The sequence below is a fragment of the Protomyctophum parallelum genome (assembly GCF_964188405.1).
Source record: "Protomyctophum parallelum genome assembly, chromosome: 14".
Classification (NCBI taxonomy): Eukaryota; Metazoa; Chordata; class Actinopteri; order Myctophiformes; family Myctophidae; genus Protomyctophum; species Protomyctophum parallelum.
Window position 1 is genome coordinate 35,605,269 of NC_139709.1, and position 144,179 is coordinate 35,749,447.

The 144,179-nt window shown below is 42.7% G+C and overlaps 3 protein-coding genes across 4 annotated transcripts; 2 read left to right on the forward strand and 1 right to left on the reverse strand.

The window, feature by feature from the left end:
- Positions 1 to 13,052: 13,052 nt before the first annotated feature.
- On the forward strand, positions 13,053 to 110,055 carry tmeff1a (transmembrane protein with EGF-like and two follistatin-like domains 1a). 2 transcript variants are annotated; one of them, XM_083782352.1, is made up of 10 exons: positions 13,053 to 14,217; positions 68,319 to 68,428; positions 73,333 to 73,462; positions 82,254 to 82,283; positions 87,029 to 87,125; positions 89,731 to 89,879; positions 104,818 to 104,877; positions 106,608 to 106,734; positions 106,825 to 106,986; positions 109,365 to 110,055. In XM_083782352.1, exons 1-10 carry the CDS (start codon positions 14,064 to 14,066, stop codon positions 109,447 to 109,449), a joined length of 1,104 nt encoding a protein of 367 aa, XP_083638478.1. In that variant the 5' UTR covers positions 13,053 to 14,063; the 3' UTR covers positions 109,450 to 110,055. The 2 variants fall into 2 exon arrangements, with proteins under 2 accessions (XP_083638478.1, XP_083638479.1); XM_083782353.1 differs by having other exon boundaries at positions 104,821 to 104,877.
- An 11,656-nt stretch (positions 110,056 to 121,711) lies between these two features.
- On the forward strand, positions 121,712 to 136,310 carry cavin4a (caveolae associated protein 4a). The gene is made up of 5 exons (XM_083782354.1): positions 121,712 to 122,030; positions 123,293 to 123,567; positions 124,387 to 124,587; positions 133,956 to 134,231; positions 135,072 to 136,310. The coding sequence occupies exons 2-5, from the start codon at positions 123,364 to 123,366 to the stop codon at positions 135,372 to 135,374; spliced, it is 984 nt and encodes a 327-aa protein (XP_083638480.1). The 5' UTR covers positions 121,712 to 122,030; positions 123,293 to 123,363; the 3' UTR covers positions 135,375 to 136,310.
- Positions 136,311 to 137,156: 846 nt separating this feature from the next.
- On the reverse strand, positions 137,157 to 141,988 carry LOC310870961 (acyl-CoA-binding protein-like). The gene has a single exon (XM_083782360.1). The coding sequence runs from the start codon at positions 141,174 to 141,176 to the stop codon at positions 140,907 to 140,909; it is 270 nt and encodes an 89-aa protein (XP_083638486.1). The 5' UTR covers positions 141,177 to 141,988; the 3' UTR covers positions 137,157 to 140,906.
- Between the last annotated feature and the right edge of the window lie 2,191 nt (positions 141,989 to 144,179).

Genomic DNA, 144,179 nt, shown 5'->3' on the forward strand with positions numbered 1-144,179 from the left:
ATTTCTTTAATTTGTTGACGAAATCGTCGTATATGGGCCCATTTAGTCATCATAGCTTAGCTTTTTAGGGTTTTTTTGTCAGAAAGGTTTTAGTCGACAAAATTAACACTGAACATCAGCGACCGAGTTGAACAACAGAGGGTTTGGTTGCCCCCAAAACGGCAAAAGGTTTTCCATCGCTGATCCTTACTGCCTAGGTCCTCGAGGGGTATGCCTTCACAATTATCACATAATCCACTACTACTCAATCATTCTTTGTATTATCATCATCATAATCAAAAATCAAAATAAAATAGCGGAAATAGAAGATCTACAAGCTCATAAGATGTTGACTGTGACCAGGGTGTGTGTGTGTGTGTGTGTGTGTGTGTGTGTGTGTGTGTGTGTGTGTGTGTGTGTGTGTGTGTGCGTGCGCGTATATGCGTGTGCGTGCCGTGTACACAAATTAGTTTGCATTCAGATTCATGTACGGTGATTTATTGACATGGGTTCGATCCCTGGTTCAGGGTAACATTATATTAATGTGCTTATGGTCTCACTGTATTTTGTCCTTATGGCCGGCTCAAATTGCTGCTTAAATGTTACCTATATGTCTATTTGATTGTGTTATATATTGTGTTCGGGGACGTTCGCACCCCCCTATGGGGGGACAAAACACCCACGCTATGGGGGGACAAAACACCCACGCTATGGGGGGACAAAACAAATGATGTGTCCCTCGTGGGGGTTAATCCGGCCCTGACTGTGACGCACGCATTGTGAGCTTGTCGTCGATCCAAAGTATGAAGTTACTAAGATGTGTCATGTGACGTCCTTCCTTAAGTTATAGTTGTCATATCTGACTTGTGGAATTCTTTGGTCTGGCTTTATTTGTCTAAATATCAGAGCTAGATCGACTATTTTCACTTCTTTCTTTTTATTAGATTTATTCATAATGGACCTCTCCGCTCCAGTTCTGCTTATGGTGATGTAGCACCCAAGTGTTACAGTGGAGACAAAACAAGACAAAACAAAACAAGAAGCGATCACAGAACTTAACAGGTTGGAGAAAGTTCCAGGTTATTATGGAAGACTCTGGGTTCAAGACAAAAACAGTGCAGCTTCAAGTGCTTAAGACATGGAAGCAAAGCAGCCAAAGCCATGTGGCTGTACGCTGCAGTGAACCCAAGTACACTACACTATTATCCTATTTGTTGCTCACGAGTCCAATTGATTCGTTACGCTGGACTTTTTCTGCAGTGTAAGAGGGGGTTGATGAGAGACATGAGGTGATTAACGAGGGCACACACACACACACACACACACACACACGCGCGCGCACACACAGCCCTCCAGCAATGCTGTAGTGTGGATTATTGCGAATGCTGTGTGTGTAGTGTCTGTCTGTCTGTCTGTCTGTCTGTCTGTCTGTCTGTCTGTCTGTCTGTCTGTCTGTCTGTCTGTCTGTCTGTCTGTCTCTGTGTGTGTGTGTGTGTGTGTGTGTGTGTGTGTGTGTGTGTGTGTGTGTGTGTGTGTTCGTGCGTGCGTGCGTGCGTGTGTGCGTGCGTGCGTGCGTGCGTGTGTACAGATGGCTTGGTGAATTAGTGCCCCAGCACGCTATGTAGATAGATATGACACATATGTCCTGTTCACCCGCCCCCCCATCTCTGTCTGTCTGTCTGTCTGTCTGTCTGTCTGTCTGTCTGTCTGTCTGTCAGTCTGTCTGTCTGTCTGTCTGTCTGTCTGTCTGTCTGTCTGTCTGTCTGTCTGTCTGTCTGTCTGTCTGTCTGTTCCTTTCTTCAGTTCAAAGATGAAAGTGTGAAACAAAGTACAGTTAATATATGTACCGGTATACATTTACAGATACAGGCCTACAGGAATAAAGAAATGAGAAAACATAAACGTTGATGGTGATGGATGGTGTATTTAATGCTGTGTGCTATAGATATACATACACTGATCTATTTTAATTATTATACTACTATACTAAGAGTTAGCCTTCGGTACTGTAATTCCGATACAAATGGTTCATTTGGTTACATTTGTACACTCTTAGAATTATGATTTTATAGTAGCCTATATATAGATTGCGGTCCCAGAGATAGACATTTTGGAACATTGTTGGCCTCTCCTCTCCTCTCCTCTCCTCTCCTCTCCTCTCCTCTCCTCTCCTCTCCTCTCCTCTCCTCTCCTCTCCTCTCCTCTCCTCTCCTCTCCTCTCCTCTCCTCTCCTCTCCTCTCCTCTCCTCTCTGCCACCAGCATTGTGGACAAAACAACACATCAATATTAATTACACTGGGTCATATATTCCTGCTAACGAGGACGATGGTCCTGATTAGAAAGATTATCAGCTCCTGATTGGCAAAGACTTTGTCATGCTGCCGCATCCCTTTTAGGGATTCACAGTGCATGCATCTTCGAAACCTCTGTATTGGCCAGGAATTACCATATCGGTGCATCTCTAATGGTAAATCAAACATCGGGCAGAGATGCATTTAATGTGTCACGTCACACCTCCATATATGGTCACGCCTGTGACATCACGCCTCGTGACATCACGCCTCCATATATGGTTACGCCTCGTGACATTACGCCTCCATATATGGTCACGCCTTGTGCAGGAGTCTCTTCCTGGTTTTTAGACAGCTGGTGGATGGAAATGAAGCTCCACCCACGTGGCAACTTGCAGCGTCGGCCAGAAAACCGTAAACGCTTTGCCGACGCTGCAAGTTGCCGCATGTACTGTAAGTGGAGCTTCATTTCCATCCACCAGCTGTCTAAAAAGTAAAAACCAGGAAGAGACTCCTGGCATCTTCGTGACTCTACTGTGGTCAAGCACCCTCACATCCTGTGAATCACAGCCTGACCACTCCCACCACATTAAGGACCCCCCATGTATTTTCCAGGCAGGCTCCAGTGTGGTATACCGTCTGAAAAAACCTAGACTACAGCACTGCCCTGGACCCCCCCCCCCCCCACCCCCCCCTGATGTAATGCATAGCTAGCATGTTGCATGTTACACGCTTCTCCCTTATTAACTCCCAATAACATTGCTGTTGTCATTTGAAGATGACAGACTCTCGGAGGCCCCGTCAATCCACGGCGAACCCGGTATAAGTCAATTACACGGAAGCATCATGGAACATAATGAAATTAGCATTAGCTGATTTCAACATCTCTCTCCATCTCTGTCCGTTTACCGGCCCTTTAGAATTCAGCATGAAATCCTCTCCTCTCCTCTCCTGTGTGTGTGTGTGTGTGTGTGTGTGTGTGTGTGTGTGTGTGTGTGTGTGTGTGTGTGTGTGTGTGTGTGTGTGTGTGTGTGTGTGTGTGTGTGTGTGTGTGTGTGTGAGGGTGAGGGTGTGTGTGTGTGTGTGTGTGTGTGTGTGTGTGTGTGTGTGTGTGTGTGTGTGTGTGTGTGTGTGTGTGTGTGTGCGCGCGCGTGCGCGTACGCGTGCGCGTGCGTGTGTGTGTGTGTGTGTGCGTGTGTGCAGCTATAGAAAATAGCTATGAGCGGACACCCCTCTCATCCCGTACCCCAATCGATGGCGGTCGCCATGGTTACAATACCTCTGAGGGTTGTGTGTGTACGCTGTACAGCGATATGTTGTTTAGTATTTCGCATTGTTCCACTGCCAGAGACAACAGAAATATATTCTCAGTACCAACGTAAAAGTATAGCTATAGTCAAATCTGTCAAACTTCTTTAGAAAATTGCCATGATCTACAAGCTCACAAATAGCCGAAGTATAAAATGGGGCTTACAGTACATGGTTAATAATGTCTGTTTTGTATGAAGCTGTCAAATAGCCTAATTGTTGAACTAAAAAGTACAATATTTGCATCTGAGATGTATTGGAGTAGAAGAAGAAAATGATAATCATCAACATAGCTGTATTATTATGTTAGCATCCATGCTGAGTAAGCAAGAATGAAATGTGATTGATGCTTGTGCCTGCAGGGGGCATCGGTGAGTGACTTTAAAAGACAGGTTATTGCTTATGACTGTTTTACTTTAAAACACTTCAGGGTTCATTTAACGTCTACTTACACTATAAGGCTTCTTTCTGTATGCACCTCAGACCGTTTTTTTAAGATGCTTGATTTGATATTTCCACATTTGATATTAATGTTATGAGACACGCCACCTTTATGAAGTCATTGTAAATGCAAACTCCATGAACACACATGTTTATTACCCCAGAAGTGTTTTAAAGTGAAATACCCCTTTCATTTAGACCAGTGATTCCCAAACTGTGGGGACTGGGGCCCACCAGGATATTGCAAGCATTGACCCCCAAATAATGGCACATTTATTAAAACAATGTAGCCTGTCACGGGTTCATAATAATGTCAAGTGTTAATTTCTTACTTTCTGTCATTGAAAGTGTCTTTATTTTTGTAGTCATATTTTTTCCTGCACAGTAAAATCCTGCATGGGACGGTTTGGCTCAGTGTTTTGAGGTAAATAAAAAACATTTTGGGGGTCCTTGACATGAAAAGGTTTGGGAACCCCTGGTCTAAGTAGTTGTTCACTCACAACTGCTCCCTCGTGCCCTCATCTGAGCCAGGGTATGAAAGTGTTGAATATTCCATTACATTATTATTATTTCATAATAATATAATACAATATTATTATTATTATTTCATTTTGACTTTATGTTTGCAATATGTTTGCTTTAATTCGTATTTAAAGTGCGTTTACAATTTTTGTTTACTTTTATACACAACTTAGGTTGGTTTGGTTTTGTTGAGATTCACAAAAAGGTCACAAAAAGGATGGTCTAATATAAAACTTAATGTAAATATAAAATATACCATTAAAAATAGATTTGCATTTCAAACTGACACAGTTAAGAAATTTGAAGATATATTCAATAATCATATTGACTATTAGGCCTACTGTAAACTAAAGACTAAATCTATAGTTTTAGCCTTTAGCCTAAAACTCCTTTACCTTATGCTTTCAGTTGGGTTTACCAAACACACACACACAATTGTTTTTGTTTTTATTTAACTTTTTTTTATTTTGTTTGTTTGTTTGTTACTACAATAAACTTTCATTGCACAGGTTTGCTTCACTCCAAACTGCTCCCCCTGTGGCTCATTTGAGTAGCACACTGCTGGGTTTTTTCTGGTCTAGAGGGGCGGGTCGTGGCTGAGCTTTGCGCACGCACTGATTGGATCTCACCGATCTGTCCGTCAGCCCCGGCCCCTCCTCTCCCCCCCCTAGTGCAGCGCTACATCACATCATTTGAAGCGACGCCCACCCGGAAGGGTTGACTCCCACGTTTAGACCAGAGTGGCCAATGCGTTCCCCCAGGCTTTCAATTTTTGCGCCAACGAAAATGAAAGCCTGGTACCGAGGCTACATGTCACAGTAACGCCCCTCGGGGGCAATTACTGAAATACCCTTAGTTTCATTATTCATGTCATTCATCTGATGCTCGATTCGATTCAATTCAATTCAATTCGATTCGATTAAATTAAATTAAATTCAATTCAATTCAATTGAGCTTTATTGGCATATCGAAACATATGCTTACAATTGCCAAAGCAAAAGTGCAACATGATAAAAAACTATTTAAGGGGAAAGGAAATGGGGAAAGTAAGTACATTTTATTTTGGAGGGTACTGTGTTATACTTTGCAACATTATTGTAACTGCTGCAATTATTCCAATTTATTTTGTATTTAAGTTAATTATTGCTCGCATAATGCCTTTCATTGCATGTCTAAGTCGGGCTGGAAGTGCCATTGTTGGCTAATGCGGAACCCTTTAGGGCAGTCTGGTGTCAGTGAGACAGTCTGGTGTCAGTGAGACAGTCTGGTGTCAGTGAGACATGTAAACAAGGTTTGCCAGCGTGATGCAGACAGGGCAGTCTGGTGTCAGTGAGACAGTCTGGTGTCAGTGAGACATGTAAACAAGGTTTGACAGCGTGATGCAGACAGAAGTTCACGTTTGTGCATCGCTGTGCTCATGGCAGGGGCACTAGCAATCTTCTCATTCCCTTTTTGCTTATAGAGCAGCCAGTAAGGTATGTTAATGTTGTTATGTTGCATGTTTATGTGATGTTATTCTAAGCATCTGTGTATTTTTATGTTGTTTACCAGTTCGACGTTGGTTTGAGTTGGTTTCAATTAATCCAGCAGTATGCAGAACACTGACTCATTTTTGGACAAGAGCAGAGGGAGTGATAGTTACTGTTGCATGGGTTTAAACCTTCTTGAAATAAAAAGCAGCAACCTCTCAAGATTTTGCAGTCACTTTAGGGACAACTCAACATTTTCCCTAAAACTATTTAAAATAGTATACAAAAAGCCTCAGATTTCAAATGTGTTCAAAGGTATATTTGTTTATATTATGTGCAGTCTCTATGTCAGAGATTCACTCTACTTCACAGTACAGATACACACAAGAAAAACAATAGTTAGTAGTCCAGGGTGGTTGTATTCCATTCCATATGTGTGCATATTTTGCATTCACATTACCCAATTAACCGGAGCACTTCTCCCATTTACAACCTACACTAATTGGTCATCACTATAGTGCTCAAAGATGGCACCATTTCTGTCGACTAGCTGTGTCAGAAACCTGCCTACCAGTGGCATCATCGGTAAGCAGGTTTGGTCACATTTCAAACAACATTTCAAACTTTTTCTTTGCTTTGCTTTGCTTTGCTTTGCCGATTGATAGGTTATTTTTTTTCCCCATTTCCTGACAAGAAAGTGTTTTGGACACTGGTTTCCACCCCATATTGTTGTTATCAAGCAGAAAACCCTTATCTCCAAATTAAGTGTTTTTTTGTAAATACTTAATCATACTAGCGTCACAAAAGCATACAAAATAGCACGTCTACAAGCTTGAAACGCGGGGCAAAGTGTCGGAAGGACGGGTTCTGAGCTTGTAGATCTGCTATTTTTGAATTTGAGTTCTGAAAAGTAACAGTTTTGGACACCAGTTTCCACCTGACAGAGACAATATTATTGCGTTATTATTGTGTGCCACATTATCATTAGTGGAACTGAGAAACAAATGCCTCCAATATCTCCCTGTCCTCCAATCTATCAACACACATAGAGCTGTTGATACAGACCTGGATACTATACTATACGTTTATTGCACTACTGGTATATTATTTATGGGTATCGTTTATTTTATGGTATGAAATTGCTGTCAGGACTGACCTTGAATGCACACAGCACCTCCGGTGGGGTTTGTCTTTGTAGGACAGTGGTCCCCACAGACTAATGCTTTGTACCCATATAGACATATACATAGATACCTCAATGGCCCAATAATTGATTTGAGCAATGTGTCAACTTTGGCCGCCAGTAGGTTCTCAAAATGCAGTCCAGCAAAATGTGTTAATATCACGTCACAATCATTTTAACCACTTTAACCATGTCTTATACTAGCTCATAGTGCGTCACTTCGTGCCGCACTATGAGCTTGTAGACTTTTTTTGAAAGATTGTGAACATTGTGCAAATCTTTGAACATATACATTTTCTAAAGTGAATATTTTAAGACAAATCTTTGCTTCTGGGGGTCCCTGCTGGCACAACATAATTATTTTGGAGATGGGGATCCGCAGCCAAATAACCTACATTTGGCACGGAAAGGTTTGAGAACTACTGTTACAGGATACGTCATACATACGTCATTACATTACAAAATGTGGTAGTGACAGTGTGGGCTACCAATGCCAGTGTGGCCTCAGGGCTTAGAATGTATGGAAGGGCATAAGCCCAAACTGAGGGGCCAATATGACCTTCATGGCCTCCATGAAATTCCTGCCCTGGTTCTGGGTCTATAGGAATAGGATGGAACACCAAATGAAGAATCAAGAGGAATCAATAATGGTTTAATTGTCTCTCACTCATTCAGGTACAGGGCAGGGAAGCATGCAGCCTTTTCTTTTTCCTTTTCATTGATTTATATCTTATTTTTAAAGGATAAAAATAAATACTGGTAAATAAAGTTGTATTATTAGTATTAGTATTAGTAGTAGTAGTAGTAGTAGTAGTAGTAGGTGACAGGCTGACAGCTAGTGATAACCTACTACTTTCGGGTGACATAACGCAGCGGGGGGAAAAAACACACCAGTGTGCAACCACCTTAGTCGACTAAATATCAAATACACACACACACACACAGAACATTAACTTTTTTTTTAAAGATGTTTTTGGCTTTTGTGCCTTTATTGATAGTTACAGTGAAGACGGACAGGAAAGATGAAGAGAGAGAAGGGGACAGATATGTGCTATTTATCAATGCATGACACCCTACACCTGACCTCTGAATGTCTGATCCTAATCCTGACCCCAACCTGAACCTTTTTCTAGTTGTAAACCTATCTCTAAAATCTATTTTCAACCATAAAACAACCATTGTTCTTGTGAGGACCAGGAAAACGGTCCATATTTTCTATAATTCAGACACGCACGCGCACGGGTCGCATGCATGCACACACGGACGCACGCATGCACACACAGACACACACACACACACAGACACACACACACACACACACAGAGACACACACACACACACACACACACACACACACACACACACACACACACACACAGGATGGTGGTGTTCCAGGCTGTATGAGATGATGGCATGTCAGCATGTGTGTTGGTGCAGTGCCAGGTAGGCGGTGGTCTTCGTCACAGCAGGGTGATGTGACTCATGTTGTGACCCGTGCTGGAGCTTGTGTGTGTGCTGTAGATGCCACAGTGGCTTGGATTAAGGCCTCTGGAGCCCCAAATGGCCTCGGATTGAACGCTGCCAACGTCCCAACGTCTTCCCATCTGTCCCCTTTCATGTGTCTCATTTTTCTCCTGATCCCCCCCCCCCTGTCTCTCTCCTTCTGTCTCTCTCAAAGCTATCCTGTTTGTCTCTTCTCACGCAGTGCCTGTATGGACTCAGACGTCTCAAATCATCAGATCCTTCTATATCGAGGGACAATTTGAGTGTTCTTTGAGGGGCGCCTATGCCCAGCTTTCCGGGTTTGTGTGAACACAAACATTGGTAGTGATGATTTGATTGGCTGAGCAAATTACATATTGAAGATAAAAGTGCAGAGGGCAGAAAAGTGAAGACGCCAAAAGTGATTGGCCGGAATGACAGTTGTGATGATTTGGACTGGACTGATATATTTACGACGACCGTTGAGCCGATTCTACTCTATGGCTCCGAGACATGGACACTTTCAAAGAAACAAGAGAATCGGTTGGATGGCCTTCTAAATGAGAGCGCAAAATCTGTCTTGGAAGAGCCACCCATCGACTAATCTAATATACGGCAACCTTCCCCGTGTTGCCTCAGGGCGGACCAGAGGTAGAAAGCTGTCGTTCCCTGATGGCATCGCTAGGGACACATGCTTCAGTAGGCAGGAACAATGAAGGACCGGTGCTTCAGTAGGCAGGAACTGGGCGTGGCAATGAAGGACCGGGAAGTCTGGCGTAGCATTGTGGAATCCATGATCTCGACTGCGGTTGAAAAATGATGATGATGATGTGATGATTTGATGATGATGATAAGTTTATCAGCTTCACCAGCTGGTACAGGATTTGCCCAGTCAGAGACCATAAAGCACTAGGAGCGGTGGTACGCAGCCAAGTGGATCACTGGTTGTGAACTGGATCTGTATGTCACAGCTCTGCGACAATGCGCTCGTTGATGTCTTTAAGCATGCGTCTGAGGGACGCACGCTCTAATTCTTACTCTGAATTTATTTGTGTGTTATGGCAGTGGTTCCCAAACACCCAGTTTTGGGACCCATTTCTTTCACAATACAATTATTTCAAAAGATTTTCAAAAATGTTTAAATTTTTAAATAATATAAAATACAATTTGGCAAGAAAAGAAAATCAAAATAATTGATTTTTTGTGTGAAAATTGTCTCTCTACTGGCTGTCACTATATTTCTCTCTCACCTCACTACTGTAGCCTGTAAAACAGAATGCAAAATGTTTTCACCCCGCAATGAAATGTCAACATGCACATTCCTCTGGTATCTGTTAGACAGGTGTACAGTATGTGTGTGTGCAGTTGTGCACACACGTACGTGTGTGTGTGGTGTGTGTGTGTGTGTGTGTGTGATAGTCTAGACGCACACACGCACACACACACACACACACACACACACACACACACACACACACACACACACACACACACACACACACACACACACACACACACACACACAGGAAGAACCGCCGACGACGCCACCATGGAGATGTCATGACATCATCAAGTAAGTCCACTGAGAAGTAACTAAATATGTATTCAAGTACAGTACTTAAGTCAATTTTGTTTTTACTCTACTTGAGTGTTTTCATTTTTTATATACTTTTACTTCTACTCCACTACATCTCAGAGGCAAATAATGTATTTTTCACTTTAGTACATTTCTGTATTTTTGCTTGTAATTTTGATTCCAATACTTTTGTACTGCTGAACATTTGGTTGTAATATTTCTACATTGTATTATTGCTCACAAACCTTTCTCCATTACTGAGTCAATCAGATTTTGTCTGTTGAGAAGATATTGCATATTTATGTCATTCTGTTTTGATATTTTGTTCTGTTCTTGTATTTATGAATGATTTGATAGAGGAATTGTGGAATTAGGTTTGTTTTGCTTTTTGCCTGGAAACCAGACAAATTGTCGTTATGAATGAATCATCATTTTGTGGGTTTGATATTCAATGTTAAATAACATTCAGAAATTCAACAATGATATGATGAAATTATAAAATGTAAGGTAATACATAGTAACCAACATAATTTATTTAAATAAATGTTTGTGTACATTATGTGTATTGTGTTGTCTGTAAAGTGGACTGGGACAGATGTCCAGCTTAATGTTAGGCAGCCACACCCTTGTTTCAGGTCCCACATCAAAGAGGCTGGCCTCTGGCGGTGGTCTGTACAGGGGACAGGTGGTGATTATGTGTTGTGAAGGTGGTCTGTACAGGGGACAGTTGGTCTGGGACTGGGACAATGTAGTGTACAATAGAGTATAAGTGATTAATGTGATGTGTTTTGTGGAGGGTTGATGATGATCTAAATCACAGTATAGTAGACTTGTGAACACATCAACTGACATTTGAGGTGAACAAGCCAAACTGATATATATGATCAGTTCTTTGATGTTACGTAACATTGTCTCTGTCGGGTGGAAACGTATTATATACTTCTGGATTCAAATAAAAAAATGAGTAAATGTAGCAGATGTACAAGCTCAAAACGCAAGTAGGGTGTTAATCTATGAAAAAAACACAAAGTTAGAATATGGAGATGAGAGGTTTCTGCCCGACAGCAACAATAATATTGTATAGTGCAGGCCAGGGCTGCTCAGCTTAACGTTGCTCACAGTTGCTCACACTGCAAAATGCAGCCGTGTATTTTTGTTTCAAGAAACATTAGGGATTGTGCACAGAAACACATTTCAGTCAGACAACTCAAGAAGGATGTAATATATATATTTATTGAATATAAGATAAGCAATACAATATATTTATTATGGTTTGGCGATGTATTGGATCTGCTCTTTAGGTACTCAGGTCAAGCGCATCAGTCCCGACCATAGGGACTCCGAATCCCCTGTACCTAAACAGTAGATCTAAAACGACAGGTGGTAGCTGGGGTGGAGGTGGGTGAGCACTTGTATACAGCAGCGCACAGGTATACAGTACAGCAGCAGCAAGCAAGCAAGCAGGAGGAGGAATGCAAAACCTAGGAAAGTCTAATAATGTGACTAAATGAAGGATACATAAAACAGCCACAATTTGATCTACCATATAAGGCTAAACCTTAAAAAAAGAAGATTGTTATGATATGAAATGCTTATGGTAAGTTACAAAACGAGTAGGGTTTTATTCACCAATGTCAACACAAACAGAATTTGGACAGATTGAAGTTGCAATAAACTGCTTTCTCTGGCCAAGATGGTACCTAGTTACCTTCATAAAAGCTAATTCCCATGTTTGTGTAAATGTCCTTTACTCATAAATATTAATGATTGTCTAAGTCTTTGTATTAATATACAAAAAATATTTTGAAGACCCTAACAGGAGCCCTCATTCAAGGTTTATTCGACTATGCAATATGCATGCACCTCATGGTACCACAGGACCTCAATCGGTGAACCAATATTCTCCATCGCTTGCTCCATGCGCGCCCACCCCTCTAGACCAGAAATCACGCTGGCTGGGCCAGGCTAAGAGTATAGCAACTTGCAATGGGCCTGGTCTAAATGATTCGCTACACCTCTAAGATGCCAATGTACCTGTCAAAATACTTCCTTAATGCATGTCGACATAGTCCATGATCACAACACCAGAGCTCCAACAAGGGTTAAATTCAGTGGGCGGTGGTGGCTCAGGTGGTGGCCGGATGGTAACCGCAAGTTTGCTAGTTCGAACCTGGGCTCCCCCAGAGTTAGTGTTGAAGTGTCCTTGAGCAAGACGCTGAACGCTAAATTGCTCCTCATGTGCTGGTTGGTGCCTTGCATGGTTTCCGCTGCCATCTGTGTATGGATGGGTGAATGTAATGCACAATCTATGTAAAGCGTCATGGATAAAGGCGCTATAAATGCACCATTTACCATGTGGAATTCCTTACCAACAGCCGTTAAGAAATGTGAATCCCTAGACTCTTTCAAATCCGCTACAATTCAACCACACACACACACACATTTCGATTTCTTTATTTTAATTGAAAACATATGTTTACAATACATTGCCAAAGCAAAATTGGAACAAACAATCAAGATAAAAACAATAAAATAAACGTGTATAAACAGAGCTGTGTTACATTAACACTTTCAGTAATACAATCTTGTGAAACTATACAAAGATTGTGCATTTTCTGTCAGATAGTTGTACATCCATAGGAGACGCTTTATACTTTTGAAAGTTGACAGCAGTATTTCAATGTTTTTGCATTAATTTGGATATAAACATTTGGCTGATTTTCAAACTCTCCTTGGGTGATTGTAAGTCTAGCTCAGTCTCGTCCTCGTTGTGTGTGCAGTGGGTGCGCCTACTCTCTCTCTCTCTCTCTCTCTCTCACTGCTCTCCACACAGAACCTCAGAAAAAGAAACTCTATAAAAACGTGAATTATGGAAAACTTAGTTTCAGGCCAAGGATTTCACAAGACATTTTTGTGCTCGCGCGCGTGTGTCTTGGACTCTTTTGTGTGTGTGTGTGTGTGTGTGTGTGTGTGTGTGCGTCCTTTTAGTCACGTGACCATCCCTGTGGCTCCAGTCAACATCTCTTTGTTGTCGCCCGTCAGATACTGCAGCGAGCGAGAGAGAGAGAACCGCTGCTGCCGAGAGTCACTGCCTGGTTCCTCCAGTCCGGCTCGGTTCTACCGCTGCTCTGTGCCCGGGATTCCTTTGCTGGTTCCTCCGGCTCCTCCTAGTCTCCGGGTTTATTCAACCCTCCAGGTTATTTGCTTCGGCGAAGCGGGAATAAAACACTCTACCTACCGGCTAGTGGGTTGGTTGGTTCCAGCGGTTCACGGACGGAGCCACGGCGCAGAGGTTGTTGTTGGAGTCACAAGTTGAACAGATTGATTGGTCTCTGCGGGGGGTCGGTTCGGTTGGGGGCCGCCGGGCTAATTACCAATAACGTCAGCCCGGTGCTGACGAGGAGATCATTAAGTAGCCCAATAAGCACAATTAGGACCCGCTCGCGAGGATGAAGAATAGAAGATGAAGATTCCTCACACGTCCAGCGGCACACACACCGCCGCTCCACCGTCATCACAGTAGGACTAAAGTAGTCGCCATTCGGAATTCTACTTGACATTTGACATTTTCTTTCTTTTTTTATAATCTTGCCCGTTCACGTTCACGGACAATTCGCCAGTGCGTGCTTTGCGAGCCTGCGTGTGCGCCCCCGGGCGTGAATGTAGTGAACCCTCGACCGCGTTCATTCAAGCGGCCAATCTAATCCCCGCCCACATTAATAAACGCGGTGAAGAAGTGCGTGCATGCAGCAGCCGCGCTAGTTTGTTTGTTTTCTTGTTTTGTTGTTGTGTTGCCTGCACCACCACCGCCATGCGTCTCTCTGCCAGGCCGTGCTCAGGTTACTGCTCCCCTTGGCCGATGTGGTCCGTGTGTGTGCTGCTGCTGCTGCTGGAGCTACCGGCCACCCTGCACGCCTCCTACCAGCACAGCTCTGGAGAATGTAAAGGCAAGAAGGACTGCACAGGTAAGGACTGGAATGGAGCCCCTATGCCTCGTGTGTGTGTGTGTGTGTGTGTGTGTGTGTGTGAGATAGACACACTCCTTCCTATGCAAGGAAGGAGTGTCTGTCTGTCTGTCTTATCTGTCTATCTATCTATCTATCTATCTATCTATCTATCTATCTATCTATCTATCTATCTATCTATCTATCTATCTATCTATCTATCTATCTATCTATCTATCTATCTAATTCATTTATTTTTCAGGGATAACAGGAGTCCCACATATTGGTTTCTACTTTCTAGCTAAGGCTATTTTTCAAACCCTGTCCCTGGTTATTAGGGCCATTCTACAACAGATGAGAGTCAGCTGTGTTATAACTATAAGTTTTGATGCCATTCCATTGATATCAGTGTATTTTGTTGAGGTCATAACAACACAGTGATTGTATTTGCTCATGCGTACTAGAGCGTGATACCGTATTGATCCTGTGCTATGTTTTCCTTATTTCTCCACTGTGGTTTACTGTATAGGGCAGGCAAAGTATACAGTATATCGAGTTGACCAGAAATTGGAAACGGCATGAAAAAACTGAAAGTATTAGTCAACTAAAACCAAACTGACAGATTAATCGACTAACTGACTATGTGGGAACAGGCCTAGTTTGCGTGTTGCCAGAATGTAAGGTACAATGACTCAGGTGTCTAGTCTGACCCTTTGGGCTGTATTTTGCGTGTCTTAAGTATTCTAGTAGTCGAGTAGTCTTATTCCCTAACTTGAGTAAACTAAAGACCTGGAGGCGTGATCAATGCCATTTGGCTATTCTGAGTGGCCAAAGAGCATTGATCACGCCTCCAGGTCTTTAGTTTACTCAAGTTAGGGAATAAGACCTGGTACTTAATAGGGTTGGGTGACGATACGAATACATCGTCAATCGCGAATATACGAATCCAATCGCCGAATATTTTTATTAGGCGATTTCTCTGGACGATTTAGCCCAATTAACCTGTAAAGTGTGAGCAACATGTGAATCAATTTGGCCCAGCAAAGTAGTAACTGCGGCTGGGTGGAAATCACCTCCTCCCGGCTCCCGTTATAATGTATGCTCCCACAGTCTTCGCACTCAGCAGCATCGGGCACCGGGGCACGGCACTTACGGCAGCCGCCAGCCAGAGTAAAGGCTGGGAGCTGAGGGAGGCTGTAGACTACATGTTTAAGCTCCGGAGTCCTGACCCATGCAGTTTAATAATATACAGTCACAACAGAATGCACACTGCTGTCTCGTGTCTCATCACAATCCCAATGCCTCACCCGTGAAGTCGGGGGGGAAAATAAAAAAACTGTCTACTAGTGTAAGTGTATAGGCTCGGGGATCATAAGTTAGCTTAGCGTTAGCTTAGCGTGTAGCCCCTACTGGTGCTGCAACCCACTGATTGAACTTCATATCCGCCTGTAATCTAAGTTATTTTTATTGACAACGTGAACCCCGACACCAGCGCTGCAAAAATAGACAGATCTACAAGCTCTCAACGCGTAGCGAACGGCACTGCAAAAACAGGCAGGACGCGATGCCTTGAGAGCTTGTAGATCAGCAGCAGCCCGGCCGCAGCAGCTTGTGGGCTCCGCTGCTCCGCTCCGAGCCTCCGACGGACCGTTGGTGCGGGGAGGCAAGTGACCCTGGCTGCGCAGCTGCGCTGCAGGCTGCAGAAACAGACTGATCTACAAGCTCTCAACGCCTAGCGAACGGATCTGCAAAAACAGGCAGGACGCGGCGCCTTGAGAGCTTGTAGATCAGTCTGTTTCTTTTTTGTGACCTGCAGTGAGCTGTTCTCACTTTACTTTTATGACACGAATACATCGTTAATCGGCGAATATTTGTCAGACGATGGGTGGTTGAAAAAAATTGGCATATCGCCCAACCTTAGTACTTAAGACACGCAAAATACAGCCCTAAGTTATAGTCCTATCTCTCAGTCTCCGGTCCCTTTGAGCTTCCATGTGCTGTCACGTTGTTAGAGCTTCCACTATCTCTTGAGTCAGAATTGGCTGTATTGTCACATCACAGGTTTACCGGTGTGAAGTGGGTGAAATAATTGTTTCCGTACTTGTAAGCTTCCATCTATTTGGAGTTTTCATGAAAGGTAAGATGAGGCAAAGATATAAAGACAGAACAGAACAAGGACAACAAGGATACAAAATATGTCAGATATTCAAATATTGCCCACAAATCTGTCTTCGAACACATACAGTACAGTCAGTGCTTAAACAAAACAATATTGCTTTTTTTCCACCTCTTTTTTTTTCTTCAGTTAAATATGCTGTATCATTATGATGAACAGGAAAGTGCACAAACCAAATATACAAGCTCGCAGCGGCAGCACAAAGAAGTGCCGTGAGCTTGTATATCTGCTATTTTTTACATCTGTGTCATACAAGATGACACTGATGTTTCCCCCCAAGTGAAGATTGAAAATACTGCTGCAATACATACGTATGCATATTAAACAGGAAGGTCAGCTCTGTGCCTGTAAACATGGCCATTTAGCGTTGTGTGCTTTGCATTCATCCTTGAAATGAGCCCAATTTTGTTATATTGTCAGAAATTGCTGACAAACAATATAATTAAAATGTTGACCTCCACCCTTTTTAGACTGCCAATACAAGTCTACCTGTCGTATACAGTGCATTTCTGGACTGCTACTTGGATAACAGAAACATCATGTCTGGGGTGTGTGAAAAGGGGAGTTCTAGGGCTATTAAACATTTAAACCCCATGTTTACTTGGTTGACCGGGGTCTCTCAGGGCTCTATACGTCCGCTCCTTCTTTCCCCTCTATACCAAAACTCTATATATACAAAAATAGCCAGTACATACAAGCTCATGACGTGCTGCATTTCGTCAGCTTGTAAGATCGGCTATTGTCGCCGAATGTTCACCCCAGAATAGGGACGCTGCTATGGGGGCTGAAGTGATTAAACATTTAAACAAGAAAAACAGCCGTTTCTCACATTTTAAATGAGCATCTACTTGCTGCCACTCGGTAGCGTTGAAATAACCTGCTTATCCATATTTAATTTGTGGTTATCACTCAGAATTGCCTTTTTTCCACGTTGCTGCACCGTGTTTGCATTAAAAATTGAGCATCTATCTCCATCTCAGATCTGTGCTCCGGGAGCCTAGTCTTCACATGGCCTCGCTACAGCCCTGCGAACACAGTACAGCATAATGCACTGGAGCCTAGTCTTCACATGGCCTTGTTACAGCCCTGCAAACACAGTGCAGAATAATGCACTGGAGCCTAGTCTTCACATGGCCTCGCTACAGCCCTGCGAACACAGTGCAGCATAATGCACTGGAGCCTAGTCTTCACATGGCCTTGCTACAGCCCTGCGAACACAGTGCAGCATAATGCACTGGAGCCTAGTCTTCACATGGCCTTGCTACAGCCCTGCGAACACAGTGCAGCATAGAGCCTAGTCTTCACATGGCCTTGCTACAGCCCTGCGAACACAGTGCAGCATAATGCACTGTGCACCATGAGCAAATGGAAGTGTTACAGTTCGCAGAGCAATGCAAATACCCTCATTTTCAGCAGCGAGGTTTAATTCAGAAAGCTTGCCTGTCCGTGTATTATAATCACCTTGATTGAAAAACAGGTGGTGGATGTGATTTTTATGCCCTCAAAACGGTACTCTTACCAATTCATTAAAAGGCAAGGCTGTTTTTTTAATCTTTAGAACCGGGGTCTTCAATGTTTTTCAGACCAAGGATCCGAGAGAGAGAGAGACACTACATAATCGTCTGTCAGGTAGAAACCTCAAATGTCCAAAACTGTTACTTTTCAGGATTGATATTGAAAAATTTACAAAGCAACAGACAAGCTTTAAATGCGTCTGTTAGTGCCATGTTTAGAGCTTGTAGATCTGCTACTTTTGAGCCTTTAGTGTGACCCTGTAATAGAGCATTAATCTACGAAAATGGAGAGGTTTCTGCCCGACAGCAACAGTGTATAAAATTGTGTTCGCCTTTCATGAAACTTGATATACCAATATTTTGCCGATTCTCTTATCAAAGTCTGTTTGATCAGCGATTTGAGATTAGCTTGGAAGTATTCCACAGGTTTGGCTGTCTGCAAGTGATGCTGCAGGTCTGATGCCTTCATGTTTACAAATTATCATTACTAATGTGTAAATGGATTTAACAAAAAAATATCGAAACCAATATTTTGAACAAATAACCGACTTAACCGTGACAGACAGACAGACAGCAGCAGAGGATTCATTTGCTCCACGCTATGGAAAAATAGATAATGTAAAATGTTGTTCAAGGCCACCGATGTTGTGTCACTCACTTCTCACTGACACATCTCTGTAAAATAAATGGAAACATGAAACTTAGTGAGGCTGCAGAGCGCTGCGTGTGCATGCATGTGTGCTCGCATGCGCATGTGTGTAGGCAGGCGTACGCCTATTTTTCTGTATCTCAGCCCAGCCTCTTGTGATCCATCTGTGTGCATGTGTAAGTACGTACACATGTGTGTACGTACGCACGTACGTACGTGCGTGTGTGTGCGTGCGTGCATTGTGTGATTTGTGTCACTCATTGCTGTGAGCCTGTGACATTTCTGACATCCAAATGTTGAGGGAGCGTTTCTTGTGTGTTTGTGTGTGCATGCATGTGTGTGTGCTTCTTGTGATCCGGCCTCAGAGCCCTACTGGGTTGTAATTTGGTGGACTCCACTCTAGACCTTCACACGAGGGAACATCTGCTCCCTAAAGTACAGAGCGGTTGTCCTCCTCTGAGGTCCTGAGGTTCTCCTCACATGCCTGCAGGCTTGAGGTTTGTGGACGGCATCAAAGCAGAGCTGGAGCTCAGCTGGGTCAAACGTTTGGCTTTTTTTTCACCCTTCTCCCCGACATGCTGTGGTTTATTCCAGTGGTTCTCAACCTGTGGTCCGCGGCCCGCTGGTGGGCTTCCATTCTGGTCAAACAGAGCCAGGGTTGTTGGCCCACTGGCAACACTCTGTTACACCACTAGTGGGTCTAAAATTGGTTCATCATCATGGTTCCTTGAGGAATTTCCAAATGTCCCCTTACTGGTGTGTAACTCCGAGTGTGTACACCAGTAAAGGATCCAGCCAGATGCCAAATGTCTTTCCAATAGGCTGCTGACATAGAGCCTATTGCAGTTTAGGATTTCTTCCCTCACATTTCATTATTATTCATGTTGTGCTTTAATCGCTGTATGCCATTTCCTTTGCAAATCTCAGGCTTGGAACGCACCACAGCTTTTACCACATGTGAGAACATTGCAGTAATTTATTTTGCCTTTGATGCAAAAATACTTAATAAAATACACTTAACGACTTAAGCCAAGTCAAGTTTATAGCCCTTAATTACTGCTCCAGCATCAAAGATCTTTACAGGCCCACAGTTATAACAAATGAAACCAAATGACCCTCTCCTTAGACCCCCAATCAGGCAAGACAAAACGCCCTAATTACCAAGTACCTACAGTATTCACATGCACACCTGCCCACTGTATTTGCTTTAGGATCAAACTATAATATCTAGACCTGATACAATTATTACATAATCGCCGAATCGCAATAATTAAGATTATTTTCTATAATAGTTATAATTGTTTGTGCCGATACGTCATGCATCTCATCTGACGTGTCCCGGTTTTTAACCACTTTGAACCTGCCATCTACTATTTTGGGAATGTGATTACAGCCAAGTTAAAAAAGTTATGAAAAAGTTGTTGCTTGTATTTGTGCGGGTGTGTTCTTCCTTCTACAGTGTTCAGGTCCAATACTTAGCCGTATTGGAGTGTGGTGATGATGAGAGCCAATCATACTGTTTAACACCTGGCCCCAGGAGACAAGATGGGATTTATACCTAACTCTCGCCAACACCGATGCTGGTGCGGTTGTGTGTGCTTGTGTTACTATATATATACGTGTGAGGGCCTGATGTGAAGAAATAGCCTTTGCGAGGACAATTTCCCTGGTCCTCCTTAAGACAAACTTTATCTTTTACCAGGGAATCTATCTGATAAAGTGTTGTTTTTATGGTTATAAAAGATTTGTTCCGTTAGGCTTATAATTAGGAAAGGATTCAGGTTTGGTTTAGGGTGAGGATTAGGCATGTAGAGGTTAGGTTTGCAGAGTTAAGAGTTTGGAGTTGTGCCTGAATACTTAGTTGCGCGCTAGTGTCACATGCTGAAAATAGCAGATCTACAAACCACGCGTTGTGAGCTTGTATATATAGGCTACTTTTGTACTTCAGGGCTAGGATTAAAAATGGCATTTATAAAATGTTGATGTCCTCTCAAGTATAGTGTGTGTGTGTGTGTGTGTGTGTGTGTGTGTGTGTGTGTGTGTGTGTGTGTGTGTGTGTGTGTGTGTGTGTGTGTGGGTGTGGGTGTGGGTGTGGGTGTGGGTGTGTGTGTGTTTTTTTTCATTATCCTGTGCCGTTGTTGGTGCCTGATTGAATCCGGGGCGGGGGGTTATGCAAGCGTATTCTGATATTCTAGGACGCAGCGGGTAGCTCCAATCAGGTCCTCCAAAAGTAATATGATTGCATTAAAATTTGATGGGGAGCGCTGACATTAGCTGAGCCCTTATGGCTCGGCATGAACCTGGGGGTGAGTTAAGACGTTTTGCAAGCACACGCTGTGTGGTGAGTGTGTCAGTATGCAGTGGTGAAAGAATTACTCGGTTTTGTTTTACTTAAAGACAGTGGTGGAAAGTAACTAAGTACATTTACTTAAGTACTGTACTTAAGTACAATTTTTAGGTAATTGTACTTGAATTGAGTATTTACAATTTCCAGTAATTAAGTTTTACTTCTACTCCACTACATCTCGGATCCAAATATTATACTTTTACTCCACTACATTTATTTGAAAGCTTTTGTTACTAGTGATTTTGTAGATTTTCATTATTATTATTAGGTTACAAAACATAGCCCTATGTACATTTTGGCCAATTTAAAAAAAATGGGACATTCTTTATAATGAGTACTTTACTTTTGGTACTTTAAGTACATTTTCATGCCAATACTTTTGTACTGTTACTCAATAAGTACATTTTGACTTCCAGGCCTTACTTGTATGGGTTAACAACACAACTGTCACAACCAATCCCCCAGAACGGCTGGGCAACGTTGAATTTGCCAAACATAGTGATCAAAGCTGGTACTGCAGGCGGGCGAAATAGATGCACAAGCTTTGTGAACGTGTGAGGTGACATAGAGCAGGGTTCTCAACGTTTTAGACTGGGGACCTCCGGAAATGCTTTCTTTAGCCATGTCTCGCGATTCTCTCATAGGGGGTTCTCTCATAGGAGTCAACCAATCATATCGACCATCGAGGCGTACTACCCGGAAGACTTCAACTTCGAATAGCGGGGGGCGGGGCTGTCACTCCCGGTCTGCTCACCACCGGAGCGGTGGTCACCTCACCACCGAAAATCCAGACTATGAATGAGCCTTGAGTTAGTCACCCATCCACTCTGAACAGCTGGATCTGGGGGAGAAACCCAATTATCGTCACTGCTGTAGGGTGACAAGTAATTCGATTTTTTTTCATGGGGCGTTAAACAGTGTTTGTCAACCGGACCAGGATTGGATTTTTAAAATGTGCTGTGAGTTTAATTAAAGCCCTGAGGAACCAAAAGTACAGGTGATTCCAAGGTGTTTTCTCAAGCGTAGACGGTAGCGTATAAGCGGCTGTTTTTATCAACACAGATCTCCTCGTAAAGGTGCTGTACAATAAGCGCTATTTGTTAGGTACAGCTCTATATTCTGATAGTAATTGTTGCTATTAGATCAGTGGTTTGCTTAAAAATGTCAAAAGACTGCCGTGTAAAGTGGTCAGATGTGTGGGCCCATGTGCATTTTCAGAGCATATTTATTTCAATGATCAATCCACCTCAGATCAAGGAAACTAACATAGTATACTTTATAAGCATGTAACGATACACTCAACTCACGATACGATACGTAGGCCTATCATGATATGAGGTTCACGTCACGATAGGATTTTTCACGATATTTTACATTACTTTTCATGTAAACGTACTTAATTTCTGTGCAACAACTATCTCGAGTTAACATGTAAAAAAAGCTTTCTTTGATGACATCTTAGGATAGATGTACACCTATTTGACAGTGCAGAAACATAATTGCCTTCCTTGATGTATTAATGACCATCAATGACCATCTCCTGGGCACAGTCACAGACACACACAGCTCCCCTCTGCAGGCTTCTAATACTGAAAGTGACTGCATATCTCATATCTCTCCAAAAGCACTTGAATATGATGGAATATGATTTTAGTGCTCACATTTCATCTCACACACACCATAATTTACTAGCCCGGCAAAAAATAGGCCACAGCCCAGTGTTGCCATGTCTTCTTAAGTTATTATACTCAACTTCAGGCTTGTTTTTCCCTTAAAGTCGCTCAGAAATGTTGGTAGTTGCGGGTCGCAGTTTCTTGGGGTTTGTTTCCAAAGTGTAGTTGCTTATTTGGGCTTCCATCCTAATGTTTTTGTTGTTTTTCATATCAGCGACCCCCAAATTAATATGTATTTTTCCACAGACCCCTCATCTGAAAACATTTTGTACCAGGGACCCACCATACATGATTTGCACATTTAAAGTCACATGTGTGTGTGTGTGTGTGCGTGTGCGTGTGCGTGTGTGTGCGTCCGCGCATGGACACGTGACATGCATGCAGCCTATAGTCGCTTCTTTTGGGCATGCTTTCAGGCATGTTTCTCTCAAAAAACATTGCTTCCTCACCATGAGGTCAGTCAGGGTTCCGTTTATGTGGACTCACATTACAGGACACCGGAGCTCGTTAATTCTCGTAGAGGGGGAACGCCCACTGAGATCAGCGAGGGAGCGCTGCAGAGGTCGCACCGTCCCTCCCTCCAAGGTTTTGATAAACTGCAACGTCAATGAAAGGTCAACGGTCTGATCTCCGCCAGAGCCTCATGTCACATGAAAAAGCTGTGAAACACTACCTACTCGTTCACTGAAAAGGGAATTGTCCCCAGGGTATCTCAAAGTGGATGCCGTGGCACCCTAGGGTGCCATGACGCAAGTCCAAGGGTGCTGCAGAATACTTGGATAATATTTGGAATTCATCAGAATCCCTATAGTTTAACCACTTGAACCGTCTAGTCTATACTTTAATGGACCTGAGTTGCGCTGCACATTATTTATCAATCAAATCTCTTTGCCAAAAAAAGCAGATCTATAAGCTAAGCTCAAGCTCAGAGAGCCCCCCTGAGGTTTAAGTGTTTAATTTAAATGTCAAGTATAAAGTTATTTTACAAGTTTTTCTTGTGACATAGTTTATCTTAGGGGGAAACATTGGTATATTTAAGGGCTTTAATATGACATACATAGGCTAGAGGGAATAAAACACTCTACTGAATCAACAATTTGACTGGCACAGGGCAGGAATTAACAATCAGACTTTTCCTCTGTCCTTGACAGAGGAAAAACGAGAGTCACTTAGATACGTTCACTGGTTCTCAAAGTTTTGAAGTTGCCAAGGACCGTCAGGGCCGAGGACCCCCATCTCAAAAATGATTTTCTGCCAGCCTGCCAGGGACTCCCAGAAGCAAATATTTGCACAAATGTTCAAGGTTTTCCAAAAATAGCAGATCTACAAGCTCATATCTGCTATTTCTGAATATCCCAAGTATAGCATATACAGTACTTAAGGTGGTTAAAGTGACCCCCTGGGGGTCCCCAGACACCACTTTGAGAACCACTGACAGATGCTGGGGTTGAAGTCTAGTGACTTTGTAGCCTGGAGGAGTTGAAAACAACCTTTGAGCGGCTCGCTGTTGTCTGGTGACAGAACAGCCTTGTAATGTAACATCTATCCTGTTGACTCCATGTGCCCTTGAGCAAGGATGCTCTGAGTTGTTAGGACAATACCAACCACTGCACTTTATGCTGCCATGTACTGTAGATAGAAGATGCCATGTACTGCAGATAGAATATGACATGTACTGTAGATAGAAGATGACATGTACTGTAGATAGATGCCATGTACTGTAGATAGATGGGCAGAAACCTAGCCTGGGTTCCAGCCTGATTTGCTGCGTCCTGCGGATCTGAAAATGTCACTTCACTACTCAAGTGACATTTTCAGATTTTTACCACAGCGTCACATAAAAGTAGCAAAAATAGCAGATCTACAAGCTCACAGGTGATGTGACACGTAAACTTGTAGATCTCTGAAGTGATATTGACTCTCACACACACCCGCACGCACACAATTTTGATGTGACATTTAACAGAATATGTTCCATCCTAAATGCATTTTAATAGTTTTGTATAAAGTTTTTCAGCTGTGTTTACGTTGTCTCGATCAGGACACTCAAAGACACAAGACAACAATGTTACCTTTTGTATACTCTCGGCGTTCAATTCATACTGTATATATAGTATGAGTTATATCGTTCGTCCTCAAATAATACACTACTACAGTAACCAGGGTGCAGGGTTTTCAACATGTGGCTTAGTTGGGACACAAACGATGGTCAATCATTCAGACAAGTCTGCGGGATCACAGGCTAAGATACTATAGGAGCAACTATGGATGTGGGAACATCATGAGTGCGTGCGTGCGTGCGTGTGTGTGTGGTATAGTGTAATGAAATGGCATTCTTTCTGTCTTCCGTTGCAGTGGAGTGTGAACATGCAGACTGTGATTACATTGCTCTGCATCGGTCGGGCCTCCCTGTCTGTGGCAATACACGACAAACTACAGCATACTGTATATGAGTCATACTATGTACATAATCCTCTGTGTTCGTTTAACTCAGAGAGTGTACAAATGTAACCAAATGGACCTGCAAGATCCATTTGGTTACATTTGCACACTCTCTGAGTTACAAATGGTTAAGGATTTATTTTTACTTTCTAGTGTACAGTATCAGACAGTGGGTGGAATTAGTTTTTGTATAGACATAAAGGAGCAAGGGAAACAAATCAACAAAAATATATTTACACATAGCATATCAATCCGGTACAGTATGCACAGGAGGTTAGACATACAGTTTAAGGTGCATCAACATAGCAGAAAGTAGGTAGACATTAAGATGCATAAAGAATATCAGCGCATTGTACACAAGATTAAGGTACAAAGCGCAATGTCAGGTTCAACCACATGGTCCACAAAATGGTTACTTTCACTAGTACAATTCACATGGTAAACAAAAGTATCTGACTGACGTTAGATTTAGAGGTCCTAAAAGAATGTGCCCAGCCTCTATATCAGCCACCAATTTGGCCTCATTTGGCATATCATATGATATCGGTGAAATGTCTACCGATATGTTTTGGTATTACAGCGATGCAACTCAGACAGGGCTCCCCGTCTCTTGTTTGGAAGTTAATTTGAAATACAGCCTATTTTGTCTGTGCCAAATTGGGATGGTAATGGTGCTGTTAGTAGTGTAGTGTGTCTGTGTCACTCCAAACTACTAAACTATACGTCTTGACTAAAGTCATTGGTATAAAAAAGCAGCTGTCTACTGTGTACTACTGTCACTGTACCTTTACATAATCATAATCGGTAAAGTTCTTTGCACAATAGACACAGAAAAATACCTGTTTTTATTCCAGCTAAAACATTCACTATATCGGTTATCAGTGATTGTCAGCTCTCTAAAGTCGGTTATCGGTATTGGTCACAAAAATATGGGTGAGATATCTTCAATAGTTACTCTGTTGATCAGAAATAGAAAATAGTCTCCTCGTTGACTTACATTGCACAGTGGAACAGCTCTCAAAGTCAAGTTGTTTTTTATTCATTCTAGGGATGGGTCCGATTAATCGATTAATCGATTATCGTTGATAGGACCCGAAATCGATTATGAAAATTAATAATCGATAATATTATTTTTTTTTCCAGTTAAAAAAAAAATGAAAATCAGTTGGAAAGGCAATATTGTCATCCAAACAGGACAGGGCTATAGGCCTACCAAAGTGTGCCTGGGATGTGTCTGTGTAGCTGCATGACTGAGAGGAGTGTGAGTGGAGATTGATTCCAATCAAGATACAGGTTTGGAGGATTTAGCAGGTGTTGGGAATTTACCTAATCAGGCCTAGGCTGGGGTTGCTATGGTGATCAATTGGATCAACAGTGGTCCAGGGACCACCAGTGGTCCTCATTTAAAAGATGGAGTTGGTAACCAAATGGACCCTTATTGACTCTCAAGCATAGACTGTAAAAAATATGGACAAAGCGTTCCCCGGGTCTAACATGAACGTAAAATGAAGCCTGTAATAATATGCTAATTCCTGATGTAAGTCGCCATCTTTGGTACCAGCTGGCCATTGGCTGGCTCCGTTTTGTATACCAGCTGGTCATTGGCTGCCCAGACAACGAGGCGGGACTTCCCCCCCTTCTTCTCCGTTGGTTTTTATTTTGACTCGAGTGGGAGGGGAATCCCGATCATAGACTGTAATGGTAGCCACGCCCCTCAGAACATACGCGATGGTTTTTTTTCTTTATGGTCATTTTTTTAATTAATGGGACCATAATTTTCCAAAAAGAATATTATGACATTAGAAATGAGACTTTAAACTAGTGACTGGAAGAAGAAAGTATTCATGACCATGTTTATTAAGGTAATACAGTCTAGGTGAAGTTGGGCCAAAATACATGGGCCTCTATGGAGCTATGGGGCTTTTTGGGTCCGGTCCAGCGCCACAACAGGCCATTATATGAACTACCGATTTCAAATGAGGCTTCACGAAATATCTGGCTGACTGCCCCCCTGCTCTCAAGAGTTACAATTATTGTTAATCAACTACATCAGGGGTTCCCAAACTTTTTTGACTTAGGGGGGAAGATTTGTTTTATTTGTAGGGTTCATTAAAAAAAAAAAAAAGAAAAGTAAAAAAATCCTCCCCCCCAAAAAAAAACGAAAATTGAATTATACGAATCGATTTTCATTTTGGACACATTTACACATCCCTAATTCATTCACTATTATTTATTTGTTATGTAACACTTCTACATCTGGATGTCCGGATCCAGTCCGGATCTGCTTAAGTCAAATAGTAGAATGAAATGGAAGTTAACATTTTTAGTTAGGGTACCAAATAAATTGTGCAATGTTATATAATGCATAATCTGGTTTGTTTGCATGTGTTCATGGTATGTTCTAAAAGAGTGACTTTGAGAGCTCTTTCACTGTGCAATGAGTCACAGAGGAGGAGACCATTTTCGATCATCAATTTCTAATCAACAAACTAGTAAAGATATCTCACCAATATCTGGAGTGACATCATAGTAACCCACACCTGTACTAAAGTGTCATTGTGCTTCAGGGTGAAAGGAGTCAGGCTACATATGGGTGTAACACCAAAATGAGTTAATTACACCCTCACCCTGCCTTGTTCAGAATTGATCTGACCGCAAGTGGTGTAAAGTAACTGCACCTGAGTACAATTCCAAGGTACTTTTACTTTGCTTGAGTATCTCTATTTGTTGCCAGTTTATAATGTACTTTACTTACTTTACTCAACTACATTTATTTGAACACATGTACAGTAGTTAGTAGTTAATTTGCAGATGTAATTATTGATAATCAATCAAATTATGAAACCTCTACTGTTTTTAAATACCATACCATACCATACCATCTTTATTTCTATAGCACATTTAAATAACAACAAGTTGATTACAATAAAGTGCTTTACAATAAAATAATAAAAATCACAACTTCATTTAAAAAACAAACAACATACAGTACACAGTAAATAGCAGATCCAAAAGCTTTGGGCGTAAGTGGTTAATGATCAATACATACATACTGTATAATCCAACAGTATATGATTCTGAAAACTGCTTAACGAGGAGTACTTTTACTTTTGCTACTTTAACAAAGTATTTTTTGTGGTATTGCTACTGTTACTCCTAGTAATTATTTCATCACCAGATCTGTACCTGTTGACGTCTACAGTATCAGTTTATATGACAGGATCAGATGAGATCACTTTTTATTAATTCCCTCAGAGAAATTGGGCTATGCTCATTGTTTTGGGTGTTGCCCTGGATGGATACATTACATTGTTTCCTATGCCTGTGTACCTGTTGTGTTCCTGAATATGACTCATAGTATAACATGAATGATGGAAGATACAGTACATTGTGTCACTATAAAAATGACTAATGCATACATAGTAGTGGAAGTATATTTACTCAAGTAGACTGCACTTACATGTATTGTTAGAGGTATTTTAAGTTAAATCTCAATATTGTGATAGTCATTACTATAGTAGCTCTCAGAGCCATAGAGTAAGACAGAGTTACGGTATTGAGGGTGCAGAAAACAGCCCGGTCACATGGTTCGTGGTTCATGTAACTCGTTTGTCACTGTAAAGCCTATATACTCCAATGCATTCCGTAAACTTCCGGTTCAGGCCTTTGTCTCTATTCGCCAATAGAAGTCTATGTAGAAGAGCCGCCATTGGATTGGCCCCATGAAATGAACAGAGTTGTCGTAACTCTGTCTTACTCTATAGGTAGCTACCCAAGGTAGCTCTATAGCCAGAGAAGGTGCAAAGCCAGAGAATAAACAGAGAATAAATGTTCAGATCGGGATGCCAATGACAAACAATCAGGAGAGGGAACAGTGGAACAGTGGAATTGAAACACCATAAAAATTAAGCTGATGAATCTCTACTGATTGGATGAATTTGGTGACCCACAGTGAATATACATTTATATTATTATATGTTCTTAATTAAAGAGCTAGAGAGGCATGGAGACCCCTGTTATTGAACAAACACTATAGCAATTTTTTGTACGATCACAAACACTATAACAATGTTTAGTATGATCACAATATAGAGTTTAAACCTTAAACAAAGAGAGAAAAAAAATCACTTAACACAGTAAAAAGGAAATGTGAGTTACTTCCAGCGCTGACATTGCATGGCTGCTTTGCACGGCGTTGACCTCATCTAACTGTTTGTTTTATGGGACCGGTGGATGAGTCATGGTAAAGTGATACTACTCAAGAATACGCTGCAAGGATCCTGTTCCACCCTGTGGACTGTCAGGTGTGTGTGAGAGAGAGAGAGGGGGGGGGGGGGCTGGGGGGGAGAGAGACTGCGCGTGTGTCACACGATTTAGCTGCTAACGTAGAAGATTGCTTTATTAACCGTCCCGATAAGAAATGTCTGCCATGTGGTTGACTCTGCCTGCCTTGTGTATATCACTTCTCTACCTTGACAATGTTACCTCTGCAAATCTTTAAGAGACGTTCTGGTTCCTCTGTCTATGTCTACGACCTTTAGCTCATAGACAGAGACGATGATGTTGAATTATTGTGATTAATTGTTTTGTGTGTATATTGTATAGTATTCGAGTATGTATGGGTATGGGCTTAGACACAATTTATAGTGACCAAGAAAGATTCAGGAACTTATTTAATCTTTGGAGAGAATGTGTGACTGTTTTATTCCAGTCACACATTCATTCTCTCTAAAAAGAAAAGAAAGAAACAACAACCATAAAACAATGTTTCTCGTGAAGAACAGGAAATTAATTGTATTTTATAGCGCTCAAAGCGCTTTACAATGGTTCATTCATTCACACATTGGGAGGTGAAGTGGTGAACAGTCGACGCCAGCGTCCTCACTTCCCGCATTCACACACCAATGGTGGCAAGCTCACACCGACCAACTCATTGGAGGCAATGTAGGTTTCAGTGTCTAGCCCAAGGACACTTCAACATGTGGACAGGAGGAGCCGGGATTCGAACCGCCGACCTGCTCTACCTCCTGAGCCACAGCCGATGTTGTGAGGAAAGTTCTCACAACATCTATTTCTCATATTCTACTATACTTGTGGGGACACTTCATCTTCACAAGTATAGTAATACACACATACAGACACAGTATATGAACACACACATATATACACACACATATTTTACTATTATACTATCTATTATACTTGAGAGGGCTAAATGTCCACACAAGTATAGCAGAAAGACGATTAGATTATTAGATTAATACTTAGTTGTGTGACGGATGTTACACACCAATAATAGCAGATCTATAAGTGGCTCAGCACGACACCTTGTGTTGTGAGCTTGTAGATCTGCTATTTTTGTCTTTAGTATAGTATAGTAATACAAACTTGTGTGTGTGTTTGTGCGTGTGAAGTTCAGACAACAGCGTGTGTTTCCTTCACACACACACACACACACACACACACACACACACACACACACACACACACACACACACACACACACACACACACACACACACACACACACACACACACACAAAGCCCTCAAGTGAAGCACCAGAATGAATGGGCAGAGCACTTCAAAGACGGAAACCTTAACCCCACCGCCTTAGATCAGGTTCTGGAACATAAAATAAAGATTCTACTCCTCGTTTCACGAGAGCTCTCATCCTGCACCGGGGAAGACGTTGTTTTCCTCCTTCTGAATATTGCGTATTGTGTGTATAATCGATAGAATTCAATCAATAGTTCCAGCCTTACAATAAAGACTTGACACGAACCCAAACACACTCTAGATGAGTCTCAACGCCTCTCTGACAGCCTTGGTTACAGTTAAGAGTTATGATATGCTTCTAATTATAGCTCTTAATGTTTTGCAGACCTGCCAGCTCGCCATCAAAACCCTCCCCTCTGTACACACAGAGGAAGTCATTAAGATCTGGGAGCAAAACACGGCACAGGAAATGAGGGAGATTTTTATATGAGCGTTAATGTGTGGTGTGTGTGAATCACACAGCGTACTTGCTGCGTGTGTGGATGCTTCCCTAGATTAGTGGTGAAGAGTTTGAAGACGTTATTTATTACCGTCTCATCACAATGCACTTTTACCTTCAACTTCATTTCTTTTGTTCTATCACAGGTTTGTAAGTGTAAAGAAGTTAGAAGTGGCTGGCATTATTTACTGCACAAGCTCCAATCATTTGCAGTTTTCAGGAAAGGGAAGACGAACAAGGAAAACCGACCAGATATTCAAACATTCTGCATGAGTAAAGTAAAATATACAGTATATATATATAGTCTATACTGTAGACTAGAGTGTAGACAGACAGACAGCTTTATTGAATCTGCAAGGTCAAGCACAATAGTTAACACCACAATCGCCCAGGACGAAGTTCACCGTCCTTTCAATTAGTAACACCCAGCGCCCAGGACGAAGTTTTATCCAAAATACGAAGATTGATATCAAAGCCGATCGCATCGCTCCACAGCCTAGGAGCGCCTGTTGCACAATACTCAATGTTGCGTAACAGTGGGACGTCATCGAAAATGTTCCCCCCCTGTTTAGCCGACGAGAACAAAAACCTTAAACGTTAACTCTTGATCTAAATCATCCCGTCCAAATTCTTTAATGTGTTAGACGGCCCACCACGGTCCCGTCGCTAGTCCCGTTAGGTTTAATCATACCACTCGTTGTTGTCGATTGGCTCTAGAGTGTTTTGGCTACATTTAGCTACTACATCCACATCCGGGATAACATCCGGTCCGTCTGTAAAAGTTACAGATTAAGGAAATTGCTGTCAGATAGAGAGCAATACAAAGGGTTAGGGTTAGTAAAAGTAAGACATTAACTAACCTGAAGAAAAACTACAACACCGGGTTACAGTGACCTGACCGTATCCCGCCCAGAACAATAGAGTCCGTGACAAACAGTGCAATCTGTACAATCAGTGCAATGCAAAGACAGGTGACAGTGTCGACAGTAGTACAATAACCACACCCTGAAGTGTCATTAGAGGTCACAGTCCTTGGACATCTTTTATTCCAAGTTATTTGACACTAGACCTGGCAGAGCGACCAACCTGTGTCTCGTTGTAAACCCTCATAGCTACCTGTAGATACTTAGGGTTAGAAGAAATGGCAGTGGTATGAGGCAGTTAAAATAGCAGCATATAGTAACATATATACTGTACATGAGGTTAAAATAGCAGCATATAGTAATAGATATACTGCACATTAGGTTAAAATAGCAGCATATAGTAACATATATACTGTACATGAGGTTAAAATAGCAGCATATAGTAATAGATATACTGCACATTAGGTTAAAATAGCAGCAGATAAACTACATGCATTGAGGTGCAGCATCAGAATAGTACCAGATATAGAATATCGACTTCAGGTGCAGGTGCAGGTTAGCCATCATTTAGCCGCATACATCAGCATATATCAGCATATATTTGCATACTACTAGGCATTTGAATGCAAACATAGCGTACATCAGATATAGAACATAGACCTTTATGCATAATTGCATATAGTTTATAGCAGGATAGGAATAATTGACAAGCATGTACTGTATCAGGCATGCCAATGTAAACATAGAGGGGACAGTTCAAGTACAGCATGCCTTAACCCATTTTGACCTGGGAACGATTCTGCAAATGTCTTCTAAATCCTGACTGTTTTCTTGAAAAAGCTGTTTTTCTACGTCAGTCGTTCTCAAACACTTTCATGTCACTTTTCACGATTCTTCAAAAATAGCAGACCTACAAGCTCGTAGCGCGCCACTTGGTGGTGCGCTATGAGCTTGTAGATCTGCTATTTTTCAATAGCTAAAGCATTACATAATGCAACACCAAAAGGCGTTCCCTCCCAAAATGGGTTAATATACAACCAATTCCCTTCAGGGCATTGACTCTATATCAACTGATGATTTGTGAAGTGTTGTTACATATCTCTATACTCCGACAGTGATCATTGAGTGTCTCCCTGTCTCTCCCGCTCCTTAGTAATGGCCCGTACACACGGTAGGACTTTTAAAGTTGTCAGGGAGTCATCAGTTAAGTCTCTTTTTGAAATCGGTTGTCATTACATCTTCATGGTTTTCACAGTAAATTATTGATCACAGACAAGAGTTCACCAAGATGCGAACCAGACCCGGCCGATATAGGCTACATTTGTTTTTATTCCGATTCGTTTTGACGTCTCACGTACGAGTGCTGCGCGAGACTGGCACACACAGAGCGCACCCCACACGTGATCCAAAGGTTTCCATAATAACAGTTGTTAAGTGGTCACATGGGTGGGCCGCGTGCGTTTTCAGAACATGTCATGATCAATCAATCGATTGTGTTCCAGCTCGGATCAAAGGAATTAACATAGTACATTTTTAAGTTCCTATTTATTGGCATCACTATGAAAACATATTTTTCATTTTAATTTGGGGGGGCCCACTTACAATGCCCTCACGGCCCAGCAGTGGGCCCTGGCCCACATGTTGAGAATCGCTGGCCTATCTAACAGTAATAGGTAGTATAGTATAGTAATAGTAACCTATATAATAGTAGTAGCAGTGTACTGTACATTAATGCATAGTAGCCTTATAGCCTATTAGTGTATAGTTGAGTGGAATGCACAGTGTTTGTGAAAGATAAATAAATCATGCGCTTCCTGCAGTACAGTAAGTACAGTTCTAGCAGCAGTCTCTGGGGAGAGACCTACACAGTCCTGTACGCATGGCTGACCTCAGAACTGTACGGTTTGAACAATAAGGGTATTAGCTCAGCTGCATGGCTGCCGTCCAGGACTACATTTACTGTACATAGTACATACAGTACCGAGACACATTAGTCAGCCACGCCCTCCAGCTGTTTGCATACAGTGTCCAAGTCCATCTTATTGTTTCAGGATTCAAGATTCAAAAAGCTTTATTGTCCATCAAATACAGTAGTGACAGAAAATGTCCTATTGGTTACGCGAGCTCCCGAAACATCAGAGGCAACCTCCCCTGTCAAACCAAACTCAGCTTCTTCTATGTAACGGTAGAGTCTGTTCTCATATGTCAGTGAATGCTGGACCCTGAAGCCAACCCTGCAGAAGTCTCTAGATGGGTGCTACACCAGAATGCTGCGTGCAGTACTTAACATCAGCAAGAGTACACATGTTACCAATGGGAAAATGTATGATGGAATGCCATGGGTGAGCCAGAAAATAGCAGACAGGAGAATGAGATTAGCTGCCAAAGACGCCAAGAGCGACCCAGCCAGCAAAGTAGTGCTGTGGGAACCAACACACGTGCACCGTACACGACCACGAGCACATTAACATGTGGACGTGCTCAAGAAAGACATAGGAGTGCAAAGCACCAACGAGCTGGCCAGATGTATGGAGAACCGGGATGAGGAACCTCATCTGAGGACGACCTAGAAAGAGTTCGAGTTTTTCATGGATTGAGTTCAAGGACAATCATTGTTTGTAATTATAACCTTCCTTTAAGGACAAGGAAGAGTCCCAAATATGATAAAATACTTCTAGAAATTCTGTAGGAGGCCAAGATGAACAACAGCAAAGTGATATTTCTTGGTTAAAATTAATGTTAAATAGAATATTTGTTCAAGAGTCTCCCGTTTCATGGGGCACAGTGGCACATTTGGTAGTGCTGGCCTCACAGCTAGAAGGTCCTGGGTTCGATTCCCGCTGGGGACGCTGTGGGCACTGGCGGCGTGTTCCCTCCTCCGCGTCATCAGTGCCCATACCCGAGGTGGAGCTGGCGAAAGTTGCCTTTCTGTGTGGAGTTTGCATGTTCTCCCCGTGTCCCCTAGGGTAGATACCCTCACAAAAACATGCAGTAATCCTGGTCTCTAAAACTACCTCCCCCTGGCCAGCCAGGGTGCCTGATGGAGGGGAAAGGAACTGGTCGGAATAACGTGTTCCTTCCACGCGCTACGTCCGGCCGGGGAAATTCCCCCCTGTCAGGTGAAAAGAAGCAGCTTGGACTCCTCATGCATAGAAGGAGGCATGAGGTCAGTCCGCCCAGGTTGGCAGAGGAAGTGTAGCGCCCAGGATTACATTAGATAATTGGCACTGGGTGAAAAAAAAACTGGGTTACAAAATCGTGGGATAAAAAGAGTCTCCCGTTTCTCCAGCTCAGGAAACAGAAAACAAATGTTCAGGTCGGGGGCGGGGCACCCAATTTCATCCAGTCAGGAGAGATAATTCACACAGGATACCGGATAAACAAGTGGTATTGGGCGTCATGAAACAAATTAACGAGTAGACAAAATTGGAAGTGGAACACAGGCTGACAAATGGTCTTTGTGGGGTTCTCCCTCCTGATTGGATTACATTTGCAACCCACCTGAAATAGCATGTGTGTCGTCGTGGTGAGTCCCACGGAATCAACAGCAATACTGAGCAACACCTTTCATTCTGCAGTACAATAACCTAATTAGACGTGTGTGTGTGTGTGTGTGTGTGTGTGTGTGTGTGTGTGTGTGTGTGTGTGTGTGTGTGTGTGTGTGTGTGTGTGTGTGTGTGTGTGTGTGTGTGTGTGTGTGTGTGTGTGTGTGTGTGTGTGTGTGTGTGTGTGTGTGTGTGTGTGTGTGTGTGTGTGTGTCTCTACTTGCTTTTTAGAGAGTGCGAGAACATAAATGAACTGGTATCCGCCGGCTGATTGTAAGTCTGTGGACGACAGAGTAAAAGTGTGGAATATCAATGAAGCCGTGGCGTGTGATCTATGAGACATTCATTCACTCAGACACACTCTGTTTCCGCTGTGACTTGATGCCTGCAACAATCTGTCTGTGTTCTTTTTTCTTTTCTTTTTTTTGGGGGGGTGTTTTTAAGTTTTAAAGTATTTAATTATTAGTTAGTTAGTATTGAAGTATGCCGGCCCGTTTGAATGTCACTGAACGGCTCTTTATTAAACAGAAAATACATTTATAGGTCAGGAAATGTTCATGAGAGAGAACTCATACAGGACAAACAAGGGAAATTGGAAATTATGACACAAATCAATGAACTGACACAATTGGAACCAGAACACTAAAATTAAAGCTGATCAATCAATGGTTTCTCTCCCTTGGTTTCTGAACAATACTGGAGCAATGATTACTATCAGAATATACTGTATGGCATTAACCGTTTTGTTTGTTTGCTTGTTTTTTCCTAGCATTTTCCTACAATTTAGGCCTGACGTCAAAATGTATATAATGTCTTCTAAATCCTGACAGTTTTCTGTCAGGATTTGCGCCACATTGTCACGATTTTTCAAAAATAGCAGACCTACAAGCTCGTAGCGCGGCACTCGGTGCCACACTATGAGCTTGTAGATCTGCTATTTTTAAATAGCTAAAGTATAACATAATGCTTAAAACACCAAAAAGGGTTCCCGCCCAAAATGGATTAACCACCTAATTTGTCCTTATTTTGTTCATACAAATTATAATGAAATAACAAAATCGCCAAAATAACAGATCTCCAAGCATAATTTTCTCAACTGAAAAAATATGTAAAACGTTGGCAATTTGGCTGCAGTCCAACTTTCATGTCCAACCTGGGATTCGAAGCGGTCTGCTTACAGAAAGCACAACTTAGTGAGCTTGTTGATCGAGTATAAAAAAAACCCCTTTTAATTTGTATATTGTGGTATTGCTACGCCACAGCATAGGCCATACAAATGAGCAGAGGTCACATACAACCAATTAAAAACATGAGAGAGAAGGAGACATTCAATTAGGCTGTTGGAATTCAATTAAACCTTTTATTTTACCATGTGGAAAACCATTAGTGCCTTTCCACCTAGGTTTATTGCCTTGGGGGGATCGACAAGCTCACAACATGATGGCTGTTCCTGCGATTAATGTCACCAAAGTACGGTACCCTACATTCTTACAGCAGTGGTTCTCAAAGTGGACCCCCCACCCCCAGCGGTCCTTGAAGGGGTTCCAGGGTGTCCCCAGCAAAGCATCAAAATCTGTTTAAGCACTTTACCCTTATTTGATACTTGAATGGGTGTTTTGCTTTGTAAGATACAAAGTCAAACGATACAATACGATACTTTACATTTACTATTGTTACACCCCTAAAACAAAGCCATGTGTTTAACTTATAGCTAGCACAACAAGATTTAGCATGCAGTCGGTGTACCTTAATAACCAACCTGGCCGGTTGGCCTAACGACGAACCTGCCAATCGCTGCCAAAGCTATCGTCCCTCCGGGCTGTGGGATTTGCAGAGAGAAAGTGTGTGTGTGTGTGTGTGTGTGTGTGTGTGTGTGTGTGTGTGTGTGTGTGTGTGTGTGTGTGTGTGTGTGTGTGTGTGTGTGTGTGTGTGTGTGTGTGTGTGTGTGTGTGTGTGTGTGTGTGTGTGTGTGTGTGTGTGTGTGTGTGTGTGTGTGTGTGTGTGTGTGTGTGTGTGTGTGTGTGTGTGTGTGTGTGTGTGTGTGGAAAGAGAGAGAAACCATGAGACAGAGAGAAAGAGACGGAGACTGCGAGAGACGGAGAGAGAGACAATGAGCATTACTTGCAGGCACATCACGTATGGACTTATTCTTTTTGTACACTGTGTGGAATGCAGTTGATTTTCTGCATGTAGCAGTTTGCATGTAAGGCAGAACGGCAGCACAGAAAGATGCTGTTGTGGCATTAATGCTCCCACTGCAATATGGAAGCATTTAGACACGCCTGAAATACAGCAGTGACTCAATGCTTTTCATATCAACGACCCCCTAGTTTGATATCGATAGGCCTCATACCCCCATTTCTTTTTAAATCTCTGCGATTCTAATCTACAGTGTCAAATCCTTTCTGTAAATTGAACTCTGAGAGCGTGCAAATGGAACCCAAATGTATAAGATTTGTACACTCAGAATTACAGACAGGAAATTTTATATACTCTCATATATATATATATAACAAAAAACATCGCATGGATGCACCTGGGACGTATCTTCAGTGATGTATCCTGAGGTCAACGGGGTTTCGGGTCTCGCAACATCATACACCTCACTCAGGCGACCCAGCCGGGAGTGATCAAGTCCCGACTTACGTCCCAGTAGCTACCCTCAATCAGTCCCATTAGGGAAAAACCAGGGGCACACAATCCGTTGGAACTACTCCAGAACTACTCTGCCAGGGCTTAGAGGTACACTTCTGGCACATGGAGGGACTAGGCTCTGTGGGTTGTCTCCTGTCCGGGCCCCTCCTACATCTCACCAGGTTCACTCCTGCTCTCACCAGAGCGAGGACCTGTGCGTTGCACCAGAGTCCCAGCACCAGACAGTTCATTCAGGAGTGGTGGGCATTGGTTCCGCAGGGTCATGGTACTGCGGTTCCGCTTGCTGCTTGCGTGGCCCTCCTAAAGGCCTCACCGAGGGTTGTTGGGCTTCCTCCTCACGGAGGACACAGGCTGGGGCGCTAATCCATACTGCTCACCCGGTTGCCGTCTACATCCCGGCTGTCACCCGTCTCTCCAGTGGTCACCAGACTATACCTGGTTGTCACATAGTCTAACCATTCCTATGAGTCACTATAAATAGAAGAACTATAACAAAAAACATCGCATGGATGCACCTGGGACGTATCCTCAGTGATGTATCCTGAGGTCAACAGGGTTTCGGGTCTCGCAAAATCTTACCCCTCACTCAGGCGACCAAGCCGGGAGTGATCAAGTCCCGACTTTGCGTCCCAGTAGCTACCCACGATCAGTCCCATTAGGGAAAAACCAGGGGCACACAATCCGTTGGAACTACTCCAGAACTACTCTGCCAGGTCTTGGAGGTACATTTCTGGCACATGGAGGGACTAGGCTCTGTGGGTTGTCTCCTGTCCGGGCCCCTCCTACGTCTCACCAGGTCCACTCCTGCTCTCTCTCTATATATACAGTATATATATATATATACAGTATATATATATATGGATCAAATTGAGTCTCATATTATCGTCGGATTCCAATTTGAGGCACCAGTTTTGTCTTTGGGCCTTCTTCACAAAATGTGCTTCTCGTTTACACAGACAGACTGAACTAATGTTGTGAATAGTGTGCTTGTGTTTGTACCCAGGGATAAAGAACAGCCCTATCGTGTCAAGAGTGATGCATTGGAAAAGCACAGTAGATAACCTACAAAGACCAGCATGCATTTGCTTCTTTTCCTCAGAGGAATTGACTCGGAGCCTATGAATTGTTCACTGTCGTATGTGCAAAAGATAATCCTTTAGGATTGAAACAATTCCGGTTCCTCGACATTTCCGACTTTCGAAACATATTATGATTCCTATGCGGGTTAAAAGTTACAGACCTCCAGGCCGTAGCGTAACGGTCTGGGCACCGGACTGGTAATACAGTCGCAGTGTGCCGCGGGTTCGACTCCCGGACCCGACACGGCCTTTACTGCATGTCATCCCCCCATCTCTCTCCCGTTTCCTGTCAGCCTACTGTCTGTCCCTTCAAAAATCAATAAAAGGCGTAAGCCGCAAAAAAAATATCTTAAAAAAAAAAAAAATTACAGACCTCTGAGAGTTATATGGTGGTCCTTGAAATAAATAAAAAGTTGGAGAACCACTGGTATTGTATTGCAGACGTGAAGTTCACATACTGTACCAGCTCTGACAGTGTGATCAAAACGGTTCCTAATGTGATGCAAATGACTCAATGTTTGAACCTATTTCTCACACAATGTGTACCTGTAGTTCAGGACGACGAAATAGCGTGTTAAAAAACATCCCGGAAGGATTAAAATATGGAGATACAAGGCTGATATGACAGCGATAATTAGTTTGTTGTCCTACGGGGATGAAGTCGGGTCTATGTTCTATCACAGGGATGTGTGTGTACACTGCTGTTTTAATTTCCCCCCTATAGACCGATTCAGAAACGGGTCTCATGGTCGCAGGCAACATATTTCCTGTAGGCGGAGACGACATATAGGCGGTTTAAACCCTTTTCTACTACAGTGAATGGAAAAGTGACTGATGTTAGTCTGCCTCAAATGTTACTCATTTACCTGCTTTTTACTAACACTAACATTACAAAGATGCCCAGAACATTGAGATGAACCTGTGTAGTTTATGGCTGCTCCAACATTAGTGGCAACATAAAAAAAACGAAATGTCAAAATATCCACCGCGGTGGCTGAGTCCAGAGCCATTGAGTAATGGTTGAGACGAAGCGGTGAAAGGTCCTGAAAGATATATAACGTCAATCTTACCCAATACCCAATCTTTCTGTTTGGCTGCTGTACTTTATACCTCATACTCAGGGCTGCACATAAGCGGTGCGCCAGTGCGCATGCGTCGTCAAAATTCATTATGCGCTGTCAATCAAGCGCCGGGAAGCGCTTCTGCATACCAACAGCTGGGGCCGCTCAGAATGATTATTATGGCCAGAATACTAGTAAATTCTGTGGCGAGAGCATTTCCCACTGACTGCCACTCAAAGTAGCTACTACTGGCCAATCACAGCACGTCTTGCACAAGTGCACTGGCCATTGTGGCTAATCACAACGCGTTCGTACTCAAACGAGGGAGGATTCCATGCTGCTCATTGCTCACTGCTGGGAGGAGGGCGGTTGACAGGAGCATAGGAATTTACTACTGAGAAAACCTGACACAAATGGTTCGGCTTTTCCGTTTCAGATGTGGAGCGAACTAAAAAGTAAAAGTTGTAAAAGGGCATGCTTTGGATGCTTTGCACTCTTCTCATTCGCCGCTGTGCTTGTGTTTGTTTTCCGGGTGCTGGAGCAAGTTGCTCGTGTGCGATGCCATATCTCACACCCTAGGCACTGGCCACCGACGGGTACAGGTTTTAGTTCCGACATAGTGGAGTGGGAGGCACAACAGGAAGCTTATCAACATGACAACAGCGTGTCCCAACATACTGTCCCTTATTATGGTAAAGTAGTGTACATTGTTTATTTTGCACCGAGGAGCCATGTGTGTCTGACTCTGTGTTGACTGTGTACATCGCCTGACGTATGCTTCGCCGTACGACGTGTCGTATGTTAAACAAATAGCTGATCTGCAAGCTCACAACGTGTCGCCTCCGCAACACGTTGTGAGCTAGTAGATCGGCTATTAAAAATAAATAAAAATAAAATCTAAATATTGCTTTGATGCTCATATTATCCTTAGGAAGTATTAAGAAGTTTGTATTAGAATATGCATATAGGGCTGGAATATGGACCTATAGCTGCAATTTGCAACTCTCGATTTTTTTTAATAATGGGATGAATCTAGAGTTGCAATACTCTCCATTGACTCCCCAGTCCCCACTTATCTAATAAATATCGTTTTGCTATAAGTTATTCATGCATCCCTCTTTTATCCATCCGGCGAGACGGGTAGCTGCATTTTAGGAGCACCAAGTCACTCCTCCAGGTGCTCCTCTGAGTACTAGACCAAAAAGGTTGTGTGCAGCCCTGCTCATACTTTAAATGCTTAGTATGATGCTCTTTTTTTTTTTTTTTAATGTTGCCACTACTGTTGGAGCAGCCATAAACTACACAGGTTCATCTCGATGTTCTGGGCATCTTTGTAATGTTAGTGTTAGTAAAAAGCAGGTAGCAGTGTTGGGTTAGGAATTAGGATTAGACATGTAGAGGTTAGGTTTAGAGATTTATACCTGGCCGATCAGCAAGCTGTGTGCGTGTGTGCGTTCCCCTGCTCATCTGTAGCCATCTGAGGCAGGCTCGTCTTTATTGGGCCCAGTTGTGGAAGAAGTCACTGGTTCTCAAATTATTTCATGGACCCCTAAATGAATGTGCATTTGGCTGTGAACCTCTCATCTGCTGAAAATATTTTTGTGACAATTACCCCATACAAGATTTTTGTGTTAAGAATGTCAAATATATTTAAACATTTTCAAAGAATGTCAAGATGTATTTGTTGTAATAGCTGTATAAGTACATTTACTTGTACTCTAGAATATCAAACTTTGAGACCTCTTGATGTCTCATGTATGCGTGTGTATGTGTGTGCGCGTCTATGTGCACATGTGTGCGTGCCTCTGGGTGTGTTGTGTTCTCATTAGCCGCTGCTGGGCCCATTCCTTCCTGTTGCCATTGATTGTGGACAGACAAAGGAGCTGTGTGTGTGTGTGTGTGTGTGTGTGTGTGTGTGTGTGTGGGGGGGGGGGGGGGGGGGGGGGGGGGTGTGGGTGGGTGGGTGGGTGGGTGGGCGTGTGTGTGTGTCTCCATTTACCATCCTGACCACAGTGCTGCAGCAGCACCCATGATTGTGTTTCACAATCAGCCAAGCCTAGGATTTATTAATTCATGTCTTTTGTTGTGAAAGGATTAGTGGATTTTCCATGACTATGAATTAAAAAACGATTATGAAGCGAGTTCTGCCTCATGAGAGGCAACGTATAGTTGCAATTTACATTGTATTAATTTAGCCGACAGTGCTGTCCAGCGCGACTTACACGTGTAAGATCAAAATAAGCAGAGTAAACATGAACTCTAGCCAATAAACAACAAGGTAAATAGTCAGCATAAATAGAGTTGGGTTGCAAATATCAATATACATATATATATAAGAAACTAGGATACCAGGGGTAAACAGTGAAGAACCTACTGTAGCATATCTGTCTAAATCTGCTAAAGACCATTCTACTAAAGACTACATACCGTATATAAAGACCATTCTACTAAAGACTACATATCTAAAGACCATTCTACTAAAGACCATTCTACTAAAGACTACATATCCAAAGACCATATCTAAAGACCATTCTACTAAAGACTACATATCTAAAGACCATTCTACTAAAGACTATATAGCTAAAGACCATTCTACTAAAGACTACATACCGCATCTACAGACCATTCTACTAAAGACTACATTATCTAAAGACCATTATGAACGTTTAAAACTATAGGATACCACTGGGTAAACAAACACTAAGCTAGCATCTCTCTAAATAACATGCTCTCTGAGAGACAATTTGATAAGGTTTGTCTGCCCCTCGTCCGCTAGCTGAAAAGCAGCACCTAATGGACAGGATAGCATTGATGTGGTTGACTCACTGCCATCATCATTTCAACTGTTGTTTTTGTTTTCCATGTCACTGCGCAGTGTGTGTGGGAGGGATTGAGGGTTTTCTTTCCTTTTGTCTGTTTTATTTGTTCTTGCTTTCTTGCTTTAAAAATGTATAGCCTACTTAGTAGGGGTGTAACGATACATTTTAACAGCGATACGATACGTATCACGATACATGGTTGATGATACGATACATGGACTATATTGGTTCATTATGGCGATCCGATCCGATTCAATGATTTGAAATCGATAACTATTTAAAATACATTGACATTATTTTAAACTAAGTAATTAAATTATTTTTTCTTCAAAAAATTGCAAAATTATTGCGATTGCGATTATTTGCATGGCAAAACGATTCGATACCGATTATTTGCATTGCAAAACGATACGATAAGATACATAGTCAATGTTGCTGTTTTCATTTCGATATACTTAAATTCTCAAAGTTAAAATTGATCTTTCGATGCAGTTACTATATTGTTACACCCCTACTACTTAGTTATACTATGGTAAACTAGCATCTATTGAATCTGTAGTCTATATAATGTCTATATACATTCCATATTGAATCGTTCTGTTGAATATCATCCAGACAGCGTCTGTGGACAGACGGTTCTTGAATCCGGTCATATTGCAGGTCGATGCACATCAGTGCAGTCTCTCTCTAACCAGCGTCCGGGTTGCCTGGCCTGGCCCATGCCAATTAAAATGCATGGCGTCCAGCTGACCCTCGCTGGCCGGTTGGAGCTGTGAGAGGGAGGACCTGGCTGCACGGCCGGCCTCCTGTGTGCCTGGAATAGGAATAGGGACCTGATTAGTCTCGCATCGCTGAGCTTCCTCAGAGCCAATTCATTCTACGCCCGTTCAACAATACACACACACACACACACACACACACACACACACACACACACACACACACACTTTTGTATCACTATACTTGCAAGGACATTAACATTTTTATGATTGTTAACCATAAGCAGTCCTCCTGCGTACCACCTGTTTCTAAGTTGCACATAATGGAGGAGGCAGCAGGATATTGAAAACGAGCGCTTCAAACACTGACACTCTTCTTAACACAAAGTAATCACCAGTACGGAATGTATTGACAGAAAGTAGCTCATAACATGATGTATGGTGGCGTTTTATTAAAGGTGCAGTGAAATGAAAAATAAGTTTTTCACACTTTTAGACCATATCCGTGGTCATTATATGGGCATACCTAACAATGGATGCCAAAAGAATGTGAAAATTCTCATTTCTGTGTGTTTTTATATCAAAGGTCCATAAAAACGATTGCATTATTTATTTATTAAAACAAAAACGTGCTGCGTGATGACGTGTAGAGATACACATTGATAAAAGCCAATAACAATGAAGCTCACCCGTTTAATTTCCCATATTTGCGCATCCATCCATCACAGCTGCTATTGATTACATAATACTCTGTTTTTATTTCCATTCCAGATAACATCCAGACAGTGTATTACTCGGTTTCAACTTAGGGCGCTTTCACACCCAAAGTTCGCTTAGAAGGTCCGGATCAAGGACCAAGGACCAAATATTAGCATTTTGATTTTGGTCCGTTTGGCGTTCACACTGGACTTTGTAAAGCGTACCAAATATGTAAACAAATGACACGTGGACATGTTAAGCGAACCAAATAGTGAGGGGGAAAAGAACATGAGGGGAAATCATTGTCTACAAATTTTGGGGCAACCTTCAGTCACACAGAGAGAAGAGAACAGCAACATGACAGGCAGCAACAACTTGCTATATTGCATTCATTCATATTAATTATTTTATTAGCCAAATAAGAGCAACAGATGAACAGAGGAGTAGGTGTTTGAACAATAATGTGCTTGCTGACAATTCACGGAGATGTATAGCCTACAACAAGGTATCCCCGATAAAAAGGACTTTTCTTCCATGTACCTTAACCCGATTAGATATATATTTCTGCGCATCAAATCGGCGGGCATTTCCATGTCATCTTATGGTTTAAACTTGAAGGTGGTCAGTTAGTATTGAGCTTCAAGTCAGAACAGCTCCGCTGCAGCTAATTGAGTAATTGAGTTGACCTAGTTTTACGTCTTTTGCTATAGTGATCGTGATGTAATCAATGAATCATTTGGGACCACCTGTGTATAGCCTATTTAACATTAAATATTTCTCTGTCTCTCCCCCTCATGTACACACACACACACACACACACACATGAAGACTCACATGCTTTGTCATAACTTGCGTGGCGGCGGCACATGCTTAAAATAAAACAGCCTGTCGGAGTGGACCAATAGCCTCGCCAAACAGAGAATACAAAAATATATATATAGTTTGATTCACACCGTCAGCTTGTTCTTTTGTTGTTCTCACTGTCTTTGTCATTGCATCGCTTTGATTACGTTAATGGACTTCTGGTATCGTCGCATTATTATTAGTAGTCTATTTGAGAAAGCCCATCAAGTCAAGGGTTGCCTTTAGTCTTAAAGAAAGAGAATAATGACTGTGCTGGCATTATATAGCCTACTGTATAGCCTAGGCTATACAAGTCAAGCATTATAGCCTAGGCAATACTATTTTGATCAACTCACATCAATAATACCGGGTGAAAGAAATATGTCACATATTGTACAATAGCCTATGAAGTTAATATAGGCTATATTTAATGGTTTGCACTGCAATGACATGACAATGATCTGAAAAATGAATGAAAATCTATTGTGCCGTGCCGTCGCCCCGGATCGCACACAAATAAAATAAATTGCCAAGACCACTAACATTTTATTTAGGCATATCTCGCTCATTTCTTATGCGATTTTTATAATTTAAATATCACCATAATCCTTGGGAACTCTACTTTCAATTGGTGTTGTCAGCCAAGACTGTATTGTCTTCCAATCTAACGATATAGTCACATTACGCACAGGTGCGCACAGAGGCTGCATGCGTCTTCCTGTGCTGTCATTACGAGAGAGAGAGAGAGAGAGAGAGAGCGAGCGAGCGCATAGTCTGATATAGGCTATATTAAAGGCCTGTAGATATAATTGCTTGCATGCGCTGAGAGAGAGATGCGCTCCAAATTTACCATACCGTACATACCATTCCGTGTACATCTGTAGGCTACAACTTGTACATCTGTTATTTTTGCGCATGTGAACCACGCTGCCATTACATTTGCGCTGCGCAGTGCGCCTCGACATATATGCATCTACTATTAAAATCAGACTGTCAGCTCAATAGTGATCCCCGTAAAAAAGACATGCTTTTATAACTAATTATTAATGCAGCCTCACAACTGCCGACGCCCGACGGCTATTTTGGCTATCGTACTGTATTTGGTCCTCTATAAAGTCCGAATGCGTTCACACCAGTAACGAACCGCACCGTGGTTCGTTTGGAAGCGAACCGAGTTCGGCCTTTTTTAGCGGACCATGGTTCGTTTCTTTGATCCGCACCAGAGTTCGTATGCACGTTCACACCAACCGAACCAAAGGGGTAAGCGGACCATGGTTCGTTTAAAACGAACCAAACATGTCCGGTGTGAAAGCGCCCTGAATCATCACGCTAGAATATGTATCTGAAAACTTTATAGGGTAGAAATAAGCCACATAACAGTAAACTGGTTGTGCTGGCCGACCATTATGATTTATAAACAAACAACACCACGCTGTTGCGCTTAGCATAGCTACCGTCCCTAGCTACCGTCCCATCGCCTGAAAGGATGCGACGCTCTGATTGGTTCAGAAACTTCAGACCGGTGTTTCATGTGGAAACACCATTTTCATGTTGTTCACCATTTCCGTTTCACTGCGCCTTTAAACAAAAACTTTGCAGATAGAGGATAATGCAATGTTTTCCATACAGCTTCAATGTTGGTGAGTTTATCGTATATAATACAATCAGTTCAATACACACATGCTGCTGAGAGCACGCGACGAGGGCGGAGCTCGAGCCGGTCGCACGCACACGCATGCACACACTCATTCATTCATAAACAGCTCTATAATCTGATAGTAACCATCGCTAGTGTTTGTTCAGTAACAGGGGGTTTGCCAATCTTTCCAGCTGTTTTAAAGGAACCCTGGGTGATAAGACTTATATGGCTTTAAACATTATGCTTGCCCTCTATACCTAAAATTTTAAATGTAAAACACATGCGACATCTTATTCATTCTTATTCAGTTTATATTTTAACCCTAAGGGGGGCAGCATTTTACAGTGTCTGGCGCGTGTATGAAGTCACTCGTCTCGTTGACTTGTCGCCAACAAATAACATAGTGATAGCGTGTCTATCTGTTCATCCATTTACATTAGCGTTTGAGTGCTTTTGGCCGAGCGCAGACAAAGACATTGCTGCTACATGGTGGTAAAACGAGAAGGACAGCGAGTGAGAACCGCAAGCACTGCAGACGAAAGATGCGCTCCTCTCAGGCTCCTGGCTGGTAGCCTACTACTGGTCAACCCACAGGCAGCCTCAGGCTCCTGGCTGGTAGCCTACTACTGGTCAACCCGCAGGCAGCCTCAGGCTCCTGGCTGGTAGCCTACTACTGGTCAACCCGCAGGCAGCCGGTGTCTTCCTGGTTCTCACTGGCTGTCCAGTGTCCTCCACCCACCAGCAGCACCAAGCTCAGTCTTTCTTGTCCTAGTCCACCACCATGCAGCAGCAATTAAACTCTGTCTGCGCTCGGCCAAAACCACTCAAACGCTAATCTAAAGGCTGAACAGACGGACACGCTATCGCTATGCTATTTGTTGACAAGTCAACGAGGTGAGTGACGTCATACATGTGCCAGATACTGTAAAATGGCCTTAGGATTAAAATATTAACTACTTTTTAAAGTGAATACGTTTTTTTATTTTTTTCGCATGTGTTTTACATTTAAAATGTTAGTTATAGAGGGCAAGTATAATGTTTAAAGCCATATAAGTCTTATCACCCAGGGTTCCTTTTAATAAACAGAACATTTGGAACTGATGATATTTGCAACCCAACCTGAAAATGTGTTTTCCGTTTATTAAAAAGCTGTGCAAAAGACAAATAAATATACAAATACATCATTAATTTTACACCCAAGAGGTTTTCACTAGCAGACGTGTGAGTGTGGGCGTCAGTCGACCCTCTGTGCTCTTTCCTCCACACATAGATTCATTTCAGAGTCTGTAGCGTTTTGTAGCGGCTGACTGATGATCCGTTATCACGGCTAGATTCAGTTCCCTGGAACAGACTGAATCAGGGTGGGGGCGGGGCAGGGGACTTTATGTTTTCAATGATTACTGCAATTATTAGAGTGAATCCATTAAGACCTGAGACCAGATTCTACAAATGTCTTCTAAATCCGGACAGTTTTCTGAAAAACCTATGTTTCTATATCAGTGGTGCTCAAACCTATCATGCCATGGCAAATCAACATACAGTATGCGAGTGTATGTACAGGCTTTCTGCACAAAGTGACACTTTAAGGACTTTTAATCTTTAAGAAGAAATAAAGGAATAAAAAATGATCATATAGAATGAGACCATTACGGAGGCAAAAGTAATCAACAAACTACTATAACCAGTAAGACGCCCTGAGGGCCTTTACGCTTCTCGCCCTGAGGGCTAGCAGGGCATGCATCCACCTGGGTGACTGCAGACTACTGGACGAGGTCTGGCACTTTGGCATGGGGGGGTCAGATCACCTGGGTGACTGCAGACTACTGGACGAGGTCTGGCACTTTGGCATGGGGGGGTCAGATCACCTGGGTGACTGCAGACTACTGGACGAGGTCTGGCACTTTGGCATGGGGGGGTCAGATCACCTGGGTGACGGCAGACTACTGGACGAGGTCTGGCACTTTGGCATGGGGGGGTCAGATCACCTGGGTGACGGCAGACTACTGGACGAGGTCTGGCACTTTGGCATGGGGGGGTCAGATCACCTGGGTGACGGCAGACTACTGGACGAGGTCTGGCACTTTGGCATGGGGGGGTCAGATCACCTGGGTGACGGCAGACTACTGGACGAGGTCTGGCACTTTGGCATGGGGGGGTCAGATCACCTGGGTGACGGCAGACTACTGGACGAGGTCTGGCACTTTGGCATGGGGGGGTCAGATCACCTGGGTGACGGCAGACTACTGGACGAGGTCTGGCGCTTTGGCATGGGGGGGTCAGATCACCTGGGTGACGGCAGACTACTGGACGAGGTCTGGCGCTTTGGCATGGGGGGGTCAGATCACCTGGGTGACTGCAGACTACTGGACGAGGTCTGGCACTTTGGCATGGGGGGGTCAGATCACCTGGGTGACGGCAGACTACTGGACGAGGTCTGGCACTTTGGCATGGGGGGGTCAGATCACCTGGGTGACTGCAGACTACTGGACGAGGTCTGGCACTTTGGCATGGGGGGGTCAGATCACCTGGGTGACGGCAGACTACTGGACGAGGTCTGGCACTTTGGCATGGGGGGGTCAGATCACCTGGGTGACGGCAGACTACTGGACGAGGTCTGGCACTTTGGCATGGGGGGGTCAGATCACCTGGGTGACGGCAGACTACTGGACGAGGTCTGGCACTTTGGCATGGGGGGGTCAGATCACCTGGGTGACGGCAGACTACTGGACGAGGTCTGGCGCTTTGGCATGGGGGGGTCAGATCACCTGGGTGACGGCAGACTACTGGACGAGGTCTGGCACTTTGGCATGGGGGGGTCAGATCACCTGGGTGACGGCAGACTACTGGACGAGGTCTGGCGCTTTGGCATGGGGGGGTCAGATCACCTGGGTGACGGCAGACTACTGGACGAGGTCTGGCGCTTTGGCATGGGGGGGTCAGATCGGGGGCTGCCCTAAGGTTCAACCTCCCGTTAGTTGGACGGGAGGTCGGTGAGGGATGCGTTAAAACGACCGGATTAAGGTTGGTGAGGGATGTGTTAAAACCACCGGATTAAGGTTGGTGAGGGATGCCTTAAAACGACCGGATTAAGGTTGGTGAGGGATGCGTTAAAACCACCGGATTAAGGTTGGTGAGGGATGCCTTAAAACGACCGGATTAAGGTTGGTGAGGGATGCGTTAAAACCACCGGATTAAGGTTGGTGAGGGATGCGTTGCTCCCGTGCTTGCGGTTATGTTTAGGTTAGAGTTAGAGATAGGGTTAATAATGGTCGATCTAACGGGAGGTCGAACCAATACCGTCAGAACAACATATGGAATGAATTCTGTACTGGCCATATATAGAGCGTGTGTACATCAGGGTTTGATGATGTCATATCAACACATGGAATGTCAGAACAGGTCAGCTCCATATATGGAGATCTAAGGGTTTGAGGTCAGATGTAGAGTTGCTGGCTGGCTCTATATATGCAGATATGGAGATCTAGGGCCCTCCATGATGTCACGAGGCATGACCATATATGGAGGTGTGATGTCACGAGGCATGACCATATATGGAGACGTGATGTCACGAGGCGTGACGATATATGGAGGCGTGGGTGACTTAATGGACGGACGGAATATGCAGGTTTTCATAGTAAATGCGACCTACAGTCGCAACCAAAATTTGGCAATTTTTTGTGTTAGTCTACTCTACAGTGTGCAGTGTGTGTGTGTGTGTGTGTGTGTGTGTGTGTGTGTGTGTGTGTGTGTGTGAGAGAGAGAGAGAGAGAGAGAGAACGTTTCTAATTATCTTTGCAGACAGTACAAATAGTTGAGGGTCTTTTAACCTCTTCCAAGTGATGATTTAATATTTTGCAATTTAATTTCTCAAAAACAACGGCAACAGAAAACGTTGTGATTGTGTACAGCTGGTTCATTGATATCTGCAGCATGGAACGCTGTCACGGTGTCATTTTTCACACGCAATCACGCACACACGCATGCACACATGCACACACACGCACACACACACACACACACACACACACACACACACACACTTCCGGTGCCCCTGACTGAATCCACCACAGAGAAGAGAGAAGAGACAGAGTTTACCTGTAGAGCTTAGAAACCCCCCCCCCCCCCCCAAAAAAAAACATAATTTGTTCCGAAGTCTTTTAGCCTAACGGAGTAGAACGGCGACTCTGTGAAGCTGAAATTGCAGTGTGTGATCGGTTGTGCTTCTCTCTGGTTTCAAAATCAATGACAACTGTCTCCTCCCCCCCCCCCCCCCCCACCATTCCAGTGTGACCCGCCATCTGTGAGATTGATGGAATCTCACATTTCGCACACAAAGACACTGGTTGAAGAAAAGTACTCTGATGATGATGATTAGTATTATTATTAGTAGTAGTATTTACTTAAAAGGATCCCTGGCTAATAAGACATTATACTTGCCCTCTACAACTAAAATAAAAACACCTTAAATATTGTATTTTTTTCATAAATAGAGAATCTTTCACTCATTAGGAGCTGCTCCTGTCGCAAGTTGTTGATGTCATATGTCCATGTGGAATGTATGGAGTGCATATGCTAATAAAAATCACACCTGTGTGAACTGAGTGGTGCAACTCCCCTCTCCCCTGCCTCCCTCTCTCTCTCTCTCTCTCTCTCTCTCTCTCTCTCTCTCTCTCTCGCTCTGTAATTAGCAGGCAACAGTGCAACACTATCAGTACTCTCTCTGTTTCTGGCACAACAGCTCCACTTTTGCCCCTACTGGTACTTTCGGACATTGCTGTTCCTTGGAGTGGTTGCACCACTCAAAAACAACTTTATGCTTCCTAAGGGCATCAAGGCAATCAAAGCAATATTTTTATTAGCATGTGCATTCCATATATTCCATAGGTCTGGACCACACATAGACATATGACATCATCAACTTGTGTTGAAAATATTGTGAAATATGTGAAATATTGTGAAATATTCTCTATTTATGAAAGAAATTAAATATTTAAAGTGTTTTTAATTAAACAATTTAGTTATAGAGAGCAAGTATAATGTTTTAAGGCATATTTGTCATATTTTTAGGTTTTAGGTTTTAGGTTTCATGACCTCAATTACTGTACACCCAAAACACCTGAACTTTGAACATTCTGTGGATTTTCTGTGGTCTGGGATTGTTTCTGTGTCTGAAGTGTGAAGCCTTTTGGGCCACAATGAAACCAGGTAAACAGTGAAAACAGTGACATCTGCTGGCAAATCCCATTGTCATCTATGGGATTATCAGGCTGTGACATCACAGTCAGCAGGAAAATCATAGCCCCTTTTGGGGCCCTCGGTTACCTTTTCTGTATTTTGGACGGCAGTACCCTATAGGGTCCCTTACAAGTTAATACACTCTCCATCGGACGCAGCTGTACCAATGGTCACGGAAACATCCAGCGTCGCTTGAGTGTTGATGAGATGTTTCAAAGATGCATAGAGTAGCAGTAGGAGACTGCGGAAACTTGTGTGAAGCAGCGTTAATCGGCGTTTCCGTTAAGTATTTTTAATCTATTTTTGAAGTTTTGGCTTCTGTGAAATTCTCTTCCTCACATCCCATGTCCCGCCTCCCGCACCGCGACTGGCTAGAAGCACGTTGCTGTATCTGGGCTCAGACATTTTAGAAACACAGTTTAAAGAGGAAACATGTCCTTCTTATTTTGAAATTAACCAAAGCTATGATCGGGCCACAACAGGAGTTATTAAATAGACCCACGACACAACAGCATTAAAAACATCCAACATCCATACACTGTTGGCCGGTAGATCGGTGGTCTAAAATTCACCGATCCGCAAATCCGATAAAGGCTAAAAGCTGTGCAGTTTACATCCAAAATAATGTGTCACTCTCTCGGTTCTGCACCACTGTATAGCACTCTTGGTTCTGCACCGCTTACTGGAGAACTATATCACACCACTCTTTCGGTCGGGCAGCACAACTAACCCCCCCCCCCCACACACACACACACACACACACATACACACACAAATACACGCGCACACACACACACACACACACACACACACACACACACACACACACCCCTACACTACACTACACCAGAGCCAGAGAGAGAGAGAGGCCGCGGCGTGAGAGAGAGAGAGAGAGAGGGAGAGGGAGAGGATGGGGTCGCGTTAGCAACAAGCTAAGCTCACTCTCACAGCATGTAAAAATAAACGCTAGATCTGCTACCGTCTGGGGGCTGAGAGAGAGAGAGGGGGTTTATAGTCTCCTCCTCAATGGTTTTACTAACCTTAATATGTCTTTAAAAATGAAGCTAAACTATAATCCACATGGTTAGTGTGTCCAGACACAAACTTGCTTGGAAATGTGCAGAAGCATATTGCCAGCAGGCACATGGCAGTGAACAGCTATGTAAGATGAGCCTGCCTGGGCATTTCACACTCTATAGCTTGACGCACATATGCAATCAACTGATTCAAGACCATTAATTCATGACAGCTGTGAGCTATCATCAGCTCCACTTGGGACATCAGTGACCCATTATGCGTTGCAGTTTGTATGATTGTGTGATGCTTCTAAAGTACAGGATTACACTTTTGGTGTGACACACGGCACACTTCTGTTTACATGCTGTTCTCAACACGTGCTGAACGACAAAGATTGACAGATTTTGGAGAAGACTGATAGTTTATCCTTTAGTAATTAGGCTGTGGAGGTATTCACACTACTTTTGGAATTATTGGGGAAATGAGGACGAGGAGTGTGGACATTGTTGGGTAGGTAGACTGCATTGTTTTCCTTTGTGTGTGAGCACCTCCAGCAGGCTAGGGAGCCCCGTTCAGGCCAGCGGTATATGACCGTGCGAGGGTTGCCAGGTTTTTTTATACGTACAAAAATATATATAAATAATATCGGTATCACAAAAAATTAAGTGAAAAAATATATATATCGGTATCGGAATCGGCCGATTAATTATTAAAATATCGGATATCGGTATCTGCCCCAAATAATTGTATCGGGGCATCTCTAGTTCCGTCATGAGCAGTTTTTGTGTTTAAAAAGGTCTAAAGGTCCTCCAATTGTCGCTTCACAGCTTGTGACTAAATCATAACTACATTGGATCCATTGGTTCTCTTTCTTCCCATTTTCTTTAAAGTAGCAGCTTTGGACACTAGGGTTTCCAGTTCCACCTGACAGCGATGATAGCCACACACATTTATTTTTATCTCCCAAAGCCTCAGTATGGCATCAGGTTCTATAGTAATATTATGTTATTGAACAGTGTGCCAGCAGCAGTGGGCTCAGCATGTCATACTGTATATGTGCTTTCATCATTAGATCTATAAGATCACACCTCAGATCACATCCATGTCCTCTTCTCAGTTTACCAGCAACGTCTAATCCACACACACACACACACACACACACACACACACACACTGTCCACAACGCATTATAATATTATATTAGACGCAGTCTAATCTCACTGCAGAGCTTTCATTATGCAAATTGCTCACTCATTTGCATTGCCTGAAGATGTGAAGAGCTTGATGAGACAGACAGACGGAGAGACACCGTGAGGACGCTGAAACAACAGAGCTTCTTAATAAGGCACAGTTGAGAAGCAGGAGTTAAACTATTGGTGTCAGTGCGGTCAGATGTACTGTAGCGTTGCTGGCCGGCTCCATACATGTATATGCAGATCTAGTATGTCAAACCATGTATGGCTATCCAGGGTTTGATGAGGTCAGTCATATTTGGAGATCCAGCTGATGATAGTCAGCTCCACATATGGAGACCCATGTGATGTACCAACTTGGTTCATTTGCAAGTGTGACTCGCATCGTGGCAACCACACTGGTTATCATGAGACTGTCACAATATGGCCATATATTGACATTCCCATATATGGGCTTAATATTGATGACATCTGGGATCTCCATATATGGGCATAACAGGGATTGTCAGGGAATGCCCATATATAGACCGCATGATGTCACGAGGTGTAGACTGACAGCCATATGAAGGCGTGACCTGACTGACGGATTGATGGGTTTTGCAGGTTTTCATAGTAATCTGCAACCTATGGTCGCAAAAAACAACCTAAAATAGCAACACTTATTTAAAGATATGTGCTGATTGTACAGCAGTTGTATGTCAGTCTTTCCCCTAGCCAGAACCTCATTGTGTGGGGGGAGGTTTGCACACCTACTGTATCCGGCATCTCAGCATTTCCGCTTCCGTTTTAATTTCACACCAAGTGAGCAAAAAGAGACCAGTACGATACAGAAAGTAGCCTACATATTGATAGAAAGTTCATTTTGTGTATGTAGTGCCAGTGGGTGCTGTGATGTTAACTCCATAGACAATTAGACACACACTGTTTATTGCGAGTGGAACTTCATTAGGAATGCGTAGTTTGTATTTTGTTGGCAGCCAGGTCTTCCTGTGGAGAGTATAGAGACCTCTCCATCTGTGTTCACTTCACTCTGTACATAGTCAAGGATTTCCTTCGTTTCGGATCAGTAACAGTGCTCATGGGCATTCTGCCACTGTGTATTCTCTGTTTGCGTCCGAATAACGCTGTTGGTTTGCTCTTTTCTTGGGGTTCATTCTTTCTAATGTGTCAAGTATTTTCGTGTTTTCCCAGAACCAGCTGGCTGAGGCGGGCATCTCTCTAGAGTCTCTCTGTAAGTGAAGGCTCTGATATGGAGTGCGTCTGGGTCACTTTATTTTAGGTGCTTATAAACTTTTAAATGCTCCCCTTTGAATTTTCACTGGATGCATTCTCAATTTGGTCTCTCTCTGTCTGTCTCTCTCTCTCTCTCTCTCTCTCTCTCTCTCTCTCTCTGTCTATGTCTCTCTCTCTCTCTCTCTCTCTCTACCTTATCTTCAGTGCATTTAGAGTAATTGTAGCATTCTTCACTTCTCAAGCCTCTCATGATCAGAGGACCCTCAGTCTTTTATCAGTCAGCTGTTTCTGAGACCACTGATGGACACGAGTACTTGAGTACTATACTTAACCACTCCACATGAATGTTGTTGAGCAGAGTCCCTCAGGGCTCTGTTTTGTGTTTTTGCTCTTTTCGCCAGAAAACTGATGCTGGGGTTTAAGTGCTTAAGTATCTGTTAATTAAAAGTGTGTGTGTGTGTGTGTGTGTGTGTGTGTGTGTGTGTGTGTGTGTGTGTGTGTGTGTGTGTGTGTGTGTGTGTGTGTGTGTGTGTGTGTGTGTGTGTGTGTGTGTGTGTGTGTGTGTGTGTTTGACTGTGTGTGACTGTGTGTGTGTGTGTGTTTACACGCATGTGTACATGCATGCACTTTTGGCTTGCTACTCGCTGTAATGAAAGTGTTGTCCAAAGTTGTCCAAACATCCTGTAACTCTCCCCCGCCACTGTCTCTGCCTCTGCCACCAAACACTGCACTACTCAGCTTATTATTTAGTTTCTCTGTAAAGTTGCTTGTAAATATTGGTATACTATCCATCTATCCATCTGCCGACTTCAAATTTCGACACGCGCGTTCCACAACCCCACAGGGAGTGCAGTGCCCGGTGTCGAGTCGGTCGGATGCATGGTTTTCCAGAACCGCCAAAAAAGGCCTCTGCCCGTGCTCTGGAAAGGCTCCATATATGGACCTGTCCTGGCATTACAATACTCCAAATTTGGGCATGCCTGACACAGAACTCCATATATAGGAATAAAGGGAGACAGATACAGAAATCTTCATATATGGGCATAAAAGGGACACAGACAGATGGGTGGAACGGGTACTCTGACACGGGTACAACGGGTATTGCATAGCCAGGTGAGGCATGGATCTCCAACTTCCATCGTTACTGTCTAGTTGTTTAAACCAGTGGTCACTGGTCTCAAACATTTTCATGTCCAGGACTCCCAAATGAATATGTATTTGTCTGCGGACCCCCCATCTGAAAATATTGTTGTGCCGTACCAGATTTGTGTTGCTGAATTGTTTAAAAAATATTCGACATATTACACGTTTTTCCCCCATGATTTGTTTTTGAAAATGTGGCATACTCAACATGCTTTATGCATTTGGTGTCGACGCCCACATATGGCTCAAACCTGAGGTTACGGGTACTATTCTAGTGGACAGAGAAGAGCACTCAGCCTGTGTCTTGGTGAAGAACATGTATGTCTATGGGGGATACAACATCCACACATTCCCTCACTGTAGGAATAGGATACACACCAATGACATGTACAAGTTGGACACTAGACCACAATGGTCTGGCCTTCAATTAACCCCAGAGGCAGTCCACCACTTTCTTCAAAAAGAAGCTCTGCCACAATCATCGGGACAAAGATGTTTGTATTTGGGAGCAAAGGGATCTGGCATTACAAAGGAATCAGAGTGTTTGACACAGAGACCAACTTCTGGTTGGCACAGCTTCTTCCAGACGAATTATGGTAATTCAGCCTTTGCGTACAAAGGAGAGCTGTACATATTGCGTGGCTACAACAGGAGCGATCTGTGGAAATTCAAACCAGAGACCTTCTTCTGTAAGAAGGTTGCACAAAGTGAATGCCCGCATTCACCTTGTGAGATATGTTTCATGGCTGATCGTATCATCTTGGGAAGATACAGATTGCGTGATTATAACCTGTACATCTTAGACTTCGGTCCTAGTGTGAAGACATTATGCAAGCTAGCCGTCATTCAGCACGTTCTGGTGCAGTCTGGACTCCCACACATCATCAGGTGGGAACTGCCAACAACAGCACAGTTTGAGACAATGGGACAGAGGACTTGTGGACTTTTGGTGAATGTAGCCGATTGACAAGCTCACAACGTGCCACAGCGAGACGCCTTGTGAGCTTGTCGATCTGCTATTTTCCCTGTGAAAGCTTTCTCCAAAATAAAGATGCTGGATTTATCATAGAGCTATAATATATCTAGAGAACGGATTGAGGAGTGACAGCCCCGCCCCCCGCTAGTCACTTCAATGGCTGTTGCTCCGTGGCGTTTTGAACCACCCGGAAGAACGATGAAGTCTTCCGGGCAGTACCCCTCGAGCGTTGATATTTGGTTGGCTCCTATCATAGTACCTCTCGTGCTGTTCTTGTGGTACCTCTACGTCACGTCCTACGTCACGATTCATTCATATGTCTTTAAATCTGCTTGCTTTAAACTAATCTTTAGAGCAAATAAACAAGGCTGAGTCACACGCACGCACGCACGTACACACGCTCGCGCGCACACACACACACACATACACACACTAAACTATGTTTAATAATTTAATAATTTAGTAGTAGGCTTTATCTTGATTTGAATGCTGAACTCTAGAATAGCTGAGCTGAAATGCCGGAAGATATATATATATATATATAAAATATATATTAATATATATATATATATATATATATTATTTTTTTTCTCCAACAGGAATCTTTAAACCAAATAAACAAGGCTGACTGGCTGACGCACGCACGCACGCACGCACGCACGCACGCACGCACGCACGCACGCACGCACGCACGCACGCACGCACGCACGCACGCACGCACGCACGCACGCACGCACGCACGCACGCACGCACGCACGCACGCACGCACGCACGCACGCACGCACGCACGCACGCACGCACGCACGCACGCACGCACGCACGCACGCACGCACGCACGCACGCACGCACGCACGCACGCACGCACGCACACACACACACACACACACACACACACACACACACACACACACACACACACACACACACACACACACACACACACACACACACACACACACACACACACACACACACACACACACGAGCTGTATATCAAAAGCTGATGTCCTTCCGGACTGAACCACTTATGAATAAAACATTTAAACATTCATCTTTCATGACAATACTCCCCCAATCTCTCTCTCTCTCTCTCTCTCTCTCTCATTCCCCTGTAGTTTCAGTATGAAGTGAGGATGAAGTGAGGAAGGCAGCGGTAGTCATCCTCAGTGTGTGAAGCATTAACCACTTGAGACCCAGCATCCCTATTCCCCACGACGCGTATTGAGTAGAGTACTTTTACTTTTGATACTTGATAAGCATATTTTAATGCCCATACTTGGGACAATTAAGGGTTGCCTTGCCCCTGGCAGGTAAATACAACTTTCGGGCAGGTGGCGTTTGCTTTTTTTTCTGTCAAAAAATTAATAAACGTGGCCAGAACGCCAGAAAATGGTCTGTGGAATGTAAAATAAGAGCACATTACCTTCAATGTGCTGTTTTTCACTGTTGGTACACTTAAAAATATACAATAATTGTGAAACCATCATAGATCTGTAGGTATTTCGCCTGAAAACCTAGCTATGATTTTGTTTTATTGTACAGCCCTTCTCTTCTATTGAGACATTTAGATTCTGTGTCTAGGTTGGGAACAACTTTTGTCACAATACTGTTTATGTTCATGTTATCTTAACGTAAATTATTTAATTTCTCCCCTGAACAAGCCGGCATGCAGCTCTATTAGCTCAGTGCTAAAACAAATAAATAATGTCATGAGTCAGGACTTGTGCATGAGACCCAGGGTTCAAATACGGGATAAATCAGGAAAGTGACATACCGTAGTGCAGTTTTAAGTAAGAAATAAATAAACCTCCCCCCACGACAACCATAAAACCTGCATCTCCATATCTCAACCTTTTTATGTTTTTTTTTCATAAATGTACTGTATGTCCTACTTCATCTAAGGGTGTCTCACTAAAGAGATTGCTGGGGTATAGCTTGCAGATGTGCTATTTTCAAATGGTATAAAAAATAACGGTAATAAAATGGAACGCTTTGGGACAATCGCGGTTTGCCCCCGACACCAACGATATATGCATACATTCATGCAACGCATGCATGCGTACGTACACCGTACACGCGTGCAAATATTCCCTATAGTCCGTTGCCTGCAGCTCAGCCTGGGGTCGTGTTTTATCAGTGTGTCTCGTCTCATACATATTACAACGGAAAATGCACATCATTTGTGCCTCTTCTCCAGTCGATCCAAGGGGAGGAGGAGAGATCATGACGTGAACGGGTGCCTGCCGGTGGAGCCTGCGTCGTGTCGAGTCCCCCCCCCCCCCCCCCTGTCTTATAATGATAATCCAAATCTGCAAAGTAACCAGTAACTACAATTCCCAAATTACTTTAGCGGGGTAAAGCGGAAAGTACATGATTTGCCTCTGAGATGGAGTGGAGTGGAGTAGGAGTATAGATACATTATCTATACTCCTTATTCCATTCTGTTTGATACATTATCAAACAGAATGGAAAGTAAAGGGGAAAAAAAGAAGAAAAGAAAGTACCAAGTCTTGACCTGTTGGGACCCTCCATCCAAACCCTCCAGGTTCTCCTGAGCGCTCATGATGCCCACCTAGCCTGTCTGTCTCTGGGGGGTTTAAATCCACTCCCCCTCCCTTCCCAGCAGCCTCTTATTGTCTCCAGCAGGCTAGCACACATCAATAGCTGCATCCTCTAGAGAGAGAGAGAGAGAGAGAGAGGACAGCTTAACCCTTCCATGTGTGTGTGTGTGTGTGTGTGTGTGTGTGTGTGTGCGCACGCGAGAGTGATGTCTATACCAGTAAGACGCCTCGTGACACGCTCCATATATGGAGCGTGTCACGAGGCGTGATGGACGCGAGATGTAGGTTTTCATAGTAAACTGCGACCTACAGTCGCAATAACTACACTATTTTCAACACTACATCTTGGGTTGGCTGAAACCTTGTCCCTATTCTTTGACAAACATTTGGTGATAATAGCATCTACAGGAGCTTGTAGATCTGCTATTTTTGACATAGAGATTGATGATTTGATTTGCGTACAATAAATACAAGTAAGCACAATATAACTTAAACCCAGGATATAAACATAACAGTGTAATGAAACACTTGTTTACAATTTGGTCCTGCAACACATCACCAATTCAAAGCCTTTATTCTGTAATCTTTTGTGGAGAAAATCCAAAGATTAAAACAATTACAATTAAATTAAATGGAAAAAAGTTCTTATAAAAGCATGGTTGAAATGTAGTTTGAATGTACAATGGGTTTTGTATAGGATGGGGGTGTCAGACAAAATAAGTCTCAAATACTCAATCAAGCAAATGTTAAAACCAAAATTTGGGGTGCTCACAAAAGCCTGAGTAGTCGTTAAAATGACCCCCAACATGTTTGAAAGTGAAATATCCCTTTAAGGTAAACCTCAGTGATGAGAGTCAGCAGCAGGCTGGGAACTGATGTGAGTGTGAATAGCGTTCCTGTGGAGCAGCTTTACACGCCGCACATGTGGCAGCTTGCCTTCAGCCAAACACTGCTGAAGGAAGTGGACGTCACAAACGTAACATATGCGCGCGTGTGTGTGTGTGTGTGTGTGTGTGTGTGTGTGTGTGTGTTGCTCAGTTCAACAGAGGCAGGTGGGATCAGCCCGCAGGCCTCGACCTGTTATTCAAATGAGGCAATTAAGAAACCCACCAGGGTGCCCGCAACACACACACACACACACACACACATTTACACACGTGTTGCGCACACACACACACACACACACACACACACACACACGCACATGCACACACACACACCATGGCCAACAAGAGGAAGCTGCTACAGAAGTGGTTTGGAGAGGTTCAAAACTCTGCTGTTTAGTGTTTCTTTGTTGTACATATTTGAGGTTATCTCCAACTTTATTTCTCGTAAATGTACGCCCTACTTGATCATACTACACTGCAGCGATGAGGATTGATCTGCTACTTTTGCTGATTTTGAATCTGAACCCTAAAAAGATACAGTTAGGCCTACTGTCAGGAGGTTTCCAGTTTCCACCCGACAGTCGACAGAGACCACATATCAATTTGTCAATACTTCATACTACTACTCCATCTCAGTGTCCATTTGGTTCCATTTGATTAGTATCATTGGATTGGTACCACCTGTGAAGGAATTAAGGAAGATGCCCAATTTGCTGTACATGCAGTAGAGCCCATCCTTTTTTTTTAAGGGGGGGGGGAGGTGAATATTGTCATTAATTTAGGGTTATTTCAAGACGTGCCTTAACCAATATTAAGCTATATATTTTATATTTTTTCTGTTTGTAAATAGCCAAGTGAAATATGACATTTTGTGCCTTTTCTTTTGGTACTTCATCTATTATTTTCATGCTAATACTTTTGTACTTTTAGTTCTTCCCCCACTACTGCCTTTTAGCGATTATAATAATGTCTCCACTATTCTCCATTTCCTCATTAAACCTCCGTTGGGGTATAAAGTCTTTCCCATAATGCATTTGTGACAGCGGTTGGTTTGACATGAATGGCGCGCCTGCCTTCCTGCCTGCCCCGCCCTGCCTGGCGTCCTTCTCCTGTTTCTCTGCTCTCTCTTCAAAGAGCGATCGATACGCCATGGAAGCTCCTCTCTATGAAATGAAAACTTTCACGCTAAGCCACTCCTGTGTGTGTGTGTGTGTGTGTGTGTGTGTGTGTGTGTGTGTGTGTGTGTGTTTGTGTGTGTGTGTGTGTGTGTGTGTGTGTGTGTGTGTGTGTGTGTGTGTGTGTGTGTACTGTGTGTGTGTGTGTGTGTGTGTGTGTACTGTGTGTGTGTGTGTGTGTTTCTCAAACAAAACCCCCCAAAAAAAAAACACAAACATCTAGACTTTCACATCAGACTTTTCACGTCAGACCACAGCATTGACATGCGCGCAGCCGGAGGCCTACCGCTGAGTTTGCTGTCCACAGGGCGTTTCCTGTCCACAGGGCGTTTCCTGTCCACAGGGCGTTTCCTGTCCACAGGGCGTTTGCTGTCCACAGGGCGTTTGCTGTCCACAGGGCGTTTCCTGTCCACAGGGCGTTTCCTGTCCACAGGGCGTTTCCTGTCCACAGGGCGTTTGCTGTCCACAGGGCGTTTCCTGTCCACAGGGCGTTTCCTGTCCACAGGGCGTTTCCTGTCCACAGGGCGTTTGCTGTCCACAGGGCGTTTCCTGTCCACAGGGCGTTTCCTGTCCACAGGGCGTTTCCTGTCCACAGGGCGTTTCCTGTCCACAGGGCGTTTCCTGTCCACAGGGCGTTTCCTGTCCACAGGGTGTTTCCTGTCCACAGGGCTTTTGCTGTCCACAGGGCGTTTCCTGTCCACAGGGCGTTTCCTGTCCACAGGGCGTTTCCTGTCCACAGGGCGTTTCCTGTCCACAGGGCGTTTCCTGTCCACAGGGCGTTTCCTGTCCACAGGGCTTTTGCTGTCCACAGGGCGTTTCCTGTCCACAGGGCGTTTCCTGTCCACAGGGCGTTTCCTGTCCACAGGGCGTTTGCCAGGGCGTTTCCTGTCCGCAGGGCGTACCATTGGTATGTAAGAAAGAGGACAATGCATTTGTATTGGTGCTCAGGGGTGAAGGGGTAGAGTAAAGGACTGGTTCTCAAACCTTCATATTGCAAGGGCCCCCTTGAACTCAATTTTTTTTAATTTCAATTCAATTAAATTTTTACCATAGTGCCGAATCACAACACAGTCGTCTCAAGACACTTAACATTTACCTGAAGAGCAGAGACCCGACTTTGTCCCACCCTGAGCAGGCAATTTATGCGACAATGGCAACCCAGACCCAGGCTCTAGGATGCAGCCGGTCATCTGTGTTGCAGGTAAAGAGACAGATAGACAGATAGACAGAGACTTACCGGAATTTTAAGTCGAAATCTAGAAATATTCTACCAAGTGTATACTCATTTTATAGTATATACTAGACTGAGCAATACATTCCACCGTTTCTCTCTCTCTCTCTCTCTCTCTCTCTCTCTCTCCCTCCCAGCATGCATTGCTGCTCAGACACCACCCTGCCCTGTGGCCGCTGATTGATGAGGTTAATGACTCACTTAATTAGCCATGAAAGACACTTCAACCTGGAAGGATGAAGATAAAGGGAAAAAAGAAAAAAAAACACAAAGCCAAAGGGAGACAAATAATATCACTAGTGTCAGTGATTTACAGGAGTGTTTCTCACCCAAAAGAATCATGTCAAGGACCACCATAACTCTGAGAGTGCACAGATATTCACCATTTGCACACACTCAGAGTTACAGACCTGTAAGGGTCCATTTAGATTAGAACACCCTCAAGGAACACCGAGGCTCCCTGATTTAGAGTAGCTTACTGCATAGCAAATATCCCAGGTTCAATCCCCGCACACTTTGCTTGTAACCTCGCGCAAGGCACTCCACCCATGCCGGCTCGTTCTGTAATTTGAATGTTATAATGTAGAGGCACGGAGGGGTGGGCATGCAGGTGGTGGGGGTCTGGTGTTGTGCTCAGTACATAATAGAGTACTTAAACGACTAACCAGCCTCTATACTTGCAACAAGGGGCGGCAGTGGCTCAGGAGATTAGAGCGGCCGCTTGGTGAAATGGAATGTTTCCTGGTTAGATCCCTGACTCCCCTAGTTTAATTAGCTATTTATCACAATGAATGTTTCCTGGTTAGATCCCTGACTCCCCTAGTTTAATTAGCTATTTATCACAATGAATGTTTCCTGGTTAGATCCCTGACTCCCCTAGTTTAATTAGCTATTTATCACAATGAAAACACATTTTTCAAGGTTTAAAGAATACCATGTAATTCATTTTGCATATTAATGTTATATATTATCATAAATATCTCAGTGGTTTGCCAATTATTTGGCCCACATAGTGAGCTTCACTGTTTTTTTTAATCTTAACTGGGAGTCAGATCTTTTTTGTCTCAGAGAGTTTCTGCTTGTCCTGCCAGAGAGTCACGAACCAGATTGATGTGTGCTTAAAGACATGCCCCATCTCTCTGCTTTATACTGTCCAGTAAAGTAGCAGTACATGGACACAAACACACGCACGCATGCACGCACGCACGCACGCAGGGCGGCTTCAACCAGCTCCATCACTTTGATGTGACGTTAATTGCCTGCTGTTTGCCCAAGCGTTGACAGGTAGGTGTGTGTGTGTGTGTGTGTGTGTGTGTGTGTGTGTGTGTGTGTGCGTGTGCGTGCGTGTGCACCTGCATTAGTATACTTGTGAGGTCCAAGCACATAATAGAATTTGAGAAATATACATCTTGGTCATTCACAAGACAAATGGTTGTTTTTTTGGTTAACCATTTATTATTCTGAGATGCATGCCCGGTGTCACACATGTATAATAGATCTATATAAGATGACAATGTTATCTTATACATGTTGTGCACTTGGCTTTAGATTTTGGATTTAGTGTTGGACAAAAAAATTAAAGTTCCATGCATAAAAGTTGCCGTCGAGCTGTCGGACAGAAACCTCCTAGATTCTAACATTTCTTTTTAATTTAGAAAATTCAGCTTGAATTAAATTCATACTACATCGTCACACTAAAGCATCAAATGTTGCAGATCCACTTGTAGATCTGCTACCTTTGCTCCTTTTAAATTTGAATCCTGAAAAGTAACAATATTGGACAATTTTGTAAAAATGGCATTCATTAAATCGCTGTCCAAAAATCTTGATGTCCTCACTATTATAGTAATACACGCGCACATGTGCGTTCATGTGTACACATACGTGCGGGTGTGAGTGTTAGATAGGTTTGTAATGGCAGATACGTCCGTAGAGGAAAGCAAACTTCACATTTCACAGGAAAGCAAACGCCCCGAGTCTGAAAGGTGATGTAATGCTTCAGAGGGTACTGTACCAGAAAGACTGCGTGTGTGTGTGTGTGTGTGTGTGTGTGCGATAATGGCTCCTAAAATCATCCCGCTTCTAACCCTAGTCAGTGGTAGAAATAGCACCCCCCAGAGGCTTTGTGGGCTACAGCTCATCATCCTGTACAGCCACACGCAGCTTCATGCCTTCGACAACAACATGGCTGGTGGAGTGAGACAAACCTAAATAAAATAGAAAGTTCTATGTGTTCATTTGGTTGCACTCCAGGTAGCAGTGGTGGAAGAAGTTTAGTAGTAGATTCCTGAGGTTTTTATGTGGGTAATGTGTGTTTTTAGATATTTTAGTATATCAAAGTGTCTGTGATGTCATCCTTCCTTCCTAGACTACAGTACATGTCCCAGTAAAGGGCAGTCCATACTGTCTCCGACCACCGAGCCTTTCGTCGGAAAGATCAGACTTAAACATTTTCTCCGAAGTAGAGTTCGGCGAGTCACAACATCTGGGAGTGCAGCTTTCAGAACAAAAATTCGGAGGAATGCGTTTCAGAAGTTGCGAGTGACGTCATGTTGTAGTTGTACCGGACCTTTCCGATGAAAAGTTCGGTGGTCGGAGACAGTATGGACTGCCCTTAAGACAGCCCCCTATCCACAAGGTGGGGTGAGTGCAGCAAATCATTAATGGGGATTGTAGTAATCCAGCAGTGAGACCAGTGTCCATGACATCACAGACACTTTGAAATACTAAAATATCTAAAAACACATATTACCCACATAAAACCCCCCAGGAATGTGTTTCTTGTCTCCCAAACATCATTAAAATAAGATCTGTTTGCAAAAGGGGTGAAGTGGCCCTCTATTCAAAATATGCAGATAAGAGGTTTCCGCCCGACAGCAACGATATGTGACTGTCGATTAAACCTGTTTTATGAGAAGCAGCTGAGTTCCTTTAGGACCCAGAGTTGAAAAACAAGCGATCTCTAATCGGATGTAGATGAGATAGGAATCTGCGTGTCTGTGTTGATGCCAGCAGGGCTCATTCGACTCCGTAATGTCTCCTCGGGGGGGGGGGAAGAAACAACCGTTCTTCGCCACTAATGCACATTTGATGTGACATAAAGGCTCATTCCGCCGCTTTATCCTGTCACCGCAAGCCGCAGGGCCGACCGTGAATACGAAACTGCCGCCCCTATATCTTCTTCTGTTTGGCATTTACAACTCCACAACATTGAGCCCATGTTTCATTTGCAGAGATTGTATCGTTTTAGCTCTGTTTCTATCGGTACTCTGGTTCATCACAACTGTCTGCTCTGTGTCTCGGTTTAAAGTTACTGTGATTTTTTTGGAATAAGAGTTAAAAAGCTATATATTCTGACTGTAATCATTATAGTTATAGTGTGTTTGTTCAGTAACAGATCTCTCATTATTGGGTGAAATGTGTATTTGTTTAGTGTTTACTAAAGAGATGGAGATACCGGGAGACCCCTGTTACTGAACAAACAGCAATGATTACTATCATAATAGACTTAACAATTAACTTTGTTTTAACCAAAAGAAATATCACAACACCTATAAATTAGTAGCCTACTTCACCTGCAAAATTATGTTTTTCTATACGTTGGTCACCACATGACGCCTTGCATTCATGGAATAGTTATCTTTTAGTCGTATTCACAGAGAATAAAGAATTCATAAAGGAAGAAAATACTTACATTTAAGAAAATAAGAGTCCTATATTAACGACAGCAAAACTATATCCAAAATATATTCATAAACTCCCACACAGATCTCTCTCAGTATAATTCAACTCATCAGTACTTTCAAAACATGACATTTTCACTTTTATTTTTGTTAACACTTTATACAGTCTGAATACAGTCTCAAACAAATGACAAGCATGTTATGCGTATGCACGTGGGGTTCAACACAAACTGAGATCACATGCACAATGCATCACGATCAGGGGGGCAGTCAGCCAGATATTTCGTGAAGCCTCATTTGAAATCGGTAGTTCATATAATGGCCTGTTGTGGCGCTGGACTGGACCCAAAAAGCCCCATAGCTCCATAGAGGCCCATGTATTTTGGCCCAACTTCACCTAGACTGTATTACCTTAATAAACATGGTCATGAATACTTTCTTCTTCCAGTCACTAGTTTAAAGTCTCATTTCTAATGTCATAATATTATTTTTGGAAAATTATGGTCCCATTAATTAAAAAAATGACCATAAAGTCGCGTATGTTCTGAGGGGCGTGGCTACCGTTACAGTCTATGATCGGGATTCCCCTCCCACTCAAGAGTCTTCTCCTCCCACTCGAGTCAAAATAAAAACCAACGGAGAAGAAGGGGGGAAGTCCCGCCTCGTTGTCTGGGCAGCCAATGACCAGCTGGTACAAAACGGAGCCAGCCAATGGCCAGCTGGTACCAAAAGATGGCGACTTACATCAGGAATTAGCATATCATTACAGGCTTCATTTTACGTTCATGTTAGACCCGGGGAACGCTTTGTCCATATTTTTTACAGTCTATGATCACGATGCGATGCATTGTGAGCTTGTAGATGGGCAATTTTCTTTGGTGAACAGATTTGGGGCTCTATATTCGTCCATGCTAAACCCCTTATCCTTAAACTACTTTGCCTTTTTTTACTAGTTTGAAAAACATTTTTGAATACCGTAGTTAAAATAGCCAATCTACATCTACACGTCCGTTTTAATAAGAATAAAAGTGTCTGTCTGACCTCTGTGTGTTGTCATGTTTTTTTCCAGACCTGTCAGAGAAGAAGAGTGATCTGCGAGTGTGTGATGAGTCCACGTGTCGTTACGGAGGTGTGTGCAGAGACGACGGAGCCATGCTCAAATGTGTCTGTCAGTTCCAGGTAAGGACGCACTGCATGCTGGGAAATCTGTCCGTTTTTTTATTTAATTTTATTATTATTCTTATTTGAACATTATCTACCAAGGTCAGTCCTGTCAACATCTGGCATGCGTGCGTACGTGCGTGCGTGCGTGTGTGTGCGTCATGATGACCGAGAGAGGAGAATCGCTTGTTCCCCGGGCAACCGGCTCTCCTTCTCCACGCGCGCTCGCACACACACACACACACACACACACACACACACACACACACAGAGTCAGTGATACACTATCGATACCATGGGTCTCTGGTGGGGAAATTAAATTGTTAATTCCGACACACTCTGTTGCCTCAGACGTCTGCCTCGGCTCCTCGTTTCCTTGTCTCCTTTTCACCTTGTATCTGACTTTATAGATCTGAGTTTACCAAAACACACACACACACACACACACACACACACACACACACACACACACACACACACTGACGATATGTGAAACATATTCACACAATATAATTATAGTCAGAATATTTGACACATATTCAGACTTCTTTGCTTGCGGGTAGAGTGCACAAGAAATGTGGCCCTGATGGCTGCATACCACGACTCCATGCATTTTCGTTTCGCATGTGTTTTATATATTTTTATGTTTGCACTACAAAGTGAGCAACATTCACAGCTGCTGTTGATTCAGAAATGCAGGCCATTTGCCCATAATTACAATTACTGATTTCTTTTGAAGACTCACATTATTCACATTATTTTCTATAATTGATAACATGCAGCCACATAAGAGAGACAAACTGAATCATTGCACTCCTATCTTCAATGGACTCGTCCATAGTGTGATATATTTGGCATCTGTATGGACTAAATGGATGCACATACTTACTTATCTGTCAAAATGATTAAACGCTGTAAAGCTGAGAGCTTATTTTCATTGGTAATAAAAAGTAGAGATGTCCCGATACTGTATGGGTGTCAGGTGAAAAGACGCAGCTTGGTCTGCATAGATAGAAGGAAGCATGAGTCAGTCAGTCCGCTGCCTCCCCAGGTTGGCTTAGGAAGTGTAGCGCCCAGGATTACATTAGATCATTGACACTGGGTGAAAAAATGGGTTGCAAAATTGTGGGATAAAAATAAAAAAAAGTAATGATAAAATACCAAAATGTACCACTATTGTTGGCACATGGATTTATGAATGGATAGAGTTTGTCAGCGAAGGTGCAGCCAGTGAAAGAGTAGAGATACACTCTGGTCTCCACATCATAAAAGGAGATCAGGCCCTCCTCATAATCCACAGACACTCCCACTTTCTGGATTGCCTCTCTTAAAGGGATAGTTCAGATTTTTTTTAACTTAAAGGACAACTTTAGTTTTTTTCAACCAAGGTTCATGTTTTAGGTTGTTATTAGAGAAACTTAAAGGTGAGTGTTAATTGTCTCCACCAGGCCGAAGGCATGGGGGGGAGAGTATGTTTTGCACTCCGTCCGTCCGTCCGTCCGTGTGTGTGTCCGTGAGCAGCTAATCTCGGCCACCGTTAGCCCGTGTGACAAACTGACATATTGAGCCTATACACACAGTATAAGCCTTCCCCCAGTACCTTCACATTCAGTAGATCCTGTGATCTTCTGTGGCCAGATGTAATTTCCTGGGGTTTATTAGGACTATAGTAAATAATACAAAGATAAATCACCATAAGATTTTGTAAAAAAATACATATTTAGCCCCATGCTCGAATGCCCCCGCCCCCCGGTCAAAAAGAGCTAAAATCCCTAAAACGAAAGAAAGCAGCAAATGAGAAGAAATGAACACTCATCTTTTACTTTCTCTAATAACAACCTAAAACATGAACCTTGGTTGAAAAAAACTAAAGTTGTCCTTTAAGTTGTATGAAATACTTGCCATTAATATAGTGGTTGCAACTGTATTAATTGATTGCCAGAGTCCTGTGGTGGGAGTTCTGCTCTTAGTGCAACTTTAGTTATTTTTTTACCCCTCTATCACAGAGAACTATGTTTTTTGTGTCCATATCACTACGCCCAAAAAATAGTTCCATGTGATAGAGGGGTCAAAGTTGAATGAAAGTCGCGCTAATATTTTAGAAATAGGTCAACAATAAAAATTATGTTCGTTTTGTGGATTAATTTACTTTTACTGCGTGGCCCCTGTGCCCTCCACAAAATGACCGGAACTACTTAATATTGACCAAAACCAGAGCAGAACCCCCACCACGGGACTCGGGCAATCAATTAATACAGTTGCAACCACTATATTAATGGTAAAGTATTTCATACAACTTAAAGGTGCAGTGAAATGAAAAAGACGTTTTTCACACTTTTAGACCATATCCGTGGTCATCATATGGGCATACCTAACAATGGATGCCAAAATAATGTGAAAATTCTCATTTCTGTATGTTTTTATATCAAAGGTCCAAAAAAACGATTGCATTATTTATTTATTAAAACGAAAACGTGCTGCGTGATGACGTGTAGAGATACACATCGATAAAAGCCAATAACAATGAAGCTCACCCGTTTAATTTCCCATATTTGCGCATCCATCCATCACAGCTGCTATTGATTACATAATACTCCGTTTTTATTTCCATTCCAGATAACATCCAGACAGTGTATTACTCGGTTTCAACTTAATCATCACGCTAGAATATGTATCTGAAAACATTATAGGGTAGAAATAAGCCACATAACAGTAAACTGGTTGTGCTGGCCGACCATTATGATTTATAAACAAACAACACCACGCTGTTGCGCTTAGCATAGCTACCGTCCCTAGCTACCGTCCCATCGCCTGAAGGGATGCGACGCTCTGATTGGTTCAGAAACTTCAGACCGGTGTTTCATGTGGAAACACCATTTTCATGTTGTTCACCATTTCCGTTTCACTGCGCCTTTAAGTTAAAAAAATCTGAACTATCCCTTTAAGGCCTCTACATAGTCCGTTTTGTTCCTCGCATGGGGGAGTCAAACGGACACAAAAAACGCAAGCTTATTTTATACATGTGTATATATGTATATATGTATATATATATATATATATATATATATATATATATATATATATATATAATGTTTTTTTTTCTCCAACATCAGTATCTGCAATTCTGCAGCAGATTTAAATCCGTGCCCTGATTTTAACCAATTTCCAGTTTCCCTTTTTTGAGCATGGTATTGTAGATGAATGTAGATACTTTACACTGTTTTAAATGAGAAAGATTGCATTCAGTAGAGGACAGGTCACACCTCTGTCTGCATTCAGTAGAGGACAGGTCACACCTCTGTCAGCAACTGTCAATGTGTGACATGTATTTATGGATCTGACCTTGATTGTGACCTTGATTTTTGTATTTATTTTTTAAACCTCACTTGAAAGGAGCTAAGGGTACAACAATTCACCGCATTTGACCTAGCGTAAATTCTAGGGTTAACGTTTAACAAATAGCAGATCTGCAAGCTCACAACCCGTCACTATGCGATACGTCAGGGTTCTTCAACAGGGGCTCCATTTCTACAAAGAGGTTTGGCAGGGAGGGGAAAAGATCTGCCCAAGTACAGAGCCAACGGTCAAGTTTACTACAAGTATTGAGGGTTTAAATGGAATGTCTGAAAATACATCCGAAGGGGGGGGGGGGGTCCTTGGTCTGAACAACATTGAAGACCCCCCCCCCCCCTGCGATACGTTGTGAGCTAATGGGCATTGGGCAGCTGCTTCTATTATTTTTAATTGTATTCTACCAAAAGGTCACAGGAGCATCCCCAAACGCCCTCAAGGTCATATGTCATTAGCGCTGGGGACTCGTGGGACAGGATGCAACCAAGCGGCATCTCGCATCCCTGCGTCTAACCGGGGTCAGGGGTCATGGACATGTGGAAGAGGTCGTGGAGGTCACCACACACAGTCATGTGACGGAGAGTTCATTCAGATGTCAGGTTGAATATATTTGCAGCTAATCACAATACTGTGAGCTTGTAGATAGCGTGTGCTATTTATACTATGTTCTTTATCTAAAAATGCCTTTTATTTTTTTATGGAGGGACACACAGTAGGCTGACAGGAAATGAGGAGAGAGATGGGTGGAAGACATGCAGTAAAGGCCGTCGGGATCGGGAGTCGTACCCGCGGCACACTGCCAGACTGGATTACCAGCCATGGTGCCTGGACCACTGAGCCATGGCCCAGGCCTAAAAATGCCTTTTTGATGATCAGCAGTGGTTCCCTATGGAGAAACAAAGAGTCCCCTCAAATTATTGTCTTAGGAATGCAACAAAAACAAACAAAAACTATCCATGAATTCAAGTCTCCATGGGGGGGGGGCGAAACTATCCCTTTAAGTATAAAAAAAAAAATAACACAATGTAGACATACTCAAGTAACATTGTTGTGTTGAGTATTGTAATCCTCCATGCTCCGTGTGGCTGTGTGTTGAACTCATAGAGTTTTAAAAGGATAGAGTGCAGACCGCTATTCATAACTCAATGGAAGTTGCTCAGTGGCGTTTTGGAGCACCCGGAAGACTGTCAGAAGTACCTTTATAACTCAATGGCTCGAGCGAGCGGAAGCTGAGAGCAGTCTCAAATTTGAGGTCAGGGTTGACGCACGTTACGTCCACCTCCATGAACGTGCTGCAGTTCCAGTTTTGGCCAGTAGGTAGTGGCAGCTTCAATGTTGGACAGCCGTTCTGGGGGCTTGGTTGAACTCCATCCCAGTGTGTTGAGTATAGTAATCCTCCATGCTGCTTGTTTCTGTGTGTTGCAGTGTCACATGAACTCCATCCCAGTGTGTTGAGTATAGTAATCCTCCATGCTGCTTGTTGCTGTGTGTTGCAGACAGTGTCACAGGAACTACATCCCAGTGTGTTGAGTATAGTAATCCTCCATGCTGCTTGTTGCTGTGTGTTGCAGTGTCACAGGAACTACATCCCAGTGTGCGGCTCCAACGGAGACACGTACCAGAACGAGTGCTACAGGCGACAGGCGTCCTGCAAGCAGCAGAGGCTCATCTCCAGAGTATCGGACGGCTCCTGCTCCGCTGGTGAGTCCAGCATATCATTGTTTCCCAGACAGTGGTTTGGGCAGCCATCTTTGGTATTGGTTGCAATTAAGTGTCCTTTATTTCCCCCATTTCCTCATGAAAATATATATACAGTATATAGCCTATACCCTATATATTAAAAAAAAAAAAAAAATCCACAAAAAACCTAACAAATCATCTATTATAAACAATTCCAACATACTTCAAAACTATTTCTTAAAAATAAAAGTAATGGAAAGAAGTTGTGAAAATTGGTGATCTACAACGCGCACAAAGCGAAACGTGAGCTTATAGATCTGCTGTTTTCACTAGTTTGGGTCCCAGGCAAAAGTCTAATTTCCCTTTTGGGTCTTGAGCTTAAAAGTTTGGGAACTACCACGGTAATATACATTCGTACCGCTGACACTCATTACTGTTTATAGTCACATGGTTCTCAACCTTTGTAATTTCAAGGACTCCATATGACCACGTGCAGTGTTGGGTTTGTAATTGGTAACCAATTGCCTGTTCACTTGAAGATCGGCTAGTAAAAAGAATAGTAAAAAAAAGGCAAAGAAGTTTAGGGATAGCATGGCGAGAATAGGGGCTGGGCCCCGCTTTGACTCTAACCCAGAATTGATCCGGCAATCCTTACGTTTCTTAAGCGGCACCTTTACCGCCTGAGCCACTGCCGGTTGGCTAACCCTAACCTGCAAGACTTGGCGAGCGATAAAAGTCGTCGGCGATTTGGTGATAAAGCACGGCAGGGGAAATAAAGGCCTCCCGTTTGACAGATTGAGCTCAGCCTCAATGTGCTGTGTCACCTCTACTTCTGATGTCTTCATCGGAGTGGTTCTGTGTGTGTGTACGTGTGTTACTATACTTCTGAGGGCCAAATGTCCCCACAAGTATAGCAGAATTAGAGAAGTAGACATAGTGAGGACATATGGTAAAAATGGTGTTGTGTGCTGATGTTGTGCGCCGAATAAATAACAATTTGCAAGCTCACAAGTTGTAGGTAACAGATCTACAATTGGTGAACTTGTAGATCATCTATTTTCTTTTACACTACAGTGGCATGCAACCAATGTGTGAGGTTAGGCTTTAAAGTTGCCCAAATTTTTTGTAAAGTAAGATATTGCAATGCTGTCTGTCCTAAAATGATGATGTCCTCACACGTACTGTATAGTAATACAACTGCGTGCGTGCGTGCGTGCGTGCGTGCGTGCGTGCACACTGAGGGAGGCTGGATACACAACAGTGTCCTTGGTGTAGGTTTTTATGTGCCGGACTGCCGGTGGAAATTATTCTTCTCTGGAGCATTAAATCATCGGGTTACACAGCTTCCTGTGTCCAGGAAACAAACATTAAATCATCGTGTTACACAGCTTCCTGTGTCCAGGAAATAAACTGTGTTTGTTCCGCCTGTGTTCCGCTCCGCCTAGACGCAACGAAACCGTCAGGAACTCAACCTGTGAGACACATACTGATGCAGAAACCTGATTCATTGTGTGTGTGTGTGTGTGTGTGTGTGTGTGTCTGTCTGTCTCAATATTGTCCTTATTGTATTGCGTGAATCGATACGTATTAAGCAGCAGAACCCTGTTTCAAAATAGTTTGTGGCGGGTGGGGGGGTGGGGGGGGGGGGGGGGGGATTTGGTTTTAGCTTCAAACAGCTGGTGGTTGCTCAGGTTGTCTTGATGAGCGGTCGTGGGGCTGGCTGGGTTGTTACTGATTAATGGTTTTACCCAGGGACCTCCAGACATTGTTTTCGTTCTATGACAGACAGTGCTGTATGGTGTGTAGAGGGTGTAACTTATGATCTGAATAGTCAGTCTTATACATTCTCTATAAGAGAATGTCCCTCTTATAATCTCTTCTGAAAATTAAATAAATCAAATCAGCAACCGGTAGCCACTTTCTTGGTAATAGTAAGAAAGTGGAGGTTTTTAAGGACTTGAAGGGCAATTAAGCGAGGACTCTTAATAGTGTAGAGCCAGATGAGGTGTAAGGTGTCCTGGTAGACAGGGCTCTAACTCAGAATGCCTCTCATCCACCTCTCCTAATGAATATTGATCTGAGTCTGATGAACTGGCTCTGTCACACAAATCAATCCCACCAATGAGAGATGAAAGCGAGAGAGAAGCAAAGTTCTGGTTGCAAACGGGGACACCTTGCCTCGATAGAGAGCCTTTTTTTTGTTCAGTGATCATTCAAAACAAAAAAGGATTTTTTTCTTCTGAAGGTGGTGTGATATTTCTCTTGGTCTATATGATACTAATCATTGAGTGTGTTAAATAACAGCGGTCCCCCTGTGACCCTGACTCTACAGCGCTCTAGTAAACGGAAAATACATTTTCAGCTGGGTTGAACAGTATCTTCCAACAGACGCCATGAGCAGATGATGTTGGGAGGAGATGACAAATGCATTCAATACGTCTGACACTGGTCCTATGAGAGACGTTTCTCATTAGAGAATGATGTTCACAACCTTGCAGTACAGGCGCCATCCATGCCTAAAATATTCTCTGGCCCGTGTTGGCATGAGAATGGTAGTGTGCTGTTGTGCTGCTTTGTCACCACCTCCAGTGGTGGACGGTGACAAAGTGCATTTACTTGAGTTCTGTAGTTAAGACCATATGTGTGCCTTGTGCTTCACTTGAGCGTTTGTATTTTTGGATGCTTATGTCTTTCACGCCACTGCATTTACATTACAAAGACAAATATTGCATGAATATTTTGACTCCACTATACCGTCATCGTGGTACTGATATCGGATTTGGCATAGTAGTACTGATTTCATAATGTAACAAATCAGATCATCATAGCTCTGGTCAACCTACTTAGGTGTAGCAGGGGGTTTAGACAGCACTCTACAACAGTGGTTCCTTAACTTTTTAGCCTGTGACCCAAAACGTGTTGCTTCGCGCTGCCTTGTGAGCTTGTAGATCGGCTATTTTCTTTACTTTTTGAACATTTGCTTTCTAATTTATGGAATTTCTTAGATTTTTATTTGATTTATTCATGAAATTACTTCGAACAATCATGATACATTTTTGGGATTTTTTTTTTAATGTTTTGAAATAAATTATATTTAAAAACAAAATGTAGGAAACAAAAATAAAAGGACCCATACAAATGTGTCCGTGCCCCCAAATGGGTCCCAAACCACTGTTTGGTAATCATGGTTCAAGCCGAAGGTTACTGGGACGGTTAAAATTGGTTAATTATTACCGAAAGAACAGTCTGTTTCATTATGTCACTCTGCCACCATCGTCAGGAGAAAGATTATATTTGGTGACAAAAGGAGAACTACTGCAACAACATTGTTGCAGTAGTTTGACACGGAGACCAACTTCTGGCTGGACGTGAGGGTCACAGCTTCTTCCATAAGGACGTGAGGGTCACAGCTTCTTCCAAAAGGACGTGAGGGTCACAGCTTCTTCCATAAGGACGTGAGGGTCACAGCTTCTTCCAAAAGGACGTGAGGGTCACAGCTTCTTCCATAAGGACGTGAGGGTCACAGCTTCTTCCATAAGGACGTGAGGGTCACAGCTTCTTCCATAAGGACGTGAGGGTCACAGCTTCTTCCATAAGGACGTGAGGGTCACAGCTTCTTCCATAAGGACGTGAGGGTCACAGCTTCTTCCATAAGGACGTGAGGGTCACAGCTTCTTCCAAAAGGACGTGAGGGTCACAGCTTCTTCCAAAAGGACGTGAGGGTCACAGCTTCTTCCATAAGGACGTGAGGGTCACAGCTTCTTCCAAAAGGACGTGAGGGTCACAGCTTCTTCCATAAGGACGTGAGGGTCACAGCTTCTTCCAAAAGGACGTGAGGGTCACAGCTTCTTCCATAAGGACGTGAGGGTCACAGCTTCTTCCATAAGGACGTGAGAGTCACAGCTTCTTCCATAAGGACGTGAGGGTCACAGCTTCTTCCATAAGGACGTGAGGGTCACAGCTTCTTCCATAAGGACGTGAGGGTCACAGCTTCTTCCATAAGGACGTGAGGGTCACAGCTTCTTCCAAAAGGACGTGAGGGTCACAGCTTCTTCCAAAAGGACGTGAGGGTCATTCAGCCATTGCCTGCAAATGGAGAGCTGTACATATTTAGTGGCTGCAAGTCTAACCAGACCTTCAATTGATCTGTGGAACTTCAATCCACAGACCTTCTCCTGGAAGAAGGTTGAGCCAAAGGGGAAAGGCCCGTGACCAATGTCTAACATGTGCTGCTGCATGGCGAGGAGATCATATCATGCACTTGAGAGGATACTCAGGATAGAAAGGAGGATACAGACCCACCGGTGACCTGTATACTATAGCTTGGTCCTTATTCAAGCTAGCAGTTATTCATTATGGTCTGGAGCAGTCTGGACTCCCACACAACGTCAGGTGGGAACTGGCAGTCATGACTGCCAACAAGTACTGATGACAACAGCAGAGAAGCAGACAAACAGAAGATCTTTGTGTACACTCACGCACACACACACACACACACACCATTATGAAAACTCACTAAGAGAATTTTGACAGGAGGTCAATGATATCCGAACATTTACTTCTAACTCCCAAACTTCCAGGTCGAGACCGAAAAGAGAGATTATACCGGGTGTTTCGAGGAAGCAATCTGATTGGTTGAAACAGCCTTCTAGCCGTGGATTAATCCAGCACCATTCTAAGTGCTAAGCTAGCTAGTTTCTTGGGACATTTGTGGTCATAGTTGACTACATCTGTCATTAAAAAAAAAGCGATTTTCTTAGTTTTAAGGGTAACTGTTGTATAATTGCAATATTACACGAGAGGGTGTGGTTTAACGTGATTATTGCCACTTCAGTGATGCTTGCGGAACTCGAATACGTCTCGTTCCTGACCGCATCACTGTCGTGGCAATAATCACGTTAAACCACACCCTCTCGTGTAATATTGCTTAATTAGACGTTTGCCCGGGACCCAAACTAGTGAAAATAGCAGATCTACAGATCGGCTATTTTCACTACTTCTTATTTATATATTTTCTTTAATTTATGGAATTTCTTAGATTTGTTTATTTGTTTTAAATGTATGCTATACAATTTATTAATTTTTTAGGAAAATAAAATTGTATTTTTACACAAATTGTGACTCATACAAATTGGTCTGTGATCCACAAATGGGAAACAGTGGTCTATAAGTCACTGGTTCTCAACATGGTGCAGGGAACTACCAGGGGTCCAAATGGACTCTTACAGGTCTGTCACTCTGAGAGTGTACAAATGGAACCTAATGGAACCTTATGGCTCCATTTGGTTCCATGTGTACAGTCTCAGGGTTATATTAGCACTGAGGATAAAAACAAAAGGTTTACCGGTTTAGTATACACCTGAACACGCACTGTGGTCTTGCATTGTACAGCAGGTTCTGCAGTGAAGGACAAACTGAATTGAACGCACTCCCCCAATCCATTTCTTAATGCAAATAATGCCACTGCCAAAAACCTCTGAACCGAGCATCCATTTCTTAAAGTGAGAATGGCGTGCCAACATCTCATACGGTTATAAGGTCCATTTGGTAAATGCATCCGAGCCTTTCAAACACACTTAACTAATGGGGTTGAGATGCTGTCAATAGATCCCTTATCAGACCACCACGCCGTATACAGTAGATATCACCAGTAGTGAACAATAGATCCCTTATCAGACCACCACGCCGTATACAGTAGATATCACCAGTAGTGAACAATAGATCCCTTATCAGACCACCACGCCGTATACAGTAGATATCACCAGTAGTGAACAATAGATCCCTCATCAGACCACCACGCCGTATACAGTAGATATCACCAGTAGTGAACAATAGATCCCTCATCAGACCACCACGCCGTATACAGTAGATATCACCAGTAGTGAACAATAGATCCCTCATCAGACCACCACGCCGTATACAGTAGATATCACCAGTAGTGAACAATAGATCCCTCATCAGACCACCACGCCGTATACAGTAGATATCACCAGTAGTGAACAATAGATCCCTCATCAGACCACCACGCCGTATACAGTAGATATCACCAGTAGTGAACAATAGATCCCTCATCAGACCACCACGCCGTATACAGTAGATATCACCAGTAGTGAACAATAGATCCCTCATCAGACCACCACGCCGTATACAGTAGATATCACCAGTAGTGAACAATAGATCCCTTATCAGACCACCACGCCGTATACAGTAGATATCACCAGTAGTGAACAATAGATCCCTTATCAGACCACCACGCCGTATACAGTAGATATCACCAGTAGTGAACAATAGATCCCTTATCAGACCACCACGCCGTATACAGTAGATATCACCAGTAGTGAACAATAGATCCCTTATCAGACCACCACGCCGTATACAGTAGATATCACCAGTAGTGAACAATAGATCCCTTATCAGACCACCACGCCGTATACAGTAGATATCACCAGTAGTGAACAATAGATCCCTCATCAGACCACCACGCCGTATACAGTAGATATCACCAGTAGTGAACAATAGATCCCTTATCAGACCACCACGCCGTATACAGTAGATATCACCAGTAGTGAACAATAGATCCCTTATCAGACCACCACGCCGTATACAGTAGATATCACCAGTAGTGAACAATAGATCCCTCATCAGACCACCACGCCGTATACAGTAGATATCACCAGTAGTGAACAATAGATCCCTCATCAGACCACCACGCTGTATCCAGTAGATATCACCAGTAGTGAACAATAGATCCCTTATCAGACCACCACGCCGTATACAGTAGATATCACCAGTAGTGAACAATAGATCCCTTATCAGACCACCACGCCGTATACAGTAGATATCACCAGTAGTGAACAATAGATCCCTTATCAGACCACCACGCCGTATACAGTAGATATCACCAGTAGTGAACAATAGATCCCTCATCAGACCACCACGCCGTATACAGTAGATATCACCAGTAGTGAACAATAGATCCCTTATCAGACCACCACGCTGTATACAGTAGATATCACCAGTAGTGAACAATAGATCCCTCATCAGACCACCACGCCGTATACAGTAGATATCACCAGTAGTGAACAATAGATCCCTTATCAGACCACCACGCCGTATACAGTAGATATCACCAGTAGTGAACAATAGATCCCTCATCAGACCACCACGCCGTATACAGTAGATATCACCAGTAGTGAACAAATGACTCAACCCCAGTACTTACTATACTTGCAGATACTCCTGGTCTGAAAATGTGTTGTGCCAGGGACCTCCAGAAGAGTACCGTAATTTCCGGACTATAAGCCGCACCTGAATATAAGCCGCACCAGCCAAATTTATGGAAAATCCCATATACAAGCCGCACCGGACTATAAGCCGCACCGGACTATAAGCCGCAGCTACGTTAGCTCAGAGCCTTAGAAGGCTCTGCGTTAGCTGTAAAAATCCATAGATTAGCCGCACCGTTGTATAAGCCGCAGGGTTCAAATCATGGGTAAAAAGCCGCGGCTTATAGTCCGGAAATTACGGTAGATGTGTGTTAAAAAAATTAGAATACAAAGTGACGTGCTATGTGACGTGCTATGTGCAGACTCAATACTTGTATGCAAATAATTGTCTGTAGACCAGTTTGAATAGAGGGGGCACTCTTTGCCACTTAAGCCCTACAGTATACTGTGACTGTCGTATGACGGATTTTCAAAAATAGCCGATCTACAAGCTTGTGACGTGTCGTTATGCATCAAGTTGTGAACGTGTTGATGTTTATTTTACTGAAACCTTTCCCCTATAATGACATGCCCAAAATAGGGAAGTGGTTGACGGTGAGGATGATGATGATGATGATGATGATGATGATGTTTTAGTCGTAGTCGTGACTTTTATTTTTAAACATTTTAACTTTTTTATTTTGTAATATATTTTTTCAATGGAACTCACAAAAAGGGGTTAGATAGATAGATAGATCTTTATTTGTCATTGCTTACATGAAACAACGAAATTCAGTTTAGAGTTTCACCTTCACCACTGGCATCAAATAAATATCCATACTGTACAGTAACCCAAGTGCAATAGTGCTGGTGCAATGTAATAGTGCAAAGTTCAGTGCAAGTCCAAGTCCATTTTCAGTACCCTTTAATACTATAGAGGGGGGGGCTCGGTGATGGGGGGGCGGGGGGCAGGTTGTTCATTCAGCAGCCTGACAGCCTGTGGGTAAAGGCTGTTGGACAGTCTGTTGGTTATTTACTCACGAGTCACGACCCAAATTTGTTCTGCATGCTCTACAGCTCCTGTACCTCAGTGGTTCTCTATCCTGTCAGGCCGTGACCCCCAAAAATAATCATAGTTAACGCACATGGTCGAGGCATTATTACATTTAGTTTGACTCGGTTCCACAGGTAATATTGTGAGAATAGCCAATCTACAAGATCACGATGTGAACTGACCATTTTTATAGTATAGCTTGTAGATTACTTCTACAAGACGCAGAAATGGTCTCATTGTAAGATTTTCTGATTTGATGGTTTTAAAGTCGTCTTAAAGCCTAAGGTCCTTAAAATGTGCAGATATCCTGTATATGAAATATGGATGTGGGCTTGCACACCATATAAGGTTCTTTCAACTGAAGTCTTTTTAACCCAGCACCCACCTGTCGATGTGGGTACTCTACAGATATAATGTATACCCTTATACTGTACGTTGGTTTGCTTACTGTTGAGTGAGAAAACAATGTTTCACATTAAGCTACGTAATCATCTGGGGCATAATCTCTGCAGTACCTTCATAACATAACTGACTCTGTCCTTCTTCCTCACAGATGGTGGCTCTGGCTCAGGAGATGGAGATGGTGAGTGTGATATTTGTGTATTCATTCATTCATTGGTAGACGGGATTCTGAACTGTCCACAGACCTCCTCTGAGACACAGACCAAGTACACAGAAATAGTACCATATTATAATGAGCATTAGTGAGAACCAATTATATGAAGGTAGGGTTGAAAATTGGTGAAGTCGTCCTTTGCAGAAAATAGCAGATCTACAGTGCAGATATTTGATGTAGAGCCAAAACAGACAAGACACTAGTATAGAGCCCTGAGGAACTCCAATCAACCGAGCATAATAGGGTTTAAGTGACTGATAATTTGTGTTTTCCACACTGAAGTATTGCATCCAGAAACATGCAAATCATTGCCGTCGGGAAGAGACCTCTTATCTCCATATTTCAATTTTTGTTATGTATTTTTTTCACCACAAATGAATGTGGGGGAATTAAATTAGTCGTACAAGAGTGTCACACGAAAAGAGATGATCTACAAGTTCACATCGCGACAAATTGTGATGATACTAATATGGGAATGGTTTTGGCCATACAAGGTTTTTGTCTGATAGCGACGAAATCAGCTGGCCGTATAGGCACACATGTGCGATGCTACACCTCTGTACCATCTGCATGAGCATGTTCAGGCATGACTTTAATGCCAGGTCTCTATACCACCGGCTGGCGCCGAGCCAGACTGCCATGGAGATGAATTATTAAGCATCGAAATGGATCGGATGTATTTGTAGCGCACGTACGTGCATGCGTGCGGGGGTGTAGCGTGATGACATTTTTGAATAGGATGAAATTATATTTCCCGGAAACATGAAGACTCACTGACAATGGACTTTATGTAGCCCCCAGACACGCACACACGCACGCACGCACGCACTCACGCACGCACACACACACACACACACACACACACACACACACACACACACACACACACACACACACACAGAGGGCAGTGCTGTGCTCCCAGGCACAGCTGTCTCTCCTGTCTGTTTGGAATTTAAATCACTGGAATAATGCAACAATGCCAAGCGGCACACACGCATGCACGCGCGCGCGCACGCACACACACACAGACACACACAGACACAGAGAAAGAGAGAGAGTTGTTGGAGCTTTGCAGCTCCGTGAGGCGAAACGTTTTGCTGTGGAATTGAAATGAGCGTGCTCTGCCAACTCACCGGCAGTGATGGAAGAAGTTCTAGCAATACCATAATGTAGAAATACTCTATTACAAGCAAAAGCTCATGCGACTGGCTTACACTTATGAGTTCTGTACTTTTTTTGTTGTGGTTTCTTTTTATGTTCCAGTGAAATAAGTTACAACTCACGCTTGATTGCAGATACCTCAGTATGAGACTATATATTGTTTTTATTATTATTATTATTTATTTATTTTCTTCAATCTAGACATAATTTCAAAAGAAATAATTATCTTCGCTGTTGGGTGGAAAACTCATGTTACATCTCAGGGAATGGGAAAGTGTTTGTGCTCCAATGGATCCAATATTTAGTCACAAGCTCTTGTTAAAACTTTCACTGGCACTGTTGTATGACGATGTACAGTAGTAGGGCATTCATTACAGAAAAAAAAAAACGTTTCCCCAAGACACAGGCTGAATGAATAAAAACGTTGAAATATGGACCTGAGTCCCCATTTGAGAAACATCTTCTCAGCACACTTTGCTCTTAACACTAAATGCCTGACATCCTGATATAATGATTAGTAATTTCCCACTCTACAATGCTATGCCTGTAAAGCAAGTGGGAAGCAGATTTGGGGTGCATTTATGATGACATTGATTGGCATAACTTGCTTGAATGCTCTGAGAATTTCTTAATCTCCACTAAACACAGACAAATGCAGTTTAATATTTGTAATAGAACCTATTATACTATACATACTGTAGATTACACAGAAACAGAGATAGAAAATCTCTAATGGAGATGTACTTCATATGCTGTTGACTGTCCATATGCTTGGGGGAGTTCTGGAAATACATAGTTATTCAGAAGTAGTAGGGTGTGATTCAGAAGTAGTAGGGTGTGACCTGATCCTAGAATCTGGATTTTGGGAGACATACAGGGACCTTTGTTTCTGTACTACCAAAAAATTGCTGATGTACAAGCTCACATTGTAGATCTGCAATTTTTGGGCAATTGTTACCTCCAGAAAAGGGAGGATAGGGTTCAAGTGGTTAATGTAAACACTGAAGATCCTCTATGGGTCCCGGGCCACCTGTTGAAGACCTATGTCATAGATGATTGACGTCTCACACACACACACACACACACACACCCTCACACACACACACACACACACACACACACACAGTTGTGCTTTGATTTTAACTATTATATTGTTTTGTTTTTAGTTAGTTTTTTCCCCTCTGCTGTTTATCAATTCATGAAAGAAAATCATCACCTTGGGACGGATGGTATACAGACATACAGTTTAGAATTGCACCTTCCGTGGTTATTGAGGTAGGATATTACATCTATAATGTTACAGCCGCAGAGAAATACTGGATGAATACATTTGCGAGCAAAGTTACTGTATACCGAATATACTGTACATTGATGCAACAGAAAGATGACTAACCAGGTATGGAAATGCCTTTGTGGGAAGTCTCTCTTCCCTGCAATGTGATATGGAAATTATCCTCTCACCAGGGAATTACACCTGTGTACAAGGTAGCGACTTGCCTCGGTAGCCAGGTTTTTATTTCCATTCGCATTCGGCTCAAACGCATTCGTGTTCTCTGCTGTGTTATTGGTTTTCTAGCGGGGAGGGAAGGGGAGGAGGATGGCGAGGGGCGGGCACTCAGATCGGTAAACCAATAGGATCCCGCCTTGTACTTGCTGGCGCCTGTCCCTCTAGACCACAAACCACACAGGCTGGGGCCAGGCTACATGGCGACCTGCACACAACGACAGACCAGGTCTACGCAGGCTGGGGCCAGGCTACATGGCGACCTGCACACAACGACAGACCAGGTCTACGCAGGCTGGGGCCAGGCTACATGGCGACCTGCACACAACGACAGACCAGGTCTACGCAGGCTGGGGCCAGGCTACATGGCGACCTGCACACAACGACAGACCAGGTCTACGCAGGCTGGGTCCAGGCTACATGGCGACCTGCACACAACGACAGACCAGGTCTACGCAGGCTGGGGCCAGGCTACATGGCGACCTGCACACAACGACAGACCAGGTGTACGCAGGCTGGGGCCAGGCTACATGGCGACCTGCACACAACGACAGACCAGGTCTACGCAGGCTGGGGCCAGGCTACATGGCGACCTGCACACAACGACAGACCAGGTCTACGCAGGCTGGGGCCAGGCTACATGGCGACCTGCACACAGCGACAGACCAGGTCTACGCAGGCTGGGGCCAGGCTACATGGCGACCTGCACACAACGACAGACCAGGTCTACGCAGGCTGGGGCCAGGCTACATGGCGACCTGCACACAACGACAGACCAGGTCTACGCAGGCTGGGGCCAGGCTACATGGCGACCTGCACACAACGACAGACCAGGTCTACGCAGGCTGGGGCCAGGCTACATGGCGACCTGCACACAGCGACAGACCAGGTCTACGCAGGCTGGGGCCAGGCTACATGGCGACCTGCACACAACGACAGACCAGGTCCTGTCCCTCTAGACCACAAACCACGCAGGCTGGGGCCAGGCTACATGGCGACCTGCACACAACGACAGACCAGGTCTATCGTCGTTCTGCTGGGCGAGGACTCAGTATATGGAGCTAAAGAAAACTTGGATTAGTGGATATAATCGGTGCTGTGCGATATGGACAAAATCAATATACTGTATACTGTAGCGTCACAGACACTTATACAATTGACTGGAAGCAATTGTGGTCTGAGGTTATCATTTACATTTTTTCATATAGTCGTCTGTAACGGATAGGAGAAATATTTGGAAAGTGTTTTCCATAGCCTATAGTGGCAGTGTACACATGAAATAGCTATCATGCTGATCGGTGTAGTAGTTTGGAACACGCACGCACACAGGGAATGATATTGTTTGTCATGAAGACGTGTAGATTGCAGGCAGTGTGTGTCCTGTCAGGCGCTGCTGTCAAGAGGAGGTCAGAGCGACAGACTGACAAATGCAGTCGCTATTCAATCTGTGAGCAGAGCTACAATAATATTCTATCTCTCTCTCTCTCTCTCTCCCTCTCTCAACTGATAACCACACACAAACTTATTGTATTAAATTAGGAAATGAAATATAATCAGATAATGAATTAAGCAAACTGTATTTGTGATGTAAATCTCTCTCTCTCTCTCTAACTCTCTCTCAATTCAATTCAATTCAAAGGAGCTTTATTGGCATGAGAAAACGTATGTTTACATTGCCAAAGCAAAAGTGGAACACTTGGTAAACTATAAAAAGATTGTGCATTGTCTGTCAGAGATGGTTATATAGGAAAGTTGACAGCAGTATTTCAATATTTTTGTCACTTAGTATAAAAAACATTTGCGACAAGTAGCAGTAATTTATTCAGATGTGATTGAATAAAGTTAGTTGCTCTGTTTATATAACAGAATGTCTATGTACCGAGGTCACAGTGTAGGCTGTAGGGTATAAACAGTATACACACAATGATTTGTATTTATTTCGTATGGTTTTGTATTCTCTCTCTCTCTCTCTCTCTCTCTCTCTCTCTCTCTCTCTCTCTCTCTCTCTCTCTCTCTCTCTCTCTCTCTCTCTCTCTCTCTCTCTCAGACTATGAGGGTTCTACCACCGACGTGGGGAAGAAGTTCACCAAGTGTGGGACCTGCAAATACGGAGCCGAGTGCGACGAAGACTCCGAAGACGTCTGGTGAGTCGAGTCGTCTTAATCACCGCGTCTCAGCGCCAGGTCCGGGGACCACCAGGGGTCCATATGGAACCTCTTTATGGTTGAGTGGAGTCCCTCAGGGCTCTGTGTATTTTGTTTTCTGTTATGTCTGTTATTGTGGGTTTTCAGCGATAACATCACAATCCGTCTGCCGGGGTTTAATCGGCATGTAACGATTCACTCAACTCATGATACGATAATCACGATTTAAATTGTCACCAGTTTGAATCGATTTGAATCGATTTACCATATATCGTTACATGCCTAATGCCAACATCAATTTGGTTTCAACTGAGCTTCCCGAAAGAAATATCGACAGATAAATTCATTTCATTCCTCCACCGAAATCTCTGTCACCAGACAGAGATTTCAGAGGTATTCGTACCTCCTGTAAGTTAGCTCGTACTGTCTCTTCCAAACTACAGCTGCTTTTCACTTCCCATTGAAAGCACCTTGCCGCCTTGAGGCGTTGTGAGCTTGTAGATCTGCTATTGTTTGGCAAAGAGGTTTGGTGTAGAAGGGAAAAAGAGCACAGTACAGAGTTCAGTACCAAGTGCAAAGGTCAAGTTTACTACGTATTGAGGAGTTAAGTGGTTAAACATCTGAAAATACACAGTAACATGAATCTTCAATGTTTGACTTGAAAAAACATTGAAGGCCCCTGGTATGGATCAGAGCCTTAGATATAGACCAGTGGTGGGCCGTCAGGGCCAGCAAGGCCTTCTCTGCTGGCCCACTTGCCTGATGCAGAAATTTATATTTTATAATAAGTTTTTCTTTTTAACAAATATTATATATTGTATTTATTTAGCTGCCACTGCACTGTTTCTCACTCAGACAGGCTGGATGCTCTGCTTCCATTCTGTGCAGGTACAACAGCCCTTGGATTTTTTTAACCAATGAGATTATTTCCTTGTGTTGTCTCCGGGTAAAATTCTCTACCGGGAGGCCTGCAGAAAATCAAGTTAATCCCTTTGCTGTTAAAATGAATGGGAGCAATATAGAGATTGACAGGTTCCTTAGCCAATCAGATTTTGAGTTTGCCCTGCTTGGCGTTTTCTTTCACGTAACAGAGCCAGCTAGCTGACCTTTGGTGACGTTAACGTCTTGCTTGGATCCCATCGCTGGTGGGAAAGGAGGCTGAAGGAGGAGAAGAAACAGATTTAGTGGTGGATTTACAGTCAAAGCATTTTTCGAGAAGGAAGGACTTCAAGAAAAGCTTGCAGGGTAGACCATTGGTATGAAGGCCTAGTTCATTTCGGCACGGCCCGCCACTGATATAATCATAGACAGAGTTATGCAAACTGCGTTCACTTCATGGGGCCAGTCCAATGGCGGCTCTCCTACATAGACTTCTTTTGAGCATGGGGACAACCAACTGGGCCAAGTCTTGGACCGGAAGTAGGCAGAAATGCATCAGACTGAGGCAACAGCCCAGCTTTAATGATCTTAAATCCCTTTATTTTAGATTGTTTTGTAGTAATAGTACAACATAAACATTAAAGAGACTTTAGTTGTTACTGTACAATACTTTAAACAGTCATGTTGCACACATGCTTAAAATAGCTCTTGTTTGCGCCGCCCTAGTTGAAAACAATGTATTTCCAACTACAGCATGGCTTAGTTCAAGGCTGCATGAACAGCGCTCGAGCGCTCGGTTTCTGCCCCCTCTATATCGTAACTCTTCTATAGCTCTGGTATGGATATAGACATATTAGTATACTAAACTACTCTTTTCCTCAGGTGTATTTCTGCTGTCTGGATGAACCCACCTAACAAAAAGAAAGCATAGTTCAAGAGGAATTAGAAGGTTTTTGTCGAAGCGCTTTTTAATACTCTTAATTTGTTCAATAATGTTTTTAACACAGACACATTTTAAAAGAATAAAAATGGAGTGAGGTGATTTCTTCCGGACAGCAACAAATTATATAACGCAATAGATTGCAGTGCACTAACCACTACTCTTTTCCTCTGGTATATATGTAACATACTAGTTTACTAACCTCTTCACTCTTCCTCAGGTGTATATGTAACATGGCCCATAGCACTTACCCTAACCCCTTAGATAGCATTTCTGTTGGCTTAGATAGCATTTGACACAGACTTATAGCATGTTATGTAGACAGCACTATAATTGTATTGTATATAGTCACAGCACGCCATAGTACATATGTATAGCATAGTAGTAAATATGTATAGTTTATATGTATAGTGTATGTATAGTTTCATTATATAGATATTCCACTGTTACTTTCTTAGCTTACGCATGTTTCATGATAAATGCTTTTATGTGATGTATTCCCATGCTTTTGTTCTTGCTTAAATGTAAGTCGCTCTGGATTAAGAGCGTCTGCTAAATGCCTAAATTGTAAATTGTAACATACTAGTTTACTAACCTCTTTACTCTTCCTCAGGTGTATATGTAACATACTAGTTTACTAACCTCTTTACTGTTCCTCAGGTGTATAGTAAATAGTTTACTAACCTCTTTACTCTTCCTCAGGTGTATAGTAAATAGTTTACTAACCTCTTTACTCTTCCTCAGGTGTATAGTAACTAGTTTACTAACCTCTTTACTCCTCCTCAGGTGTATATGTAACATAGACTGCAGTGGGCACAATGAGAACCCAGTGTGTGCCACCGATGGCAACTCCTACAACAACCCCTGTCTGGTGAGAGAGGCCTCCTGCATGAAGCAGGAGCAGATCGACGTCAAACATCTGGGGAGGTGTCCGGGTAACTATCTTATATTACTTTAATGTAAAACATCTGGGGAGGTGTCCGGGTAACTATCTTATATTACTTTAATGTAAAACATCTGGGGAGGTGTCCGGGTAACTATCTTATATTACTTTAATGTAAAACATCTGGGGAGGTGTCCGGGTAACTATCTTATATTACTTTAATGTAAAACATCTGGGGAGGTGTCCGGGTAACTATCTTCTATTACTTTAATGTAAAGCATCTGGGGAGGTGTCCGGGTAACTATCTTATATTACTTTAATGTAAAACATCTGGGGAGGTGTCCGGGTAACTATCTTATATTACTTTAATGTAAAACATCTGGGGAGGTGTCCGGGTAACTATCTTATATTACTTTAATGTAAAACATCTGGGGAGGTGTCTGGGTAACTATCTTATATTACTTTAATGTAAAACATCTGGGGAGGTGTCCGGGTAACTATCTTATATTACTTTAATGTAAAACATCTGGGGAGGTGTCCGGGTAACTATCTTCTATTACTTTAATGTAAAGCATCTGGGGAGGTGTCCGGGTAACTATCTTCTATTACTTTAATGTAAAGCATCTGGGGAGGTGTCCGGGTAACTATCTTATATTACTTTAATGTAAAGCATCTGGGGAGGTGTCCAGGTAATCTTATATTACTTTAATGTAAAACATCTGGGGAGGTGTCCAGGTAATCTTATATTACTTTAATGTAAAACATCTGGGGAGGTATCCGGGTAACTATCTTCTATTACTTTAATGTGAAACATCTGGGGATGCAAAGCATCTATGTCATTTACATTTTTTGCGTTGGCTATTTAAAAACAAAAAATGGTTTGACCAAAATGAATGTTCTCATAGTGGGATCTGGGGAACCCTTTGCACAAACAGTATCCAGGGGCCTAGCCATGACAAAAGTCCCACCAGGGACCACATGTTGCCCCCCTGCACGAAGATGTAGATGTAGATCCAGGTATCTTCAGGGTTATAAACATCTAGGGATGTGTCCCGGTAACTTTCTTCAGGGCTTTGAGGACGTGCGTGCGTGCGTGTGTGTGTGTGTGTGTGTGTGTGTGTGTGTGTGTGTGTGTGTGTGTGTGTGTGTGTGTGTGTGTGTGTGCGTGCATACTGTAGACTCATGAGTCGTGTGTGTGTGTGTGTGTGTGTGTGTGTGTGTGTGTGTGTGTGTGTGTGTGTGTGTGTGTCCGAGCAATTTAAACCACACAATTAGTCTTGGTTTAACAAGGTGTACATTACCTGCTGTTTGTTGTAATCCAATTATAAATGCAGTTTTCTATTGTAGGGAAAGATACATCACACCCACGGTTTCTGGATTAATTATCCTAATTGGAAATGTGATTAATTAGATCCATTAATAGCACTTAAATGGTTTAAATGATTCGAGTAATTTATGGAGGAAGGAGCTTGTTACATTCACAGCTGATACACCTCTTAATCTGTGAAATTTATTAGGATAAGCGGCTTCAGATGGATAGAACTGATACAAAATATTTAGGTAATCCTGTATCCTGTGTAAGTGCTCTCTCCTAATTGGGTAAAATTGGTATCCTGACCACTGAACACTATAGCAATAAGTACTATCACTGAGCAATATAGAGCTAAAATCACTTACCCTTTAAAATAAATCAACAAATCAAACAATGAGTGTTATAAAGCTCTATATGATAATTCACATATAGTGTGGTTGAAAAAAAAATATATATATATTGGGAGGGGTGATTTCAACACTTGCTTGAATACATTGGCATTTCCATTTTTACTATACTAAGTATTTTTAAAAGTCACTATTTAACTTGTAGTATCTGAATGAATGGGTTTAGGGTGTCCGTCTGAGAAGTACAAGGTCCCAGGTTCGAGCCCCGACACTGCAATCTGCTGTAGTTTTTAACATGAACTGGAAGACAAACTATATGAAATCAGCCATAGGACGGTTTTGTGGCACTTTAAAGAACCTGTGACACTGTCAGTGAAAGAGAATCGGAGGAGTGTGGAGGTGAATTGAGTGGAGTGGCCGTGCGTGTCCCCCAGGCCTGTAAAATTGATTTCATTTTATAGGACACTTTATTGGCTTGGAATGAGTTCTTCTTGCTGTAAATCCAGCAAGGTTCCAGCGCGCCCTGAGAGCTCAAATGAAGTCGGAGATGAGAAGATTTTCCACCTCTGAGTCAATAACACACTGATAGGGACATCAGCTGCTCTCTCTCTCTCTCTCTCTCTCTCTCTCTCTCGTGACCAGGGGTGGAATGTAACTGAACACATTACTCAAGTACTGTACTTGATTATACTTTTGAAGAATTTACTTGTTTTTACATTATACTTCTACTTTGCATTACAGAGGACAAATATTTTTACTTTTTACTCCACTACAGATATTTGACAGCTGTAGTCACTATATATTTTTATTTTGGGTATTCAAAAATAACAGATCAACAAGCTTGTTGATCTGTTATCACATTCATCACATCGTATTGTGAGCTTTTAGAGCAGCTATTTTTCTATTATTATGTTTAAAAAGATAAAAGATGTAATACAAGCCTTGTAGTTGTAACAGAGTATATTTATATCGTGGTATTTCTAATTTGACTCAAGAGTATTTCAACCACTGAATAACACACTGATAGAGACATGACATCTCTCTCTTGATGAAAACCCTCTCCTCTCTGTGATTTTAGAGTTTCACCAGGGGTCAGAGTACAAATCAATAAAGTTCAGCTGGATTGAAACCCACAAGGGCATTATGGGCCGTGAGGAACTAGTGTTTGGAGTTGTAATTTTTTCCGCAAGAGTCACAACCTCTTTGTGTGTTCCAGGAGAAACCCGTTTTGCCGAATGAAAGCCTGTTGGGAACTTCAACCCAGCAGATGAATGCCTGATCTATACTTTGCTGCATGCCAGTGTTGCATGCCAGAAATAGCTAATCTGCAAGCTCACAACATACCGCGTCCTCCTCTGTATCTCAAATCTGATCTTTAGATCATGATGCGATGCATGTCATGAGCCTGTAGAGCGGCTATTCTCGGCTTAAAAAAAGTATTGAATGCAGTACGGCCTCAGGGTCACGTCAAAACATTCCAAGACTCATGTGAGGGGTCATTAGCATGCTAGCCACGCCGCGCTCTGTCTCCACGCTGGCAAAATAGGCCGCCGCAGCCACAAAATGCCATACTTATCACAAGCGACGCAGAGCCTGTCTGACAGAAAAGTGTGTTGATGCGGGACCCTCGCGTCCTCCCCCCCCCCCCCTCGAAGCTACACGGTACGTGCAGTGTGATAAGACCCTCGCCAGGCAGACAACCTGTCCCCTCACCATCAGCCATGCACGCCAGCCAGCAGACGGCAGACTCCCTCCCCCCACCACCACCACCACCTCGCCAGAAAGAAAAACAAACAGATGCCAGCTCAGCAGAGCATCAAGAGGAATCATTTCTCTCCACCCGTCACGGCAGGCCGCTGAAAGCCTAATTATGTATCATTTGACGTATGACCGGAAATAAGCAATTTATCAGAATAGCGTGACGTCGGCTCACTGTGTTGTTGTGTTTGGGTGGCAGCGGAGGACGGGTGAAAGCGAAACGCTGAGTCGGTGTGAGGTTGTTTTTGGGCGACTGAGGGTGTGTATGTGGGGGGGGGGTGAAGAGGGGCGAGTGATGGGAGCGACGGAAGGAGAAGTTGAGCTAGTGTGCAAGATTATGAGGAAGGATACGTTGATCCGGTATTTTTTGGCCAGAAAGGGATAATTTTTCACCGGAGGAAAAATATTCTCTGAGGCAGTTCTCTGGGCAATATCGGTAGAGGGAGAATTGGAGTAACTAAAAAAAAAGAATCCTGGTGGAAACAAAATCCCTTTTTGGCCACAAAGTACCGTTTATACGTGTGGTGGCTCAGAGTGCGTCCACTAAGGAAAGTAGGCTTTCTAATGACACAACCCGCCTTTGTTTTGGTGAGTAGCAAAAATGTTCATTTTATTTACGCTATAGAGTAGAGGTCTGAGTTCCATGTGAGAGTTAAAAGCGAAAGTAGCATAGCCAATGCAGGGCAGAATCATAGAAGCATTGGCTATGGACCAGAGCTAGGAGGATGTGAGCCCTGTGTGTACTGCCCAATGCAGGAGCTAACTATTTCCAACACCTTGGTGACTTCGGTTCCAACAGCCAAGAACCTCGATCCTGTAGGTTTACATTCGAATGATTAGACCATTCCTCACCCATGAGTCAGCCCAGCTCCTTATCCAGTCCTCAGTCATATCAAAACTCTCCTTACAGGCCTACCGGAATGTGCACTTAAGCCTCTAAAAAACAGTTTAAGTCCACACTAATTATCCATAATGTATAAATGATGGATAAGGGGTCAGGACAACAAGGCCTTTTCGTGGAGGGGTCAGAATAAAATTTGGACTTAAACTGTTATTCGTCTGTAGTACTGCTGCTGCAGCACGCTTGGTCTTCAAACAGCCAAAATTTGCACATGAATACAAAACTCTGATGTTGGCAAGGCAACCAAAGGTTCATATCTTCAAAGTCTGATCGGTCCCAGACTCTTTTCCCTTCTCTCTCCAAAACTATGGAATGAACTTCCCCTTGCAATCAGAACTGCAGTCCCAATCTGCGGCCGTAGTCTGAAAAACCACCTCTTCAGACTCCATCTTAGCCCGTAGCACTTGCCGTAGCCTTGATGACTTTACAGGTGTATGCAAAGGCTCAACTTAATTTAGATACTGTAGTGTATAGTGTATATACTCTAGTTACATTGTACAGATATTCTACTCTTCCTTATTATTCTTGATGACAATTTTGTATGTATTTAATGTATTACCATGTGTTGTTGTTCTTGCTTACTGTAAATCGGATCAATCTGGATCAAGACCATCTGCTAAATGCCTATACCTGATGCTTTAGAGCAGTGGTTAGACCCTCTTTCATATCAAGGTCCATTATTTATTCAGCAATTGAGCCACGGACCACCATTTTATGAGATTTAGCCTCTCAGACCCAAGACTTGTTGTTGGATGAGATTCTGTCCACAATCCCATGGCATATTGATGTGGTGATCAAATTAACAATTCTTCATTCTCTAATTGTGTGGACTTCCTATAAGTAATGCAGATGTTTGACAATGATTAAATTCTTGAGTTTCATTTTATGCTCTAAACTGAGTTTAAGATTTAAGGGTCCATTTGGTTTCCAACTCTCCATCAATTAGAGCTGGGGACCACCTGGAACCTGCTTTAGGGACTTTGGCGGGACTAGGCAGAACATTCTACACACTGCAGCTTCTCTCTCTCTCTCTCTCTCTCTCTCTCTCTCTCTCTCTCTCTCTCTCTCTCTCTCTCTCTCTCTCTCTCTCTCTCTCCCCTCCTCTCTCATGGCTAATGTTTTGTCAGTTGTTAAGGAAGGTGATGTTGCCGTGGGCGACAGTGTGCATGTGACTGGCTCGGTGGCATTGTGTGTGTGGGGGGGGGGCTTCTCATGGCTGTGGTAACTGCAGGGACCCTGCGGTGACGAGCACTTGCCCTTTGTTCTCTTCTCTCCCTCCTTTTCATCGTCTTCAAAGACTACCTGCTTCTTTTTTCTTCTTCTTCTTTAAAAGGGTCTGTGTGTTTGCGTGTGCCGGGACGTCGCTGACGATTCGGTGGCCCTACTCGCATATTATTTGTGCTGCCCCCCCTCCTGACGACAGCGCTGCATTATCGGCTACTTTCTTCGTTTGTGAGGACGCACACATGGGTGTGCTTTATTACGCACCGGAGCCACAGAGAAGATTCTTATTATGAGGTTCGGCTTGGGACTTTTTGGCACATTTTGTTTGGCCCTAGGCGTGTTGCCCTACTCGCAGTGCCTATTGCGCGTATACGTACTGTAGTGACAGCGCTGTGCGTGTACGTGCACTATGCTTTTGAGGGTCAAATGTCCCCAAAGGTATATAGTTGGAACTAGGGGTGCAGCGATGAATCAATTATTGAACTAGTTGCCAACTAATTTAGTAATCGAATCGGCAACTAATCGCAGGTGTTTTTTCAACTAATTTCTGAGAGTTGCACATGCATGATACAGTAGCGACCGTGAAGCAAAATGTAGCACATCAGAACCACATTGCGTCCTAAAACATCTAAGGTCCCAGGGCACATCAGAACCACATTGCGTCCTAAAACATCTAAAGTCCCAGGGCACATCAGAACCACATTGCGTCCTAAAACATCTAAAGTCCATTTTAGGGCATTTTACCTTCAACGCTGCAAAGAATTAAGGATTACCGGTACCTGCAATGTTTGCTAAAGAGATAAAGTTTCTGCTGCGTATACATTAAAATCAATGCAACTAGTCTGCAAAAAATAGGTCTTGAATGTTTAACACTGCTTGAATGTTTATTTATTTAATGACATATTTGAGTTTAAAAGAGTACTGACAAATATGTAGGCTATTTTTGAAGCCTCCCATCCAAACAGATGGATGGGAGGTGTGAGAAATATCATGCACGAAGGTAGGCGTGCATGTGAGTGTGGACACTATAGGGCATTAACATAAAAATGGATTATTCGACTAGTCGACTAGCAAAACGGTAGTCGACACTGTAAATCAAAAATCAAGTAATCGTTAATGTTATTTTTAATAATTTCTATCTTTTTTTTTTTGCTTTTCTACAGCAGGCATGCAGCTGTGAGCTCGGTTGTCTTGTTGGTAGTTCGCCAACTTCAGTACTAATCCATTCCTGGCTGATTGTTTTCATATCATATACAAGCCTACTGTACGTGGGTTTTGCCGTCACCCTCACTGGTGTAGGTGGGCGGCGGATCGGCGGTGGCACTAGCAGCATTCAAGACAGATTTTCTTTGGGAAAAGCATATGCGATATGCCTCATAGGGCTGTATTTTGCGTGTCTTAAGTACCAGGTCTTATTCCCTAACTTGAGTAAACTAAAGACCTGGAGGCGTGGTCAATGCTCTTTGGCCACTCGGAATAGCCAAATGGCATTGATCACGCCTCCAGGTCTTTAGTTTACTCAAGTTAGGGAATAAGACCTGGTACTTAAGACACGCAAAATACAGCCCATAGGCTCATACTCTCAATGGGGACAACTACGGTGTCTAAATACGTTTACTATTGGTGAGTTTATTACTGTAGTTTGTTCAACAAGTTAGATTGGAGACGTGTCGTCGTCCGGTACAGTAAAGTATAGCAGGAGTTCCTCCTCACTCTGACCAATATTATCCAGTTTGGTGACAGTCAAACTACAGTAGCTCTTGCCGTGATTTCATGTTTCTTCATGCTTATCCAACAAAAGTGCAGGCGTGCCGCGTGCGGCATTATTAAAAACAAACAGCTATGCCGCACGATCATAGTTATAATAGTCGCGATGGAGTTAAGTAGTTGATCATCTTCATAGCCTGGCAGCCTGCTAGCTAGCAAACCTAGTATGTAATCATAACCTCCTCCTAGCTTGTAGCTCCTTCTAAAAACCAAAGGAACTGTGGTTGTAACTTGTTGTTGAACATTTAGGGTTGTATGAAAAACATCGCATCGTTCATTCCTCCTCCCCGCTCCAGTCTCCACTCTCCAACTACATTGTGAACAACGTAACATGCTATGCTGCTCCGTAGAAAAATTCTTGCGCATCAAAAATAGCAGATCTAGGAGTCACGTGATGCAGCATAGCTAGACAGACGTGAGGTTCCGGAGCTCCTGAACTTTTCCTGATTTAACTCATCTTTTGGAATGATAAATACAAACTGAGTGCTGATTTTTCTATCTAAAGGCACTGTTATGCAAACGAGATCTATTTCAACCAGAATAAGACAGAATAACGACGACATGGACCAACTTTTCTCTCCGGGGGGAACTACCCATCTGTTTGTTGCTCCAGCTGCTAGCGTTAGCGACGATGCTAACGGTGATACTGTTTTGGATGATACTTCATGTGGATCAGCTGAGACTGGAGCAGATTCACTCATACTTCGGGAGATTAGACGAGGTAATAAGATCCTATCTGACAAACTGGATGCTAAAACTGAAGAAATAAATAGCTCCATTTCTGGACTGAAGGGTTTAATCGATGGGGTGAGCACACGCATCAACGAGGCGGAGGAACGCATCAGCACAGCCGAGGACAAACTTGTGGTGGTGGACACGGTCGTGGTGAAGCTGCGTGATGAATGTGACTTTTTACTTGACAAGATTGATGAGCTGGAGAATTACAGCCGACGTAACAACATTCGCGTTACAGGCTTAGCAGAGAGCAGCGAAGGTTCTGATCCAATACGTTTCTTTGCCCAATGTATTCCATCCATTTTAGGTAGGGAACATTTTGATGAACCATTGATATTTGAACGCATACACCGGACCGGAGGTCCACGACCGGACCCAAAGTCAAAACAGTACCCGAGAACGGTGCTCATTCGCCTGCTCAAATTCCAAGACCGAGACAAGATTCTACGCCTCGCCACTAAGCTGTCAATGGAGAAAGGTCCCATTACTTTCAATGGGATGCACCTGTCGTTCTTTCCAGATGTGACTGCCAAGCTTCTGAAACGCAAAAAGGAGTATAGCCAGGTGAAAAAGGACTTGAAACAGAGAAACCTCCGTTATTCTCTCCTGCATCCCGCTACGCTCAGGGTCGACATGCCAGATGGGAGGAAGAGATTCTTCAAAACGCCGGAAGAAGTGGCTGCTTTTCTCAAGGGTCTCCCAGGAGAAGGCAGCGCTAACGGGACCGGGTAAAACGTGTGCTGATCTCCGCATCTACCTTTACAATATGCTCTAATCCGGTATGGAGGTACTATTATTCCATATTTTTTTCTGGTATTTTTTCTGTTTTATTGGAAGTTTGGACATCAAAAGGACATAAAATAGATTGGATTCTGTAGTTTTCCATGGTCACAATTGACATTGGTTTTATTTTACTTTATTATTTATTTTATATGCATAACAGTTTCAGATTGGAATTATTGTGACCTTATCCTATATAGTTTTTATTTGTATTTTTAGTAGCTGTACTTTTATTTAAATTTTGTTTTGTATTAACATTAATCAGCATTATTTTGGTAAGAAAGTGCTTTTTTTGGGTTAATTCCGTTCCGACTATATTCTAAAATTGCAACTTGTGTAGATCTATATCTATGATATAGCTTATTTTTATATATATATTTTTCGTTTAATCGGTCAAGTTTATTGTGACCGTATTCTTAGTTACCCACATGGGCACTCAAGGTATTTCTTTTTTTCTTTAAAGATTGAGTGAATTACTGTAGATATTATTTAAGGCTTTAGACCTGATAGTGTGTGTAGTTAGTCAGGCATGTATATGGTTGACAAGTGCGAGACACATGGCCCCTTTTGGGTCTGGGTTGGTGCCATAGGTTTGGGGAAGATGGTACCGGGGGGGTGGGGTACATGTTTGTTTTTTCTGTTGTGTTGTTTTTCTGTCTGTAGAAGAGACGTACATTTATCTAGATATTTGGTTTCTGGAGTTTTTGAGCTGGTCTGGTTAGTTACAAAATGTATCTTTCATAGGACAAATGACTAATGTGGTAAAGTTTATAAGTTATAATGTGAATGGTTTAAATGGGCCCGTAAAAAGAAAAAGAGTGCTTACATATTTAAAAAAGCTTAATACTGATATCGCTTTTTTACAAGAAACTCACCTTATAGCAAGTGAACACAATAAACTAAAGAGGGACTGGGTAGGGCAGGTGGTTGCATCATCATTTAATTCTAAAGCTAGAGGGGTAGCTATTTTGGTTAAAAAAACTATTCCCTTGACGATCAAGGAGACTGTTTGTGATCCATTGGGCCGATATGTGATTATCCACTGTGAAATGTATTCAGAACCTTGGACATTTTTGAATGTCTATGCCCCTAATTATGATGATGAACCTTTTATTCAAAGTGTATTTCTTCAGGTGTCGAGGGCGCAGGGAAATATTCTGACAGGAGGAGATCATAATTTTTGTTTATGTCCAATCTTAGACCGTTCATCAACCAATGTAGTCACAAGAACAAAGGCGGCAAACTCTACTTTGGCGTTTATGAAAGATTTGAATTTAACAGATATCTGGAGACATATGCACCCGCAGGATAGAGATTACAGTTTTCACTCTGCCCGTCATGGCTCCCATACTAGGATCGATTTTTTCCTGTTATCTACTCAGCTAGCACATAGAGCATTGGAATCTGAATATTTGCCTAGGTTACTCTCAGATCATTCACCACTGACCCTTTCTATATTAATACCTGAAAAGATACGACATTCATATAGGTGGCGTTTAAATTCATCCCTTCTTAAAAGAGAAGATTTTCAAACATTTGTAAGAGATCAGATTAAGTCTTTTTGCGAAACTAACTGTCCATCCTCACCCAATAGTTTTGTGCTCTGGGATACATTAAAGGCTTACCTACGGGGACAAATAATCTCCTTCACAAAAGCTCTTACTAAAAAATATACGGTGGAAATGGAGGATCTTGAGAAAGAAATCTTGACTCTACAAAAAGAGTTTCAACGCTCTGGTTGTAGAGAAGTGCATCGTTCACTGGTTAATAAAAAATTAAAATATAATACAATGGGTACTTATAAAGCTGAAAAAGCTATTCTTAGAACTAAACAGAGATATTATGAGCTAGGGGATAAGGCACACAAGGTCTTAGCATGGCAATTGAAAAAAGAGGAAAGCGCAAGGACTATTAATTCTATTCGAACTAACGCTGGCTTGACCACATGTGACCCAAAAGAAATTAATAATACCTTTAAGCAGTTCTATTCTGAATTATATTCATCAGAAGCTCCAGAGGATTTAACTAAAATTGATATATTCTTGTCTACTATTGAATTACCCAAATTAAATCAAGAAGATCAGGATGATCTTGAACGGCCATTCACTGCAGCAGAAATTGGGCGAACAATATCGTCTATGCAGTCTAACAAATCACCAGGAGAAGATGGTTTCCCTGCTGAATTCTATAAGGAATTTAGAGACTTGTTAATTCCTCTTTTTATAGATGTACTCAAAATGGCATCTGAAACCAAGACTCTTCCCGATTCCTTTTCTACTGCTATTATAACTGTCATTCATAAAAAAAACAGAGACCCTTTAAAACCAGCATCATATAGGCCGATTTCATTATTAAATTCAGATTATAAATTGATTTCTAAGATCCTAGCCAATAGATTAGCGCAGTACCTCCCTAAATTAATCAGCCAGGATCAAGGGGGTTTTGTCGTGAATCGATCATCCAGTAATAATCTCCGCAGATTATTCAACATTATTCAACTGGCCAAAACTAGACCAGAGGAGAGTATTGTGGTGGCCCTGGATGCGTCGCATGCCTTTGATAGATTAGAATGGCCCTATATGTATAAGGTTCTGGAAAAATTTGGCTTTGGCCCCTCCTTTATTGATTGGGTTAAAACGTTATATCACAGCCCCAAGGCCAGAATTACTACTAATGGTCAAATATCAGCCAGTTTCCCTTTGAGTAGGTCGAGTAGGCAGGGCTGTCCGCTATCCCCTGGCCTCTTCGTCGCGGCCATCGAGCCTTTGGCGGAGGCCGTGAGACAAAATACAGATATAAAGGGATTCCAGGTGGGGCAATTAACTCATAAAATAAATCTTTTTGCCGATGATGTATGCCTGACCTTAACAGACCCAGCAAAATCCCTTCCTAAATTGCAAAGCCTGATTGAGGATTATGGCGTTATTTCAGGTTATAAACTTAATTTTGATAAATGTGAAATACTCCCTCTTACTAATTCTGATTACACAATCCATCAACAAATAACCCCTTTTAAATGGTCCCCAAACGGCTTTAAATATCTGGGCATATTGGTAGACAGGGATGTGAAGAATCTCTTTAAACTTAATTATACTGTGCTACTTAATAAAATAGAAGAGGATTTGAATAGATGGACACATCTACCTATCACTTTGATTGGCAGAATTAACTGCATTAAAATGAATGTTTTGCCCAGGCTGATGTATCTTTTTCAATCCCTGCCAATCCCAGTACCTCAAGGTTTCTTTAAATCCTTGAATAAGAAGGTTAGAGATTTTCTGTGGAACAATAAAAACCCACGGGTGTCTATGGAAAAACTTACATGGGATTATTGTGAGGGGGGTCTTAAATTGCCCAATTTCAAAATATATTACTTGTCATCTCAAATGAGATTTGTTTCCTCTCTTTTTAAGGGTAATGATGCCCCCTCCTGGGTTCAAATTGAAATGCATGCTTTAAAAAACACATTAGCGAGTGAATTTATATATAAATGGAACCCTAAAACCATTGTTGCCAAGTCCAAAAATTATTTCTCAATTCATTCAATTAAAACTTGGCATGAGGTTCGTAAGATTCTTAAGTACAAAACGGATTTATCTCCTAAAACACCATTAAAGAAAAATGGGCTTCTACCCATGTTTGTAGACAATAGAATCCTGGAGAACTGGCATGTCAAAGGGGTTAAACTCTTGGAACATTGTTATAAAGATAGACATCTCATGTCTTTTGAACAACTGAAGGGGACATATGACTTGTTAAACAGGGATTTTTTCTGTTTTTTACAACTAAGGGATTACCTTAGAAGGATGTTAGGGCCAGAAATGACTTTACCTGTGTTTAGTGATGTGGAGAATTTATTACATAATGATCAAGGTTCATACGGATTCATTTCTATTATGTACTCTCTATTGCGTGGCCAATGCCCAAGGGAGGGCATACACAAATCTAGAGAAAGGTGGGAGTCAGATTTAAATATTATTATTGATGAAGATCTATGGTCTGATTTGTGTCGTGACAGCCTCTCTGCTACTGTCAATTCTAGGTATAGACTGTCTCATTATAATTTTCTCCACCAACTTTATTATACACCTCAAAAGTTACATAGATACAAACCTGAGATCTCAGATTTATGTTTTAGGTGCGGTACGGAAGAAGGCTCATTTTTGCACTGTACATGGCAATGTATAAAAGTGAAAACATTCTGGCATGATATTTGTGATACACTGGCTAAAATTATAGATGCTCCCTTCCCGTTGGATCCTGAACTTTGCCTTTTAGGAAACTTCAGTGCAATCAGTGCAAATTTAGGTAGACACAAAATAAATTTTATAGAGGTGGCACTCGGGGTTGCTAGAAAATGTATTGCAATAACGTGGAAGTCTGACTCCCCCCCACCTATCGCAAGATGGTTCTCAGAATTGAACAGTTGTGTCCCTCTTGAGAAGATTACATATACTTTGAGAAGTTCAAGGGGTTTTGAGAAATTTTTGAAGATTTGGCAGCCCTATTTGAATTACATGGAGACTTTGTCCTTACCTGTATCAGTATTGTTATAGCTATCTCAGTCTGGATCGACTGCTACCGGAAACAAATTTCTAGTGTATAGTAGATTTGTCTCTTGTTTTGTTTTGTTTAGTTTAGTTTTTTGTTTGTTTTTCACGTTTTTTGTATAATATTATTATTGTTATTATGCTTTAACTGTGTTGTATTCTATGTATGTGGGTTTGTATGTGGGGAGGGGGGAGGGCTGTGGACGGGTGTTCTGTGTATTTTGTGAAAAATTGAAAATAAAAAACAGAATATTAAAAAAAATAAAAAATAGCAGATCTACAAGCTCACAACGCGTCCATCCGTGAGTCATTGTGGACTTGCAACTTTGACTTGAAACAGCTGAGCTAATTTTGGCCAATCAGAGCGGCATTCAGCATAATCTACTAAGAGTGGCGATACTCGCGTTGACTCCCACTGTAATAATGGAATGCGGAAGTGCTCATTCTATCTCAATGGGATAGTTCCAATGTTTGGAACTATAGCCCATAGGTACCCGCTTTGTGGCGAGATCAAAGTGTGTCGCCACTCTCTTACTATTCCACTCGGCCTGCATTCACCGGCTCTGTTTTGCAGTTAATCCTTCACTCGCTGGCTGTTTCAGAACACGATGTTTTAATGCTTGATTGGATGGAAAAAATATCATATTTTACCATCGACTACTCTCTCTCTCTCTCTGTTCCATCAGATGATAGGTAGAGACAGACACAGAGCTGTGTAGTTGTAACGTTCAAAGCAAACAGGAGACAGCCAGGCTCTGTCAATATTCCCTCTACAATGATGCTACTATTAAAAATAGATAAGCGTGCATGTGTGTATATGTGACTGTGTGTGCGTGCGTGTGTTTGTGCGCACGTTGTGTTTGAGCGAGCGTGCCTACGGTATTACTGTTTCTCGCACCTCCCATCCATCTGTTTAGCATTCTACACAGCGTTCTGTGTCCTGCGGAGCTACCACACACACGCCTTCTGTTCGCTCAACTTCACTGTCAACGACTGTACAGATACACACGCAAACGTATGCAGATATTAATAGTGTCTCTCTCTGTCTCTGACCTCCCTCTGCCTGCCTGCCTCCATCCATCACCCTCTCCTATCTCCTCCTCCCTGACAGATGTCACACAGCTGCTAAACATCCTTCAACATCTGCAGGGAATACAAACATGCACGCTGCCTCTCACATCATCCTCTCCTCTCTTCTACTCCGACAGACAGAGGCAGGCGGACAGACAGACAGACAGACATTTTTAAACAATGCGTTGTTTACTGTTTTTCTATTGCCTTCAGCATTCATAACTCATTTAATGTAAAAAACAATGACGGGTTCAAATGAAGGCATTTATACACCCACGCACTCACCCATGTGTGCGTGCACACGCGTGCGCACACACACACACACACACACAGTTTCTCAAATACAGTATGAGGTGTTGCCAAAACATGTTTCCCTTTTGTTTATCCATAACTGTGTGTGTGTGTGTGTGTGTGTGTGTGTGTGTGTGTGTGTGTGTGTGTGTGTGTGTGTGTGTGTGTGTGTGTGTGTGTGTGTGTGTGTGTGTGTGTGTGTGTGTGTGTGTGTGTGTGTGTGTGTGTGTGTGTGTGTGTGTGTGTTTCCTCAGCAGACAGAGAGAAAGCTGGGAAGAAAGATGACAGCAGTCCGTTCAAACCTGATGTTTTAGGTAAGACATCAGCGATGTGTCACCAACATGGGTTTGATTCCGTCTTAGTGTTCAGGACCTTTGACACAGAGCACTAACTGTAACTACAGTATGTTAGAGTCCACAATGATCTGTAAACACTGGCACCAAACATGCACAGCAGACTAAAACTATGAAGACATTTCACTGACAAAAACTACAACATAAAAACTAAAACTAAGCTATGATGACAAAAAAATAAGGCTAAATACTGTAGTGTACACACTGGACAATTTTGTCAACAAATACAAACCAGATTATTTTGGTTGCACTCTGAAAATAGCAGATCTACAATCTCACAACGCGTGGTGAGCATAACAAAACATTCCGAGGCAGAGGAAGACTTACCACGTCCAGTTATGCACAGAATCTACTCTATACTGTAGGAGCAGACCAGACTCGTATACCCCCAATCACATTCATTAATATCTAATCATAAATGGTAAATGGTGCATTTATATAGCGCCTTTATCCAAGGCACTTTACAGAGATTGTGCAGTGCATTCACCCATTCACACACCATTGCTGCACAGTCTTGCTCAAGGACACTTCGACACTAACTCTGGGTCACTGCGAGAGGCCTATAAGACAGTGTGGAACGTCTTGATACGCTGTGATGTAATAACCTCACACTGAGGCAGAATAAAATAACTCCTTCTACTTTATGAAGTCTTATGGATCCCGGTTCAGTCCCTGCCTCGGTATCAGCTGTATCTCTCTGGGGACACGGCTTCTCCGAATGGCCTCCCTCTGTCTCTCCTCGTTCACGTCTCCATTTCAAATCTCAGAGGTTAGGAGTTTTTCTGGTCCCCACTGATGTCTGCAGGGGCTTAGACGAAGATTAGACCACTGTTTCCCTAACAGTGGTTCGGGACCCATTTTTATGGGTCACGTGAAAATAGACTATCCCTTTTTTGATCGGCGCTCCAATGCATGGCTTTTGAAGATTACATCATATGGCAGCCAAGTCTATGATATTTTTAATGTTTGTTTAGAGCACTTATGTTGTAAATCGTTTGCAGGCCAAGTCTATGGACTTGGCTGGCAGAATATTACAATGTTTGTTTAGAGCACTTTATATGACGTAAATCGTTTGATTGTTGTTCATGATAATGATAAAGTAATGTGGCCGACAGTGGGCTCACTTCACAAGAGTGTGATTCTATTGCATGTAGTATGAAATAAACAAACGTAAAAAAAGGCATCAAGTTTGTCTTTTGGGTCTCAAGCTAAAACGTGGTTGAGAAATGTGACATCAAGCTTAGCCCTAGAGAAAAGAAGTAGCCTATGTATTTAGGAAGGCACCTTCTGAATGCTCTTAAGATATGGGAGAGGTTTTCCGATGCCTTGTGATCTTGTAGATCTGCTATTTTCAGTATGCAACCAAATGTAAAATCTGCCATTACGACGCCATCAGGGCCTGCCGAAAACATTTTTGTCAACTAAATCAACTGTAGATTTATTCGACTAAAATCACATGATATCTAGTCGACTAAAACTGCAGTCAAACTAAAACATTTCAGATGACTAAAATATGACTAAAACCCAATGGAATTTTATTCAAAAACTATGACTAAAACTGCATCAAAATGTGCTGTCGAAATCAACACTTGCATGCCTTAACTCTCTCTCTCTCTCTCTCTCTCTCTCTCTCTCTCTCTCTCTCTCTCTCTCTCTCTCTCTCTCTCTCTCTCTCTCTCTGCGGTGTTCAGAAACCAAAGGCTTGGACCACGGTGATGGCTTCTACGCCGGTATCCCCGGACTGCCTTGCTCTGACAGCTATGCCGGCTTCTGCGCGCACGGGAAGTGTGAGATCAGGCACAACATAGCTACCTGCAGGTACGCACATATCCGTCCGTGCACATGTACAGTAGACACAGACACGCACGCACACACGCACGCACTAATACTGTCCTGTACTCCTGGTAGGTGTGACGCAGGTTATAAGGGTCCGCACTGCGAGGAGCCCCAGGACTTCAACATTCTCTATGTCGTCCCTAGTGGACAGAAGCTGCATTACGTCCTCATCGCAGCCATCATCGGAGCCGTGCAGATCGCCATCATCGTTGCCGTGGTGATGTGCATCACAAGGTAAGGGTGACAGAGCTTACTGATGGATGGAGTATAACAATGGACCACAATGGAAACAAGGCCCACACGTGATCCTTTTAGCATAAATCTGTGACTGCACTACATGAATGAGTAGTAGTAGCAGAGCTACCAACCTGCACACATTTTGTGTACCAACCACGCAATTCTAGGTGTCTATACGCCTAGAATTGCATGGTTGGTACACAAAATGTGTGCAGGTTGGTAGCTCTGTAGTAGTAATAGTATTCAATCAATCAATGTAATGAGGTGCAGGGTTATTACAATCCAAACTAACAAAATAAACATAATTGGAAAAAAATTAAATAGAAGAAGACAATAACTAATTGAAACTGTACTATTTGTATTTACAAAACTAAATAAAACGACAACAAAATAGTGGAATTGTCCCGTCTTGAAATCTTGAAAAATTGCTGTAGCTCCTTATTTTCATACTGACTAATGCCAGCCAGCGTCCCTATTCTGAGGGGCAGAATACATTGTGATGCATTCTAAGAGTGTTTCTTGTTACTTAGGCTTGTTTTTGTTTTACGTTTTTTCCTTTAGATAGCTTTTATTTAGGCCTAGATGGCATGCTATTTAAACAGTATGCTGGGTTCATTGTTAACCTGGTATCCTATAGTTTCAATGTACAGTAGTTTACTGAGGCACTACACTGTCTCTCTCATTTTATGTATGTGATCACTCTCTGGATATAAGAGCGTCTGTTGTAAAGTTGCAGATTGGATATTGTTGAATGACAAGGAATAGTGTGTAAGTGGTTTGATTCTACATATTGAAGATAGTATGAGGGAACAGAGACTTGTGATTGGCCCAAAGCCATACCGAATATGTGTGAATGGACTTGGTTCCTGCAGAGGTGACTCTGGCATTATCACACAGGCAGCGGGCCAGCCTCATTCAATGTAATAAAATGTATATATTGATTTTACCTTTTCATTATACAAGTCATTGTTGGCCCAGTGCTGGTAAAACGGCCCACTGTGTTAATGCAGTGGTTCTTAAATGGGGCCATGTGCACGCCCTTGGGGCACGCAGAGGTACTGCAGGGGGTACGTGAGCAATATAAAATGGATGATTGTGTACAATATTGATGTCATTGATGTTTTTTGAAAATAAAGTCAACTAAGTATAGGGTTTTAGTGGTGCATTACCTGCCTCTTTAAATAAAGATGTAATTATTGCGACCCAGGTCGCATTTACTATGAAATCGTGCATTTCCGTCAGGCAGTCAGTGTATCTTTCAAAATCCCCATACATGGGGAATGCTCCCCTATATGGTGCCCAGGTCTTGTGACATCACGTGACATCAGGGATGGAGTTCAGTTCAGTAGTGGTTCAGAGGACCACGTCGTGCTCAGGCCCGTTCCCCTCGGCCTGCTGCAGCATCTGCGGGAGCAGGTTCCACTGCACGTCAGCTGAACTCCAAGTGAGAAATAAATGCGGTAATGCAGTAATCCTGGTCTCTAAACTGCCTCCCCCTGGCCAGCCGGGGCGCCTGATGGAGGGGAAAGGAACTGGTTGGAATAATGTGTTTCTTCCACAGCTACATCCAACCAGGGAAACTCCCCCCTGTCAGGTGCAAAGGAGCAACTTGGACATTCAGGCATGAAGGAAGCATGAGTTCAAGTCCGTTGCTCTCCCCAGGTTGGCGGAGGGTGTGTAGAGCCCAGGATCACATTAGATGATTGACACATGGGTGAAAAATGGGTTACAAAATCGTGGGATGAAAAAAAAAAAAAATGCGGGAGGCCCTTGGCGTCCATCATGTCCAGTAGCTCAGAGCGTTGTGCACGTTTCCAAGCGGCTGTGCCGCGCAGATGGGAGCCGAAGTGGAACAAGCGCTTACAGGTGGCCGTGTCACCGGACTGCAGGAGGTTGTGGAGCTCCTCCAGTGTCATGTTGGCCTGCCCTTTGCATGGTTGACAAAGACCTTTCTGGTCAGTTCCACATGTTGATCCTTCCCCATTCATCCTTCTGCTTCGATGTCTCCCTTTGACTTATAGCTGTCCATTCAAACTCTAGACGGGCCTGCCCCAAAGTTATTAGTGCATTAGAGTTCTCAACTGGACCACCTGTCCATTCAAAGAGGTCGCTTCTCGCCCTCAGGTGTCTTACTGGTAATAATAATAACAATAACAATGACAAGTCTATGATGCTATCTATGAAAAGGTTAGCTTATACCGTGAGTACATGGTGTCATTCTAGGACTTCTGTCCTAGAAAGATTTTTAGTGCAGTAAAACTGTAAGCTAAAGTCAATTGACAACAGGAAAATATATTCTCTCTCTCTTTCTCTCTCTCTCTCTCTCTCTCTCTCTCTCTCTCTCATTCTCTCGCTCTCAATGCTATCACTTTCAGGAAATGCCCGAAAAACAACCGGGGCCGTCGGCAAAAACAGAACCTGGGACACTTTTCGTCGGACACTAACTCCAGGATGGTATAGCCTTGTGCATTTTTTTTAAACAGCTCCTTTTTCTTACGGCGCGGGTGGGCGGGGGAAACCATTTTTTTAACATGAGATGTATTGTATCCTCTTTTCTTTCCCATGGGAGTAAATTGAAAACAAACAGAAGAAGGAGGAGACGTTCATTCATTTCAGGGGCCTTATATCTTTTTCCTTTTTCGAGGCAAGCCTTGACTTTCACAAACCTTTTTGACATTTTCTTTTTTTGGAAGCCACTTTACAGGACTGAGTTACATGAAACTGACTCAAGAAAAAAAAACTCTTTGTCACTTTGCCATCGTACCGTAGTTATTTTCTGATGTGGGGCTGGGCGATATATCCATCAATATGGTGATATGATTAGTGTGGTGATATATCCATATCATATCAATATGGTGATATGATTAGTGTGGTGATATATCCATATCATATCAATATGGTGATATGATTAGTGTGGTGATATATCATATATCCATATCATATCAATATGGTGATATGATTAGTGTGGTGATAAAGCCATATCATATCAATATGGTGATATGATTAGTGTGGTGATATATCATATATCCATATCATATCAATATGGTGATATGATTAGTGTGGTGATATATCATATATCCATATCATATCATATCAATATGGTGATATCAGTAGTATGGCTGCCAAGGATACAAATTTAAGTTGACGATTAATTGTCACACAAATAAGTGTGATTAACGATTTAATTGTGTTTTGTTTTTTTGCATTGAACATTGGAACATTACAATATGTATTTATGTGGAAATATGTTTGAAAAGGACATTTTTCAACATGGAAACGATTGACAATTATGCAAAAATAATTGTGATTATCTCATATGATTGCGGTTAGGCAATGATGTAATAATTGTGACAGGCCTAATCATATCAATACCAGGATATGATTAGGGTTGGGATCCATGAGGGTTTTAACGGTTCCCTTCCTTTTTGCATATATAGGTATTATTGTAGTGGTTCTCAAAGTGAGGTCCAGTGGACCCTCTGGGTTATAAATGGTCCCTTACAGGTCTGTAACTGAGTGTACTGGAACCAAATGGACCCATTTGTACACTCTCAGAGTCATGGTGAAGGTTTGAGTAAGTGAAGTCCATGTACTGTACCAGCTCTGACCGTGTGATAAATACGCTTCCAAATGGAATGGAACCCATTCCGGTTCCTCAATATTCGATCCTGTTCCCACGTTTCCTCCAGTTCCGGATCCCAACCCTACATATGAGACAAGGTCTGGGATTTAGGATGTCGTAATATCGTAATATGACATAACATAACTGTTGTCTTTTACTGGTCTTATTAATTTAAGGCCTAATTTATAAAAATGTTTTGCAATAGTGGACATAGCCGATCTACACATTGTGCCGCGTTTTGAACTTGTAGATTGCTATTCTTTTGATAAATTAAAAAAGGAACATTTATATTATTGTCACAATTCGATATTATCGTCACAATATTGGCAATATTGAGGTATTTGGTCAAAACATATTGTGATATTTCATCTTGTCCATAATATGGCCCAGCCCTATAGTTGATTGTGTTAATTGCTATATTTGTTCATTACATTGAATGCTTTACAACATGTGGTACGTTTGGTCAAACTGGCTGAGCTGGAATTCTAGAATCATAAACGGATGCTTTGGAATGTACCGGAATGTGCTATTTATTATTGTTATAGATTGTTTCTACCCCCTATGTCTCTGTATCTCTCTGTATCTCTCTCGCTATCTCTCTCTCTCTCTCGCGCTTGTTCTGTCACTTTTTTAACAAACAATGTGCAGCTGTTCACCAAATGCATTTTTTATTTAGTTTGTATTTGTTTTAGTAGAGAGTCAGCCAGGGAGATGGATATGTTTACACTTGTTCTCTCATTATGTTATAAAAAGCCACACTGTTCAACTAATTAAGCTAATAACTTATTAATATTATTATGTGCTTTTTATATTAGTTCTTTCTTTTACTTTTCTTTGTTAATAATACAAGGGTAAATGTTTATTTTAATTTTTTATCTAGGCCTACTTTATATCATTCTAATTAGTTCATGGCATGACCTGTTAGGACAAAAGAAAGAAATAACCAATGTGTTGTAGGTTTTCTTTTAACCACTTAAACCCTGTGTTATACTTCAGCTATTGGAACAATAGCTGGTCTACAAGCTGCTTGTAGATTGACTATTTTCTTTACTGTAATGTTCGATAACATATAAAATGCCCCAAATAGGGACACCAGGGTGAAAGTGGTTACCAAAAAATAAATTAACAAAGAAATACCACCCCACACATTGTCACAGCAGGTGCATTGACAAACGCACTCTGTCCAGCAGGTGTCAGCGCTGAGTAACAACCAGGTGTATGACAGACACACCTGTTTATTTAACTGTGGTCATTTTGACTAATTTACAGATTGGATTGTCTTAGTAGACCATGTGGGGGTGCAAACACCCTTGAGCCCTATTTAATTGCCCACATTAAGAGTTAAATGAACTCGTGCTGTGTGGTATGACAGACAAGAGTATGGGAAGTGTTAGTTTGTATCAATTGAAAAAAGGGAATGTTTAATGCTTCAGAAAAAGAAAGCACACAAATATGAACAAGTCTTAACATCATTTTTGGTTGACTTCAAAGCAACCACCTTGATAAGCAGTGGATTCAGTGTTTCTTAACAAACGATTGTAAGGACAGAGGTTGTTCTGGGTGGCGGGTGGGGGGTCGGCGTGCGTCCCAGCGATTCCCAAGCGGGTTGAGCGATTGGCTGACATGTTTGATTGGTGCGCTTGTTTTGGTTTACTCGACGTTCTGCCTAGATGTGCAAGATTTTATGACCAATGCACACCTCTTTTTGAGGCCTGAGTTCAACTTGTTTGAGAATCACTGGCCTGCGGTCTGTGTTAGTCCAGAGGGATAGGGTTAAGGCTTGCACATTGCAGAGGAATGGTACGGAAATGAAAAGTCTTGGTTGCTGAAATGGACGTGAGCAAGGCTTCTCTTTGAATGTGTAAATTACATGATTTTTGTTTTTTGTTAGTGTCACATTTGCTGCCCAGAGAGACCTTACCAAGCACAGCACGTTGTTTTTTAGTTTAGTTTTTTAGTTTTTAGTTTTGTTTTTTAATGGATCCCCATGCAGGAGGGTGGGGTGTGGAGGCATGCCAGGTGTTGGAACGATACGGTCGTTAACCTGCTATTGTTGTCAACTTGTTGTCAACTTGTTACACTGATTAAACCCTCAGTGTTAATTTAGTATAGGTAACAATTTGATGAAACAGAACTTTTAAAAACATTTGGAATAAAATAAATGATAGTGAAAAAATTTCATTTATTGTAATAATTTTGTCAGAATCATTAATCATTTTTGTTTGGTTCGGTACTTTGTATGCGGAATATATTTTCGTAAGGCAGCGTTTGGTACAATGTTGCAGACTTTCATGATTGCAGCCTTATAGAAGTGATGTTACCTCATGTAACAATGACGTTGTAAAAGTGTGACTCCTAGAGCTGCAAGTTATATAGTGACCCTTTAACTCTGGGAGTGTACATTTGTACTCTCCTAGAGTTAAGAACACATAATTTAACACTGAGGATTTTACTGTGTAGCGCACGTCCTCTTTTTCTCAATAATGCTTAAAATTCTAAACATCGTAATCCTTTCTGTTTACAAACTGTTGACAACAGAGACAGAAGAATAGGACGTGACAGGCTGATAAAAAAAAGACATTCAAATGTACCTGTATAAAAGTGTTCCGTCTTGGTCTACTGTCGATCTGATCGCGCTGCCAGGGTTCAGAGGGTGGAACCTTGCGAGTGTGTCGTCATATCCTGTTTATTTCCTGTTTTTCATCATCATCCTCTGCTTTGTTGTGTGTATCTATGACAACAGAATCACTGACACGCTGAGGTCACGTGTGTCTAGGACGCAGGCATGTACGTCTCCTGTCGTTAAGTCCTCCCATCGCCATCCACAATTTCTTAAGATGTCTGCAGACTGTGCCAGTTTACCACGGAAAATAGGTTTTTAACACATTGACGCCTGGTGCAACCTATATGTTGTTCTACCTTTGATGCCGACGCGCTCTCTGTGTCAGCTATTGCTATACATATAGCAACCTTAAGTCAGGCCCTAGAAGGCGTTCCCAGATTCGGCCTCAGGCATCAGAGTTAATTGGGATATTTTACCACCGGCACAACTTCATCTGAGGTTGTAGTGTTTTATACTCGATGTTGTGTTTTACACTCTATGTGACTCCGCTCTGGGTTCTGACCTCAAGACCCACCCACTGTATATACAGTAGTACTCCACGTATCTCTGCTATTTGTTTACATCAACCTCCGACGTGCTTTGTCATAATTTATCTCAGAGATTTTGCAGTTTCTGGTGACATATCTCTCTCCATTAATGAACTGCAACTGCCGGTCGCTTGTTATTGCTCAGAGAGGGAGATGACCTTTCTTCAAAACTGACCATGTGTGGTACTTTGCTGGCATATCCTGTCGCAGAAATACAACATTGTAAATCATGAGCACATTGAGTATTTGACCAATCACACAATGTTCGGTTAGCGGGTGTTCGGCTAGTTGGAACATCTTGGGAGGAGCAACAACTGCCAAACCGAACGTCAGCAAGACACTGCCGAAGTTCTTTTGCTCTGCAATGGCATAATTTAGTTGTCATTGACCTGCCAAAGCAGAAAACAAGTTGTAGTTTGTTTGAAGTATATTGTTGCCTTTTGTCTGGGCGTCCAAAATGACGCAGTCTGTAGACAGCTTTTAGTTGGCGTACACCCACTCATTTTATACTTTGTCCTGCCGCTTGTGGCTATTTTATGGCAAAGTGTAAATCAGTGTTTATCTGGGTCGTAGGTGGTCGACCAAGGTTATTCTTCATGTTGTGGACCTTCGCATCTCTGTGACTTTGTCAATGTGAGTAGAATGTGTTTGTCATGTTGTTAATAAACTGCATGTGGGACTTTTAGAGGCTATTTTGGTCTCAACCAAAAAAAATAAAAAAACTGAAATGTTTTTTTTTAATGGACAGCGTTTCAGACTTCATTTGAGTCAATGGGATGTTCATTATGTATGCGTGTGCATCAACCAATAATCACCAGCACCGAAGTCTGACGTCAATATCGGTAGAGGGCGCAAATCCACTGGTTCAGGTACTTTTTAATTGCTCGTAGCGCGCCACTCGGTGGCGCGCTATGAGCTTGTAGATCTGCTATTTTTCAATAGCTAAATTATAACATAATGTTTAAAACACCAAAATGGGTTCCCGCCCAAAATGGGATAAGTTCGGGACCTCCCGGGTCCGAGGGGTCGCGACCCTTCAAGTAAAGTAAAGAATACCTCAAAACAAACAGTACATTGTGCTTTACAGTAAATGAAACCTGACAAACAGCAGACTCCAGCTTAATTGTATCCGTGCGTTGTGAAAGGGTGTGCGACGGCCTGCCAAACACAACAGATCTACAAGCTAATGTTAGAGCGGAGATCAGTTATTTTTTGGCAGGCGGACACCGTCGTACTACAGTAGTATAAACTTAGTCTCCAGACCACACTGCCTCTGGGTAATTATAGACCTGCATGGTGCTGGTGGGGGAGTTAAGAGACAGCTGCTGCTGGCTTCATGTTGAAGCCTCTTAGCAGACGCATTGACGGACACACACAGACAGACAGGGAGACGGACGACAGACAGACAGACACAGACAGACAAGCCAAAACTACAACACTCGTAAAAAACATAATGCAGGTATTGATATGAATTATTAAAGATGCAGGGGTGTGTGTACTTTTTCTGTTTTGTATGTGTCTATGGAATTAACATTATATTCTAATAGACCCCCAGCCCCAGGTGTGTGTATAATATACAGTATGTCTTCCCTGAAAGCTGAAAGGTCCAGTCGAAATACACCACTAGTGACATCATAACCCTAGCCCCATATCATACAACTGTGGGCGCAGCTTGAGTTCAGGTGGGTGGTGCTAAGGTGAAAACCATGCAGTATACTGAACTGGAGGGTGTGGTCAGATCAGGTCAGAACATCATTTTAACACTTTCTGTGCACTTTTTTTGAAAAAGAAACTTCCTCCTAGTATAATCATAGTATCTGATGATACGCTTTTTTGTATTTGTTTTTGTTTTTTGTTTTTTTGGGGGGGGGTGGGATCACGGTACTCCATCGTTAATTATATTGTTGCTGTTGGGCTATCGTAAATTAACACCGGCTGATAGCAGATTCACAAGCTCGAAGTGTTGTGGGGGAGCTCACAACGAAGCAATACGTTGTGAGCTTGTAGATCTGCTGGTTTTCATACTTTTGAATTTGAATCCTGAAAAGTAACAATTTTGGACATAATGAGGTTTTCACCTGACGGAGACAATATTTAAGTATGGATTACCAGTGGTGGAAAGTATATAATAACATTTATTTGAGTATTGTACTTGAGTAAAACAATGTGAGGCACTTACTTGAGTATTTCAAGTATCATTATTTTAGTTTTTATACTTTTTACTTCTCCTGTCTCACAGGGAAATGTTGCACTCCCTCATGTTTTGACAGCTTTATTTATTAGTTACTTTGCATACTAGTTTAAAACCTAATTACTTATTTATTAAGTAATAAATGATTATGTAGATAGGTTAATCTAACCTATCTACATCATTATGCATACTGTGTACCTTTACATTTGATGCTGTAAGTATAATTTCATGCCAATACATTTGTACTTTCACTCAAAATGTGAATGCAGAACTTGGGTGTCCACCTCTGTGCATCTTTGAGTCGGTTTCAGGGCGTCCCCCGCAAAATGAGGAACAGTTTAAACATGTTAAACTCTATTGTATTTGATCAAATTGGCTATTCGAAAATAGTGGCTTTACAAGCTTTGTGAGATGCAAATCTTCTCTTATGGGTGTCCCTTTTCAGATGGGGGTCCCTGGCCAAATTTATATCAATTTGGGGTACCATGGAGAAAATAATAATCATAAAAAAAACCAAGTGAGGTTGGAGCAGAACACATTGAGACAATAATGCAGACAGCAGATACATAATTGATATGGGGGTGTATACGGAACAAAAACATCCCTCTGTCTCCAGGGGAAGGATCTAAAAGGCTTTGTACAGACTGCAGGCAAATTGCATTATTTTATTCTCCAAAATCTGATCTTTAGCACTCGCAACAATAATAAATAATTCAACCATTAGCAAATTAACAGTATAGGAGAAATATTGTAAACAAGTAGAAAAAAGAAATGCAAAAATGTACTGTATTGTTTGTCGCTGTCGGGTGGAAACCTATTGCAAATAGAGGGTATGTGCATGCATGAAGTCAATGGGAAAGTGAGTGGCAAAGTGAGTTTAATGTTGTTTAACATTGTTTAATACAATCAGATAAGACTTTTCTGTGTGGATGTATGGGCTGTCAAGGCCAGAAAGTCGTTTTTTGCCACTCAGGCGGCGTTCCTGCATAACTTCTGGGTATGATGATGTCACTCGCATACCCTCTATACAGCCGATTCAAGCTCACACGCGGTGTTGCATTGTGAGCTTGTAAATTGGATATTTTGTTGTACTTTCTCACTGTGAAAATACAAGGTTTCTGCCCGACAGTAATGATATTTAGGCTACTGCAGCTTGTACAATGGGAACAAAACCATTAGGATAAAATAACTGCAAAAATGATTCAAATGGCATTGTATGCAGAGGAAAAAAAGGTAAAACATTTATTAGCTACATCGATTAAAAAGGGTAATGTTTGACTTCTTCGTCGGGGGCATAATGGTCATCGGATGAATCACATTGGCTTTTGAATCGATTCAGCTGTGCCATTAAAGGTTTTTAATCCTCCGCTGTGGATTGGATAAGTGCATGTAATGTACTTATTTTGTAGCAGAGAAAGGTTCTCTTCTTCTTTCTTTTTTTACTAATTGCTTAGCAACAGCAAGAGTGGGTGGGTGGATGGTGTGGGGGGTTTAGGTAGAAGAGAGAGAGAGAGAAATGGCCTCCGATTCAGATTCTGTACTGTGAAAAGGAATGTTTAGCTTTTATGGTGCTAAGTTAATTTACTTAAAGCTGCACAACTTTCCTCTGCTCTACTTATTTTTATTTTTTTACCATTGAGCTAATAGATCCCGCCTGCTTGCTCAGCTAGGGGATAAATGTACTTTTGACCATCAGGTATAGGATCGTGTCAGATCCTGTGTCTAGGTGAGACACTAGGTGAGACACTAGGTGACACAGTCTAAATGTCTCAATAGAAGAGCAGGGAGACAAAAGACAACCATCCCAATTGTATAGTTATAATGTATTAACATACTATAACATACAGATTAGACACAATTACGTTTTATTCAAAAAAGATGAAAACCCCCCATGTATACCCCCATCTGATAGCGATCTACAAGCTTGTAGATCAAATAAAACGTTTAAACATTTTGAAAAGTTGTATTATTTTAATGTGAATGATTTTGTACTTTTACTCAAGCAAACGAATATGTCTGAATGCAGGCCTTTTACTTAAAACAAATAATTGATTTATTTTATAATATTATCATGTGGTATTGCTTCTTTTACTTGAGTAAACCATCTGAGCACTTAATCCACCACTGGTAAAAAATAGCGTCTTATTCATTCATTAAAATGAGTTGTGGCTTGCAGATGAAAATAACACGTTAAGCTCTGCTGCCGTCCACACCCTGCCATCTGTCACTGTGTCACAGATGGCTGTGAGCTGAATGCAGAGCTGCTTCCAGGAGGAGTCACTCCTAATGTCACTGGTGACTTTACAGTACAGCGTATAGTGACACCTGACGCACGCTGCATGGCTCTTCACTACCGGCAGCTGTTACACATCGCTGTGAGCTGAAACATAGTGTTACCTCCATACTTAGTGCACCCCTGGGTAACGCTGTATACTTAAAGTTAAACATAGTGTTACATCCATACTTAGTTCCCTGGGTAACGCTGTATACTTAAAGTTAAACATAGTGTTACCTCCATACTTAGTTCCCTGGGTAACGCTGTATACTTAAAGTTAAACATAGTGTTACCTCCATACTTAGTGCACCCCTGGGTAACGCTGTATACTTAAAGTTAAACATAGTGTTACATCCATACTTAGTTCCCTGGGTAATGCTGTATACTTAAAGTTAAACATAGTGTTACATCCATACTTAGTTCCCTGGGTCTCACCGTATACTTAAAGTTAAACATAGTGTTACATCCATACTTAGTTCCCTGGGTCTCACCGTATACTTAAAGTTAAACATAGTGTTACCTCCATACTTAGTGCACCCCTGGGTAACACTGTATACTTCGACTCTAAATGGCATTGTAATAACTAAATTTTTGCTTTTTTCCCTTTAATCCCATTTTTCTCCACAATTTAGTTGCTATGATGATTGATTCCTCCCCACACACATTGTGTGTGTTGTCACTGCTATTGTGTGAACTACACTCATCTGCCAGTGAGGAACCCCCACTGGGAGGACGTAGAGCCTGAGTGTGTGTGTGTGTGTGTGTGTGTGTGTGTGTGTGTGTGTAAAATAAATGTTAAAAAGCTCTATATTGTGATAGTACTCATTGCTATAGTATAGATTGTTTGTTCAGTAACAGGAGTATCCCAGTCTCTCCAGCTTTTTAAACAGAAAATGCATTTTCATGTTGGGGTGCCAATTTTGGGGAAATGACTTGATCTCGTGTGGTAGGGTTCAGAGTTTGAGAAATGATCAAAACACGTGTTTTATACACGGAGAATGTAAACAAATTTCTAAAGCATCAACATAATTTCCTTGAGCGGTACCTCCGCCAAAATCCCGCTATCCACTAGGTCTTGCCCAGTGTGGGACACAGATTAAACAAGAACTGCACTCTGTCGAGTGCATACTTGCTTGTTGCACACTAGTAGGCCATAAATGGCCAACTAGTGCGCAAGCAGAGCGAGCAAGTACTTTCGATTGCTGTAAACTGTGGAATCTCAGTATCTCTGTGAAGGAACGTTTGAAATGTCTAATTAGGTGTAACTATTTGCTACCTATCTACTTTATGCATGTAAACACCTAGTATTATTAAGTATGGTTCATGTTTCTATCTATATAAGAAATACAGTTTTATCAATGTAGATATATTCTGGATCCCTTTTTAGTTTTTTAAAGAAAAATAAATCATTGATATGTGATGGAAAAAAAAGGTATAGAGTACATTGTGTGTATATGTATGACTAGCTCTCAATGATGACGTAAGAAATATGGTCATTTATGTAATCTGGTCCCAGCAAATCAGGCACAATTTGCTATTTTATTTTACTGATTATGTATATAGTATACGTATGACTAGCTCTAAATGATGACGTAAGACATAAGTATACATATACATTATACTATATAGATAGAGTATGTAGTTGTAAGTTGATTAGCGGTATACTGTGGTTACTTTGCGCCAAAAACCGTGCCAGCCAACCCGCCACTTGATGCGTATGCAAATAAAACAGCAGATTTGTGCCTGGTTTGCTGGGACCAGATTACATAAATGACCATATTTCTTACATCATCATTGAGAGCTAGTCATACATATACACACCATGTACTCTGGTCCCAGCAAATCAGGCACAATTTGCTATTTTATTTTACTGATTATGTATATAGTATACGTATGACTAGCTCTAAATGATGACGTAAGACATACGTATACATATACATATACTATATAGAGTATGTAGTTGTAAGTTGATTAGCGGTATACTGTGGTTACTTTGCGCCAAAAACCGTGCCAGCCAATTTCTGGTACTGTACCAGAGGGGAGGTGGTACCACTCAGCCTTGTGAAATAAAAGGTTATCTACAGCAGGTACATTTGTAATTCAAATGGACAGTTACTATGGCACTTACGGGTCTGTAACTCTGAGAGTGTACAAATGGAACCAAATGCACCCTAACAGAACCAAATTGTCCCGTTGTACACTCTCAGAGTTAAACGAACAGCGTGATCTCACTCCTGGACGATGCTTGGACTTTCTGCTTTCCCGGGGGAAAGTGAACAAGGCAGTGCCGCCTTTAACTAACACACACACACACACACACATTCCAATATAGTGCCCTCACAACAAGACAACTGTGATGATGTCCCAGCCTAAACTCTCCAATGTGTCACCGCTCTTTAGCAAGGCCGTTGATGTACACTTTGTACAGGGCACGTGGGGTGCATACTTAGTTTAGACTAGTCATTGGTTAGACATGGGTTAAGGTTATACAGGTTTAGGTGTGCTGCCCCGTGGGAGGTTAGGTTTAGGGTGAGGGTTTGAGATAGGTTGTAGTTGTAGGACTAATGACTGGTCTAACCAATGACTAGTCTAAACCAAAAAATGTCTAAACTAAGTACGTGTGTGTGTGTGTGTGTGTGTGTGTGTGTGTGTGTGTGTGTGTGTGTGTGTGTGTGTCTGTCTGTCTGTCTGTCTGTCTGTCTGTCTGTCTGTCTGTCTGTCTGTCTGTCTGTCTGTCTGTCTGTCTGTCTGTCTGTCTGTCTGTCTGTCTGTCTGTCTGTCTGTCTGTCTGTCTGTCTGTCTGTCTGTCTGTCTGTCTGTCTGTCTGTCTGTCTGTCTGTCTGTCTGTCTGTCTGTCTGTCTGTGCATGCGTGCGTGCGTGTGTATACATTTTGTTTCGATTTTATTGTTCCACTTTTGCTCTATCTATCTATCTATCTATCTCTATCTATCTATCTATCTATCTATCTATCTATCTATCTATCTATCTATCTATCTATCTATCTATCTATCTATCTATCTATCTATCTATCTATCTATCTATCTATCTATCTATCTATCACACTGACAGCAGCGTCTTTGTTAAACAGCTCTATATTTAAAAGCTGTCCAGGGGGTTTCCGACGCCCCATCGCTGCTTTTTGCATCTTCCCAGAATGTCCCAGGATCATCTTACAAAGACTGAACGGGGTATTTTTAGTCATGGAGGCATCACAGCCGCACCCCTTTGAATCACCCCCTGTCAGACCCCCCAACCAACCACCGACCATACCCCGCCGCCCTGAATCCTGAACCTTAATTTAACCCGGAGAGCATATTAAACTGACCCATACAGGTTCATATGTTGCCCTGTAGGAGTGAAATTAACACTCCAGATTTGTCTGTGCATGGGGGAGGGGAGGGGGGCGCTGGGAACCGGACCCCCAGCAGTGATCTAAAAAGGAGTAACGAGGAGCCTCCCCTCCCCTCTGCTCTCCTGTCCCAGACCTGAGTTGGGTCACCGCGGTTTAGGGACGTTCTCGCTCTCTTTCCCCAGGCTCTGAAAACCAACAACCTCCCCAAAATCCACGCTTCCTCCAGGCAACACAAAACTTCCAGGAAACTTTGGCTTGGGGCTTAAGAGTTCATTTGGGTTTTTCGCCAAGGTTCTGAAACGGTCCACTGAAGTGCAAGAACTAAAGGACAGAGAGAGTTCTGTCATCAGGTTGGGACCACACATCCAGGCAACCACATCTCCAGGAACTTCTGGTTTTGGGCCTCAAGGCAAGTGGAAGGAACGTCCGAGAGGAAGAGAAAGCCAGCCGGTAGGCCTGTTGCATTTATTACACAATTGCAGAATTATCTGCGATAACCATATTTTTTCCATTCATCCGTAGTAATTAATCTGTTGGAAGAATTGTACAAGCTCAGCTCACGGTGTGTCACATTGTGAGCTCAACTATTATTGAAAGCTTTTGAAAGTATTCAAGGTAAGCTACTGTAGTAGCTCTATATTTTGATTGTAATAATTGGTATAGATATATATGTTCTGTAACACATCTGTCTGTCACACATCTCGCCGTCTCTCCAGCTCTTTAATAACGAGAAAATAAATGTTCAGGTTTAATAGGATACCAATTTTACCAATCAGGAGAGAGAACTCATAGTCAAATTAGAAGTGCTGACACAAAGAAATAATTGGAACATAACACAATTATGAAATGGGTTCTCTCTCCTGACTGGATGAAATCTGCCTCATTGCTCTCGCTCTCTCTCTCTCTCTCTCTCTCTCTCTCTCTCTCTCTTATCTGTGGATTGATTTAATGTGGGGTCATGCCGAATTCCATAGTCGACATTGACTAACGACAACAATACTAATAGACATTACTGTGCACAATAGCCATGCAGTGGCAGTACATTTACGTAGAGATTATCCTACATTAGCCTTATAGTGGCTGTGATATTACGTCTTTCATGTATTCCATAGACTGTACACAGCCAAAGAACACACACACACACGCCCTCCCGGAGAGGGCAAGTCATGGCCTGTCAGTGGCCTTGTGGTTAGTGTGTCCACTCTGAGACTGGGAGGTTGGGTTCGATCCCCGTTTGGGTAGTATCTACCAACCAAATACTTTAAAACTGGGACCCAATGCCTCCCTGCTTGGCTCTCAGTATCAAGGGTGGGATTGGGGGTAAGTCCATGTGACTTACTAGCGTCATATCCAGTGGATGCACTTGTCAAGCTGCCTCACGCTACAGACATTTGACATGAGGGGACACCCGCGACGTCGCATGCCAACGGCTTGATTTACCATTCTGTCTCCACGGCATTGAATGGCGCCGAGTCAACATTTATGACATGTTGCTTTGGAGCTCGTAGGCCTACTGTAGATCAGCTTCTATCTTTTTGATAATTTCTTGAAAATCTTTTGTAATCTGGACTTTTGAATTCTAGAGTACTTTTTAAAAGCAATTACTTCATTACTTACCAACAGAGCAACGTTCTCTTGTAGTCATATTTGATCAGGATTATAGATACTTTGACTCAAGTACTGGGTTCTATATATCTCTCTATCTTTTCTAGCCCTATAGCCAGCGGGCCATCTCCGAACTACAGCTCCTATAGAACTTACCTTTCGCCTTCGAACCAGTGCGATGGAGAAGCTGCGCATGGCGGCCGGCCTCCAGGAGAAGCTGGAGATCTCGGCGTTGGAGGACGGAGCGGGGAACCCCATCAGCGCGCTCACCATCATGTCGCTGCTGGAGCGCGTGGCGGGAATCATCGACAGCGTGCAGAGCAGTCAGCAGCGCATGGAGGAGCGCCAGCAAGACCTGGAGAACAACATCAAAAACATCCAGGCAAGCTTACTACAGTAACTAAGCAAACAACCAAAGCTAGAAACTAATGAACCATGAATGAATGATTAAAGGGATACTTAACCCATTTTCAACTGTATCTTCATATAATTGGTATTATAACTTATAAGATGGTACTATTTCCGTTGTGATGTGTTGTGGATGAGCTATTTCCTCACCCTTTAACAAATCATGTTTCTGGATTGTCCAGAGTCCTCCTCTGAGACACAGAGTGAGTAGACTGAAATGGTGCCATCTTATAATGAGCATTTGTGAGGACCAATTATATGAAGATACGTAGTTTTAATACGTAGTTTAACAAAAAATATAAATAAAAATGAAGGCTTTACATAAAACTTTAAACTGAAACTGCATTGTTTTCAAAACTAACTACAGCTAGGTGCCTACCAATGATGTCATTGTTGGGGATTCCAAGCTAATACAGCCTTTCTCTTACAGTCTTACTGGAAAGTTAGCACAATGGAATAGAAGCCATTGTTCTATTTTCAACGTGCATCAATTAAAAAGTCAAATGTTTGGTATTATTGTTAATGGCATTTAATGTTTGTGTTGGCACCATTTGTTTTACATCACCATTACATCACCTAATCAACATGAGTTAGACTTTAATATATTAGCGCCCCTCACTTCACTCTGGTGTGATTTTTTTAACTCAAATCTTTGCTTCTGGGGGTCCCTGGAACAAAATATTTTGAGATGCATATTACGCTGGGGGTCCTCCTATCAGCACCACTGAGCAATATATTTTTATTTGTATTGTTTTTCTATCATGTCTTAATGTATTAACCCTTGCGTCTCCAGGGCGACGTGCTGAAGCTGGCCAAGGACCACGCGTCCACAGGCAGCACGGTGGACAAGCTGCTGCAGAAGACGCGCAAGGTGAGCGCCAACGTGAAGGAGGTGCGCGCACGCGTGGAGAGCCAGAACGTACGTGTCAAGAGGGTGGAGAGCACGCAGGACGAGCTGCTGACGCGAAACCGCTTCCGCGTGGTCATCTACCAGGTAACGTCCAGGGTTAGACTGTCCTACTGTAGCTACAAATGAAAGGTAGCTAGAGAGGTGAAAGACTCGCACACCACAAAACCATTTTTGATTTGATTTTATTCAAAACTAGCAGATCTACAAGCTCACCTACTATTTTCCTGGCACAAAACCTTTTCAGATGAGGCGTCGGCCTCCAAATACATCATCATTTTGGGGGTCGTTGACTAGAACAAGCTGAGAACTACTGGTTTAGAAGGCATTTATAGAATCTGTCTCGGTCTCAGTGCCATCATGACACTGACGATGGTCTTATTATGACCTTAATGTGTGAGCATACTGATTTAAAAAAGAAAGAAAGAAAATTGTCTCTGTCTAAGGAGTGATTTAAAAAAAGAAAATACGTATGTCATAACCTCTCTATCTACCATTAACCCTATACTGAGGTCCCCCAGGGCCCTGTATTTGGCCTACTCCTTTTTACTTTATACATCAAATCTCTTTGTAGGCAATCTACAAGATTGCACATTGGCTACTTTGGCTGCTTCAAGGTTTTTACTCGGAACAGAAAGGAAACAGGAGAAACTGTCAGTAATGAATTCCCAGGCTAACTAGATGTGTGGGTGGTTTCAAAGACAGGCATTGTTACCGTTGATTGGTGCATGTCTCTAATATATGCTTTTCCACTGTGTGTGAGCCTCGCCTACATAGTGAGAACAGAGAGACCTCATATAACTAATTTCATTAAGCCGGGAGCAGCAGTGAGGTGGTTTATATTAGACTGTGTAGGCACAAAGGTTTCTGCATGCTGTTTATGGGCTCTTATCGCCACCGCATAACGGCACTTCACAGGATCTTCTCGTCAACACAGCCAGCAGCCTTTGATCCTAATTGAACAACGACATCACACAGGTTCAGCTGCATGCAGCGGTGGAAATTAATTTCAACCAAGTACCGATATAATAATCATTATTATAATTCAGTCAGATACCCACGAATAGATTGACAACATTAATAACGCTTTATTTATAAAAAATGTGAGTTGAATTTGATCTTGGCGTTCAGGCTCGGCTATACATTTAGATACATCTATAACTCAGCAAGTAACATTTACTTTACTTGAGTATTTTCATTTTTCCAGCTTCCCTTCATAACTCCAAGACAAAGCTATGGAGAGACAGGAATATAGACGTCGTTTACCATTCAAGATTTACCGTCAAATGCATTTTGCATCTTGCATGACACAGCATGTACAAGCAAAATGACCGGGAATTTATTTCGGTGGAACGTGTGAGCGGACATCATCGACTGCATTTTTGTAACTTATGGAATATAAATATACTCAGGCATTTATGAGCATATAAAGGCCATCCCAGAGTCAAAACCATGAAAATTATAGTTGTTTTAATGTCCGAATGCAATGCATGTACGGAGAAACTGCTGCGCGGACGTGCTTACAGTAACATGGCATTACTGTAGTGTACACACACGTACACACACATGTACATGTGTGTGTATATGTATGTGTGTGTGTGTGTGTGTGTGTGTGTGTGTGTGTGTGTGTGTGTGTGTGTGTGTGTGTGTGTGTGTGTGTGTGTGTGTGTGTGTGTGTGTGTGTGTGTGTGTGTGTGTGTGTGTGTGTGTGTGTGTGCGCGTGTGTATGTGTGCGTGCACTGCGCGAGTGCGCGCACACATACACACGCGCATGCATGCATGTGTCAATGCATGGTAACCGTCGGGTGGAAATCTTGTATGCCAAAAAACTTTACTTTACAGGGAATGGATCCAATGTTAATACTTTTCATATTGGTTCAATATTTATAAAACGTATTCGTAACTGCTTTCAATCTGGCATCTCTAATTTGGGCATTTCATTATTGGCAAAAATTATCATGGCAAAGATTTTTCACACCCCATGGGTTGCCCAAATTATTTTTGGGGGGGGGGGGGTCCATTAGCTTAATTGCAAGTGCAACATTGTTTTCTCGCTCAATAGTAAACAAACCAAGGACTTTTAACACCTTTTTAATACCTCTTAAATTAAATAATTAAATTAAATGAGGCTGTGTCAAAAATAATGAACGAACTATACTATATAATTATATAAAAAAAGATGTCAAGCTTTCAAGATGTCAAAAACCAAAAAAAGAGACAACTCCTACAATTCCATGAGCCTGTCAAGGCGGCATTTCAAATATGATCATTTTGAGTTTGAGAACCGCTGATAGAGGGCATTCATCTTTATGAAAAGAAAAGAAGGGGGAGAAAAGGATGAAATATGGACATGCAAGGTTTATGCCCAACAGCGATGATATACTATACAGTATACACAGTATATTATATATACTGATGGATGACTAACAGGATATTATATATTAATGACATCGTTATCATTAATGTGTTCATCACGTTAATGTTGCACCTGGTAAAAGGTGGAGCTTATTTGTAATGACTTTGTGCTGCTGGGGAGCTTATAGTCTATAACACTATCCTTATTCATTAGTTGATGTATCATTTATATTAATAATCAAAATCTCCAAAGTAACTACAATGTGAGGTTGCAAAAATAATTGCAGTGGAGTGCCTCTGAGATTATAGAGAATTAAAATGTGTAAATATTCAAGTGAGTATAGGCCTATTGAAGTTGTTTGTTTGTTTGTTTTTTGTTTGTTTCCCAAGTAAAGTACTTAGTAAATGCACTTAGCCACTTAAACCCCAGCATTCATATTGTGGGAAATCTTTAGCAGAATTTTCAGCTGAAGTTTTCCCCACAATAACAAACAGAAAACACACTAGTATAGAGCCCTGAGGTACTCCAGTCAACCATAGAGGGTTTGAGTGTTTTTTTCTCTACACCAAATATCTAGTCAAACAGAGTCAGAGACTCAGCATGCTGGTATTGTGCACGTTGGCTCACTGGAAACAACGTGCTACGACTACGTGCAGGTCCATGTGGTTCCATTTGTACACTCTCAGAGTGATGTGGTTCAGAGTTCTCAGAGGTATGAGGAGCTATAAGCTAAATGTAATTTGTGAGCTCCACAGAGTACTGTGCTAAGGCATATGGTAGGCAGACATCCTAGTGTACAGTATCTCTCCACATCAACAGCACTATTCATTATAGTGTACACTACAGTATAGTGTATCTCTCCACATCAACAGCACTATTCATTCACTCAGTGTAATTGGAAGCAAGCTGTGTGTTTAAACTACTTCCAGCCTTCGAGGAGCAGTAAACACACTGCACTGCTGTGTGGAGCCAGCTGTCTGTCTCCATGGGAGAGAGAGAGATAGAGACAGAGAGACAGAGAGACAGAGAGACAGACAGACAGAGACAGACAGACAGACAGACAGAGGTTAATAGCATCCTTTCCTCTGAAGCCATTGGGGACACGATAAACTGCTGTCAGGAAATCAGGTTCCTGTGTGTGTGTGTGTGTGTGTGTGTGTGTGTGTGTGTGTGTGTGTGTGTGTGTGTGTGTGTGTGTGTGTGTGTGTGTGTGTGTGTGTGTGTGTGTGTGTGTGTGTGTGTGTGTGTGTGTGTGTGTGTGTGTGTGTGTGTGTGTGTGTGTGTGTGTGTGTGCATGTAGTTGGGGATAATAGAAAGACAGGGCTGTGGGGGATGCTGTCAATCATCCTGACCTGGTTCTAAAACCGCCTCCCAATGCAGTTTAGAGAGGATAAGGTCAAGTCATCACATTTTAGTTTTGTCACTGGTGGGGAGTTACAAACTGTTACTGTTCAGGAAATGGAACAACAAATCACCTGTGTTCCAAATAGATCTTAACCATACCCAAGATGCTCCCCCCCCCCCCCCCCCCAGAGAGACAAATCAGGAGAAAATTAGTTTTGTAATCGACCTTTCTCTGTCTGTAATTACTACCGACTTTTTTTTAGTACAATGTTCACCTAGTAGCGAAACGTGGGATGGCCTGTCTTCCTAAATTAAGCATCTTTGGACAGGCGGCGGTGGCTCAGGGGTAGAGTTGCCGGATGGTAACCGCAAGGTTGCCAGTTCGAACCCGGACTCCCCCAGAGTCAGTGTCGAAGTGTCCTTGAGCAAGACACTGAACCCCTAATTGCTCCTGATGTGCAGGTTGGTGCCTTGCATGGTTTCCGCCGACATCAGTGTATGAATGTGTGTGTGAATGGGTGAATGTAATGCACAATCTATGTAAAGCGCCTTGGATAAAGGTGCTATATAAATGCACCATTTACCATTCACCATTTTGATGAACGGAGTCACAACATTCATTTTTTGATTTCAGATTTATTTTTGGGCTTTTTTGCCTTTATTGACAAGACAGTAGGCTGACAGGAAATGGGGAGTGACACGCAGCAAAGGTCGTCGGGATTGGGATTCGGGAACCCGCTACATGCTGTCATCAGGCTGCATGGCCGCCTAGGTGCATGGACCACTGGGCCAGTGGCCCTAGGTGCATGGACCACTGGGCCAGTGGCCCTAGGTGCATGGACCACTGGGCCAGTGGCCCTAGGTGCATGGACCACTGGGCCAGTGACCCTAGGTGCATGGACCACTGGGCCAGAGGCCCTAGGTGCATGGACCGCTGGGCCAGTGACCCTAGGTGCATGGACCACTGGGCCAGGGGCCCTAGGTGCATGGACCACTGGGCCAGTGACCCTAGGTGCATGGACCACTGGGCCAGGGGCCCTAGGTGCATGGACCACTGGGCCAGTGGCCCTAGGTGCATGGACCACTGGGCCAGTGACCCTAGGTGCATGGACCACTGGGCCAGTGGCCCTAGGTGCATGGACCACTGGGCCAGTGACCCTAGGTGCATGGACCACTGGGCCAGTGGCCCTAGGTGCATGGACCACTGGGCCAGTGGCCCTAGGTGCATGGACCACTGGGCCAGTGGCCCTAGGTGCATGGACCACTGGGCCAGAGGCCCTATAGGTGCATGGACCACTGGGCCAGTGGCCCGTGCCAGTCACAACATTCTTGCATGGGCTAAATGTGTATATCTGGCATCTCAAATACAGCACGCAAACAGAGGCAAGTGTATTTGTAACACACTTTAACAATTCAAAGTGCTTCACTGAAGCCTTCAAATCTAGAGCAATGCTCACCACGTTGAGGCCATTTATAGTGTTAAACACTGCTCTGACACAGTACACTGCTGGAGCAATGGTGTGCCTGTGGCCCCTATAGGGTCTCATATACAGGACCTATGGGGGTCACTGGCCATTACTTTGACTATTGTCATCATGCCAGTCCCCTGAACAGTGTTTGTGATGTCCACGGTCTGCAGTCTGGTCGACCGAACCACCCCATAGGGTATTTTAATATATGCAGAATGCCCCATTAAGTGGGACATTCTGCATAATGAGTATTTTTTACTTTTGCTACTATTTTGATGCCAATACTTTTGTAATTGTCAAATTGTGAATACAGGCGTACAGTACTTCTTCCCCCTCGGAGGCTGACAGCGAGAGAGCGAGCAGAGACAGCGTTTAGTGTAGGGTTTCATAATTTCCACATTGACGGATGTGTGCTCCTGGTTATTCTGAGGGGCTGCGCCTCGCTCCGACATTCATGGCCTAATATAGACTCATCTCATGCTGCAGGCAGTGGCAGCCATGCAACCCTGCAAAACATGCAATACCACACAACGATAGTCCCACACACCCATTGATTGTTTCAATGTACAGATCATTTTTTGATGTTTATTTTTATTTATTTATTTATTTATTTATTTATTTATTTATTTATTTATTTATTTATTTATTTATTTATTTATTTATTTATTTATTTATTTATTTTATATTTTTTATAGAGGGACAGACAGTAGGCTGACAGGAAATGGGGGAGAGAGATGAGGGAGTGACATGCAGTAAAGGCCGTCGGGATCGGGAGTCGAACCCGTGGCACACTGCCAGACTCGGTGCTACCGGCCAAGGTGCCTGGACCGCTGAGCCACGGCCCAGGCCTAGGTTCTTAGTTTAACTGTGTTCCCAGTTTAGTGAGGCACACGGTCTCTCTGCATTCTATGTATGTTTACCTCGCTTTTTGTAATTCGCTCTTGATGAGAGCGTCCGCTAAATGCCTAAATTGTGTAAGTTGTTGAATCAGAATTAGATTCATTGTCACAGGTGCGCAAATCAGTTGGTGAAATTCGTTTCTCCATCATTTTTGTAGTTTGCAGGAAAGAAAGAGAAAAGGGGGGCAGAAAGCAAAGAGGAAAAAAATAGAAAAGGAAACATGTCAAAGACAGAAAATCTAATACATAATGTAAAAAGCAGCAGTTATGTACATGAGGTTAGACATGCGTTACTAAAGAGTGCCAACCTAATACATAATGTATATACACGTATAGTATAAAAAAGCAGCAGTTATGTACATGAGGTTAGACATGCGTTACTAAAGAGTGCCAACGCGTCGCTAGGGCCACATAGCAAGCAGGTGTGTACCATACCTGAGAACATCTTAGTTGTTAGCTTAGATTAATTACAGTTTAACCGCTCGAACCCCAGCATCCGTATTCTGGGCAAAACCTTAGCCAAAAGATTGCTGATCGACAAGGTCAGTTTGCAGCACGTTGTGAGCTTCTAGATTGGCTATTTTTGGCAAAGAGATGGCGATCCAAATACAGTTGTAACTCAAGTCGGTTTCTCTAAGAATAGAGGTTTAAAGTGGTTCATAACAGACCACCACAGTCCATTATACACTGGGTGTTAACAGGAAATAGATAAATCACTTATTTTGCAAGCAGAGGAAGGAGAAGTGGCTTCTGGTGACCAAAAAGGACATTGGAGGACAAAGCTTAGTTTTTGCTCCAATGTGACAGAACAGCAGGGGAGCTAGGGGACACACGGGCACCACAGGGGTCTCCGGCCAGATGCCACCATGTGGGCTGACCCCCCCCCTCCCACCACCACCCCGTACTTCAAATGTACGGTCATTAGAGTGGAAGTAACCAGCCTTCCCTCATGATGTTCTGTGACGCTTTTAGGTCTGACATTAGCCACTTAAATCCTAGCAGCGTATATACTGTATACAGATTCTGGGGGCGCACATCTGGCAATAATAGATGATCTACAAGCTATAAACCTGATTTCGGTAAACAGATCTGGTGTAGTGGGGACCCCCGGTCAACTAAGTATATAGGGCTTACATGGTTAAATCAGTGATTTTCTTCAATTTGTCATTACACTTTGTATAAAATGATTGATTTCATCTTTAAGTATAGCCATGTAATAAGTGAGCCTGGTCGCCAGAGATGTCACGAATGTTTCCGCAAAGCACACAAAGCGTTGCATTTCTTTAATCCCAACAATGCAGAAACTTACAATGGTAACGTTTCTCCTATATATTGGGTGGCAGCCTGATAATGAACAGAGAGGAGGTCATTATTGAGAAATAAAAGTTCCTCTGGCTGATTCACGACCCTGTCTCAATAATAACCCCCTCACTGTGCATTACCCTCAACTGAACTGAAGCCCACTTTAAAATGTCTTAGGGACACATCTCGCTCTTCCACAAAGTTCGCTGACCTCCTCCTCCTCTGCCTGCGTTTCCTTGCTCGCTTAGTGAGACGTTCAGACTGATTTTTTTGTCAACGTGTCACGCTCTGGGCCATTTCCCCGCTCAAAGGCTCTGAATAAGAACCTTGAGCGGCACCCCGTTCCCTGCTGGTGTAATTATGGTGTCATTCAGCAAGCCTTTCTGATGACTCCTGCTTTTGATTAATGAGCGTGCTCCTCGCCAGTGGCCGGGGTTTAATTAGAATGAATTGGCTTTGGAAACCAAAGTCACCTGCGGGACGTGGGAGGTGACTGTGGGCGTGTGCCCGTTGAGTGAGGGGAAAGGATTTTTGGCGAGGAGCAGAGCAAGTATTTTTTGTTGAAACAAAAGAACATGTGAAGCCCAAGTTATACGCTGTAGTATGATGGTGTAGTTTGCCAAAAAGATCAGATTTTGAAGTTGACTTTTTCTTTTATGCTTCTGTGTGTTATTAACCCGCATTAAGTTGCTATATCAGTGCTGCTCAAACGTTTTCATGGCAAGGACCCCCACAATTATATGTATTTGTTCCAGGACCCCCAGAAGCAAAGATTTTGGTTTAAAATGTTCACGGTAAAACCAATATTTATGGTTGAATGGGAAGCTGAAAAAGCCTTTGTTGATGATGAAGGCTGCTGATACAATCAGTGTTTTCTGGGGAAACTTTCAAAAAGCTTTTCTTTTTTCCCCCTTTTTTGTCTGCATCTGCATGAACTGTCACTGTATAACTAAACCCTACTGGAAACTTGTACTGCAATACCGGTTCCGTTGGTCGATTTGACCGTGCAAGTAAAAATCTGTAATCAGATAACAGACTTTTAATATTGCACATTCACACAATCCCTTAATTAGTTATGAATCCTTTCTGTGAAATGAGGGTATTTGTATACCTGCAGGCCCTGTGCCTCTGCACATACTGAATATAAAGTAAGAGGATCCTGTTCTATCTTATGCATTAGGATGTTCTTACTGTATCAACTCCCAGTAGTGAACTGTATAAATAGCTCCAACTGATGCCATGTCCACGGTCTCACATGTATTCACAAGCAGGAAGCTGGATGGAATATCACATGTCTAGCACAGGGGTTCCTGAACCTTTCCCCGCACGCCAAGGGCCCCCGAATAGCCAGAGGCTCTGGCTCAGCTTGTCAAAAGACAATATATAGTGTTCAGAGTTAAGAGCCGATGTTCATAGCAGAAATAGTCCATACAACACCATTTCCACTTATTATCCACTTAAGAAGAATGTTATATACTGTAGCATCCCTAATTTGTGGTGAACAATCAGTGAAAATAGATGATCTATAAGCTCACAACACAAAGACATTTGGTCAACGTGTCGTGAACTTATAGATCTGCAATGTTCAGCAAAGAGATGTTGAATATTGTGGAAACGTATATATTATTCTTGAAACATTAAAGTGAAATATTTCAGATTTAGTTTAGTTTTGTTTTGCTTTGTTTTAATCTTGATGATGATGAGGACAGTACAGTACTACAGTAGTATCTCAATACACCTCAAAAGTTGGTAGCTACAGTATGTATAATCACGTTTTTTTGGAGGGTCTAGATAATTAATTTAACTGAGTCTCCTCTCCCTGTCTCTCCAAAAAAAATACTTTCAGTTTGGGATACCAATTTTATCCATTGAGAGAGAAACGGATATGGTAAATTAAAATGATGACAAAATATATATATATAATAAAAAACAATAGCAGACTAAATTGGAACTGGAACATTATATATAGTGTATTAGATCATGTAAGATCTGATTGGATGAAGCTGAAAAGGAAAGGCAATTATCTGCTATTCAGTATTCATATAGAGTGTATAGAATTAAACTCACGTGTCCTTTGTCTCGCAGGGCGACGCGCAGATCCCCTCCGTGACCGTCAACAAGGTGCCTAAAGGCGTGGGCCTGGCTGGCGTGGAGGTGGAGGCCGACACCTACGCCGCCCCTCCCGACCTCTCCTCGGACGAGGAGTACCTGGCCGTGGAGGAGCCGGACGCCACGCGCGGCGCCCGCATGAAGAAGTCCATGATGAAGTCAACCGAGGGCCTGAGGTCCGCCTTCTCCAAGGAGAACATGGCCAAGACCCGGGGCAACTTGGGGAACAAGATGCACAACCTGGGAGAGAAGGTGCACACATGTCTGTTATATTTAAGCAATATTACACGAGAGGGTGTGCGTTACTGCAAGAACGAGCCGAAGCGAGTTCCGTAAGCAGCGCAGAAGTGCCATTAATGACAGTAACGCACACCCTTGATTATACAGTTAGCCAAAAAAAATCGACATTTTTGAATGACAGATGAAGCCACTACGACCACAAATGTCCCAAGAAACTAGCTAGCCTAGCCACCGAGTCTGCTGCGCTCTAGGAGAACAACATGGCTGGTGTTCCGTGATGCTGGTTTGAAGCTCGGCTAGAAGGCTGTTTCAACCAATCATTGCTTCCTCGAAACGACCTGTTGTATAATAGATTGTTGTCAGCTGGAAACCTCACTTGACCAAAACTGTTACTTTTCAGGATTCAAATTCTAAAGTAGCAAAAATAGCATTGTATCACAATGCTATTTTAGATGTTGTTTAGACCGGTGGTTCTCAAAGTGCTATACATTTAGCTAATATAGAATCACAATAAGGTTTTCAGCTATTCAAAGATCAATCTACAATCTCACAATGTGACATGTTGTGAACTTTTGAAATATATATTATATATATTTTTGTAATCATTTAAAAACGATTTAACACAAATATTCTTTTATCGAGGACACTGGCACAAAATCTTTACAGATACATATCAATTTGGGGGTCCTTGGCAAACCACCGGTTTAGATAGATGCTAGGTTCATTGTTATGTGACTATTTACCGTGTTGTTTATTGCCTAGAGTTGCTGATGCTGACATGCCTGACTCTGCTTATGCTGATGTCACACGTGTAAAAACATCCGCTAAAATGTCTCAATTGAAAATTGCAAGGTGGTGCCACCAGAGAAGAGGGAGAAGATGCACGCAGCGAGCACCAGGCTGAAGGAGAACATAGCGAAGCACGCTCCCACCAAGGAGACCTTCCACATCAAGCTGAAGAAGGAGCGCACCGTCGCCGAGGGCCAGGAGGGCGCCGAGGGCCTGGAGGGCGCCGAGGAGGAGGCGGCGGCCAAGGAGGGCGGGGCCAAGGGGAGGAAGAGCCCCGCCGTGGCCAACACCGAGGTGGCAGAGAGGGAGGGGCCCGTGGAGGAGGCAGGAGCCACCCGGATAGCAGAGGAGGAAGGAAAGGAGTAAAGGAGGTATTGGGGAGGGAAGGCGGAAAAGTCGGAGGACACGACCCAGTGAGAGATCTGAAGAGTTGGGGGGAGTGTTTGGATGAGGGAGCTTGTAATGCCCGGGATGAAGAGAGAGCTAGAGAGAGAGAGAGTGGGGGGTGTCTGTGATTGGTCAACATCAACGATGGCCATTTTTACTTTTACAGACAAAATGTGTTCAAATGGAACATAACGACACTGAGCCTTTACATCACCTGTCTGAGTGCGTCACGGATGTGACGGCTTGTGAGTTTGTAATTCTGCACATTTTCAGCATATGACACATAAATTAGGTATTATATGTTACAGACGGATGTGTGAGTTACATGGACTGACATTAGAGGATGTTCAAAGTTTCAACTTTGGATTTTCAGTGCTTAGAACTGGTACTCAAACAAACACACAACATGAAAAACAAACTTACAGAACAATCCATGCGAAACTAAGGAAAGTCTAAGAATTCACAAAGAACGACAATGAAGACTTTGCACAATCAACAGGCTCACCTTTCGGACCCCAAGTCCTCCTAACTACTGAAACGTGATTGTAAAGGGTTTACTTATTAGTGAATAAAAATTGTAAGTAAGCTGCTCGGATTTGTTTGCACAAGGTGGCCAGAGGCAATACAGCCATTTTGACATGAAATAGTTTGGTAAACACCATCTGTTCTGTGAAAAAGGTCTGTTCAGCATGAGATACAAGAAGTGGTGTGAAATGGTGTGAAAAGAGAATAAACAGGAAAGGAAACGATACTGAATGTACTGTAATGAAATCAACTAAAGCGATGGCAATTTATAATGGGATCTGCATGTACTGTATATGATATCGATCTTAGATCGAATGTATAATGTTGTACATAATGGAACATTACAGCAAATTTTCACTTTGGCAGATTTTTGGGTTGTGTAGTTACTTTGTTATATTAGTTATATTGGTGGGTTATTTTCAAATCTCTGCTGATTAGAAATGGATATTAAAAAATGTCCGCATTGATTTACACACTGTAGCACAGTATTAAAGTCACACTTTTAGCATATAAACAAACGCAAGCGGATATATAAGTTAAATTCATGTTGATTTTTCTATTTGAAGACACAGATCTTTCAAATTGTCAAATCAACATGAGGCATTTGTATTAAATTATATTTACTGTAATAAAGTATGCTGTGTCAACTTACACAGTGCTATCCATTTCTAATAAAGTTACATAAGATAACATTACTCAAACTTCTACCAAAGTCTAATTTTACTTTTAAACAAACAAAATTTTCATTTTGGTCAGCACCACAGACCTCAGCTGGTATCTGAGATGTCTGATAGAAAAAGAGAAAATATTCAAAGGTAGAATGAAATAGTAGTCATTCAAATGTGCTCACAGACAGACTGGGTTCTGTAGTCTAATATGAGAGAGAGGAGATGGTGTTAAGGGGATTCTTCTAATGAGTGGTATAATTAGCGTAGTTAATGATCATGTTTAATGAAGCGTGGTTAATGGCACATGCTTAGTGGCAGAACAAAAGGATTTGCATGTGCTTTCCCTTTTGGTAGCAGCTTTTTAGGCAGAGGTTTTTAATAATTGTATCAAAGTTGTTTGAGTGGGTATATGCAAGGCTTATTTCAGCCTCAATGCACAGTAGAAATCTTAATCTGCACAGTAGAAATCTGAATCGGAGAGTATGCAAATGTAATGAAATTGACCCATAAGGGTCCATTTGGTTACATTTGAACACTCTTAAATGTACAAATGAATTAATACTAAGGATTTACTGTGTGTGTGTGTGTGTGTGTGTGTGTGTGTGTGTGTGTGTGTGTGTGTGTGTGTGTGTGTGTGTGTGTGTGTGTGTGTGTGTGTGTGTGTGTGTGTGTGTGTGTGTGTGTGTGTGCCGTGATAGTATGCGTATGTGTGTGAAATAAATATTATAGACACTAGTGCGACCGTGAGATTATCTATTATATCGTCACGGTTGGACAGAAACCTTGGATCTCCATAATTCTATTGTATTTATTTATTCATGTTTTTCCTGTAATTTAATGCCCTGCTTTGTACTTAGTACTTGTATAATATAGCTACTACCGTATAAGTACAGTGGCAGTAGCAAAATAGTTTGGATTTGTGTTGATGAAAAGTAACAATTGAATCCATTGGAACACATTGGAACACATATTATTTGTTCCTGAAAATTTACAATTTTGGACATACAAGGTTTCCATGCGACAGCAACGATATGCTCTTTTTTTTTCTCCTCCAAAAAGCATATAGGATTCATGAGCATCTAGGTTGTGTTGGACATAAGATTAATGCGTTTTGAAACTAGTACTCCTATATAATGCAATATTCTGTACCGTACTGTATGTGCCCTTTGCTGCTTAAAAATTCATAGATATTATTTTTTTCAGTTTTTCCCCCCCGTTGGTACGGTTCACAGCCGCTCAGACCTTTTGCGGAGGTAAAGTGTATTACAGGCAATCTTCACAGTAATGTGACTATAGGTCTGGGCCCTGAGAGAAGCACTGCTATCCAATACAACAACTGAACCGTGGTTATTGGACGCTGTTTGGTATGGGATATGAATGCGCATAATACATTCTGTATTGACACTAATACAGGAATATGTAATGTACATACATTGTGTTGTGCATGAGATTGTAGCTTGCAAGGAAAAGCTGTTGTTTTTTGGGGGGTGAAATGTGCGATTCTGAACTGCATAATATGCTTTAGGCCCAGAACAATTAAATATGTGCTTGAAGTTTTAATTTAGTGTTTTAAGCTCATCTATTTGGCATGTATAAGCAGATATTAATCATGTGTTTTTTGATAATAAATAATAAAGGTCTTTTGAATTCTTTATTAAATCTATTAACTATTATTACCCCTGTGTGTGTGTGTGTGTGTGTGTGTGTGTGTGTGTGTGTGTGTGTGTGTGTGTGTGTGTGTGTGTGTGTGTGTGTGTGTGTGCGTGTGCGTGTGCACAAAAGGTCATCCAAAAGAGTCCACTAGAAAAAATAATTAAAGCTCAGAGTTCAAACACGTACGGAGATGATTATTATTAATGATTATTACCTGAATAGGATCACAGGGGGGGGCACATTTGCATATTCATCCCAGCATACTAAATGAGGGCAAAGATAGAGGAGCACCATAAAGCTTCTATAGGGAGAGAGAAATGCTTCACATGTGGGCCTACATTATTGAACAGAGATTATTATTTCTTCCCCGGCTTCTTCTTTTAACCACACAAAGGGGAACGTGGAAGGACTTTAATTTAAGTCAGTGTACTTAAATGGACTTGAAAGGGTCCATTTGTACAACCTCAGAGTAAGACGAACAGGATTCTACAGTTTTAAGGTGTGGCGGTGACCTCCTCGTCCCACAGTGTGCCTTTAATACCAGCATGTCATCCCATTATGGACACATATTGTCATCTTCAGATGGACATTAACGTAGAGAGAAACGCAGACGTAGACAGACACCACCGAGTCACCTGACTGACTCAGCATACTGTCCTGCTCTGTCTAACATCAATTAAATGTCATCTCAATCAATCAATCTCACTCTCTCTGCCTCTCCCTTTTGTGGTAAATCTATATAGTGACATACACACACAGACACACGCACAGACACGCACGCACGCAGCAGCCAGATACAACGTGCATGGACGGCAAAGCATCGTTACATACAGTACAGCTGACATGTCGGACACAGGGCAGCAGACATCAATCATGGATAAAGGAAACAACGCCTCCTCCAAATTGAGTAGCTTCCTGTAATGGCTGAAACTGAGCAGTACCTCGCTAACTGCTTGGCTTTCCTTTTGGAAAGGCCGGCCATTTGTAAGCCTCTCACAACCAACTTATGCACATGCCCTAGGCTGCCAAAGATAAAAACTAAAAGTTTACATCTGTAGCCTAGCTGTGAGATGGTCTGCACTAGCTGCTGATACTTCAGCACTTTGGTTAGTAAGCTTCTTCCAGGCTATAGTCAAAGGTACAGCCGACCTCGGGAATGAACACCTCTATGGTTTAAATTGACATCATTGACATTGACATCAGGGGTGTTATGCTGAAATGTTAGAGAACACAGAATCATCATTACACAGGTTAAACATGTCATCCTCGGCTTCACAGTAGAGTGCTTATAAAGCATGATGGAGGACCTGAAAATGGAAGAGATGTCTTTCGATATCAAATCCACTATTCTGCCATGCCTACTTATGTAGAGGCCCCTGTAAACATGGCAACCATTTAAGATGTGGGACATGGTTTCAGCTATTTGTTCATGGTCATGATGAATACAGTGAGGAGTATGATTGCCTGGAAACCAGATGGAGAGATTAAGTTTAGAAGGTAGAACCTGTAATCTTGCTTTCAAAGTAAAAACAACAATGCATCATCAATGGATTTTTTTTTAACACAGAGTGAGAGACAGAATGGTCTGCAGCAGGAAGACATGCAGTCTTTCCTTGTAATCTCAACTCAGTCCAATGTTGTCGCTGCCTTTGTTGTTGTGCCCATAGGAGGCGACCTCAGGCATTAGTCAGTGGAAGTTGATGCGCCGTTCCACACAGTCATAGTTGCTCTGACAGAGATACTGGGGTCAGATATAACATTCTCTGAGGCAGCCACTGCCTCAGAGTTAGACACACTCCAGGGTAACGTCAGCTCAGCAGCACATGTCATTTAGGTCTGGCCAGTCCGACCACACACCAAAGCCAGGAGAGCGACTGTCCAGCTTTCCATTGCCACTCGCCAGGGGGACCTTGCCAAAAAAAGATAAACAAAAGATATGCAAAGACCAGGGCTGTTTTGATGAGCCAATGGTGATTGTATAGCTTGCCTGCTCTTTGTTTCAGATCAAAAGGACAGTCTGATGGTGTGGAGAGATTGGTCCAGAGTTAAAAACAACCAGAAAGAGTAAATGACATAAATATTAAAAGAAAGACAGTACAGAAAAAGTTCAGAGTATGCTCCCACCTACTGTAACCAATTGCACATAACAGCAGATATCAGGAAGCTATCAAAAAAAGCTATTAAATAAAAAATCCCCCAAAATTATATCCTTACATTTGGACTCATTGAGCAGCTATATGTGCTCCGCCTGTGTGCAGTAACTTCCATGTTGTTGTTAAATATTTTTTTACATTTAATGTTTTACAATGTGTGATTTATTGTTTTTGTCATATTCTTAGTTTCAATATTTAGTATTTTATTATATTTTAATCGATATTTTGATAAATTTCGATCGGGGCACATTGTATGCATTGCTATCAGAACCTGCACCGAGACCCGGGCCTCTAGTCTCCGTAACCGGACTTAAGTGTTACATTCTGTACTTGGAAGGTGTTTCTGTCTTCACCAAAAATAGCCGATCAACAAAATCACAACGAGTTGTAGACAGTGTCGTAAAGTAACTAGTTACTATTTTCATGAGTGTTTATTTATAATGGTAGACTAGCTGGGTTGGGATCGAGTTGCTTTGCTTCTGATCCGGATCTAGATAATGGTTCAAAGTGGTTTACGCTCCATATTTGCCCTTCATCTCTTCCACCAAGGCGATGTACTCCTTCATGGCGTCCTCTTGGCTCTTTCCTTTCTGCGTCTGCCAGGCGTCCCACTTGGCCTTGCCAGTGAAGTCCAGCATGCCGGGGCGCACCGTGTTAACATCTCCCACCGTGGCCTGTTTGAACGCAGCATAGATCCTCAGTCTCTCCTCGTCCGCCGGCTGAGTCTTCAGCTGCTTCACGTCGTCGGCTGCCGTGTCAAATCTAGCCTTAGTGTCGGCCATGATAACTGATCCTTAAGAGTTAACTTAGTCTACTATTCAGAAGACAGAACACTGGAAGCTTTTTAGGGGTCCACTAATCAAAAGACAGAAGTGGAAGGTGTTCAGGTCTCTCGGTTGTCTGTCTAATACTGGTCTCTGTGGCGCTGATCTCACAAATTAATAAACGTGTCCCTCTGGAGATAGACGGATGGCAGTATTTATTCCACACACTTCTGCCGCATGGAGACGTCATGTGTCGTCATCACATATGCCTGGTTCATAACATGACCTTAGAATATGACCTTAAAACAGGGATTCTCTAATATCTAAGGAATATCTAAGTGGGGTGTGAGAGGGAGGGTGACTGATTTAAGCAGTCACACCTGGCCTGAGTCAAACTAGAACTGGACTCAGAGCTGGGTGTGGCTGCGCACCTGTTGTGCATGGACTTGATCAAGGCACAACAGGTTAAATCAGTCATCTCCACAAACACTGGAAAGAGAGCCTCTGTCCGGACAGTGGAGAGCCATCCGCTCTCCTGTGTAAACTATTATTGTGATGCTTTCAAATTGTTATACCCTTGACTTGGAGGAATAAAGCGACAAACTTAAGGAAGCTGCCTTGTCTTGTGTCGTTCCTTGCCCTGGGTAGTGACGAGTCGGTCACAGGGGGAAATTATTAATATCCAGTCAGGGGTGAAGTGTAATAGGATGATTCAGAATAACAGCAGTCAGAGTATCAGCATTTACAGTAACAGAGCTCAGAACACTCCTGATCCACAATTATATGAGGCATATGAGGTGCCATTGTTCCAGAACCCATTGAACCCGAATCATGACCACAAAACATTTGATTCTGTAAAAATAACAATAATGAAAACATTTAATTATATAATTAATTTTTTTGCTGTTTTTATTTTTTTATATATATTTTTGAGGGGCGCTAGCCCCTCCAATATACAGGTTTAATGTTTGTCTTTAGTTCAATGTTTGTTTTGTAAACACCATTGACAATGAAGGCACGTCATAATGTGCCTCATTATGTCATATTGTCTCTTTATTGTCAATGGCGTTTAAGGTCTGTTTTACATCACCATTACATCACCATATCAACATGAGTTAGACTTTCATATATTAGTGCCCCTCACTTAACACGGGTGTGAACCCTTTTTTCAGAGAATCAAATGTTTTATGTTCATGATTCACCAGGATCCTGAATGGCTTGATTTAGACTTAAATTATTTGATAAATGCGACCTGCTATTGCAATTAAGCCCATATATGGAGGTCCCTGATGTCATCAATATTTACATTCTCAACAGGCCCGGCCCTACCTGGGCCCTCATCAAACCCTGTACACTTTAGACACTGCCCCCGTTAGATCTCCTATGGAGCTGACCTGTTCTGACATTCCATATGTTGATCTGACCTCATCAAACCCTGTACACTCAAGACACGCTCCATATGTGCAGTACAGAATTAATTCCATATGTTGATCTGACCCCACATGCGTGCACGCGACCTCGCCCTTCAGGGTGAGGCCCTCAGGCGTCTTACTGGTATTATGTTATATTATCATGAAGTATTTGTGGGCTCACTTGCAATATCCTCACGCCGACCCACAGGTTGAGAACCGCTGGCTTGGCTTAGCCAAAAAGAAAATATGCTTATTTTAAAGTCATCCTATTAAGGTGTTCACCGTGACGCTGGCCACGATGATGCCCATGATGAAGGCGGCGGCATTGGCCTGTCCCAGCATGTTGGACAGGACCAGGAAGCTCACTCCCAGGAAGACCGCCATGCCCGTGGTCTTCCTCGCTAGGATCTCCTCGGGCAAGTTGGCCACCACGATGCCCATCAGGAAGATGGTGGCCTCCGGCCACGCATAGCCCCACTCGCCCATGAGCTTCAGGATCAGGAAACTGACGCCCACCAGGGCGAAGGCGTGTGCCATCCTGCTGGGCAGCAGCCGGACACCCAGCAGGAAGATGGCGGCCTCCAGCCACGAGTAGCCTAGCACGAGGACGCTGACCGTCAGGAAGACGGCCAGGGCCGCGACGACACCGACCCAGCGCACAATCCACCCACAAAAGTACATGCTCGCCCGTCGAAGCTTGCGGGAAAACAAATTTCACCTTACCACAACTGTAAACGACTAAACGTGCAACGTGACAATGAAGTTGATTTCGACTGTCTCACCTCCGTCTGCCTGCCTGTCTGTTTCTCTGATACCCGCCTGCCTGCCTGCCTGCCTGCCTGCCTGCCTGCCTGCCTGTCTGTCTGTCTGTCTGTCTGTCTGTCTGTCTGTCTGTCTGTCTGTCTGTCTGTCTGTCTGTCTGTCTGTCTGTCCGTCCGTCTTCCTGTCGGAACAGGCCGCCTCACAGGATTACCTTTCTGTACGTACTGTAATATCGCAGCAGGGGGGGAAATCTTCTGCTGTGTCCTCAATGGCAGCCTGAGTTTACATCGACATGCCTCTATGTGTTGTGAAGTGAAGTGATGTTTCGCCTGCTAATGGCCACTGAATGCTTCGTGTAGCGTCTTCTTTCCTCCCTCCTTTGAAGTCGACACACAGATCGAATCAAAATCTTGTGGGGGCACACGTTGAGAGGATGTGAACGACCCGTTGAAAACACGCTGCTTAGATATCCGCCGGCGTTTGTCCTGTGATGTCAGACAGACATAATGTCTATAGTTCTATGGCCAGACCATTTTCTGAGGGGTTCTATAGCTCTTCGCAATGCATGGCTTTCCAAAATTACGTCATGTGGCAGCCTAGTCTGTGGACTTTTAATGTTTGTTTAGAGCCTAATTAAAAATAACCAGTCACCAACCAAGTCTATGGACTTTAATGTTTGTTTAGGGCAGTAAATGACAATGCAAGATGTCATCTATAAATACTGCCCTTGCTGCGTCCCTCACTTCACACAAGTGTGATTTTTGAGTTCAGCTTTAAGCACTGCCTATGGTTTTAGAGTTGCACTGCACTTCATGGTGCACCACTTTTTCCCCAATCTACACCAATC

What these genes read in the sequence shown, in the direction of transcription:
- cavin4a (XM_083782354.1), top strand. Translation starts at nt 123,364, where the DNA reads ATGGAGAAGCTGCGCATGGCGGCCGGCCTCCAGGAGAAGCTGGAGATC. An exon ending in ACAACATCAAAAACATCCAG is followed by an intron (nt 123,568 to 124,386) that starts GCAAGCTTACTA and finishes TTGCGTCTCCAG; the next exon opens with GGCGACGTGCTGAAGCTGGC. An exon ending in TGCACAACCTGGGAGAGAAG is followed by an intron (nt 134,232 to 135,071) that starts GTGCACACATGT and finishes GAAAATTGCAAG; the next exon opens with GTGGTGCCACCAGAGAAGAG.
- LOC310870961 (XM_083782360.1), bottom strand. Translation starts at nt 141,176, where the DNA reads ATGGCCGACACTAAGGCTAGATTTGACACGGCAGCCGACGACGTGAAG.
- tmeff1a (XM_083782352.1), top strand. Translation starts at nt 14,064, where the DNA reads ATGCGTCTCTCTGCCAGGCCGTGCTCAGGTTACTGCTCCCCTTGGCCG. An exon ending in GGACGGCTCCTGCTCCGCTG is followed by an intron (nt 73,463 to 82,253) that starts GTGAGTCCAGCA and finishes TCTTCCTCACAG; the next exon opens with ATGGTGGCTCTGGCTCAGGA. An exon ending in ACATCTGGGGAGGTGTCCGG is followed by an intron (nt 89,880 to 104,817) that starts GTAACTATCTTA and finishes GTGTTTCCTCAG; the next exon opens with CAGACAGAGAGAAAGCTGGG.